Genomic DNA, 144,179 nt, shown 5'->3' on the forward strand with positions numbered 1-144,179 from the left:
GGACAACCAAAACAGGGCAGGGTTTCAGCAAGAACAAATGGATACATAAACAAACTATAGAGGACATTCATACACAATTTTTAAAATAGCCAGAATTTCATTTTTCTGACAATTATCTCTTTTCTAGTGAGGATGTGTTGTGCTACTTAAATATATATTTTCACCTTGAATACTGTGACATTCTATAAACTAGAAATGGCATTGTCGCACATTCTCAGGCCATTGAAAGATTAATATATTTAATAGATGAAATAAGACTGAAATAATTTTATACTAGAATACTTAGAATTAAATCCCTTAGACCTGTAGCATTCTGAATAGAAAAATGATTATAGTATTACTTAAAACACAGTAAGAAATGAAATTTGCAAATTATAGCTTTAAAGTTTTCAATAGTCATTATTGTTATCAAAGGCTTTCTTCTTTCTATTACTGACATAATGGAGTTCTAAGTGTGAAGTTAAAGTCAGTAATTCTGGTTTTGTATCCTTTGTTATCTTTTTAACTTAGTATCTCTGGGTTTTGATTATTTATTTGGATATCGTGTTGTGACATCTAATTTATAAGGTTATCCTGAGGATCAAGATAGATATTACGTTTGAAATACTGTGATTTTCCATAAACTAGAAGGTATCATTTTGATTGACATACAGAAGCAAAGTTGGGTAAGTAAGATATTAATGACAAATTGACTAAATTATATATAAGCATACTTTAAAAGATAATATTGATAAGAACATTACTGTAGCCCTGTTAGATGCTAATTATGACATTCAGTCTAGGATTTGGCAAGGGCCAGTATGCTAATAAGTAAATATCAAGTTGTTTATTTCTGGCACCTGTGTTTCTCTCATTACTTTCTATTCCTGAGACAGTGCAACTGAAGGAAATCATTCAAGGATGTCAGCTGTACTCTTACTGCTCACCTAAGCCAGATGTTATTCTGGTCCATCTGTTCACACATTCTCTGCCACAATATGAAAAACAACTGGGGACTGTGAGGTGACACAGTAATTAACCTTGTAAATGACATTAGTATCACAAATGAAACCAACACTTGGTTTTGTGACTTTTGTCAATTAGCAGCAATTAATCTTAGTTGTTTTGCATAATCTCCCTTTAATATTTTATAATTTGTTTAATGGCAGATGCTATAAAGTCACTGTGCTTTGCCCCACTTTTGTTGATGTTTAGATTTCTTTTTGTGTTATAATGAGCTTTGCAAATATCACTCTTTAAATTTGGAACAACTCTTTTTACTCCCTTATGAATTGTTGATATGCTGAAAAAGACATAACGGTTGTTCAAGTATCTATCAAATAATAGCTATAAATAATTAACTTTTTGATAACATATTAATTTGAGTCTTTTATGTAAACCTAATAAAGAAAGTCTGGAAAAATATTTAAGGGGAAAGATTTTAAGTTAAAGAAGAAAAACTTTAAAAGAATACCCAAACTGATAGATTTAAGAGCAGATTAAATATAGAAGAAACAAAAAATGAATAAGAATTAGTAAATTGGGATATTAATTAGTGAGGTTATGTATGCTTGAAAATCATACAGAAATAAATAAGAGGTGAAAAGAAGCAGTTCAATTAAACTACAACAACAACAAAGAAATAAAGATGCTTTTAAAAATACTGACGAACTTTGCGGCTCCTGGGTGGCTCAGTCAGTTAAGCGTCCGACTTCGGCACAGGTCATGATCTCGCAGTTTGTGAGTTGGAGCCCCATGTCAGGCTCTGTGCTGACAGCTCAGAGCCTGGAGCCTGCTTCATATTCTGTCTCTTCCTCTCTCTGTCCCTCCCCCACTTGTGCTCTGTCTCTCTCTGTCTCTCAAAAATGAATAAATGTAAAAAAAAAATTAAAAATATTGACGAACTTTCTGATCAGGAGATCCATATTAAAAAAATGTTAAAAGTCGTTCTGCACATTGAATGAGATATTATCTCAAACACAGAAAGTGAAGAATTTTGTTTCAAATATTAATAAATATATGTAAAATATGAATACAGCAAAGTAAATATAAGGCAATATTGATGGTTTTAAGGATAAAAATATTAATTGTTCAAAGTAAAAATAAAGAAAATATAGTAGGGGGTTATAATATACAGAAAAGTAAAATGTAGGGTAACAAGAGAAGAGGGTATGTATGGGAAGAGGAAATGTAAAATTCTATTGTAAGATAATCACACTATTTATAACCATATGTTATTTTCATGTAGAATGATATAACTTAAAGATGAACATTTTAATCATTACAGCAACCATTAAAAATGAACAAAAAAATGAACAAAAAGAGGGATAACTGAAAATGGAAATGCAGGGGATAAGATGGATTACTAACAGCATAAAATGAACAAAAGTGAAACTAGGAAAAAATTCATAAAGGAACAATATAGTTAATGCAAATGGCAATTTTAAGCCCAAACATGTCAATAAATATAATAAAATAAATTGAATGAAAATTTCATTTAAAAGCTAGATAATCCCAGTTGTATAGAAAATCAAACCCCTATTTATGTTATTTATAAGAAATAAACCTTAAATAACAGTGTGAAAATAAATTTGTAAAAAAATTTGTAAATATGGCACATTAATATCAGTAAAAGATTTCAACTCAAAGAATTTTGAAGAGATAAAAGGAAATATTGTATAATTGTGAATATTAAAAAATAAATAATCTTTCTATATGTGTAAGCATATATTTATGCCCATGAATTAAAAATTGACAGAACTTAGGATAATAGGAAAAGCCACAATGAAAATAGGAGATTTCATTATTTTTCTTCCAACAACTGATAAGTGAATAAAAGCATCAGGAAAAAATGTTGAATATTTTAATCTATCAAACAACTTTCTATTGATAATTATGCTGTTTAGAATATTTTATCTAATAACTATAGAACAAATTATTTTCAAGTACAAATGGAACCTTCCTCAAAACAGACAAGACACTAGACCATAAAACTGGTAGCACTAAACATCAATAATGAAATTCTTATGAAGCACATGGTCTGATCACATGGTATTAAATTAGAAAACAATAATAGTAAGAATCCAGAAAACTATAAATATATTCATATTAAACAAAACAACTTTAAATAAATCCCAGCTGAGATAAAAAATTAATAGAGATTATAAAATATTTTGAAGTTAAATTATAATTTTTTAAAAATACTAAAATGTGTGTCACCAAAAAGTTGTTCTTAAATGTAATTTTATAGTTTTTAATGAATACATTAGAGAAGAAGATCAGAGATCAATAATCTAAGCTTTCATCTTAGGAATCTAAAAAAATAAACAGCAAATTAAGTCTAAAACAAGCAGAAGAAAGGACAAAATAATGTTTAGATTGGAAATCAATGGAATGAAAACAGAAAGCAATAAATAAAATCAATTAAATCAAAAGTTGATTCTTTGAAAATTTCCAATCCTTTATCTAAACTGACTTAAGAAAAAAAAGATAGAAAAAAAACAGATCAACAATTGGACAACTTATTAATACATACAAAGATGGTAAAATTCATTAAAAAATGGCGATTGAAAGAAGTCAGAAAAAAAGAATATATATTATGTTTCCTTTATTTATTTATTTATTTATTTAATATTTATTTTTTAAAAGTAAAACTAGGTGCACCTGGGTGGCTGAGGTGGTTAAGCCTCTAACTCTTGGTTTTGGCTTAGGTCATGATCTCACAGTTCATGGGATTGAGCTCCGTGTCCTATCCAGCTCTGCAGTGGCAGCACAAAGCCTGCTTGCAATTCTCTCTCTCCCTCTTTCTCTGCCCCTCCACCACTCATGCTTTCTCTCTCTCTCTCTCTCTCAATAAATTAATACATAAACATTTTAATAAAAAGTAAAACTATTATTTCAAGAATACATATATAGGGGATAAATTTACAAATAAACACAAGTGAGAATAGTGGTTATCTTTGTGGGAAGGAATAAATACTGACTAAGGTGTTGAATTAGGGTGGCACTGAAGGAGTTGAAATGTTCTATTATTGTTTGGGGCTATGGTAAGATGGATATTCACTTTTTGGAAAATCACTGAGCTGTATTTTTTTAATATTTCTTACCTATATGTACCGATTTCAGAATAAAAAACAATTTTAAAATAAAGTCAATAGTTCTTATTGAACAAATACAAGTGGTCTTCCAAAATAAATACTTGTAAATGGAGTCTACAGTTGAAAAACAAAAAACTGTTGTGTACATATTGACTCCAAATCATTAATCTCTTCTTATACAGCCACATTAAAATAACACCTTGGATTCTAATGTGAACAAACATAAGACATTTGATCAAAGTTAAGATGTGCATTTTTGTGCTGCATTGGGAACCCAGTCTTGGTTCAATATTCTTTTCTGAACCAATGACTATAAACTATTTAACCATTTGGAGAACATCTTGATAAATGGATTTGAACTTATAAATGTAATCATTTACAAGTATTAACTGTACTGGGGTCTTTATGTAGATGTGTGTTGGTATGTGTATATAAATAAATTAGTTGTCAAAATCCCAACAAAGTCTAGAGAGTCAAAGACTGCTTCTTGCTAAAACTGCAGAGTTACAAGGGGGATAATTTAAAACAAATGAATCAAAAAAGTAGCTATATACATTAAGGACAAATATGATCAATAGTGCTGGAAATGCCTGGACATTAGCTGAGTGCATAGCTATTGGAATACAGAAAACAAGCCAAGTTGAGTGAATAAATCTATTGAATCATATAGATCCTAATGTCTAACAGCTTTCACATACTGAGTGACAGACACTATTCTTGGTGTTGTATATTCACCATTTCCCAAACTTAAAATTTCACAAGAAAGAATTTATAATCTTCCTTTAGATACAAGTTAATAAAGACTTGAAGGGGAAAGTTACCAAACCTGTGATTCACATATGCAAAGTGGCAGGACTGAGATTTGAATCTAAGTCTATATCCAAAGGCTTTTCACCATCTATCTCACCTTTATTATCACTTTCCACAGTCATTTTCACTTTCACTTTCACCTTTTTGATGAATATTTTGTAACATAAAATGGAAATCCACAGCAATCTCTGAGGTCATAAACATGCACTCAATTTATTTTTCTTTCATAAATATCTTGAATAAAGAAAAGCGTTTACATTTCTCCCCCTCTTGAATATCCAGTGGAACAGTTGATATCTGCATATCTATACTAGAACAGTCTGAGGTTATTTTTTTTTTCTAGTGGTGATTTGATAGTACTTCACTTGTATATTCAAAACCAACAGAGATTTGTGAAGCTGTGTATCCATTCTATACCTTCTACTGTAACAATTGAATTGCCACTTGGGTAAATCACTCTTACTCAACGACAAAAGAAAAGAGTATTTGTTCAAAAAGCTCACCACCTCCCTCGTGGTTTATAAAGATGCTTTGCAGTATTTAACACCTGCAATGGAGAAAAATGTAACTTAATTCACAAGGATCCTTCTCCCTGTGAAAGAAGAACCTCAATAGGAATAATCTATTGTTTTTTTTCTTCTTTTGTAAAAAAAAAATCATTTTTGATAAAATCTAGGAAATATACATCCAGCTAGGTAACGTGGAATTTGCCACAAGTCTTATGTAACAGTCATCTGAAAAATCCAATGATTATAATGATAGAAAATTATCTTTTTAAAAATTTTAATTTCATTTTTTAAATTTTATTTTAGAGAGAGAGAGCACAAGTGGGAGAGAGGGTCAGATGAAGAGAGATAGAGAATCCCAAGCAGGCACCATGCTCATCATGGAGACTGACTCAGGCTCGATCCTACAAATCACGATCAAGAGTAGAACGCTCAACTGACCGAGCCACCTAGGTTCCCAATGATAGAAAATTCTCTAGTTCATCTCCTTATTCCTTCACTTTAGTAAAGAGTCAGTCTTTCTTAAGCATATTGCAAGGGTAGCTTATTTAAATAGGATTATACATTTATTGGTCATCTTTAAGAGCGGAATGTAACTCATCTTGTCTCCTATGATGGGAATGGCTTTCTTTGGTTCTATTTGGCTGCCTAAATACCTTTCTCTCCTAAAAGTAGCTTTTACGTCTCTTTCATAGCTCTTAGCTGAGAGGCAGGCCTGGAAAGGTCTTATACATTGCTCTCTCATTTGACCATGGTTATTTGCATCAAAAGAAAGAAAATTGGACATAAAGGCACCCAACCATAGACTCCAGTAAGCAATCAAAAAAAGGGTTTGTGAGAGCTTTGCCCCACAATTCTGATTCCCTATCTTGGTGAATTTGAATAAGAGATAAACTATATACCATCAAAAAGAGAAACAGAAAGGCGCTCAGAAACAAGGAAGGGTGGAATTGACAGATGAGTCACATTAACGATCATATGTTACAGCTGGAAGAAAAAGATAAAAGCACCTCTGAAAGTTCTAATACTGAAATTTTGGTTAAATCATCATTACTTTTAAGCTACCAGATGTCGCCTTGCTGGGTGCGATGTGAGAGGAAAGGATCACTCAGAGTCCAAATGATTTGGCCAGGAGGGACTGTACCAAGAAAAACCCCCTTAAGCAAGATAGGGCTGGGTGCAGCCTCGACCTGGGTAGCTCTCTTGTATTTATTGGACAGTGAACTATTGTACGTGGAAATGAAAGCAGAAAAATAAGTTAAAAAGTCTTCAAACACTTATCATGACCCTAACTACTTGGCAGCCTATGCATATACATTAGCAAACTCACGAAGAATGCATGGGGTGAAGGGGTAAAGGTGGGCTCAGTATTCCTTGGAAACCTAGGCATTTCATCTTGAAAGGAAAAATATTTCTGCTGTTTTAAGCGTATGGTGTTTCCATCATGTCTTGTTTTTTCTTTGGTTGAGCAGCCGCTGTGTCCAGTGTGGGCTACATTCAGCACAGGCTGCTCTTGCCTTACTTTACCTCTTCTGTCCTCTGTATTCCCACAATCAGATCATTTGGTTTGTCCAAAAGATATACTAAGACTTCTTGAAGTCTCTTCACATAAGTGGATATAGAATGTCAGATTATGTTCAGTGAGATGAAGGAAATACCAAGGGAGAAATTATGGCAAGTTAGGAACTGGAGAGTTGGGGTTATAGACTACTTTTGATATGATAGCCAGGGAAGCCAGGGAAGAGATGATTATTGAGATTGAATTGATGGGTGGGAAACACTGAGATATATGCAGTGGGAAGGAAGAACAAATACACAGCTCCAGGATTTGAAAGGGCTTGGGATATGCAAAGGACAATAAAAGAGCAGTATGTCCGGAGAGTGGTGATCAAAGAGGACCATGGTATCAAAGAAGGTTCAAGAGATGAGCAGAAGCCAGGTAATACTGACCTCAGAAATCCATGCTAATAGTCTTCTATTTTATTTTAAGAACAATGAGAAGTCACTGAAAAATCTCAAGGAAAAAATAGGTAGTAAAAACATGTCCAGTTGATAATTATGTGTTTAACGACTCTTACCCCATATTTATATAGCTTCATTTCTATATCTAAAGTGACAGTATTTATTAACAAAACATATGTAAAATAACAGTATGGTTCTGGTATTTTATTCTTATTAGGATATTGGTAAAAACTTTTTGTTAGAAGAGGCTAAAGGATATCTCTATTTTGGTTCTGGGAAAAGTCTCCGCCATAGTCAAAACAGTTCTTGACTTCCATTGATCTAAGCCTAGTCCAAGTGCTTCCGTGGACTACAGTATTTCTCTGGTCATTTCTTTTAGGAATTCTACTTGTGACAAATTCTCATTGTGTCCGGACATTTTCAAAATTTAGTTTTTAAGTTTTTTTTAAGTTTATTTATTTATTTTGAGAGATAGAGAGCAAGAGTGAGCACATGCTGGGAAGGGGCAGAGAGAGAGAGAATTCCAAGCAGGCTCTGTGCTGTCAGCACACAGCCTGTGGCTTGAACTCACAAACCATGAGATCATGACAGGAGCCAAAATCAAGAGTGGGTCACTTAACCGACTGAGCCACTCAGGCACCCTTAGTTTTTAAGTTTTAATCACTGTATTTCTAATGCTTTAAGTATTTATATTTCCATTTACCTTCTTGTAAAATTGTGAAATTGTGAAAATCTGAATGTGTGATTATGGTCTAACTCAAATGTTCTGTGTTACTATCCTCTGCAAAACTCTGATGTTAAAAGCTTTACAACTAAAATAAATTCAGAAATATACCATGAAAAAGAAAAAGAAATATACCATGAACTGAAATCAAAATCTCTAGTGATTTTTGTAGTACTATGGAAAAAGCATTTCTAAAGGCTATCTAGATGAATAAATAAAGCAAAACTTGCAAAAATTAGCAAGAAGATTACATTATTCTAATGGAATTAAAACGATAATATATGCCCACAATAATGAAAATATAGTTGAATACTTTTCAGATTCATCAAGGAGAGAAATATTCTATTGGTACACACAGTAAAAGAAGCCATAGAAAAAGAACAAAACAAAATTTAACAGAATTTAACAAATTCATCCAAAAAATATTTATTGATCAACAGTTATATGCTGTTCTGAACGCTTGGGAGGCATCAATAAATAAACCAGAAAATGACCATTGCACTTATAGAACCTACATTATGGTACAGATGAGAGAAACGATAAAATATTATCTTCTCTTTTACTGATGCCTTCTGGCTGAAACCCCTCTCTTCTCCATATGCCCTAAATTGATCTGGAGGCCTGGGAAAGGAGGCTCAGGGTCTACACTCAACTCTATTCCCCTTCCTCCCCCAGAGCCTGCAGGCTCTCACCCTTTGGACCTTGATCTGCCCTTCTGACCCTGGCTCATCCTCTTTTTATTGCCTAACTTACTAATTGTTTATATGGATGACTGAGAGGCACTGCACCACACCGAAGCTCCTGGCTTTTCTCTGGCTGGGTCCCTGCATTCCTTGCCCCTGTCCAGCCCTGGAAAATTGGCTCTAGCTCAGCAATACTTTATAGCAAGCTCAGTACAAATTAAAAAAAATCCCTCAGTGAAAAAAATATACATATATATTATAAATATTTACATAATTATGTAAATTATATCATATATTTGATGATAAGTACCTTAGAGAAAATGGTAAGAGTGTCAGATATATCACAGCACAGAGTAGTAAAGATAGCTAGACTTCACTGAAAAAAGAGATTTGAGTTAGGAATTGATAAAATGTATACTAAAAACAATGTGCATGACATCAAAAGATAACTGTGACTCTAGGAAAAATTATCACAAATAAAGCATATTTGGCTAATGTCATAAAATTATATAATTTAAGTAGACAAGTTTTTGTAATATTTCATGATGTGTATTAAAATAATGATTTTTAACCTTTAAAGCTTGACAAAATGGACATTCAATACTGTGACATATTTTCTTATTGAATTGAAGGCAATGCATATTACCACACCTTTTCTGAAAAACAAATAGCCAGTATATCCCAACACATATTTAAAATACAATATTCTTTTACCAGTAATTTCACTTATAGGAATTTATCCTAGAAAGTAATCAGAGAGGTTGTCACAGATTTATTTATATGGAGTTGCTGCAGTGGTAAGGTAATAAAAGGGGAAACGTGAAAAAAAATACAAATACCTAAAAGCAAATAAATAATGAAATACTTTTTGGAACATCTTTTTATTCTAATCTTCTCTGCAATTAATCATTACTACATGGATTCAATACTACTATCACCTTTTTCCATTGTCATCATTTGATGACAAGCAATTATCTCCCAGATTTTCTCTATGCATATGTTGTGTAATAAACTCTCTGACCAATGCATTCTCAAGAGGGAATATAGGCGATCTTTATACAATTAAGCCAAACATACTCACACCCTTGCCTAAAATACTGTAAGGGCTTTGTGTTGTTTTTAGAATAAGGAGCAAATCATTAGTGTATCCTATAATATCCTTAATATAGTCTATAATTCCCTGGGGGGCTGGGCCATGACCTAGTATTCAAACTTCATTCACACCAGGTTTCCTCCTCCTGATCTGAGTTCTGGTCAAACCTGCCTTATTTCAACTTCTTTAAAGTACCCATATCATGCTCATTATGGCATAAAGCAGGCAAATACTCAGTTTAAAAATGAGCAAACTGATGAATTATTAAAAGAATGAATAAAAAACTAGTGCAGTTTACAGTGGACAAAATACAGAGAATATACTGCCACAGTTTAAACCATAGTCTCTGGGATAACACAAGTGATTGCTTTAAAGAGAATATTTTAAATGAAAAGTAAATATTGTGGGAAATTATAGACATGGTGAAACTGGTGATACAATATTATATTCAATAGACACCATTTATCCGGTAATTTGAATTAAAAATGGGGTTGAGGTATGAGACAAGAATTGCATATATAAATGTTGAAGTCTGCTCATATGAGATTAAGCTGTCAGCAATTTAACTCAAAATGTCTTTTTTATGTATGGGTTATGTTGAAGGCACTTTATTTGGTGATAAGAAAATAAAGCTGAAGCAGGCACATTTCCTAATATACTTTAGTCTTAATAAGGGTATTATACCATTAAAAAAAGAGTATCAGAATACAGAAAATAAATGCAGTGCATATGCATGAACATAGAAATAAGGTTTCTGAAAATAGAAACTGTTATAAAAATAGAAGCAGAAATATGTACTTACTTTCTCAATTTAGGTACACTCAATTTACAGAAATCCTTCTGAATCTAAGTAGTTTCTATTGTATGGCAAAAACAAAATATAAGGGCTGTGAATATATAGCTAGCTCTTAACTTGTTTTGAAAAATCAAAATGAAGTGATGATGATTTGATTGTAGAATTTTTTTCTTCATGTGTCTAGTCATTGGGGGGGAATTTATTAAGTGTAGATGACAAGGGTAAAATGAAAGCTAAGAAGTACCAAAGAAATTCTCTGTGCTTTATGCCAGAAAACTTAGTGATCCTTCTCCCCCAAATGAGTATGTTGACACATTTCAGCAGAGGTGCTGGAAGTTCAGGACTACAAATAAGAAAGAACGTGAAAGTTCTTTTTTTTAAGATTGATCTTTCCTTTAAGGCACAATCAATCTATCACATAGTTGACACCATTTTGTATTTTGTGTCATTATCTGAAGCAATGATCTTATGAAAAATACATGGATCACTAACCTAGTCAGTGAATGTGAACAGATTCACCCAAACTAGCTGAGTGACCTTGCACAGACCACTTAGCCTTTCTGTGCCTCAGTTAGCCAGCTGTGAAAAGATGTTTCTATAAATGCCTTTGCAATTCATTCTGGCTCTACAAATCAATCTAAACAGCACATTTTTTAAAAAAATGTAAATAATAAAATATGCAACACGTAAAATAACCGAGTATAAAAATATCATCCCAAAAGCTGACAAAACCAAGTAGATATTCTGGATAAGAAACTGGTTCCTCAAAAAGCTGAAAAGGATAAGGGGGCTTCTGTGAGTGGAATGTTGCAAAGACCACAAAGGATCAGAGACATCACTATAAGCATGAAACCTACAGATAACACAATGACACTAAATCCACATCTTTCTATAATAACACTGAATGTAAATGGACTAAATGCTCCAATCAAAATACATAGAGTATCAGAATGGATAAAAAAAACAAGAACCATCTATTTGCTGTTTACAAGAGACCCATTTTATTTTATTTATTTATTTTTTTTAATTTTTTTTTTCAATGTGTATTTATTTTTGGGACAGAGAGAGACAGAGCATGAACGGGGGAGGGGCAGAGAGAGAGGGAGACACAGAATCGGAAACAGGCTCCAGGCTCTGAGCCATCAGCCCAGAGCCTGACGCGGGGCTCGAACTCACGGACCGCGAGATCGTGACCTGGCTGAAGTCGGACGCTTAACCGACTGCGCCACCCAGGCGCCCCACAAGAGACCCATTTTAGACCTGAAGATATCTTCAGATTGTAAGTGAGGGGATGGAGAATGATCTATCATGCTACTGGAAGTCAAAAGAAAGCTGGAATAAGCCATAAGTATATCAAACTAGATCAGACAAACTAAAGGTTGTAACAAGAGATGAAGAAGGGCATTACATCATAACTACAGGGTCTATCCATCAAGAAGAGCTAACAATTGTAAATGTTTATGCAACCAATTCAGAAGCACACACATATATAAAACAATCACAAAAAGAAGAAACCTTATTGATAAAAATGTGGTAATTACAGGGGACTTTAATACTCCACTTACAACAATGGACAGACTATCTAGGAAGAAAATTAATAAAGAAACAATGGCCCTGAATGATACACTGGACCAGATGGACTTGACAGCTTTATTCAGAACTTTTCACCTAAAAGCAGCAGAATACACTTTCTTCTTGAGTGCACACAGAAATTCACCAAAATGAATCACACACTGGATCTCAAAACAGCACTCAACAAGTATAAAAGACTTGATATCATACCATGCATGTTTTCAGATCACAATGCTATGAAACTTGAAATCAACTACAGGAAAAAGTTTAGAAAACCTCCAAATGCACTGAGGTTAAAGAACATCCTACTAAGGAATGAATGGTCAACTAGGCAATTAAAGAAGAAATTTAAAAAAATATATGGAAACAAATGAAAATAAAAACATGACAGTCCAAACCTTTTGGGATGCAGCAAAGGCAGTCATAAGAGGGAAATACATTGCAATCCAGGACTATCTCAAGAAACAAGAAAAATTCCAAATACAAAATCTAACAGCACACCTAAAGGAACTAGAAACAGAACAGCAAAGAAACCCCAAGGCCAGCAGAAGAAGAGAAATAATAAAAATCAGAGCATAAATAAACAATATAGAATCCATAAAAACAGTAGAACAGATCAATGAAACGAAAAGTTGTTTTTTTGAAAAAATAAACAAAATTGATAAACCCCTAGCCAGACTTCTCAAAAGGAGAAAAGACCCAAATGATAAAATCACAAATGGAAATGGATTTATCACAACCAATACCTCAGAAATACAAAACAATTAACAGAGAATACTATGAAAAATTACATACCAATAAACTAGACAACATAGAAGAAATAGAAAAATTCCTAGACACCCACACACTACTAAAACTCAAATGGGAAGAAATAGAAAATTTGAACAGACCCATAACTAGCGAAGAAATTGAATCAGTTATCAAAAATCTCCCAACAAATAAGAGTCCTGGGCCAGATGGGTTCCCAGGGGAATTCTACCAGACATTTACAGCAGAGTTAATACCTATCCTTCTCAAGCTGTTCCAAAAAATAAATGGAAGGAAAGCTTCCGGATTCATTCTATGAAGCCAGCATTACCTTGATTCCCAAACCAGACAGAGACCCCACTATAAAAGGAGAATTACAGGCCAATATCCCTGATTAAAATGGATGCAAAAATTCTCAACAAGATTCTACCAAATCAAATTCAAAAGCATATAAAAAGAATTATTCACCATGATTAAGTGGGATTCATTCCTGGGCTGTAGGGCTGGTTCAATATTTGCAAATCAATCAATGTGATACATCACATAATAAAAGAAAAGATAAGAACTATATGATCTTGTCAATAGATGCAGAAAAAAACATTTGAAAAAATACAGCATCCTTTCTTAATAAAAACCCTGAAGAAAGTCGGGAAAGAAGGAACATACTTAAACATCATAAAAGCCACACATATAAAGCCCACAGCTAATATAATCCTCAATGGAGAAAAACTGAGAGCTTTCCCTCTGAGATCAAGAATATGACAGCAATGTCCACTCTCACCACTGTTGTTTAACATAATGTTGGAAGTCCTAGCCTCAGCAATCAGACAACAAAAGGAAATAAAAGGCATCCAAATTGGCAAAGAAGTCAAACTTTCACCTTTTGCAGACAACATGATACTCTACATGGAAAACCCAAAGAGTCCACCAAAAGGCTATTAGAACTGATACATGAATTCAGCAAAGTCACAGGGTACAAAGTCAATGTACAGAAGTTGACTGCATTTCTATACAAAAATAATGAAGCAACAGAAAGAGGAATTAAGAAATTGATCCCATTCACAATTGCACAAAGAAGCATAAAATACCTAGCATAAAAACCTAACCAAATATGTAAAACTATAGAAAACTTATGAAGGAAATTGACGAAGACACAAAGAAATGGAAAAACATTCCATGCTCAAGGATTGGAAGAAAAATTATTGTTAAAATTTCAATACTTCCCAATGCAATCTACACATTCAATGCAATCCCAATCAAAACAATAGTCAAAGTAATATTGAAGAAGAAAACCAAAGCTGGAGGCATCACAATCCCAGACTTCAGCCTCTACTGCAAAGCTGTAATGATCAAAACAGTATGGTATTGGCACAAAAACAGACACATAGACCAATGGAATAGAATAGAGAACCCAGAATTGGACCCACAAATGTATGGCCAACTAATCTTTGACAAAGCAGGGAAGATTATCTAATGAAAAATAGTCTCTTTAGCAAATAGTGCTGGAAGAACTGGATAGTAACATGCAGAAGAATGAAACTAGACCACTTTCTTACATCATACACACAAATAAACTCAAAATGGGTAAAAGATCTAAATGTGAGACAGGAAACCATCAAAACTCTAGAGGAGAAAACAGGCAACAACTTCTTTGATCTCAGCCGCAGCAATTTCTTGCTCAACAAGTCTCTGCAGACAAGGGAATTAAAAGCAAAAATGAACTATTGGGACCTCATCAAGATAAAAAGCTTTTGCACTGCAAAGGAAACAATCAACAAAACTAAAAGGCAACTGATAGAATGGGAAGAGATACTTGCAAATAACATATTGGATAAGAGGTTAGTATCCAAAATCTATAAAGAACTTACCAAACTCAACACCCAAAAAACAAATAATCCAGTGAAGAAATGGGCAGAAGATATGAATAGACACTTTTCCAAAGAATATATCCAGATGGCCAACAGACACATGAAAAGATGCTCAATGTCACTCCTCATCAGGGAAATACAAATCAAAACCACACTGAGATACCACCTCACACCAGTCAGAGTGGCTAAAATTAACAACTCAGGAAACAACAGATGCTGGTGAGGATGTGAAGAAACAGGAACCCTCTTACACTGTTGGTGGGAATGCAAACTGGTGCAGCCCCTCTGGAAAACAGTCTGGAGGTTCCTCAAAAAATTAAAAATAGAACTACCCTACGACCCAGCAATAGCACTACTAGGAATTTATTCAAAGGATACAGGAATGCTGATTCATAGGGGCACATGTACCCCAATGCTTATACCAGCACTTTCAACAATAGTCAAATCATGGAGAGAGCCAAAATGTTCATCAACTAATGAACAGATAAAGAAGATGTGGTTTATATATACAATGGAATACTACTTGGCAATGAGAAAGAATGAAATCATGTCATTTTCAGCAACATGGATGGAACTGGAAGGCATTATGCTACATGAAATAAGTCAGAGAAAGACAGATATCATATGTTTTCACTCATATGTGGAACTTGAGAAGCTTAACAGAAGACCATGGGGGAAGGGAAGGGGAAAAAATAGTTACAAACAGAGAGGGAGGGAGGCAAACGATAAGATATTCTTAAATAGAGAAACTTGAGGGCTGATGGGGGGAAAGGAAAGAGGGAAAATGGGTGATGGATACTGAGGAAGACACTTGTTGGGATGAACACTGGGGTTGTATGTAAGCCATGAACCATGGGAATCTACCCCCAAAACCAAGAGCACACTGTACATACTGTATGTTGGCCAATTTGACAATAAATTATATTTTAAAAATAAATAAATAAGATGAAGGTGTCATGATTTAGAAAAAGCTGAAAAGGATAAGAAAACCTAAGAGAAGAATAAGAGCTATTATTGTAGAAATAGTAAAGAAAACTGAAGAAATATATATTCACTCACAAATATAATTATTCCCAGGTAATACCATTTATAAATCACAGTGAGCAAGTTAAACCTCCCTTCGACACATTAACAATGTAGGGAAAAAAAAATCAAACACTAAAAGAAGAAAAAAAAAAGCATGAGAACCTGAATGAATGTTTCTTTAGACTAAGTCATTGAAATCATTCTTTACCAATATTCAGATTTAAAATGTTATTTCTTTACAGTTTATAAAATATTTCCACATATATTGCTATACTTCCATGTATCTCTTTTACAGAAGAAGAAACTGACACTCATAGAAGTAAAATGACTTGTCTACAATCATTAGCCAATAATTGGAAAAAATAGAAATCAAGTTCACATTTTTTAAATTACAAATCTAAATTTTCTCTTGATAAATGATTTTCAGGGTTAATATTTATATTTCCTAGAGGGGAAAAAAAGCAAGTTTTCTTATGTTATTAATATAATCAAGGATATTTGCTTTGAAACAAATAGGCCTCACTGATATAGTAAATCAAATAAAGAACCGTTAGCAACCACATAAATCTATCATAAATTAATTCCATGGCTTATTGAGAAGAGCAGGACACTTAATTACAGGCAGTGGCCTCGGCATTTGTTTTACCACATATGCACAGATGGGTGTCCTGTTCACCTTTTCCCTCCATCCAGCAAAATACAGGCAGGACTACTCATGATATTTGACCAGATTATAACATAATGTAATGTGCAACACTACAATTTTATCAGTTGTATCTGGAAATAAGATTCACTGGGTATGGTTGGTAAGGCTTACTACATAAGTGAATGAAGGCAGACAAATCATAAACAGTGCTCTGTGACCTTCACAAAATTAGGCCTCTTGTGCTACATAGCCCAGCCTCCACCTTGATTAAGTTGAGAATGCTTAGTTTTGTAAAATCCTGACAAAATGTCTGATACCACTTTAAATGGCTGCCTAGACCTGAATCACTGTTAAAATAGCTCTCTGTATTTCAATTAGTCAACACTAGAAAAGACGAAATTTCTTTGAGAAGGGATTCCAATACTAGAATCATCATTGGTCTCTGAAGAACTTAAATACAATTTTGAGAACAGTGACAGTGACAATTAATCAACCTGGTTATTAGTTAGGATTATCAGGGGATACGGTGCCAATAGCTTGCTAAACAAACACATGCAATCACCCTATTCTTCATTTGAGGTGCCTCCCTATACTATGTAGTCAAATGGGGATTTGGTAAATGACCAGACTTATCAAATGTGTCATGTTATTAAGAGGAAGCTGTGATATACTAAATATAATATTATCTTAAAAATTATTATACTACATATATATTTTTCAATATGAATTATTGTCATTATTTCTTCCTCGTCAGAACTCAAAAAAAACACTATTGTGAAGGCAAAATGGTATAGCCACTTTGGTAGATAGTTTTGGGGTATCTTTCAAAACTAAACATACTCACAAAAGTATCCAGTAATTGCACTCCTTGATTATTTACCTAAAGAGTTAAAAACCTATATTTACAAAAAAACCTGAACTCAGATGTTTATAGGAATTTTATTCAAAATTTTCAAACACTGGCAACAACCAAGATATCCTTCAGTAAATGAATAGATGAACTATGGGTGATCCAGATAATGGAATGTTACTCAGCACTTAAAATAAATGAGCTACCAAGCTATGAAAAGACATGGAGGAACCTTAGGTGGACATTAATAAATGAAAGAAGCCAATCTGAAAAGGCTATGTACTATACCAATCCAATGATCTATTTAACATTCTGGGAAAGGCAAAGCTATGGAGACAACAAAAAAGATCAGTAGTTTCCAGGGGTGTGGGAATGGGACAGGAATAATAAAGCACATAAGATTATTAGGGCAGTAAAAGTATATGATATTGTAATGATGAATATATGACACTGTGCATTGTCCAAACTCATATGGAGTGGGTAACACCAACAGTGAACCCTACTGGAAACTATGGACTTTGGGTAGTTATGATGTGTCAATGTTGGTTTTTTCTTAGGTAAAAAAAAAATCCATTTTCATGAGCAACGTTGATAATGGGGAGGCTATACATGCACGTGGGGGGGTGGTAAGAGGTATATGGGAAATCGCTATACCTCTCTCTCAATTTTGTTGTAAATCTAAAATTGCTCTAAAAATGAAGTCTTTAAAAAATTAACTTACATTAAATGAAAACACCATTGCAACATATGAATTGGACACATTCTAAAAGTTCAACTATCTTTTTAAATGGTAGTAGGTATACAAATAATTGTAAGCAGTATAAGGCATTGAAGTTAATATTAGTAACCAATATATTAAGTGCTTAGTACGTGGCAGTCTCTGTGATGAACACTTCACATCAATTATCTCATTTGATCCTCATGGGGATTTTGTACAGAAGGAGCTACCACTATGTAAAGGAGAAAACTGGCAAGAAAACTTACACAACTTAGTCACAAAGGCAGAAAATGCCAGTGTGCTCTGGTGAGGATTCAGGATGCCTGGCTCTATAAGCCTAATATTAATAATACTAATTTTTATAGGACTTAACTATAAGATTTCTGGGTAAAAAATTTTAAAAAACGTTATCAAGTTCTATATTGTAAATCAGGAAAACATGTTTTCTTTTCTCCTTACTTGACAGTCACTGCCCTTGGAGTTTGGTCTCATCAAAGTTGGCAGGGATTCCTGTTGTTTGATAAAAAATAGGAAGGAATTAGAGGCTGAAAATTCAGGAGATACAGAATTTGGGTGATGTGAATCCTCAGAGTCACTCTCATGTCCTGATCATCCTTTTCTTTATTTACTCTAGAATTTTCCTCTCTGTTTTCTTATCCAATATATCACTTGCTATTTAGAAATAAGATTTTTCTTCTTTCCTAATCCACTATAGCATAGCCATAAATATATAGATTTTCCAATCTGTCTTTTAACCTCCAAGACTTTGGAGATTTTCTTAAGGCTGAGTAACAACAGGGGAAAGTGTAATAATTGTGTTTTAAAGGTGAAAAGATTCACCTGCAAGGAGACTAACAGTAATGCATGCCTCTGGCATTTATTGGAGTGTAAATGGAGTTAAGCTACTCCTCCTTGCTGGCTCATGTTTGGAGTGGTTTTCAAGTATATGAATTTCAAAAATATCAACAATTTAGAACCTTAATCCCTGAGTGAAATAAAGTGAATAGAGTGTAAAATAACCTCTAATGAGAAATCTTTGCCTGATACACAAGAGAACATTGATTCACAAGAGTCCTTGCACATTCACTTCCTGAACTCACAGGAAGTGAATGTGATGTTGAACATTCTTTACCGGTCATAAACGAAAAGCATTCATCAAATTTGATGAATGTGTGCTCACCCAACTGCTTTAGTGTATTTATTGTCATTTTTTATATGGATATAATTTTGAAATGGTCTTTGATTTAAATGATGAGGAAATAAGGTTTGTTTTGTTTTGTTTTGTTTTTACTATAGAGACTTAAGAATGATCTTTTGTATCTAGGGACCTCTAAATATTTTTTTTTACATTTTCCAGAAAAACAGTATACCTTTTGACTTAAAGCAAATATTTAGCCTGTGGCCAATTAAATAAGATAAAAAATTGAAAAGTTATTCACATTGAACATGAACAATGATACATTTATATCTACCATCTCTGCAACTCTTTTCTATTTTCCATTTATCCTTTGTTTCTATTTTCCTTGTTCTTCTGTGCTCTGATTTTAATTGAGCAATTTGTATATTCCATTTGATCTCCTATTGTAGCATATAATTTTTTGTTCCTTTTTAGTGATTGCTCTATTGTGCACAATATTTACTTTTATAAATCTTAGTCCACTTGCATTTAACACAGTATTGCTCCATGTTTAGTGTAGCTCCCTTATCAAAAAATATTCCTCCCTCGTGTCATTTGTGATACTTCCGTTATTCATTTTATTTCATGTGATATAATGCCCTAGTACACTGTTACCATTATGCGCTAAACAGTTATCTTTTAGATCAATAATGAATAAGAAAAATAAGGAAGATTTTGTCTTCCTTTCATTGATTCCTTCGGAGACACTCTTTCTCATGAAGATGAAAGTTCCTGAGCCAGCCTTCTCATTTCCTTCTGCTTAAAAACTTTCCACTAACATTACTTGCAGGGCAGATCTGATGGCAAAGAATTCCCGTAGTTTTTTTTTTTGTTTTTTGTTTTTTTCTGTTTGAGAAAGTGTTTACTTCTCCTTCACTTTTAAAGTATAATTTTGCTGGATACAGAATTCCAGGGTGATAGTTTGGTTCTTTTGGTACTTTGAATATTTCACTACACTCTTTTTACTTTCATACTTTGTGAAGAGAAGCTCAATGTAATCACCATTCTTGTTTCTCTGTAGGTAAGGTTTTCCCTTTCCCCAACTCTGTCTTTGATTTTCTGCAGTTTAATGGGATATGCTTAGGTGCAAAAAGTTTGGTATTTATCTGCTTCATAGTGTCGTCTGACTTCCGGCATTTGTGGTTTGTGTCCACCATTAATTTTGGAATATTCTCTGCAATTATAACTTCAGATATTTCTTCTGTTCTTTTATGTTCCTTATCCTTCTAATATTCTGATTATGCGTGTTACACCTTTTTAAATTGTCCCACAGTTGGAGGATATTCTGGGGGTTTTCTTTCCAGTTTTTTTTTTTCCTTTTTACATATCAATTGTGGAAGTTTCCATTGACACATCTTCAAATACACCGATTCTCTTCCCAGCTATGCTCATTCTACCAATGAGCCCATCAGCAATATCTTTTATTTCAGTAGCAGTGTTTTTTTCTTCTAGTAGTTTTTTTTTAACTTTTTCTTTGAATTTGAATTTCTGTTTATATTACCCATCTGTTCCTACATGCTGTCTTCTTTTTTTTCTCCTTCACTACAGCCTTTAACCATTAGAAGTATTTCTCCTGTGTATAGCTCTTTAAGTCCTGACCCCTTTGGACTGTAGTTTTTCTCCCTCGGTGAGACATTAAATCTGGAAGGCTGAGGTAAGGAGGGGTTGCCATCCATGAACTGAGAGAAGACCTCCAAAATTCTTTCCCATGGAATGTAAGCATCTTTTATAGGAGTGTCTGATGGGGTTTCTGGAGGTAAATCTCACAATCTATGGGGTTTCCTTAAAACTGTACCTTCAGGATTTTTTCACACTCATGCTAGTCCACAGTAGCCTCTACCAACTTATCAAGATGTCAGTTAGGTATTCCTACCAGTTTATGTCTCTAACAGCTTTAGTTCCCTGTAAGCTCATCTTAGTTTTATCTCTCTGAAAGTACCTGTCCCTTCCAAGTTTCAGTGACAGCTTTCTCTGTGTCTTCAGTTCCCTGACAGGTCCAGGAAAAGTTGTCGATTTTTCAGTTTTCCACCTTTTATTTATAGTAAGAACATGAGTGACCACTACTTGTTTACATGTTAGAGCTAAAACCAGAAGTCCCTGGTAACATTTTTAATTACTTTTCACACTGTAAATCCTATGCATTTGTAATTACATCTTTCTCTTAAACAACTTCCTGTAGCACCAAAGTCCTATAATAAAAGGCAGTGCATTTTCACTAGGTAATTTATATCATAAATTACTGTCTCATGGGTTAGATTTAATCTCCTATGCTTGCTGCTTCTGGTAACGTCTAAAGTACTGGTCCAGAACTTTTTTCATAAACTTAGATCAACAGGTAGAGTTAAGAGAAACTATTATACATCATCTATTTTGCCATGTAGCATACAACCAATACAGAACATAAGAAATTCTTTTTTTAATTATTTTTTTAAGTTTATTTATTTATTTCGAGAGGAGGGAGGGGCAGAGAGAGAGGGAGAGAGAGAGAATCCAAAGCAAGGTCCATGCTCAGCACAGAGCCCCACTTGGGGCTCTATGTCACAACCCCAAGATCATGACATGAACCGAAAACCAGAATTGGACACTTAACCAATTGAGCCACTTTTCCCTTCTCATCTCTGTTGTTCATAGAATTGTTTTCCTTCATTATTTCCAAATTCAGTTATTTGGTTTACTTATGCTTCTGTCTCCCAGTATTTCCTTATAAAATGATAACATCATGCATACATTATTCTTTAATATCCTATAATGACAAATATATTTAAAAAGGAGAAACTGAGGAACGATAAGGTTATTTAAAAATAGAAAAGTCAGGGGCGGGGCGCCTGGGTGGCTCAGTCAGTTGAGCATCTGACTTTTGCTCAGGTCATGAACTCGTGGTCTGAGTTCAAGCCCCACGTCCGGCTCTGTGCTGACAGCTGAGAACCTGGAGCTTGCTTCAGATTCTGTGTCTCCCTCTCTCTCTGCCCCTCCCCCACTCTCTGTCTGTCTGTCTCTCTCTCTGTGTCAGAAGTAAACATTAATAAAAATTAAAAGAAAAAAAAGAAAAGAAAAGTCAGGGTACCTGGGTGGCTCAGTCAGTTACGGGGCCGACTTTGGCTCAGGTGCTGATCTAACAGCTCCTGGGGTTCAGCCCTCAGTGGGGCTCTGTGCTGACAGCTCAGAGCCTGGAGCCTGCTTTGGATTCTGTGTCTCCTCTCTCTCTCCCCCTCCCCAGCTATTCTCTGACTCTCTCTGTCTCTCAAAAATAAACATTAAAAAAATAGAAAGGTGGAAAGATAATTATAAATCTTGTACAAAATACTACATTTAAATGATAATTTTTCTATTTCTTGGAATATTAATAATATATACATATACATACACATATATACATATATAACTACTGTTAGATGCAGTATTTTCTCATGTTTCACTCTTTGGTCTTCTCATTTAGTACCTTCTCCTGACATGACATCACCATTATTACAGCTTTGAATACCATTTAGGGGTTGTTATCCAAAGAATATAAGCTAAGAATATAGTCTGATATAATCTAAGTACCAGATATTATAAAAGCCTAATTGACATAATTATGTGATACTTCATAAGCATGTTTAGCTCAAAATGTTATAACCTGAATTTATGATTCTCTAACCAAGGGAAGAAATAGAAAACTGTGTAAAAACAACACAAAAAAGAAAGAAAGAGACTGAGATAGACAGGGAGAGAGAAAAAGAAAAGGAAGGAGAGAAGGAAGGAAAGAAAGGAGAGAGGAGGGAGGGAGGAAGGAAGAAAACAAGAAAGAAAGAAAATATTCTAATACCCTAGATAGTGGCAGTATTCACCCAACTGCACAAGGCAGAAATCTGTAAGTTCCTCTTACGTCCTTTCTCTCAAACTTCCATATCTGACCAGCCACCATGTTTTACAGATTTGACTTCTACATAAATTTCAGCTTCATTCCACCTTCATTATGTCTGCCCTACAACAAGCTTCCATCATATCTTGTCTGGAGATTCTTCAGTGGTAGCCCATTGTTCTTTACCTGAATGCAAACCTTTTAATTTAGACATAAAGAACCAGAAGAATCTAAATATTATCAACTTTGTGCCACTCATATTATACCTTTTTCTCCTTTGTTTTCTTCTTTCTGATCAAATTGCCCTTGTCTTTTTCTCAATGACTATGCTAGTTTCTTCTTTGTATCCTTCTTAGAAGGCATTCCTTCTTCCAGAATATTCTTCCTCTTTTTTTTAATTAAGACTAAATATTTACAACCTATCTAAAACAACTCTTTCTCAAAAACTTTGTACTGAAATTTTCATCTTGATCTGCCCCTTGTCTCATATACCAGCATAACAACCTATTATTATTATTCACCACAATTCCTTTAAATATTTGATGATGTGGTTATTTTATAACTATATTCCCTATTAATATTCCTTTCCAATAGAGCAGGGATTGTATATTTCTTTTTCTTTGGCTTAATATTAGTAAATAGCATAGTCTTGACTCATGGTGGGTGCTGTATTAATATTTGTTAAACAAATAATAGTGATTTTACTAAAAAACAAAATAAAAACATAGTTTGTAATTTATTTTTCCACAATTTCCAACACATATCAAAATGTCATATGTTCTAGCCAAGAACCTAGTAATTAGATACAGAAAGATGAAACTTTAAGTTATTTAGGATGGCTATACAGGGTTTGCAATATGACAGTAGTAATAAATAAAGTAAGTTGCATTTATATGTAGAGTCATTGTAACCATCATTAAAACGCATATTAAGATTTACTTATGTTTACACAGGGGCACATATGCTGAGGAAAACAACTTTATTATAAATATATAATATATATTATTTATACTTTTTGTAACTCAGTGCTTCATATTTTATATAATACAATATAACATATGCATACACTATAACATAAACATAGAAGTTAAATAAACTACATACATTAATATGTTATGTTAATATTACATATTTAATATATTATATTATAATTGTATATAAACATGCATCACAATTTATATTATACTATATTCTAATGCAGTTAATAATATACTTTATTAATATACTATATATTACATAGATGTGAAATAAAAATTTGTTATATAAACATATACACTTAGTAGAACATATATGGTGGATTGAAAATATATTACACACATTTAACATATGTTCACATTTCCATTAGAGAGGACTTATCCTAATTTTTTTAACATTTCCTTAAGAATGTTAACAAATTCCTGCTTTTCCCTAGTTTTCCTATTTCCATGTGGAAGTTTTAAAAAGACCTGATTTTTAACAGATAATTATTAAAGTCATTTTATGACATCTACAGTAAATTTTAATTTCACAAGAAAGAGCAAGTCTATTTCAGTCCTTGTTTTAAAAACATAATGTTTTCAAATATTATTGAATCATATAATGCCCTTGTTAATCTTTACAGTGACAAATCTACATATATAAGACATACCTGGACATTTAGGTGATACCACTCTCAGAAATAATGCTTCTAAGTTTTTAAGTCTCCAAGAATAAAATAACATTCTGAAGAATCACCACTAGAGAACATCAAGGATTTTATCTTTTGAGTTTTTAAATTAAGCTCCAATTGAACCTTCATAAATGCTTGATTTCAGTCCTTGGTTTCTGAATTCATTTTTCCCTGGGAAATGAAATGCCATTGAACTGTCACTCAAACAGAAAACCTGATCTTTTGGTTCCTTCTTACCGAAAGCAGAAGAGGTTAAATAATATCATATTTACTCATGTTTTCCTTTGGATATCATTTAATCTTCTGCCTCAGTCATCTCTGTGAAATCCTTAAATTACTATTGCTTATTTTTCATTCGCTTATTTTGAAAACAAATTCTAAATAAATAACTTGATTTTTTAAAGTTATTTTTTGAGATCTTTTGGTAAATTTCTATGAGATGAGAAAAAGAAAACCTACATGAGCAAAAAGTGGCATTCACTAATTTTAAATAAATGAGGAAAATCTAATTTGAATTAGTTACACACAAATCTAAGCCATAGCTTTCTTTCAAAATATATGGCTTAATTCATATTAACTGCAATTAGTTGCAAATAATTTATTAACAAAGTTCCAAGTAAAGATACCATTCAGCCTACTTTGATAAATGAGTATTTAAAAGTGTCCATCTTAATTCAAATAAAAGGAGATTGATAAAATGATTTTAACAATTACTGGAAATTACTTTGCTTTCTTAAGCAGTCTAATTACTTTTCTTCATAAGTTATCAGTTTTTTGTTTTTTGTTTAAATAAACACAATATTAGATTAAAGATGCCAATTCTTGGCTACTCTTCCCACTGAGGAATTCTCTTTGCAGGAAATGCTAGGGAGAACTCAGAAAAAAAGTGGGAAAAATGCTACTGGAAATAGTAGGAAACAGAATCCTTGTTATAAAGCTTCAAAATGCTTAGCAAATTGTGTCCTGGAGATATATGGAAAGCAGACCTTGTAAGCAATGGATACAATTTTCAAAATATTGAAGATGTTGCTTATAGTAAAATGGGGGAAGAGGGAGATAAATTAAGGGAAGATGTGCTAAACAAACTGAACCAGAACCTGATGATTTGGAAAATTCTCAGCCTATTCAGATGACAGAAAAACAGTAAAATTAAGAGACTTCTTTGGAAAGTAGAACATAGAGAAAGCTGAGAGTATGGTGGTTTCAATGCCTTAACATATCAGAAAGATCAATAGATTATTCAGTCACACAAAATCAAACCAGAGTCATTCAGTCAAATCAGAGGCTCTCTAGACAGTTTAAGGATATTGCCTATCACCCATCTCAGTAGAAGCCAAAAGTAGGGAAGGGATTATTTCGGAAAGATCTGTGGAAGAGCCATGTTCCAATGAAGTGATCCCATGAAAAATCCACAAAAAATCCACCATTTCTTGAGAATTTCATATCAGCAGAAATGGAAAGGAAAGGGACAAGAAGACTATGAGAATATAACAAGAAAGAAGGCTGCTGACCCCCATGTTTCTACGGACAGAAAGCAGTGTGAAAAACTACTCAGATACAAACATGTACCCAGTTTCATGAAAACAGAATCATGCCTCCTGGGAGTGTAAAACCAAAAGCTCAGGATTGAACACAGAAACAAGAGGGTGGAATGAGAGCCAGGAGGACTCTTCCCAGCCCTGGAAACTTACCCTGGCTGAATTTCAGAATGGCTCTGGACCAGTGCTTTCGTTTTCTTCACATTTCTCCCAGTTTTGAACTCAAATGTCTATTGTTACCTAATGCTTGTCTCACCACTGTAGTCTGGGAATGTTGTGAGCAGATAATTCATTTCATTATCTTCACAGAACTACAGGTAGTGAAGAGTTGTGATGGGCACCTCATCACACCTCATCTACACCTTATTTGTGTTACTGAGATGCTGAGCTTTGGGACCTGTGAGCTGATGAAATTTAAATGTCATTTGGGAATTTTGAATTGGTGGGATTAGGATGAAATTTTAGACTTTGAGTTAATGCTCTAATGAGACTTCTTAGGACCTAGGGAGGAATGAATGTATACCTTGCATTTGAGAGGGATCGTGGGGCCTAGGAACAGGTAGAATTTTGGCCCCATAACCAGCTGCTGTGCTCATGAGTACACTGTATTCCATGGCAAACGGGACTTTGCACATGTACTTAAGATTATAGTATTAGTTTCCTAAACCTTGGATGACAAATTATAATAAATTTAGTAATTTAAAACAATAAAAATTTAATCCCTCATACTTCTACAGGCTAGAAGTCTGAAGTCAAAGTTTTGTCAGGAACGTGCTGCCTCTGATGGCTCTAGAGAAGAATCCTTTCTTGTCTCTTCCTAGGTTCTGGTGGTTGCGGGCAATCTTTGGTATTCTTTGCCTTGTAGCTATATTCATCCAATCTCTGCCTTGGTTATCACAAGACCTTCTCCTTTCTGTGTCTGTCTGCATCTGTGTCTCCTCCACTCTTTTCCACCAGTCATATTGGAATTAGAGCCCACTTTAATTCAGTATACCTTCATCTTAACTTTACTAATCATGTCTGCAAAAAACCTGTTTTCAAATACAGTAACTTTCTGAAGTTCTGGGTGGACATGAAATTTGGAGGGATATCATTCAATTTAGTTACTGATTGGTTGACCTTAAACTAGAAAGGTTACCCTGGATTCTCTGGGTGGGCCCAATGTAGTCACATAACTCATAGAAGTAGAGCTTACCCCCAGCTGAGAACAGAAGACCAAGACAGAGAGATTTAGAAGAAGGAAAAGTTGGAGATTCCAATTGCCTTTGCTAGCTTAGGGACACATAGAAGGCATAAGAAGGAAATGTATTCTTCCAAAACACTGGAATGATGTTGAGAGTGGATTATTCCCTAGAGCCTCCAGATAAGAATCCATGCCAACTGACACCTTGATTTTGACTTTGTAAGACCTTAAGCATCATTCTGATCAAGACTGCCTGTATGACATACAGAATATTGAGATAATAAGTGCATGTTATTTACACTGCTAAATTTGTGAGATTTGGTATGGCAGCAACAGAAAAAGAATACACTCTTCTTCACAGAATTACTATTTTTTAAATAAGCAATATAGTAAAGACAGCAACACATACTGTGTTATTCTTCTCATTGAGAAACTCGCAGAGGAATGCTCATAGCTGAGGCTTCCTGAATTCTTGACTTTAAAAAATCCCAAGGAAAGTAATAAGTTGTTTAGGTCACTAAATTTGGGGATAGTTTGTTATGCAGTAATAGATAATCAAAACAAACTCTATTTTCAGATAACTAATAATTATCTGAGGATATGGTTATGATCTGTACCATACTTTTATATAACATAAGCTGTCCAAGTCTGTCTTGCTGTTTCTCAGAAGTCTACGTTATTTGAGGTTACGAAAGTTAGCTTCCACTTCCATAAATCTCTTTATCTATACATGTTAGGAGAGAATCCTTCATAATTTTGGCATTTTTGCAAATCTCCTGAATAAAAGATACCGAAAGAATAACTGTATTAACAGGCAGCTTTAGAGTTAAAGGTAGTATCTCCCTAAGATAGAGACAGTGGGAACATTTTGAGCCATGAGACCTTACTCCTCTCTCTCTAGAAACATTTGCTTACTTTAAGGTAAAAAGTACAAAGAAACTTCCTCCTTTTATCTGGAGGAGATCTGGTTAACACTGGATTTCTCTGAAGAGGAGGAGGGATAGAAGTGTTAGCTGCCCTATATAAACTCTCAGTCTTCTATGTTCAAGGTTCCTCTCCTGTGTTACATACAACCTACTGCAGATGCAGGGCAATATCTGGCTCTCATCATGTTGCCCCATGGGGCTTGAGGCTTGAGGAATCCACACTAAGGTATTGTTCTAACTACTGCATTTTGCCATGAGCAATAAACTGCCTGTCTGTCTGATCCAGGAAGCCTCGTGTCATCTGTCAGAAAATATATATGAAACTGTGCAGGCTAACTTGTTAGCTTGCAGGAAGAGTAACATCTTAACCTTTCACAGTTTTGACTTAATGCCAACATAACCCAGACTACCATCAGTGACTAAGTGTATTTTTAGCCGCACTACCATCATCCATTCTGACCCCATGAAATCCATTTTCCTCACAATTGAGTAGCTTAAAAAAAAAAAAATTTCAACATCTTGTTTAACATTTTAAATAATGGATGCCATAATTCCAAACTGTATTTTGAGTCACCACCTCTACCTGCCTGTCAAAGATCATCTTAAGGTATACTTCTCCCCATCCTCCATGCAGATCATCACATGGGTGCTTTTTCAGTTCTTAGTGTACAGAATGCCTGTGCCCCCTAGCCAAGACCAAGTCCTTTCATCAGCTGATACTACTTTGAATTACTTCCTCCTCCTCTCCCTTTTTAACTTATTTGATTTTAATCACCAAAATTTCTTAAATTCTCATCATTTTTATGGTCTCCCTCACTTCTTCAGGGAAGCATTACTAATCCTTAAAAAAGTATATAGACTCTCATTATTTGTTCTCACCACTCTATATCTTTTCCAGAACTTACCATGGATATGTTTACATTTCATTCTGTGATTATTTGGTCCCTGTCTCTCTACACTTGACACTATCAAAGCGAGCACACTCTTTGTTGTTATGACTATTTTACTCTTATTTCTACCACAAACATGACACATATTAATTGTTTTATGTAAGTCTGTCAAGTGAATGAATAAATTCATGAATGGCAACTCTCCCCTAATAATATCAATTGGAACTTCTATTTATGTCTATAATCAAGTAGGTGAAAAATATAAAATACAAAACTGACGTAACATATTAACATAAGAGAAAGGTACGGGGCCCTGGGTGGCTCAGTAGGTTGAGCATCTGACTTGGACTTCAGCTCAGGTCATGATCCCACAGCTCATGAGTTGGAGCCCCCCGTCAGGCTGTGTGCTGACAACTCAGAGGCTGGAGCCTGCTTCAGATTCTATGTCTCCCTCTCTCTCTCTCCACCCCTCCCCCCGCTCTCCCTCTCTCTCAAAAATAAATAAACATTTTAAAAAAGAGAAAGGTACAACAACATATTTACCTTATCACCATACTTTTTTTATTATGTTAGGTAAAGAGACCAGGAAACACCAAAGAAAAATATCAGTGAAATATGCCTTGACATCCTACCTCTCTACTCTATCAGAACCTCCAGAATGGCCTCCTCTACCAATCAATGTCAACAAACAAACATACAAATAATAACAAAACAACATAAAGATCACAGGCAAAAGTATCAGAAGATCTTCATCCAAATTCTTTCCTGTAAGCTGTGTGATCTTCAAGTCTCTTCCTCTTTATGCCTCTATTTTCTCATTTATAGTGTGGGTATTAATTCCCTTATAAATCTATAGTAAGAATTAGTTATATAATATATACTAATGCCAAACACAATGTATTGTGCATACTAGGTACTCAACAACATTTTGTATGTATAAAGTGAGAGTTATATGGTGGTATGCAGAGTAATTTGTTCTACCAGAGTTAACTTAACTCAACCAGAGTTAAGTAAAGAAGTTGTCCCTAATAGAAGTTGACAGGATTAATAAGGGACAAAAATGTTCCCTCAGTCATGCAGGCTATCTCTCCAGAATACTGGACACCGGGGTCCTCTTTCTCTTACCAATATGCTACCTGCCCCAGTTTCTTGACCTCTAAAGTAGAAATCAATGACTGACCTAATACATTCTTCTAAGTTCAACTCTACTGTGTGGAACTTGATTATCTCTTCTATCTCATGAGAAATTTACTTTCAAGCAGAGACCTCAAAGCATTATTTTTAAAAGATCACATTTAAATAATATATGACATTTTTATGATATCACATTCTTATAGAGGTCTTTTGCATTGTAGCTATCTTTTTGAAAACCTACAACTTTTGGATTAGGCTGGGCTTTTGAGTTATCGGAGAACTGTGTACAATCAGAATTGACAGAATATAGATACATTAAATGAAGACATGTTATAATCCAATTTAGTTTCTTATGATTCAATTCTGTAAGATTTACGTCACGGTTGCCTGAATGAAGAATCTCTACCATGATATTTTTATTTCTTCATTTATTTATTCCCTTCATTTTCTGCTATTGTTGTATGTCTTGTCAGTGTGTAATTATCTTATTTGAATATAGTTTATAAAAATGTACGTGGATGCCATGCACACACACACATAACTTAGGAACACAACATGAAATGAATTTAAAAGAAGACAGATGCCTTAAAAATATATTTTTTAATGTTTATTTATTTTTGAAGGAGAGAGAGACGGAGAGTGAGAGGGGGAGGGGCAGAGAGAGAGGGAGACACAGAATCTGAAGCAGGCTCCAGGCTCTGGGCTGTCAGCCCAGAGCCCGATGCGGGGCTTGAACTCACAGGCTGTGAGATCATGACCTGAGCTGAAGTCAGATGCCCAACCAACTGAGCCACCCAGGTGCCCCTTAATATTTTCTAAAGGTAGTAGAAAATATCAAGAGCAAATGAATTTATATCTTTATAATTATTTATGAATAATATAATTTCCTAATATTATTGGATATCATATTCACTTATTTAGTTCCATAATCTGAATCATTGAGAATGGAATTTCAGAAAGTATTAACAGACAAAGAAAAATCTTCAACAGGTTGCAGAATATCTCCTTGTCAATCTATGCTTTCTATTTAATTCTATAAAAATTGAGGTCAGTTAATAGAAAATGCTTTAACATACTCTTAGACAATATTTTTCATATCTTTGCATAGTTTTAAAATAAAAAAATACCATACTACCATTCTTCATATGTATATTTAAATTGTTGTCTGAAGTTTTCTAAAGAAAATATTTATCAACATCAATATAACAAAAAATTTGAAACTTCAGATAGAATGAAAGGATTCAGAAAGTACTTAATTAGCTAGCAACAATATACATACTTCTCTTCACCATTCACCTACATGCCTTTTCTTTGTCTATACATGAAGAAATTTAAAATAAAATTGACAGCTCAAAATTTGTGTATATCGTAATGGATGATAGTAAGACATTAAGATTGAGAAAATAAGTACAACTAAATCAAGGACATTTGAGTCATATGTTTAGAAACTAATACCTAGCACTCTTTTGTTATTTTACTTTTATTTTATTTTTGAGAGAAAGAGAACGAATAAGCAAGCATGAGTGGGGGGGGGGGGCAGAGAGACATGGAGACAGAGAACCCCAAGCAGGCTCCATGATGTCAATGCAGAGTACAATGTGGGGCTTGAACTCACCAACCATGAGATCTTGACTTGAGCCCACTCAAGAGTCTCATGCTTAACTGATTGAGTCACCTACATGCTTCAAGCTTGTATTCTACTTCTATCCACTCCTCTTTGCTTACTCTTGAAATAATGAGTGTCTGCAGAATTCTGTCCATGGTTTTTATCTATTTCAGCTTCCACCACTCTCTGCTGGTGTTCACATGCACTCAACGACCTCTTCCCACATGTTGAGGATATGTAAATCTTCCTAACTCAGTCGTGCTTTGAGCTTGAGCTGTTCCTCTCTAAAGGCCTATTGGAAATCACTCTATAAAACATCTCATGGATACCTCAAAGTCAATACATCAAACAGTATTATCATTGGATCTCTCCTTCCTCAATAGTTATCTTCCTTTTTTGTGCACTCATTTTTATGAATAGCATCATCTTTCGACCATTTGATCAATCTAAAGAGTGGAAAGTTTTATTGAATTGTGCCTCTCCTTTACTCTCTCCATAACCAGTTTTTCTTTAACGTTTGACAGACTGGCAATTCTGTATCAATTATCCCATTCAGTAATTCATTTAATAAATATGTACTAATCACATACTAAATTTTAGGTACTGTTCTGCATTCTGTAGTTCTAGCATCATGAGTTTATATTTTCATGGAGGCAAAGAGACCATAAATGATAAGTGATATAATTAAATCTATAATATGTTAGAAGATTCTTTTTCATAGTATATTATTGAGTGTTTTGCAAAATCCAGCTTGAAAAGAGCAACCATGACATTTTCTGCAAACTGGATGGTGCTGTGAGAGCAAATAATAGGGAGATTGATATACTTTTTTGGGAATCCAGCAGATGTGCCTAAAAAAGTGATGAAAGAATCCAGAATGATGAACTGGATTTGAAGACATTTTTAGATGAATATAAGTTAAATCATTTAAGAAGGGAGAAATAAGCAACTTATCCTATTTATCACTCAATTTATTCATCTTTAAAATGGGCATATAACAATAACTCTAAAGTTATTAGGATAAAATGAATTAAAGCAAATTAAGTCATGAAAAATGTGTTGTATGTGTAAGCATTAGTTGCTGTCAATTTAATATAAATATTATTATTATTTTTATTATTATTAACCATATAGTATGTGAAAGCCATCATGCAGGGTATCATGAAAAAGTGTGTGTGTGTGTGTGTGTGTGTGTGTGAATGCACGCACGCTCACATGCAATTTCAGTAATTGTTTTCCAAGTTGAATAGATTTACACATTTTTTAATGCTTCTTTGAGTCAATCACAAAGGAAATTTAATTGCACAAGTGGAACACCCTAATTTTTCATCAAAACCACAAAACCTAAAAGTAGGACAAGAACAGATAATTTCTAAAAAAATGATTTTTAAAATTCTAAGCTGACATTTCTAAGATTTCAAATGAAATTTCTCTCTGTCACACACACACACACACACACACACACACACACACACACACACACATGCTTTTTTTTCTATCTGGTTTTACTTACAATTTTGCTTCTGAAATAAGATGTTAGCCTAAGGCTTTCTTTTTTAAACAATAGTTATGTTCCTGGCCTGTCCATCCACTGGTCTGCTTGTCTATTGTATTAAAGGCCTGGATGAATTTATTTATAGCCATAATCTTTTCTTTGGGAAATAGCTAAAGCTAATGGTTTATCATCTGTACAACCCCGACAGTCTATCTTCCCTGATTCCTTAGGGTAGCTATCCCCTCCACCTCATCACTCCGTTGGATCTCTGAACAGACATCATCCTTAAAATCCCATTTGTACCATTTGGATCAGGTCAGGAAGAGTAATAGCTCTAATCTTCTTGGAGTGATATTATTAATCTTGAGCAGGTGAGCTCCAAGGTACTTTCTCTAACCTACACATTTAGAAAGCAGAAGCTTTAGGGCTGTAATGAATAAAGCTAAAATGGAAGCCTGCAGCATAAGGGGAAATGATTGTAAGATTAAGCTGTCCTTTAGGTTTGTACTTAAAACTTGTTTACTCTGTTAAATCAAGAGCTTTGAAAAAACTAAAGATAAGTATTAAATGGCTTCCCATGTGAAGTCACTCAGAATAGTATTCCATTATTAATGTTCTTTTTGAGTGGAGACTATACGAAAAATCATAGAACAGTTTAAGTAGCTTTTTTTATTCTAAGATAATTACAATGGCTTTGAGAGGCATTTGTTTTTAAACTGTTTATAAACCTGTTTCTATAACTGACCAATAACCAAACACATTTACAAGCCAAAATAAACTCTTTTATTTTCCCTCTCTCCCCTTCTATTCAAAAACCTCATGTTTGCTGATCTAAAAAAATCCATTCTCCTGCATATAACAGAAAGGGGTGTGTCCTCTCTCTGTTATACACACCTGGCTCTCACATTTTTACTCATTAATACCTTAGATTTTTTTTCTTTGCAGTGTGTGTATTAAATATTCTCTCCTCACATTTCAGTTTTTATTTTTCAAATCCTATTTCCACCCTTGCTAAAAAGTCTTTATGTTTCACTCACCTTGCAGTGAGTCATAAAAGGATATGATCCTGAAGCAGGTCCAGGTAAATAGGGTGTAGTTGAAATGTTTAAAAGTTTCAACATACTTTTTTTTTTGACTGGGTTTGTATATGTTTAAAAGTAACTGGAAATTGTTTTACCTTGCTTTTATTTTTTTATTGAAATGGCTCAAAATTATTTTACACTATATTTGTATAGTGTTCCCATGATTCATTAATCCCACTCTCAGTTTTCCATATTTTATTAGCCATCATTGTTCCATGTATTTTGTAAACTGTAAATACAAACTTCTTTTGTTAGTCATGCCTATCATGGATAATATTAAGAAATGATAGAAGAATCTAATATATGTCACCTAATATTAGCTACAATGACCATGAGCTATTTAATTATTTCCTCTGTGCCTTAGCTTTCTCTAGTATTAAAATATTAACACTGTATATATTTTTTGGATTGATGACATATGTTTCATTAATTTTAGATATATAGCATAGCTAACATATATCTTTTAGGAAACAATACAACAATACAACACATTATGTTACAGTGTCACAAGCATTATTTTCTTTTCTTTGTTTCTTTCTTCCTCTCTCTCTCTCAATCTCTTTCTTTCTTTCTTTCTTTCTTTCTTTCTTTCTTTCTTTCTTAGAGAGAAAGAGAGCACAAACGGGGAGGAGCAGAGGGGGAGGGAGAGGGAGAGGGAGAGGGAGAGAGAGAATCTTAGAGAATCTTAAGCAGGCTCCATGCCCAGCACAGGGCCCACCTGGGGGCTCAATCTTATCTCTATGAGACCATGACCTGGGCCATAATCAAGAGTCAGAAGCTTAACCCACTGAGCCAGCCAGGTGCCCCAAGGCATTGCTTTTAAAGCTCACATTAATCCTCCTGTCAACTCTATCAGTTGACAGGAGACTAAGACACAGAAAAATTAAATAATTTTCCAAATTATAAATATATTAAGTTGTGGAACCAATATTCAAACCCAGACATGACTGGGTCAAGCCTTAAGTGTTTTAGTATAGCATAATTCTGGTTTTGCTCCATCACTTAAGGTTTGACAGAGATGAAAGAATTCACAAAATGGTGATTAGAACATTAAAAGGGTCTTTATAGTATGACTACTATAATCCTGGTCATAATTATTCTAATATTCTTACTTAACCAACAGTTTTGTCATACCTACTCTGTGTCAGGCATTATGCCAGGCATTTTTCACTAGTATTATTATTACTATTGGTATCACTAGCTTCATTTTGTAGAGAAAAATATGAAAGTCCTGATCATTTAAACTTGCTCTAATACAAAACACAGATGGCAGATATAGAAAAGGGATTTTTATTAAAAGAATGCATGTTTAAAAGTTCAGGACTGGATTCATCTAATAACTTTATCAATGACTTTGAATGAAGCTAGCTAGTTTTAATTATTTTATAAATATGACAACACAATTTATATATCCTCAAAGCAGAAAAGTAGCATGATTAAAACAAAGGAACTATAGGAAGACTATAAAAAAAATAGACAATTTTTTCTAGAAAAATTAAGCCATAGAGATTATAATAAAAGAAACTGGTCAGAATGACTGTTTTTTAAAATATATATATTTAAAAATTTTTTAAAAGAATACATATTTTTAAAAATATATGATATCTCCAATTACTACCTGTGCTGCAGCAAAGAACCTAAAATTATCCAAAGAAAGGAGAAAACACAGGATAAAATAAAGCAATCATTTATACCTCAAACTGTAAATATGATGAATTATATAAATAACTTCTAATATTAAATACACTTTCCTTTCTTGGGGTTACCAAAGTTGTTCATAATGTTTTACATTTGTTTTATAAATTGCATAGAGAATTTCCTCTAAAACATATTCAGTAGAACAAAAGACCAAGAAAATCAAGGCAGTAAAGGGAGAATAAAATATGGAAGTATTTTCTAGTAAAATTAAAAGTTATTACAATACCCTATTAAGACAGTACAATTTTGCATACAGATAGTAAATCAACTAATGAAACTAAAACTTAAAAAAAAGAGGGACATATAAATGTACAAAAATGGCATCTGAGTTCTGTTGGAAGTATATGGCTTGTTTAACTGATATTACTAGGAAAAGTATTTACTTATATGGGCACTTTTATTTTATTTTACACTGTAAAATACATTTCTAGTGGATCACAGAAGAGTGAAAAATATTTTTATAAATTTAGAAAAGATTTAATGAGAATATGTTATTTTAGAGTAGATAACTTTCTTTAAAGATATTAAGAAAATTTATTTAAGAAAATGTTGATAAATTGAATTATATTAAAAATAAGATGAAATATTTATCAAAAGACACTATGAATAAAATATAAGTCACGATAAGGATTTTTGCAGAAGCATTTGTTATCTTATATTTCTTCATCTAGTTGGTACATTAGTGTTTGCTTTGTTCTTACATATCTTATACTACAAACAAAATATATAAGGCATACCAAAATTGATTTTCATATATTAGAAATCTCTGATGTTAACTAATGTGTTCCATCAATATAAATATTGTTATTTCTCTATTTTTTCAGTGAGATATATTTTCATGATTCCACTCTGGAAAATTTCCCAAAGAATCACAGGTTCTTACTATTCTGTATTAAAATGATGGCTTTTCTGTTTGGCCTACTTAGCAATGATCACATGTATCTTTATGTCACATTTATCTTTTATGTCTAAAAGAGCATAACTTTAAATTAATCCCAATAATAATTTATATTTAGGATGTCTAGTTCAAAATCTATTTCTAATATATCCTTTTGGATCAATAAAGTAAAACATCAAACATTTAAAATTAAATACAACTAACAAATACATGTCAGGAAAGAAAATTGTCATAACTTGTCAAATATAAGCAATTTATTATCTCTTTCATTATCCATTGCTCTTTGTTATTTTTTAAATTATATAAAATTTCTTCCAGTCTTTATGTTTATTCATATTATTCTGAAGTATTTAGTCTTCTGTATTTTAAGGCTCTAAATCATGACATATTATCAAATTAGCATATAAAAGTTTACATTGGCAAGATATACATTTTTTTGGAAATTACTCTTTGTTAAAATATATCATTATTTTAGAAAAATTGGTTCCACATTTGAAGTCAAATATTTTCTCTATTTATTGTGTTATGAAGATTCTTTGATCTTCAATGTTCTCATTTGTTAAATGGGATTATGTATCCCCCTATCGAATTTTTCAAAATGATCTAGTGTAATATGCCATGGAAAAGGACAAACTGATGGTCTGTGTACCAACAATTTCAGGAGACAATAACATGAACATGCTTCAGCCTTCTTATGGGTAAAATCTGTATATAGCAGGGCTTGTCTCATGCTTCAATAATAGTTTATTATTTTACTTAAATAACTGTTTTAAAGGAAAATGGCATGATTAGTTAGAAAATTTTAGTGACAAGTGTTTGTCAAACAAGCTTAAATTTTTCTGGATTGCTGGGTTGGTCAAGCTCAAATTGATAAATTTGAGCTCAAATTCACTAAACCCTTTGAAAATGGAAGACATTGCTTGAGAGTATAGCATAGATACTGTTTTGAATCTAACATAGAGCATGTGATTCTGTCTTCTTAGGTCAAGATCTTACGTATTTTGTGCATGTGTATTCAGCAAGAACTACAGCTGAGTAAAATTAAGAAAGAAATCCTAAGGTTATCCAGTAGAATGTCATTGACTTAGAGTAATTGTTCTTCATTGTAAGTGTCAATATTTAGTGTGCTTTGGGGGACTATCAAGGCTCTGTGCTTAGAGCCACAGGATCAAGAAATTCATACTGCTCTAAACAGTTTGATCATTAGAGTTGTAAAAGGAAATGATAAAACAGACCATATTACCTAGGAGGTAAAAATCTCATTTAAGACATTTTGTCACAAGGTTAAAAAAAAATCAACGTAAGTAGTAATATCTATCAGCATAAGAGTAATTATATGTTAAATATATATTTTGCACATTTAGATAATTTTTATTCTTGCATGATTGGAAAAATGATTGTATGCTCTCAATAAGGGAAATGAAATAAGTCCTTAATAAATGGGATATAATTCTAGATTAAGTATACTTTTTAAAGGCAGTTTCACCACATTGATTCTAATGTGATTACAAAGGATTATCAAATGGCTCCCCATGATGCTGGTGAGAGTATAACATGAGTATTTTCATTCACTTCTGACAGAAGCATGAAAGACTGTAAAAAACTTTGTAAATATTCATTATCTAATTTGGATTTATTTCAAAATCAATTAGAAATTCATAAATATAATTTATTCCTAAAGATCTTAATATAATATTAATAAGGAAAAAATAACTTAAATGTCTACATGTGAGGGAAAGGTTACACCAATTTTTTGCACAGATGTTAGAATATTATGTATCAATCAAAATGTCTTCATATTATGAAGAAGAAGGTAGGAATAATATTATTGGGTTTACTGCATAAGCTTAAGTATGAAATGCATGTACATAATATCTGGAAACAAATTTAAAATCATTTCCAAAAAAGCTGCCATTGTATATAGAACATGTGACCTATTCTTCTTACACTTATTCTCTAAGTTTACTACAATAAACTAAGGTCTGCAATCAGAAAAAAAAAAAAGAAAGAAAAAAAATAACTTCAACAAAAATGTCCTATACCTTTCTTCCTTGCCCATATTATGTTATAGAGCCTATGTGCAAAGTCAGAAATAATCCTTTATTCCTATCCTTCCTTGAAACCCCATATCTAACCCAATAGTAAATTACAGTGTCTATCTTAACACTATACTTATAATAAAACTACTCACTCCACCTTCATTGCCATTTTGTAGTCTAATCTACCTTTCTCTCAAGGCAGTATGCTCCTTTGCTCCCTGCTTTGAGTTTATTCACACCTAATCTTTTCTCTACACAGAAGTTAGAACTATATAATAATATTGATAGAATAATGACACTTCCTTGATTAAAACTCTATAATTCCTTCTTTAAAAATCAAAACTTTTTATTGTGGTCTGGAAGATCCTACAGAATGTGAATCAAGCCTACTTTTCTTATCACTGTATCATTATAATCTTCCTGTCACGTACTACTGTTTGGTCCTGCCAGCCTTCTTTATATCCCTACTATGTTATCCCCTTTCCCACTGCAATACCACATATCCTCTCTACCAAGAAATTCTATCTCCTGACTCGCTTTGGGGGGCAGCCAGGAGAATTCATCTGTCAGATAGCCAATCACAGAGAATCAAATTTATATTGGCCCTGAAATTTATCTCTGAGTTTCCACCAAAGCTCATGCTTCCCACAAACTGCTTCTGGTCAAGAGATGGACATGGCAAGGATATCAAGGCAGGCTCCTCCCTAGGAGGCATGGTAATCCTGTGATGGCTGACTTTGGTTCTAGGACTCCACTTGGCCTTGCCAAAGTTTTCTTAGGCTGCAAGGAGAGTAGAACAATTTCACTTTCAATCTTCCCTTCCTCTCCCTTTGACTCAGGATCATACTTGTAACGCACTCCTACAGCTCTTTCAGACTTGTCCAGACATGTCCCAATTTCTCATAGATTTTCCCTAAGAACATCTCTTTTTAATTTAATTTTGATTTTAATTTTTAATTTTAATTTTTTTTAGAGACAGAGAGAGAGCAAGCATGAGTGGGGAAGAAGGGCAGAGGGAGAGAGAGAGAGAGGGAGAGAGAGGAAGAATCTTAAGCAGGCTCCACCCTCAGCATGGAGCCCAATGCAAGGCTGGATTCCACGACCCTGGGATCATGGCCTGAGCTGAAACCAAGGGTTGGACACAACACACTGAGCAACCCAGGTGCCCCTCCCTAAGAAAATCCTTAAAAATTTAAGATCATTAGGGCATCGCTTCTCAGAGAATCTGGACACAGTGATTCTCTCCTTCATGTCTTAATTTCTTTTCAGACAAAAGCTACCTAATATATAACAACACTGGTTACTCTGTGTCTATTTTGTTTTGTTGGTTCTATTATTGTTATTATTTTAAACAGCACTTTTCAAAATACAAAATTGTCATGTTTAATGTTTATTTTTCTATTGTATTTCCCACCACTACAATTTCAGCTTTGTAAGACCAGGAATATTTTTATCTCATTCACCAATATATCCTTTTAGTATCTGAGACACATTCAAGCACTCTCAATAAGTATTTGTTAAATTAATTTATTCCTAGCCTGTAACTAATCTCTAACCCAGTCTATAAAATGGACTAAGTGAAAAAAAAAAAAAAAAAGAAAGGAAAAGAAAACAAAAGAAAAGAAAAGGAAAGAAAGGGAAAGGAAAGGAAAGGAAAGGAAAGGAAAGGAAAGGAAAGGAAAGGAAAGGAAAGGAAAGGAAAAAGAAAAAGAAAAGAAAAGAAAAGAAAAGAAAAGAAAAGAAAAGAAAAGAAAAGAAAAGAAAAGAAAAGAAAAGGACTAAATGTAATCAAAGATTATGTAGCAGTTGACTAGATCAACAAAATATCCCTATCAATTCTGCCATATTCTCAACTTGCTTTTATCAACACAGAATGGATCTCATGACACTGATCCGTAGAAATGTGTGTGAATGCTTTGGCAGTTTCTAAGCCACCTCTACAAGCTAGTTATGTCTTTGAAACTAAAAGGGAAAATTAAAAATGGGGCTTCTCTCAGCCTTCAATTTTCTAGCCTACCTGGAACATTTCACACTAATTACCACCACCACTTTCTTCTCTAACAAGTGCCTCTCTTATCCTCATTGACTTCACACTCTTCACGTATTCAGATTTACAAACCTACTCCATTACTGGCTCTATTTCATCTTCCTAATTGGTGCATGTATTGTAGTAAAACTTAGGTTTAGGTATTACTGATGAGGGATAGAAGTAGAAAAATGTTCACCTTTAACTCAGAAGGCTGACCTACAGTTTTCGATAAGGATCAAATACCCGCTGGTTGTGACATTCTTAAAGGGTCTCATGATTGCCTGTAAATTTCAGTGATATATAGTATCGAACCAAATGATAAACACCAGAGAAATCTTGGTGAAAATAGTTTTACGAGTAGAAATTCAAAGACATTTATGACCTAGTACTCCCTGAAAGTAGTCCTCTCCTCCTTGAGCACTAAGCATATATAACCACCAGACTCATACAATAAAAAGTGCAGCTCTTTCTGTCCACGGGTCCTGTCTCCGTGCTACCTAAATAAACTTACTAATTGCACCGTAAAATGTGTCAAGAATTCTTTTGAAACAGGTAAACCACATGTTATATTCAGAATGATTATGATGTATAGTTACCATCTAGCTCTATTGGTACCTATTATTGAAGGTTAGTAAAACCATCGCTTTCTCCACTCTTTTCTCTCCCCCTTTGGCCACCCTCTGGTGCCAATGTGAAAGGACTGACTATATAAAATACCCGAATAGGAAAGAGAAAGATAAATGTGAATTATTTCAATGAAGCATAATGTTTTTAGAAATATAAAGCTGCCCTGCTAATTTAGGAGGCTGTTAAATGTACACAAATAAACATCCTTTATCATTTGATTTAAACTTAACATACTTAAACACCATGCATACTTAACATACTTAAGCATACTTAAACACCAAGTTATTTTGGAATACAAAGGGATTTATCTATGCTAGTGGCCTTTTCTGTTAAAAGCACTCACATAGAACAAATTCTGGTCTATGTAGCTCTGAGACCAATGCTTTCAAACAGATCGCGATTTGTATACCACCCACAAACAGCACTGAGCATTATTAATAAATACAATTCTGTTTCCTTCTCTTTTTATTAACAAAGCAATGATATTTATTGGGGTCAAGATAAATGTACAAAGAATTTATACTAACTTTAGTTTCCATGTATGAGATCATTTAATACTTTTAAATTAATTAATAATTTATTTTCAACATTTTTTCCTTAGAACCTTATTTGAAGAATCCAGAATACTTTGAAATGTAAGTAAAAATGCACCCAGATTCAGAAAGGATGCATTTTTTTCTAACCTGAATTATGTTGAAAGTCTGTTCTCTTTCCAGTAAAAGGCTCAATATCAGAATGTTCTATGTGTAATGCCATGCAGATTGACTGTAAAAAAGAAGTTAATGTGATTCTTTTGGGGCATTATATATGGGGACATCATTGAGGGGTAATAAAACTTTATTTCCTTGTGTTTTTAAAATAGACCAAAGCATATTTTTTATTCATTTAAATGTAATGATACAATCTTGCAAAATGAAAATGTTATAAACACAAACTAGTTCAATTATTTTTATTGATGTCCAGTGCCATAACTTTAAAAATGTTAAACACATAATTTTCACACATATACAGAGTGAAAACAAATAAAAAACTTTAACTTATTAATAAGAGAATAGGAAGATGAAATAGCTGATCAAAAAGAGTATAAAAACTCTTCTGATTTAGATATAGATATGGCTAAAGATATAGATATATATGGATCCTGCAATGAAATTGCCCAGTTAAATCTAAAACAGAGTAATGTACTATAGGATAATAAGACATAAACTTTGGGGTTATTTTGTCTAATACTAGTGAAAAAATTCTTTTGGGTCTTTTTAATTTGCATAATGCAACATCTAACTTTATAAAGGCTAAAGGGTAGTAAATTCTATGTAGGTACATTTTTCTGAATGGATAATTCTGATATGGCTTTATTAGGAAATGTTCTAGTATGACATTGTAGGGTTATTTATTTATTTATTGCCTTACTTACAGATTGTATATACTTTTTCTTAAAACTAATTATTGATTATTTAATAAAGATTAATGTATTAATTTGTTAATAAGCAGCTACTTCTATTGATCAGTCTATTAAACACAGATAATAGTTTTACTTTTGGTGGACATAGTTGAACAGATCTAAATCCTAGTATTAACATAACTTTTAACTCAGTATTACAGTGATCATTAATAAAACAAAACTCTTAATCTTAAAGACTTCAAATTCCTCTGCAGAGATTAATTTCTACCTAGGATATATTTTCATGTCCTATGAAACATGGCCTCCATCATTTGAGCCATAAATTTATTAAATCACATTTAGTGAGTGATAATATATAGGCATGTATTAAATATACAGGGTTTTAAATAACACAGACAGGTATTAAAGTGAAATAAGTTTGTTTAATAAATGATCCATATACCAAATGCTTAAAATCTACAAGAAAAATTTTAAGGATATAAATAATCAAAATTAAAAGTAATATATCAGACTGCTGATAAAAATAAAACTAGGATCATGTGTTTAAGGAATAAAATATTTCTTGCTGGGTTGATAGGAAAAGTCCTTAGCAAAAGTTAGGAGATAAACAGAGGCTTGAGAAAATAGTAGGCTATTGATGCTGTAGAAAAGAAAAATTTCATTGTGCTTCTGGTTACCAACATTGAATATTGATGGCTTTCAGTTCTGTTATTAGTTAACTAATGTTCAGAGATCAGAAGAGAGCAATAGGGAAAAACAAAATGACAATAAAACATTACATCATTGGTTGACACCAGAATAAATTGAGATAAAATTCAAGAAATTGATGATTCTTTATACTGATGCCCAACTCATATTAAACACTCAAGAATTTAGTTATCACTTGGGAAGGAAACAAAAAGGAGAAGAAAATTCTTTAATTGAATTATTTTTTCCTTAAAAACAACACTAAGAAAAAGGGCTGGGATGAGTAAGTTGACCATTCATTGGCAAAATTCAATTTTAGAACCATTAGTAGAAAAGTGGGTTTAACAGCTAAGTGAAATTATTAGGAGATAAATATTGAGATATAATTAAAGATAGCAAGAAATCAAGTATTTTTACTCTCTTGAGTTTATGTCTGTAAAAGTACCTCTCAATCCCATCCCCAGCCTAAATTTCTTATGGCTTTAAAGACAGTTTCCTAATTCTGCATTTTTTCCTTTCCTTCCTTCCTTCCTTCCTTCCTTCCTTCCTTCCTTCCTTCCTTCTTTCCTTCTTTCTTTCTTTCTTTCTTTCTTTCTTTCTTTCTTTCTTTCTTTCTCTCTCTCTCTCTCTCTCTCTCTCTCTCTCTCTCTCTCTCTTTCTTTCTTTCTTTTTCTTCTTTCTTCCTTTCACACCCACATAAAACTGTGTTAAACTCTTTAATTGAAAAATACAGCAACAAAATGAATAGTGGTATTTTCTTATTCTGCTTTTTTAAAATATTTAGGCTTACCCTCATTCATGAAATGTTCAGTGTGTATTCTCATGTGAGATTCATGGATGTGTAAGGAAACAGGACAGTCTGTTATGAGTATTTTAAGCAACACAGAGTGCAGGCAAATATACTCGTCAAAATAATGAACTGTACAAGCAAATTCACCTAAAAGGCCCAAGGACTTTTTAGGAGGAGAAAAGTACTAGGAAGGTCTGAATAAGCTGAGGCAGGTTTTCTCTGCCCTGCTCTCACCACTGTATCCATTATCCTATATTTCAGCAGAAGTGACAATTTTCTTTCTTTCTTTTTCTTTTCTTTATTTCTTTTTATTTTATTGGCAAGTTAACTCATGTACAGTGTATACAGTGTGCTCTTGGCTTCAGGAGTAGATTCCATGCTTCATCACTTACATACAACACCCAGTGCTCATCCTAACAAGGGCCCTCCTCAATGCCCATCACTCATTTTCCCTGCCCCCCGCCCCCCCGTCAACCTCAGTTTGTTCTCTGTATTTAAGAGTGTCTTATAGTTTGCCTCTATCTCTTTTTGTAACATTTTTTTTTCTTTCCCTCTCCCACGGTCTTCTGATAAGTTTCTCAGGATCCACATATGAGTGAAAAAATATGGTATCTGTCTTTCTCTGCCTGGCATTTCACTTAGCATAATACTCTCCAGTTCCATTCACATAGCTACAAATGGCCAGATTTCATTCACTCTCATTGCCAAGTAGTATTCCATGGTGAATATGTATATATACATACATATATATATATATATATATATATATATATATATACACACACACACACACACACACACACACACACACACACCACATCTTCTTTACCCATTCATCAGTTGATGGACATTTGGGCTCTTTCCATAATTTGGCTGATAGCATAATTTGTTGATAGTGTTGCTATGAACATTGGGATACGTGTGCACCTAAAATCAGCACTCCTGTAAGAAGTGATGATTTTCAGGGTGCCTAAGTCAGTTAAGTGTCCAAACTTCAGCTCAGGTCATGATCTTGCATTTTGTGGGTTCAAGCCCTGCATCGGACTTTGTGCTGACAGCTCAGAGCCTGGAGCCAGCTTAAGATCCTGTGTCTCCCTCTCAATCTGCCCCTTCCTGACTCATGCTCTATATCTTTATCTGCCTCTTAAAAATGAATAACCATTAAATATTTTTAAGAAGTGATAGTTTTCAATACCTACTACCCTGTGGTTAAAAACTAATACATTTGGAAAAAAATGTTTATGTTCATTTATTTTTGAGAGAGAGACAGAGTGTGCACCAGAGAGGGGCAGAGAGAGAGAGAGACACAGAATCTGAATGAGGCTCCAGGTTCTGAGCTGTCAGCACAAAGCCCCACGCGGGGCTGGAACTCAAGGACCACAAGATCATGACCTGAGCTGAAGTCAGACGCCTCAACCAACTGAGCCAACCAGGCGCCCCAAAACTGATCCATTTGAAATAGAGTCAAATTTAGTTTTTTTTAAGGTTTATTTAGTTTTGAGAGAGAGAGAGAGGCAGAGACAGAGTGTGAGCCAGGGAGGGGCAGAGAGAGAGGGAGACACAGACTCTGAACCAGGCTCCAAGCAGGTTCCAGGCTCTGAGCTGTCAGCACAGAGCCCAATGTGGAGGTCAAATGCACAAACTGTGAGATCATGACATGAGCCAAAGTCGGACACTCAACAGACTGAACCACCCAGGTGCCCCAAACATTTATTTTATTTTTTATTTTTTATTTACTTATTTCTGAGAGAACTGGAGAGAGGGTACGAGCTGGAGGGAGGGGCAGAGGGAGGGAGAGGGAGGGAGAGAGAGAGAGAGAGAGAGAGAGAGAGAGAGAGAGAGAGATTCTTAAGCAAGCCCCATGCTCAACACGGAGCCCAATCTCATGACTGAGATCATGACCTGAGCCAAAATCAAGAGTTGGACGCTTAACTGACTAAGTCACACAGATGCCCCTATTTTATGTTTTTAAAGTAAACTTAATATTAACTTTTTAAGAGCTCTATGCCTTTGAATCCCTTTCTTTCTTTCTCTCTCTCTCTCTGCCTCCATCTGTGTCTCTCTTATCTTCCTTCCTTCCCTCCTTTCCTTCTTTACCCTACCATCTCTTCCTTCCATTAAGGATTTCCTTTGAATATTAAAGGTGAAGGCCCTTGAACTATATATACCTTAAACCATACACTGAACAAAATGTGTACTGACACTTCTCATTAAAAAGGATGGTTGGAAAAGGAGAAGCAAAAGACCATGAGTAGGAAGCATCTGAGAAACACCTCTTGCTCTAGTCCCAGGTATCAGGGAAAGAAACACCAAGTGGAGTGAACCAGATCTGAAAAAACCTTTGCTTTCTTTTCTTGTTTAAGCCAGGGAAAACAACTATTTTTGTGAAGATAAGCCATTATTAATGACATTGAAATTTTAAAAAATCAGTAACTCTATAGGAGACATTGTACCAATTCATATTTAAAAAGAGTTATCGAGTTATCCCTCCTTTGAATTTTCTATACACAAAAGTTTCTCACACTGCCCGTAAGGAGCAAAGAAGAAGAAATAGTGGACATATGGGATTGGTGAGGCTTCTAGGTCAAATTAAGAAGTTGGCAGCTATATCTCTTTGAGGATCATGATCCCCAGAACAGAAGGATCAAAGCACCTTCAGCAAGAATGAAATCAAGAAAACGACCAAGAAACAAACAACAAAGGAAAATAATCAGTGAATCTCATTAGTAGCAAATTTGACATGGGAACAATAACATCTGAGAAGAAACAGAAGTCCTCCTTATATACATGAGGTGTGATAATTTTGAATAGTCAGGGAAGCCAACACTGAGATATACTTAGGAGCACAAATATTTATTGGGGGATAACACTAGTAAAAGAGAAAGAGATGAAACAAGATTGAGAAGGGCAGCCTTTAATGGAGATGATTTAACAAACTCTCCATCAATCCAACAGGTATCTTCAGAGCAAATATAGACAATTAGATCAATGTTGGATAGAAATGACTAGATCTTTGGATGGCCACCTAGCTGTTATTGGCTTTTTATTATTGGATATTATATCCCTAGATACCACTGTCTTTCTTACTAGGGTCCACCGTGTAAACAGTGTGACTTTGGCTCAAAATCTGAGCGAAAGATGAGGCTCTTGGCTAACTACCTTCTCTGCAGGTAGGCAGTAAGTCCTTTCCTGGGGAGGGATCTGAGTGTTGCATTTTCATGTCTGTCATAACAACATAGCTTTTTTCAAGACCGTCTGACTTTCATGTCTCCCCATCAGTTACTCAAGGGTAAGTCTTATTTAGAGGGAAAAGAATAGTAAGGGTGATGATCTTGAACTCCTTATGCCAAGAAAAACTAAGAAAAAATTGGGATTACTGATTTCACTTGGAATTGTCAAGATTGGTTTTCCTTTTTAATAAAAATGAGATTCAAGACCTAGGTAGTATGTAATTATAAAGAAATAAGCAGTTAATCTTTGTACACCAATTTTTTCCTATTACAGTAATACCCACTCTGTATTTTTAAATATACAGAAGACATATATCCAAGAATATTGTGTCATAGATGTTTTAGTTCTTGATTTCTAGATGGATTTAAGTATAGAACTATTAGATTATTTGCTTCAAAGGTGCATGAGCCAACCACTACATGACTTCAGCATTTCTTTTTCAGAGAATTATAAAGCTATATTCTAGAATTAATTGAAATAAACAGTAATGAATTATTCTTTCAGTGAATCCTACTAAGTGAGCTGAAAAAAAAATTAGTGACAACTTCTAAACGTGAATAGAATATATCCACTTATAAGTCCCTGATGAAACCAAATAGCCATGCCATGAAAAAATATATAATGCAATTAACACTTTATAGGAAAAAATTTTCAGATAAAAATGCAGGTAAGTCAAACCAGATGAAATAGATTTAATAAAGAAAAACAAAATCAAGTGTAATAGGATTTTCATCATCATTCACTTTCTCAAAGTTTCTCCAGAAACTCCAGATTTAAGAGAGATACAATAGGTAAATACCCCCATATCATAAGTAAGATGCTAGGCTACCTATACAGATGTTCTACGAGACTGTCCAAGAAGTTGTATGGCATTTTTGGAGTCCTACCTCCTGGTTTTAAGAACAAGGAAGAATCAAGCAAAAAGATTCTTTTGCAAGGATTTGTCAGTACATTGTGTCTGTTCCCCTTATCTCCCTGGAAGAGGCAGGAGGAGACTGTTTCCTCTAACCATAAGCCAGGGATAGATCCTTCAAGGGGGTCAAGTACTCAGAGAGTTTTACTTTAGGGGTCATAAAGATGCCATGAGAGGCTACAGCTAAAATGGACTAAGATGCAAAGGAGAGAATGAGGAGAGGTAATGCATTAGGAAAACATTAGGGACAAAGGTATTAAAGGGGTGACATCATCTGGAGCCATCTTGAGAGGGAACCATCTGAGAATTTAAAAAATGGGAAAAATCACTGATTTCCAAGGAATAGTAGATTCTCAGGGAATAACAGAGCCACCTGGAGAAGACATATTTTGATCTGGGGAATTGTATGTATATGGAAGATACTAACAAGAATATTTACAGGAAAAAATCAAAGGTCCCTAAGAGAGAATTAGCTTTATATATTAACACCAGATCATAAACATCACTAGCAAAAAGACTGTTCCATTTTTGTTTTCTTTAATGTTACCTCCCCCATAAGTATGACAGTGAAGAGGTCAGAACAGGAGCTAGGTAATGGGCTAGGAGTTAAGTAAGGGAAATGGAAGAAGTCATTCCCATCCTTCACTGCAGCTTCTAAGACTTGAAGATACCCAACCTGGAGAACGGATCTATCTTTTAGTAAAGTGAAGTTTGGAGTCCTGATGGTTATACTGGACACAAATTTAAGGCAAAAAAAAATATAAGAGAACATATGTTAAGTGTATAAGAGTTATAGGAAAGTTATGGATCCTGCTCCAGCTTTGCCAAAGAAAGTTAAACCAGTAGCTCACAAAATACATTAGAGGATCTATGGAAAAAAGATCAATATTGATTTATGGTTTTGACTTATTGAATTCAAATCATGTAATAGTCTAGATAAAAAAGTTTATATCAATTAAGAAGCAGAAGCAGTTTAAATCAAAGCAGCAAGCATCAATGTTGCAGTAGTTATACTACAGTTGGTTGTGATGAAATTCATACAAATTTCATGGAAACAAGTTTTGCAAAATCTTTTAAGTACTCAATGAAGACAAAAGAGTTTTGTTTGTGGAAACATAACCTGAGCAGCAATCTAATATCTAAATAATTTTTTTAAATATGCACATCTCCAAAGGTAAGGGAAACAAAAGCACAAATGAACTACTGGTACCTCATCAAGATAAAAAGTGAAGGAAACGATCAGCAAAACTAAATATCAACAGACGGAATGGGAGAAGATATTTGCAAATGACATATCGGATAAAGGGCTAGTATCCAAAATCTATTAAGAATTTACCAAACTCAACACCCGAAAAACAAATAATCCAGTGAAGAAATGGGCAGAAGACATGAATAGACACTTTTCCAAAGAAGACATCAGATGGCTAACAGACACATGAAAAGATACCCAGCATCGCTCATCATCAGGGAAATACAAATCAAAACCACACTGAGATATAACCTCACATCTGTCAGAGTGGCTAAAATTAACAACTCAGGAAACAACAGATGTTGGTGAGGATGTGGAGAAAGGGGAACCCTCTTGCACTGTTGGTGGGAATGCAAACTGGTGCAGCCACTCTGGAAAACAGTGTAGAGATTCCTCAAAAAATTAAAGGTAGAATTACCATACAACCCAGCAACAGCACTACTATGAATTTATCCAAAGGATATAGGAGTGGTAATTCATAGGGGCACATGTACTCCAATGTTTATAGCAGTGTTATCAACAATAGCCAAGTTATGGAAAGAGTCCAAATGTCCATCAACTGATGAATGGATAAAGACGATGTGGTTATATATATATAATGGAATACTACTTTACCATGAGAAATAATGAAATCTTGCCATTAGCCATAATGTGGATGGAACTGGAGGTTATTATGCTAAGTGAAATAAGTGAGTCAGAGAAAGATAGATATCATATGTTTTCATTCATATGTGGATCTTGACAAACTTAACAGAATACCATAGGGGGAAGGCAAGGGGAAAAATGGTTTCAAACAGAGAGGGAAGTAAACCATAAGAGACTCTTAAATACAGACAACAAACTGACAGTTGACAGGGGTGGGGAAAAACGGGTGATGGGCATTGAGGAGGGCCCTTGTTGGGATGAGCACTGGGTGTTGTATGTAAGTGATGAGTCACAGGAATCCACTCTTGAAGCCAAGATTACACTGCATGTTAGCTAACTTGACTATATATATATAGTCAATGACATAATTAATTCATTAAAGGACTGAAAAAAAAAGCATAATAGGACATCTTGAGAATTTTCAGGTAGACTACTCAGCAATGAATCATAGAATCTTCTCCCAAAGCCAAGAGCACACTGTATATACCCTGTATGTTAGCTTACTTGACAATATACTTTAAAAATAAATAAATATAAAAATGTGCCAAATAATGATCATCATGACATCATCATTCATAAAAAAAAATGAGCAGCTGGTTTGCAATCTATGTCCCAGCAGATTACTGTCAGGAAATATAGAAAGCAGGTGATCCAGGTGTGCTCTCTTGGCATTGTCTTAATGCAAAGGAAATCATAAGTTTGTTAAGTAAATTCCAAAATCTCACTGAGATAGAATTGAATGCATGGAAAATGTACAGTGTTCTTTGCTAGAAAAAATAATGTGCAGATACAAATTTAAATTTTTGTTTTGGACATAGTTCTTCAATATTTTCTTTTTAATTTTTAAATAATCTTTTTATCACTGTATTTACTACTTATATAATTTCTTCACTATTGTAACATTCCATTAACTAGTTTCCCCTTTCATTCTTTGCATAGTTTCAGGAATGACGTTTCTAAAATTTAAATATTGTCATATTTATCCCTGTGTAAAACCCTTTAATGACTCTCTGATTTCTCGTGGGTAAAAGTTCTGACTCTTGACAAAAGAATTCAGCCTCTCCAGGACCTAATGCTTGACTGCACTTCCCAGCCTATGGGTTGTTCTCATGCACCATGCTGCCCAATGCCTATCAACCAAATTCATTCTGCTCTCTGTCTATAATGAATACTCTGTTTTTTGTTTTTTTGTTTGTTTGTTTGTTTGTTTTACTCCATCATCTGCTCAGACAACCTCTCCAGCTCTTTTAGTAATCAGTTCAAAGGTTATTCCTGGTATGAAACTTTACCAGATTCCTTATTTACTTTTATCTCCTACATAAAATAGAACACTTAATGTCTTTGCCTCCCCTGAACTTAATACATGCTTCTTTCGAAGTACCTATGATGCTTTATTACAACTATGCATTTGCATGCCAGTGTTACTCTATCAGTTTTGCTTTACTGATATTTGCATCCTCAGGCAAATGATTGACACAAATCAGATTTGTGATAATCTTTGAGTAAATGAATTTGTTGTTGAAGTTTCAACTGCATGGCTACATTGATTAGGCAAATACCAAATATGTATCTAAACTCTGTGCTTAGATCGTTTGTTGCCATAATGTAATTACATTTCATAATCATTTTTAAAAGTACCATAAATGGAATGCTGTAGTGAATACTATGATATGCTGTCCAGATCCCCTCTCAGACCTCAGCTGCTGGAAAAAAGCCTTAGACTGTGAGAGTTCTTTATGAATTGTCACTGCTGAAGATAATCTCACCAAAGGTCAAGTGATCTTCCTGGGGCATCCCAGGAAGGCCTAAGTCCTTTGCCATAATTCAGGACAATACTGAGAGGAAAAACATGTTTGAGAGTTCACTTTCAGGTCAGCAGAAACCTTGTATAAGGTAACATTACACCCATTCTCCCTATGACTGATCCTGACTCTTTCCCTTTCTTTACATAGGTGTTCGTCTCAAGAAAATAACTATTATATTTCTCTCATGTTTTTCTCCTTCTCAGAATCTGTTTTCGGAAGATAGATGTGTCATCCTTTGAGCAGCAAAAGTAAGTTATTAGCACAGATATTTCAATTTCTTTTCGCTGTAAGTGTTGGAGGACATTACATCTCACTAGTGGCTAATATGCAGACTGTCACTGGTTCTCACACTCATACTTGTAACCATGCATCATACATAATATGAGACATAACCTGAGAAGAGTAAGGGTCCCAAATACAGTGGGATTTTATTGAGGTCCTCATTCACTGGTATACCATTAGCATACTAGGACCTATTTTCCCTTCTATGCTCCCTGTTGGATGAATTTTTAGATTAAATGATATAATTTTAGTTAAACTAACACTTATAAATTGGAAAGATGACTAACAAAGATACTTGCAGAGAAAACGGGTCGATGATACTAATGACACAAGTAAAAGCAAATAACAGTGAAGTCACAGAGATGTCGTGTCTCTCAAGTCTTGCAAAAGTTTTTATTTATTATTATTTTTTTTGCCACTAACCTGGTTATAACAAGGTATAGTCTAAATAAATGTGTTGAGAATTTAGGCAACTAAATAATACACTACTAAATAATTAATAGGTCAAACAGAATACCCTACTACCAGAAATCCTTAAGTCCTTATTCCTATAGTAGAAAGCCATACTGAGAAGGTGGCAGATTCACAGATTCACTCGACGTAGACACAAAAAGACCTTTCTCATGTGACTTGCTATTTTTAATTGCTACTATATTATGCCAACCTTAACAAAGTTTCATTTAAGTTCCACCTTTAACTTTCACTCAAGAGTCTGAATAGTTTACAGGCGATTATTAGCAGGTTGCCTCAGAACCTCCACCAAGATTCCATTCTCATAACTTCTCCCATTAATTTTTGTGAAGTTGTAATTAATACTCCCTTAAGCACGATTTTCATATTGCTAAGAACACTGAAGTGAATGTGCATATTGCCTAACATAAAACCTAAAATTCCCAAACCATACCACAAAGCTTCTCCGCTTCAACCACTTCCTATACAATGTAAACAAACATATCTCTGTCAACTAAGCTAACCATTTGCCCTCTGCTTTACCCCAAGTTACCATCCTACCCAATGTTTTCTTGTTTTAACCATATCAATGTATTTATTTTTATGTTATATTCACTCTTCCCTATGCCTTTATACAAATGTAGAGTCATTGTATCTTTTCTTTCAAATAAAAATGTAAATACAGAACAACAACTCAAAGTATTGAAAATATAAGGCCTTAAATTATTTTTTTGATACAATGTGGCCTATTTTGACCATCATTCTGAAAGTGACAAATTCCTAAAGCTATAACTTCTAGTGGGAAAAAATAAATGCAGCATATTCAGCTACAAGTTTAGAAAGAAACTTTATCACCATTTATTAGGCTCATATTTTTTCAAAAGTACATAGTCACTTGGAAGAGTGATGTTGAGGAATACTATACTTAATGCAATGTGCTATTTGAAGACATTATTTCACCCAATCAACAGTCATTGATATTAATTTCATTTTGATCTGAAAATTAAATATAATTTACATGTATATTTAAAAAATATCTTGCATTAGACCAAAAAATGTCCTAAATATATTACAAAGCAAAGTAATCAGAAAGCTCATCTTAATAAAAACAAGAAATAAAAGTGTACATCTTTAGATTTTCTCATTTGTTAAAAAGTTAACTTTGATATAAATGTGTATGCTTTTTTTCTGTTTTGAATATTCACTTTAAAAATAAGGGCTGTATTCTACTTGTTTATGCAAGACATTATGTTTTAATGTAACAAAATATAAGCTAAAATGTGTCTGAAAAAAGGTCTCTGAATATAGAAATTGAACATTGGATGGAGGCCTTCTAAGTCATAGTGTACCTATATTGCCTTTAAGGCAGCATAAAGAAAGTGCATTTTGATATATATCTTTAATATTCTTTTTATTGAAGTGAGAGACAGTATAAGAAAGTAACTTCTAGTTTTTTGGAACAATGTATTCCCAGATTATTCTATGTGTAGACATCCTTGTTACTTTTAACATTCCCTTTACACCAATAACCCTTTACTTGGAACCATAAAACAAATATTCAAAATCATAGAGGAGAGAAAATGCACATCTTGCCATGTTTTAATTAAATATTTATTTCATTTTCACAAGTTAATATTTTTTAGAATTAGTGTAATTACGGTGTATTTCTGAAAATAGAAGTTATACGATTTAATAATTATGTAGAAATAGATCTGAAATAAATCTTTATATATAAACTTTTTGTAGACTCTAACTCTAAAGTTCTCTTTTGCCCAGGAAAAGAGCAGGACACAGGATGAAAAGCAAGAGATGGCTAATGTCTGCAAAATACAAGAGCCCTGAATAACCATCCTCGCAGGTATTTATTAAGATCAGCAGGCTTACAAATGTGATAGGCATGCACAAAGAGACAGAGAAACTGTAAACATTAACTAATGGGCATAAGGGAAAAGGGGGTTTTGAAGATATACAGTGTTTGGGGTTTGGGCCAATATAAAACAAAATCCTGGAGCCTGGCAGATGGGCAGGTGGTTGTTAATGGCAGACAGGAGGCGCCGTGTCTGTTTATTTTAGCTAGTCTAGGGGATAAGACAGATAGAACAAATAACCTCAGGGTTAACAAGGCACCTTTACTTTTGTTAATCAGCTCCACTCTGGGCAGCATCACCCCCAGAGCAGCCGTCTATAGCTCTATTTATCTGTTTACCTAACTTGGTCCTTTCCTCCTTAAATTCAGCTTTCTGTTATAGTACTAAATTGGGGGGGGTGCTTCTGCCCTGAACGCCTAATCTTGCTTACTTCATGTACCTTTGTATTGGGTGCGTTTGCACCCTTCTCTATTCTGAGGCCCTTTGCCCCCTCCATCTCTAATCTGGGGGCTCTGCACCCCCTCTCTATGCTGGGTTCCTTTGAACCCCCTCTCTATTTCTGGGGTGCCTTTGCACCCCCTATTCTGGGGTCCTAATCTTGTTTACCCAAACTCGGATGTGAGCATCCTATGGCTTTGTGCTTCTTTATGCCTTGTTAATCCATTGGTATAAGCCCAAGAAATTCCTAAGCTTATTCCCCACATAAACTATCATAAAATCTACATAAAATTATACTAACTTAGGTGGAGTATATCAACTTTTAACATATTATGATAATTTAGATCATTTTATTAGGTGAACATTGTCAAACTGAACTTAAGTTAAAAGTGTCTCCTAGGACATGTAACTAGCCATTATGTATGTCATTAGCCAATATTTCTTCTAAAGTTTCATCTGTATCATTTGCACTCTGATTATTTCATTTTCTTTTTATCCATTTCCTAAATTTGTCTCATTTTAAGACTTTGTCTCTTTGAGCACATACTTAAATATATGTCTTAATCATATTTTATACATAATAAAATCTATTTTTAATGTTAGCAAATATAAACTGCAGCATTGACACATAACTTATAAAATGTTATCATTTTTATTAAGACCACCAAAGATTTCTATTTTAATGTGTGTTTATAGATTTGTTAACAATATGAGTATCATTACCATCTTATTCCAAATGTTTTCAAAATCATTTAGTGATATTCTTTCCAGATGGTCTTATAGAGAGCTGTTAGAGTAGTGTTTCGTCTTAATGTTAAAATTCTTATATAATAATAAGTTGATTAAATTGTTTAAGTGGTTTTGATATGTTCAGAGGAAGACTTCTACATAATCACTTAGTAAGTTTAAAAAGAGTGAGAGAATAATCCATGGCAAAAATCATATAATGTTGTTAATTTCAATATCTCATTCAAACAGTTTTAGGTTCTCTTCTGGTGCCTATGTTAGAGATTTGTAAATAACTCATCATAACGTACTTAGAGGCAGAAAACCTGAATAAATTGGATATAAGCATTTCAACAATTAACCCTATCTTCATCTTCTTAAAACAATTACAGCATTAAATATAAGAAAATAATGTGCTTTTCCTTCTCAATGCCAAATTCATCAGACAGACATGTCTTCAGTTGCTTCTGTCTCTATATAATTAAGAATTTATGATTCAAATATATGTTTGAAGGCTTATGGCTATCTATATACATATAAACACATACATACTATAAGCTAGTGATTAGATAGATAGATAGATAGATAGACAGGCAGATAGATAGACAGATAGATAGATAGATATCAATGGCTATATTCTGACACTCAGAATCAAAAAAGTCTAATATCTACAGCTGATTTACATAGTACCATAAGTAAAGTCAGAAATATGAATCTTTAATCAAAGTATATACACGATATATGCTAAAACCCACTGAAAATGACTTGATTTTTCATTAGTCAAGATAATCACAGATCAACTGTCATACACAATGCAAGATGGTAATATATTTGTTTAAACATTTACGTAACATAATTGCTTTCAAATACTTGGTAGTAGTTTAACTGAACCAGTTAATTTTGGGAAAAAAATTCTTCTCTATTGCATCCATGTGAAAACATTTATTTTAATAGTCTGCCTGTATTTTTCCAGTGTGTCCAGAGAATCAATTTTCCAAAAGAGCAAGGTTATTCCTTTGTTTTGTTTGTTTGTTTGTTTGTTTGTTTTAATGGAATCTGAGACTAAAAACATTTCTCTATGACTCTTCCATTAAACCAACCCTGTTAGTCATATGCCCTTTCTTTGTATGTATACACAGATTGACAATTCTCTATACAAATCCATTCTCTTATTTCCTTTCCTTTTGTTACCTTTAATTGTGGTATTTGATTTTTCTTGTAAAGATAACTGTCCCAATTCCAATAAGCATCTTTCTGCAGGCTTACCAGTGTTCACATTTGTCTCCAGATTATTAACTCAGAAAATCATTTGGACAAATTTAGACCTCTAGAGATTAGTTCAGGTCATCTTCTGCATTAGTTTTCTTAAGCAACTTGTCCACTGCGAGTTATTTCTGAGACAGAGACTTGGCTATGGCTTTACTATCATGTGTGTGTGTGTGTGTGTGTGTGTGTCTCTCTCTCTCTCTCTCTCTATATATATATATATATATATATTTGACTATACTCTGAAGGACCTCAATGATATTTTTCCCTTAGAATAAATTTTAGAGAAAATGCAATGTACTTCAGAACACTGTCAAGTCTTTAAAATGGAATGTTTCCATTTAAAGTTAAAATTTGCTAAACACTGGATGTGATTCATTAAAATGATATAATGTTAACTTTGTTCATTTTGATGGGAATGTAGAAGATATTGCCCTATGCCAGTGCAGGTTTAAAATCTAAATTCATGCATACACTTCACATAGTTTCCTTTGCATTCTTACTATACCACCAGCATCACAGAAGGACAATAAAAACACAGTAAGTGTTTGAACTATTATCAGAAGGAGATAGGGACACTGTCCACAAAGGTATTATTCTGAGAATGAAGACAACCTAGCTCTAATTCTGACTGTACCAGTGATTATCTCTGGGTCTTTAGAGAACTCAGTAAGCAGAGAATCCTGAAGAAAAATGATCTCTAAAGCTGTCCTAAGTACATCATTCAATATTTCTGAGTTTTAGAACACACGAATTTGCAAAAGGAGAAGGCCCAACAGTAAAGTAACTAGCTAGATATGTAATATAAATATTTCAATCATATTCTAGTTTAGACTTCTAGTATCAGCCACTTCAAGTCCCACCAAAGGTAAAGTATCTATTCTATATTTTTCCAAAAATACTACAGTGTCAAAAACCTAAGTATATTTCTTTCTCTTAATTTTAGATTCTGTCTTCTTAGCATATTCAAGCAAAAATAAAAGTATTGCAGAACTTCTAAAATATTTATTTTATTAAACACACTATATGTGTGTCAATTCTGACTTTTGCACTAGTGCTTGAATCAGTTATTTTTTAAACCAGAAATGACATCTGTTACACTGTTACATTGTGAGGTAAAGTTTTCCTCACAATAATAAAATGTAGGTCTTCTTACTAATTGGTGAAGTGGATACTCAATTGAAATTTACAGATTTACTAATGTTCTAAGAAAAATGTATTTTTTATTGACATGAATTGAAAGGATTTAAACATTCATAAACTAAAAATTCCTCTTAAAGCAACTAATACATTTTACTGACAAGTTTGACTTAATTCTTTCTTTGTCTCTGAAGAGGACTGACTGAATATTTGTATATAACAACTCAGCACATGCCATATTGCTTTGCGGGTTAAAAAAAACTTCAAAGGAATAATTTTCCATCAATCCTGTTTATTAATGCAGCATAATACATTTTATAAAATTATATAATTCCTATACTGATATTTTTGAAGTGAATATTTTGAAATAGGAGATATACTATGGGGCATACATAGATAAAACATTCAAGAGAATTCACCTTCTTAGGTCTGAGAACAGTGCCATAGATAGGGATCCTCTCTAAATATCACATTACTTTCTTATTCCATTGGTAAGGAATATTAATTACATTTTGTGAAGTATATTCAATTTTCTGAGTTTCTATTTAGACAAGTGGTTATTGTTGGAAAAAAAAATAAAGATAGCACATCGATAACATTTCTCCCTGAAACTTATCCCCTTACTGGTCTGCTGTAAGGAACAAGAATAAACAATAGTCTTTTCTTCTCTTTGGTCCATAAGCAGGATCCCCAGAAATCTAGGTAAAAGTTCATTGATCAAGTTTTTCTGAACCTTCCCACTTTTGAAGAAATTCTCTGTTTAAAGCCTGGGAAAGTGTTTAATGATAGCTCTCATTATCTCTCACTATGGTATCCTGCATAACTTTAGTGTAGTCTAATAATCATTGGTAGTTGAAAAGGGAATTCTGACTTATATATATTTTTTGAATTTGGTGGATTCAAGTAAGGCAGAAAATGTACTTTTACTCTGCCATCTGTGATGCCATGGTTCTCATAATTTTTTTGTTAATTTTTATTTAATTTTAAGTTTATTTATTTTGAGTGTGTGTGTGTGTGTGTGAGTGGGGGAAGGGCACAGAGATAGACAGAGGGAGAGAGAGAAAATCTAAACAGGCTCCATGCTGTCAGTGTGGAGCCACCCTATGTGGGGTTCAATCCCACAGACCATGAGATCATGACCTGAGCTGAAACCGAGAGCCCTATGCTTAACCGACTGAGCCACTCAGGCACCCCTCTCATCATTATCCTTAATGTCAAATAATTGAACCATCATCACTGAAGCCAGGAATAAGACATAGAAGTCTATTAGCACTCCACTAATTCATCCAGTCATTCAGGTAGCAAACATGTATTCTGTGGAATGTAGTTTCCTTATTCTATAGTGCTGTTTGGGAAATTCTGGAACTACAAAAACAAGACAGGTAATTCATTTTAAAAGCTTAATTTTGGAAATCAGGTGCCAAAATACCATTTATAGATGATTTAGTCATCTATCTACAAAACTCAAAGAATTAATAAAGCACTATTATAAATGTTCAGAAAGTTTAAAATGACAATTCAAAATCAGCAATATTAAAAATTTTTATTCATAAAATTATATCCTAATTATGTTTTCTCTTTATTTTTATATATTTTTGGATCTTTTATATAATGGAGAACTTCAAAATACATAAAATTAGGCTATAGTAAATCTCTATCTGCATCAAAGTAAAACCTGTTCTGTCCCACTTATATCCCCACACATCCTCTCCCCATATTATGAGGGAGTTTATCTGTTTAATCATGAAAATTTCAGTATGTATTTCTAAAGAAGTACTCCTTTTAATTAACTGAACTGCAAATAGGGTTATCACACCTGAAGAAATAACAATACTTCCTCAGTAAACTAAATATTCAGTTAGTCAAATTCTCATTCCCATAAATATTCAAAATCAGAAAATATTTCAAAATATTTCAAATATCTCTTTTCTATAATGAACATAATTTTATATTAACTTTCACCTTCATTTTTTCTATATATCCCCCTACAAGTCTACTTGTTACTCAGATATTTTCCTCTATAATGTAATTTAAAAACTGTAACTTAAGTAATTATTCAATATATAAAAAGCAATTGACTACAATAATACTACAAAAACTGCAGGAAATATTTTGTAAGGAAAAGATGACCAAGTCATAGATTTTAGTGATTTTAGCCTCTAAAATATAGATACACACACACACACACACACACACACACTATTTATGATTGCTGTAGTAACAACTTGGGGCAAGACCTTCCAACTGATTTTCAGAGTATACTGTCCTAATTTACAATTTCTTTGGCATCCATATAACTCTTTCTGGAACTTCTTCCAGAGGTTTTTGCTGCTTCTCATTCCCAAGTGACAGACGCAAAAATTTGTTTTTCCTGGAGCTAGAAATGTATGACTGTAATAGTACAGTACTTCCAAAAGCCACATTCAGAGAAAGCAGATATTGATGCAAATAGAGGTGTACATCTTGTGCTGAGCTTTGGAGCATTTAGGATTTGAAAATACCCTTCCTTATGATGTCTGTGATGTTAGGTTTCAGATGCAGAAAACTGATATACAACGTGTTTTACAACCTACTCGAGGCTGCAATTGATAGAGTAAATTTAGTCCATCCTCCTAAATAGTCTGAATTACATTTTCTGTTTACATTTTTTTCATATTTCCTATCAAGGGCAAACCATCTATGAGTTGTTAGTTTGGGCCCCCACTCCTGGAAACAGAAGAACTAGGCTTTATTCCCATTAAATGTCCACTGAGTATGGATAATAAATAAGACATTATTTTTTTTTCTATACAGCTGTGTGTGACATAATATTGTTAGTGACATAGGAGATACTCATAAAAATGTATAGTAATACAGGGTTCTGCATAATAAATATATCTAAACTGGTTTGACATTTCAAAAAAATTAAACATTGATAATATTTAAAAAATTAAGACTTTATGTTTTAAAGTTAATATATAGAGTATACTGATTTAATGATTTTTCAATAAATATTATTAAAACATTGCATTTTTTTTTCATTGAGGTAGTAACAATTCCCTGAAAGTGGACTTTAGCTTACTTATTGCCCAATGAGTTGCAGTTTTGTTGCTCAAAATGATAATCATGTGCAGCATTTACTAGATGTTTAAATATCCACATATAGATTATTAAACATTTTTAGGGTCCACTTAGTGTTATGAAGCTTAGTCCTTGTTAGAATATTACAATCACATTGAAAAGGCAAATAAACAAATACAACTAATAGTATAAACCAGTAAATTGTACATTCATGATATATATACCGGATTTGGGGAGTGAACATACTTGAGGGAGTTTAAAGGACAGAGTTGATAGTGCTTGCTATTGTCATAAAGTTTTAAAGAGGAGATGATCCACAAATAAATTCTTAAAAGATAAAAAAAAGCCATAGGGAAATACACTAAGTTCTCAAGCATATTTATGAATTAGAGACCTTCAAAACAATATATAACATCATCAGATAATACAGGAAACATACATCTTTTGAAGCATATTCTTCCATTCCTTCTTTTACTGAAAACCTGTTTTTCCCGTGGCAAAAGTGTAATTCATGCTCTAGTGAATCCCCTCTCTAGCAATGTTAAATAGTGAAGAGCTCAAAATGACTTTAGGAATTTTTTTCTTATTAATTCTCACATTCCCATAAGGCAGATGGAAAGAATTACTATCCTCATTAAATAAACTGATAAGCTAGGACACTAAGTATTTGAATGGATACAAAGAGCACAAGGCTACAAAGATCTTTGTAGTATTGAAAATATCCAATCTGACCAATCCACTAACCACAGTACTTCTAACTTTATGACTTTATGTTGACTTTTTTACTCTATCAAATGTTTGCCAGTAAATATTCACTGAGTGACCAGATTCAAAACCTGTTCCTAACCCCAATACTTTTCTCCTCTTTCCCCATCTCCATTGATTCCATGATTTCCTCAAATCAGTATCTTATCCATTCCCACTGCCACCATCTTCACAATTCCATATCCAAACTGCCTTAACAGTCTCCCAACCGATCTATGTTATGACAGACCCTATTCCAAATATTCCAATATGCACACATTAAATTTTCTCCAAAAGCACCGCTTTAAAAATTGTAATAACATATGTACAAATAAATTCAATATATTTAAAATTTAAGGGATTTCCTGGCACCTGGGTGGCTCAGTCGGCTGAGCGTCTGTCTCTTGATTTGGGCTCAGGTCATGATCTCAGGGCCATGGGATCGAGCCCTAAATCAGGCTGCATGCTCTCTCTTTCTGTCTCTCTCTCTCTCTCTCCTCCTCCTCCTCTGCCCCTCTACCCCTCTCCCCTGCTCATGTTCTTTCTCTTTCTCTCTCTCTCTCTCTCTAATAAAAAAGTAAAATTTATAAAAAAGAATTTAAGGATTTTGCTCCTCTGATTCCAAGTACAGTGGTGTCACCTTGTGCATACCTTTAAATTATAGAACTGTACTATGTGTCATGAAGAAACCAAAGGGAAAATTAATTTAATAGCTGTGGGAAACCCCATGCTATTCTACTCAGAGAGCTTATGCCTAAGAATGATTACAAGGAGGGCGACTTTTGTCTTTCCAATTCTCAGTGTTCTCAGTTCCATCGTGCTTTTTTCTTTTTCAGGCAAAAGCATATCTCAATAGGAAACCAAATTCCAAAGTTTCAATAAATGTATTTCTAAAGCATACCTTCTAAACCCATGCCAGCCATTTTATTAGAAGTCCCACTGTAGAAAGAGCTGTCAGGGCACCTGGGTGGTTCAGTCGGTTAAGCGTCTGACTTCAGTTCAGATCATGATCTCATAGTTTGCTTGGTGTGTCCCAGCCCCACGTTGGGCTCTGTGATGACAGCTCAGAGCCTGGAACCTGCTTCATTTCTGTGTCTCCCTCTCTCTGCCTTCCCCACTCACACTCTCTCAATCTCTCAAAAATAAACATTAAAAATTTTTTAAAAAAAGAAAGAGTTGTCAAGGATCATTTCTTTTAATAAAGTTTTTATAATAGTTTCAGCGTTACAGAAAACTTGTGGAGGTAGTGCAGAAGAGTTCTAATATATGCCTTACACCCCATACACAGTTTCTACTATTGTTAACATGCTACATTAGTATGGTACTTTGGTCACAATTAAAGAATCAATATTGGTATATTAGTATTAACTAAAGTCAATATGGTATTCAGATTCTTTTAGTTCTTACTCAATGTCTTTGTATTGGTCCAAGATCCCATCCAGGATACCATGTTATATTTAGTTGTCATATCTCCTTAGGGTCCTCTTGGCTGTGATAATTCCTCAGACTTCCTTTGTTTTTAATGACTTTGACAGTTGAAGAGTACTAGTTAGGTATTTTGTGAAATGTTTCTCAACTCAGATTTGTCTGATAATTTTCTATGATTGGACTAGGATTATTTTTTAAGGGACTGGAAAAAGTGTAAAGACCACAGAAGTAAAGGTAACGTGTTATTTCATTACGTTTTCCTTTTATTATTTTTTTCATAAGAACATTGATATTCTCTTAGAAAATTTAAATTATGCAGTACATTCTTATATAGTTACCATGTTAAACATTAGGTCCTCAGACTTCATTCATTTTATAACGGGAAGTTTGTATAAAGGGTAATTTTTCATATGCTATTTTTTGTTTCATACAACTTTAGAAGCCTAACATCAGTACAAGAGGAAACCACACTATATTTCCAACTAATCATATTGGAAATCTCACTTTAAGCCACTCTGGTTAGCATATATATACATTTTCAGAATTACAGTGCTGAAGATATAGCATATCATATTTGAGAAACAATCTTGTCAAAAAGACAGCTAAATCCCCCCAGTGTCTAACACCTATTCTTCTAGTGATTATCTGTGCTGTTCTCTGTCTCTGTATGATTATTATTTTTCTTTTTGTCAGCTTTGTTATAGCAGCTTAGCTAATACTTTAATAACAATTTTCAGGAATTGGACCAATTCCTTCCAATAGTCATATAATGCATATTTATTAATATTTCAGTATTAGAGTGACCATATATCCTATCCTGACCAGAACTCTCTTTTCTTTAGATGTGGTCTGGTTGAAATGATAAATTAGATAGCCACTTTAGTTTTAAGGGACTTGGCCTGCTCAATGATATATCAGAATCTTAAAAGGCTTCTTCTGAAAGTCAAATTCCAATTCAGGTAGAGTTCAAAATCATGTTGACTTTATAAACTTTGATTAAACAGAAGGATTGAACACTCTACACTAATGTTATTATACTATTATGTACATGTAATATTATAGTCATTGTTTGATTAAAGGGTAAAAAAGATAAATAGGCATATCTAGTCTAAGATGATTTATTTCTTTTTATTTCTATTTAAATCATTTCACAGCCTCTCCAATCTCCTCTGGCATCTAGAAATTAATGAGCCAGGAATTCTACAGCCCATTGGCAAGTGCCTATCACTCTTCCAAATTTCTGAATAAGTGGAATGATTAATTCATTTACATTTATTGCCCTGGGAATATCAGAGGTGACATACTTTTCTCAATACTGATTTACACTGAAAGAAAATAAAAATTCTGACTATTTTAATTAGGCGAATACACCACTAAATCCAAGACCTTTTCCCTTGCAAATTCTTTAAGAAGTCAAATTGCTCAGCCTATTTGTTGTTGTTGTTTGTTGGTTTGTTTCTGTTTGGTGGCATAAATTTTTGCCATACTTTTCCTTGCCTTAATTGGGTAGATGTCCCTAGAGATTGCTGCCTTGGAAACTGATTACTCTCTAGTCATTAAAGCTCTTTAATGACATTGCAGAAAAGTGGTCCAGATCTCTTCATTAGCCTTCAGATGGGAAGCTTTAGATAAGCACAACTAAACAACTCTAACACCATCCTCAGGGCGTATTAACAATACAAGCTTTCATAGCGCTTCCGGACTAGTATTTTCTTCACTCAGATATGTTTTTATTACAGAAATCTGCAGAACTATATATCTGCAGGACTATATATCTGCAGGACTTAATAATACTCAAAACTGCTAATGTAGGACCTGAGAATATTACATAATTGGAACTTGTTATCAGTAACTTCTTCCTACATTTTTTGGTGATTGAAAGTGATGTGACTTTCAAGAGATGTACCAAGTTGATTCACTCTTCTTTTTCTGTAAATCACACTCAAACCAGAAGTATGATCTTTGATTTAAGAATTTTCATTTAATTACTACATTCCAGTCTCTTGTTTTAAGTTAAAAAAAAAAAACCACTTAGGATGTATGTATGTATGTATGTATGTATGTATGTATGTATGTATGTATTTAATTTATCTAAAGCCTGGTAATTATCAACAGGATATACCAGTACCAGTGTTCTCACATAACTGCACCTATCCTACCAAACTAAATTTAAGACATTGAAATATTAGTATAGTTACACTACTTAAAATTCCAGTTAAATATTAGCATGTAAATATTATGTCCCGTCGACTTTTCTATTCTCTCCAAATTAATAAAGATAGATATCTAAAAAGGAGTAATGTTCTACAAAATTGTCATTGGTTCATTCCATATGTATTATCACTCTGAGTACCAATATCCACCCTTCCTTTACTTCTTATCCAAATTGGAGAAATGACAAGTTTTATGTGCAATTACTATTCTTTTTCCCAAAGGTGAATTCAATCACAACAAGGAGGGGAAAAAGAAGTATTGACATAATTCAATTTCATTTCTATTCATCTTTATGTCTCATTAGGTTTATAGTCCTAATATATTTTAGATCAAAATAAGATGTCAGAAGTAATTTCAGTGACTCTTTATATTTACTTTAAACTTATTTTCTTCTATGTCTTTTTCTCAATGCAATTATATGATAAAGTGAGTAACAGAAAAATAAAAACTAAAATTTACTTAGAAGACATGAATAGCAAAACATATATATAACTTGCTTTTCAAAGTAATTAAACATATTTTTATTGAGTACTTTCTAGTTCAAGGCACTAACTATAGTAAAACATATGTTATTACAAGAGAAACTGTGCCTAGCATATAAATACTAGGAGAAAGAGGAGAGTTAAATCATATTGGAATCTGTGAGAATGTGTTCTGGAACATATTCCAGAACTTTCTAGGTTTGGAAGTATAAACATGCCAGATACAAATGTGGAAACTGCTTGAAGAAAACCATCTGATGCAGCAAGATGTCTCCAGAGAATGGTTCAGTGCTAAGCAGCACTACCCCCAGGCAAGGCACTGATAGATAATGTAGGAGAGATGGGCAGGATTGGTTTACAGCTACAATGGTTTTCTATAATACAATGCCTGAAATGGATTTGAGTGAGTATTCTATTTTTTTTTTACCAAAGTATAGACATAATCACAGATGTAATATATATTTGAAGAAAAAGAAGTCTGGAATTCACCTAATCCACACTATCATGCTCGAGAAGAAGACAAGGAAGATTAATTGATGTACCCAATAATTCACTTCTAGTGAGTGACAAATTTCCATTTTACCTAAAGCACCTTATATAGGGCAGATATAGTGTAGATATCTAAAGAATATTTTTATTTAAGTGGATTTTGTCCCAAATTTACTTTCTCAAACTGTCCTTCCCATTTCAAATTTTTTGATGATACATTTTTTTGTTATGGTAAAACATATATAACAGAAAACTTTCTATTTGGGCAGATTTAGTGGTGTTAAGGTCATTAACATTGCTGTGAACCATCATCACAGCAGATTTTTTCATCTACTCAAACTGAAAATCCATTCTATACCCATTAAATAATAACTCTCCATTTGTTCCAGACCCTGGAAACCACCATTCTGTATTCTCTCTCTAGGAATTTGACTAATCTGAGTACCTCACATAAATGGAATTAAATATTACTTGTCCTTTTGTAACTTCCTTATTTAATTTAGTATAAAGTCTTAAAGGTCCATCCATGTTGCAGTATGTGTCAAAATTCCCTTTCTTTTTAAGGCTGAAATCCATTGTATTGTAAGAACTTATTAAATTTTATTTATTTTTTCAGTCATCTATGGATCCTTGGGTTCCTTCCGTCTTTTGGGTATTGTGAATAATACTGCTATGAACATGAGTGTAGAAATATTGTTCAATCTCTGCTCTCAATTCATGCCATCTTACTTTGTTCATTGTCATCTTTGATAATCTTAGTTCATATTTCTCATTACTCTTCTGATCACCGAAGATCTTTACTATGACTCAGCTTCATCGTAACTATCAGCTCTGTGAAGACTATTTTAACTAACCACAATAGAATCTTAGACTGACACAAAGCACACATAGTAATTGATACCCATATCATTAACCAGACCCATTATATCAAATTCTGCAGGCAAACTCAATAGATAGCAACATACAGCTCTATCATCAATGTAAATATACTAAACACTCCTTAGAAATCACATTCAATAGGGTTACCCCAGTCATGCATTAATTAACCTGTGATTTGGTAGTTTCATGTTCCATGGGTTAAACTTTTACCAATGGAAGTTAGAGACCAGAAGGATCCAACAGGTAATGTGCCCACCCTTACTCTTTCTGATCAAATGTTCTCTTTCACAGTGATTCCATATAGTCTCTATATGTATGTTTCAAATGTCCAATTAATAACCAATTATTTCTTGAGAAGTTTCAGGCAACTCTAATATATTCAACCCTGTATTTGTTTTTCTCCTTCCCAGATTCACTTCCCATTTTCCATCACTCTCACCAGCATCGGGGCTCTTACTACCCTTAAACCAGTAGGCAATAATCTTCAAAATCCTATACAGAATATCTACTTCAAGTCTACACCAAGAACCAAATACAAGAGCCCTAAATTCCTGAAAAACAGAGCCATAAGTAATGTTTTATTTAATGGGTTTATTATGCATTTTATGTTGTTAACAAAACAAGAACATTTTTTAAATACATGTTTCCCCACATGTCTCCTGTGGTTTCCACCCCTTTGTGATTCAGTCTATACTCTACAGAGTATATTCTGTGTTCCTCTGCTTCTTTTTTCTTTTTTTAAGGATTCAAAAACTTGAGAATGACTTACAGTTTTTAGTCTATCTAGGCACTGAATCACTTTCTGGAATGGATTATGTAGCCTTGCAGTTTGCAACTCTCAAGATACCCATCCACCTATGTTAGTTTCTCCTTCAAACAGCTCACTTGTAGAATGCACTGGTGTGTACCAACCCTTTCAGAAGTTTTAGGATGATGTAGATTTTACACTGCTATCCAGTTTGGCACCATTACTTCATGTAAATAATCTCTGATACCTGATTTTTCAAGTCTCTACCTTTTTGGATTTTGTCAGAAACACAAATTTCTTGATATTATTTTGCAGAAGATCAGCTCTCCAAAAACCTTCTTATTCTAAACTATCTTCCTGAACTGGGCCTCCTGAACATGCCCTGCTAACCAACAGGTTACCTACCTACCTTCAGTGCAGTGACTGCACTGAACTTGCAGAGATTTCTAAATTCCTCTATTCCTTTCTTCCTCTCAAACTGTCTTTAGTAAGTCCAAATAGGAGAGTATTAGTTGATTTCCACAATGATTTTAAATATGTTTCTTCTGTTACAAAAACATACTTGGGCACAGTTTTGGTTCACATGTGTTTTCTCCCCTACAGCCATGTATATGTGTATAATTATAACTGATGTGGTCATTGTGAAAGATCTCTCAGTTTGGTTTGTACTGTTAGCTAGTTTCCGTCTCTACACATCTAGTCCATTATTGTTGCTCCTGGACAGAAAGGGGATTGACAAGTATATTATCTCACAAAGGAGATGGATATGACATAGGGAATATTCAGACATGAAGAGCAAGGTGAAATCTCAGGCGGGCATGGAGTCAGAGAATGAGACTATTGGGATAAGAGTTTACCTCACTAAGGATTCCTAAGGCAGGAACATTGCCACTTTTCCACTGCCTCTTTTTCCTTCAGTGTCAAGAGATCATGTAAGGCTCTCATGCAAGCCATCTTAGAGAAGAGGGAGAGGAAATGATCTTAATCTAAAATTATCTTTTATAATTTATGAGATCAACAATTATTTGAGAATACTATTTTTGTTTCATTTTATTTATTGCTCAGAAGTTTGACAGGTAGAAGGAAGAGATAAAATGAGTTTAAGGAAATAAAACAATGTTATTTCCTACACATGCATCAGTGGTTGTATGTAAATTATAATGTAACTCAGCTATATGTGAGTTATACCAAAGCCAGTTACATATGGACGCTTAGACTCAGCTACATATGCATTTTGGACCTATGAGAAATAAACGGTAAATTCCAGTGTTGATGACACTTAACACATCCTACAGTTCCAAATGTCATAACATTCACTAAACATTTTATTTATTTATTTTTAAATGTTTATTTATTTATTTTGAGAGAGAGCACAAGCAGGGGAGGGGCAAGGAGAGAGGAAGAGAATCTCAAGCCAGCATGACAGTCAGCGCAAAGCCTGACACAGGGCTTGATCTCACGAATCCCTAGATCATGACCTGAACCGAAATCAAGAGTGTAACACAACCAAGTGAGCCACCCAGGCGCCCCACCCCTGAAACATTTTAAATGCATTCTTACTTATTTAATTCACTTATGTTTACTTTTTAATGCAATTCTATTCTTCATGTAGAAAATCTAAAATACATTTGAAAGCAACAAGAACAAAGTAAAAAGTCATATTTAAGAAGCCAGTACTACTCAGTTGTGGGGAATAAGCTTAGGAATGCCCCAGGCTTACACCAATGGGTTAACAAGGCATGAAGAAGTACAAAGCCATAGGATGCTAACACCCAAGTTTGGGTAAACAATATTAGGCAAATAAGGATAGAGAAGGGGGGCTCAGGCCCCTAGAATAAAGGGGGGCTGGGGCCCCCAGTATAAAGCAGGGAGGTACAAAGGCACCCAGCATAGGGAGGGGCAAATGCCCCAATATATAACACAGGTATATGAAATAAACAAGATTAGGTATTCAGGGCGAATGTGCCCCCCCAAGTTAGTACTATAGCCGAAAGCTTATTTCATAGGAAGGAAGGACCAGATTAGGTAAACAGGTAAATTGGGCTATAGACTGCTGCTCTGCCCTGCAGGGCGAAGTTGCCCAGAGTGGAGATGATTCACAAAAGAAAAGGTGCCTTGTTAACCTTGATATTATTTGTCCTGTCTTATCCCCTAGGCTAGCTAAGATAAACAGACATGGCGCCTCCTGTCTGCCATTAACAACCATCTGCGCATCTGCTCAGTGCCCAGATTTTGTTTTATATTGACCCAAACCCCAAACACCATGTATATTCAACACTCCTTTTTCCATTATGCCCATGAGTTAAAGTTCACCGATTCATTATCTCTGTGCATGCCCATCATGTTTGTAAGCCTTCTGATCTTAATAAATATGGGCAAGGACCCTTATTCTCAGCTGTTGTCTTTTCCCAGACATTAGCCATCTCTCACTTTTCATCCTGCGTTCCACGCTTTTCGCTGACCAAAAGAGAACTGTAGACTTAGAGTCTACGACACTGTTCTTTTCCCCTCTCTCTCTTCCTCTCCACACAGCCACAACTACTAGTGTTGCTCTTATAATAGAATAAAGCAATCAAAATTGTTTATGATAATTCTCTCAGGAAACTTCCTTTGGAAGCTCCATCACACCAAATCCTTCTAACTTAACCTTACAATTTTTAAGAGAAAATATCAATAGTTAAGCCAAATATTTGATGAGAAGAAGTGAAGTCTTAGGCTAACAAAAGAAATGATTCAGTAGGGAGAAAATAGTTGGGAGTATGTAAACAAGGCATTATTACTGGAACAAAATGAACTTGTCATTATAAACATTAAAAATAAAAACTTTATTTCTTAAATTGTACAATCCAACATCTTTAAGTGAAAAAACCTGGTAATATTGTTAATAATTTCATTTCCACTAACTCCTTTTCTGACAAAGCACTGCAAAGCCCCAAACATGGACTATTCTGTGATAACAGACTACTAAACACATAAATAGCAGAGGGCTTTATTTCCTTTTTCTTTTTTATTTTTATTGAGGCCATACAGAATTTTTTTTATGTAATAAGCCATCCAACCTCGAGGTTTAACATTTCTAAGTTAATCATGTGTTCTGAACAAAATGTTAGATATTTTTAGTATCCAACAAAATTAAATTAAGCTTCATTAAGCCAGATAAATAGAAAATAAGCAGTAGTCAATCCCTAATATGTACTAGGCACTGTGCTTTTTAAATACAACATAATTAATTCTTTTAAGGAATCTCTAAGGTGAGGACCATTATCACTATTTTATAGTTAAGAAAACTAAAGTTCAAACATATTAAGAATTAGTCCACAGGTTCATGATGCTGGGAATAGTACAATAAAAAGGAAGATGTAATTTTCAAAGACACAAGGCCAAAGATTTTCTATTTGGTTAAAAACACCAATTCTTAGATCAAAAAAACCCAGGAAACCCAAAGCTGGGAAATAAAATAAAATAAACTTTAAAGGAGTAATGGTGAAACTGTATGCAAATTAATTGATTGATTGATTGATTAATAAACATAAGGCAAGACAGATCTTGAAAGCAACCTAGAAGAAATCTCAATTATGGGACATGAAAACAGTAATAGACTGATACCTGACACTCAACCAAAACAATTAGAGTGGGAAAACGATACAATAGTATATTTATTGTGTAGAGAGAAAAGAACATTTATTCTATACCCAAAATTGAATTTATTTTTCAAGTTATAGAATAAAAGAAAGACATGTTTAGATAAACTTTGAAAAGTTCAATCAACAAATCTTACCTAAAGGAAATGATAAAGGTTGCTTAGACAACAGTCCCTACTAGTGATGTGAAATATAAGAAATGGTGAGCAACACTATTGGTAAATATTTCTAGGAAATAGTGCATATATCAAAACAATGATTGGCTGTATACAAAAATAATATAAAAATGCCTACATATAGGAAGAAACAAGACAGACATTAGTTACTCAAAATAGCATATAATGTAGACAGTACGTAATGAGCTTCAAAAGTACATAAAGTTATTGATTGGTAACACATAAATTAGCTTTTCCTAAAATTGTTTCATAAACAGACAAAAGTAATTATACAGTATAAAACTTGCAGGAAAATCTATTTGAAAACATGGGGGAAAATAAAATAAAATAAATCCTTTCCAAAGAAGTTAAAAAAAAAAAAACAGTGGGAAACAGAAACCCAATTTAAATATAAATAAAAAAGAAGGACACCCGGGTGGCTCAGTCAGTTAAGTGTCCAACTCCTTTTTTCTTTTATTTTTTAATGTTTATTCATTTTTGAGAGAAACAGAGCATGAGTGGCGGAGGGGCAGAGAGAGAGGGAGACAGAACCTGAAGCAGGCTCTAGGCTCTGAGCTGTCAACACAGAGCCCGATGTGGGGATTGAACTCATGAACCTTGAGATCATGACCTGAGTCAAAGTTGGACGCTTAACTGACTGAGCCGCCCAGGCACCTCTTAAGTGTCCAACTCTTGATTTTGGCTCAGGTCATGGTCTCATGGTTTGTGGGTTCAAGCTCTGCATCTGGCTCTGCACTGACAGTTAGGATTCTCTGCCTCCTCTCTCTCTGACCTTTCCCTGTTTGCATGCTCTCTCAAAAAAAGTAAATAAGTAAAAAAAAAAAACAAAACCCAAAAAACATATATATATATATATATATATATATATATATATATATATACATACACATAGAGAGAGAGAGAGAGAGAGAAGGAAAAAGAGAGAGAGAAAGCACATGGTAAAAGAATAGAAAGGCATATGTCAATATAATGAAAAAATATAAATAGATTAAATTAATAAATCTACCTTAGAAAAAAACAAAGTTTAAATATGTTATTTACAAGGAAAATTTCTAAAACATAAGAATGCAGGAAGCCAGAGAGTTAAAGAATGAAAAAAAAAATAACCTGGTGAAAGATATTAAATGGTCAAAAAAAGACTTTAGGATAAAATGCAAGTCAAGAGAGTCTCCAGAAAATGATATAATGTTCAACTCAGTAACAAGATATAATAATTCCAAATTTGTTATGCCAAATAACTTAGCTTCATAATAGATAAAATAGGTAGGACTTCACGAATCCAATTTTAGTAGGAATTAACTAATCTAAGAACATGCTAGAATGTTTAAGCACTATTCTCAGAAATTAATGGGTCAAATAAATAAAAATAACATCACATAGAAGATGAATTGAACAGTTTGCATGCTTAATTTATCAGGAATATTTTGGACAGTATTGGAATATAACATTTAAGAAGTAAAGAACACATTTTTCAAGCACAAATTGAACATTTATGAAAAGTCTCTTCACAGTAGACAATATAATTTAATATAATTTCTCTAATTATATTCCCCTTAGGATCACATCTCTGATCATAATGCAATTAAGTTAGAAATCAATAGTAACACCACCAACAAAAACTAGAAAACTCTCTGTGACTGGTAATTAGAAAAAAGATGTCTAAAATCACTGAACAAAGAAGTAATCACTGTAAAAAGTACAAAGTTTAACTAGACTAGATTATTCTAATGGAAATACTATATGAAAAAACAAATATGTTACTGTTGGAGTAGAAAGTATATAAACTTAAATTCAATATTAGAAAGGCAAACAAATGAAGATTGTTAAACTAGATGATCTTTTTTTTGTATATTTGACACAAAACGTTATATTAATTTCAAGTGTATACCTTGTCTCAATTTCATTCCTCACTTAAAAAAAAAAGTTCACAGCTGCTGAGTTTTATCTAACTTTTAAACAATTTTGCTATTTAGTTATTTAATTAAACAAGGATGTATGGAAAATATTAAATTCATAAATGTACTTTAGGAAACTAGTTAAGTTTTACTACTGAAGTCTGTTAGTATTAAAAAAATAAAGTTTTGTCTATTATCCTACTTATAAATACAGGTATAAATACTCACTACTAATCACAAACAAAAAATAACAAAGTTAAAATCTAGTGGGATGCCTGGGTGGTTCAGTTGGTTAAGCAGCCAACTCTTGATTTCAGATTCCAGGGTCATGGGATTGAGCACTGTATCAGGCTCTGCCATATTAATGGAACCTGCTTGGGTTCTCTCTCGCTCTCTGTCTGCCCCTCCCCAGTTCCTAGCAAAATACCAAAAGGACAATACTCAATAACAAGTAGATTTTATTTGTAAAACTCATAGGGATTTTAATATAATAGAAAAGTAATTCAAGTAGCTTAAAAACACATGAAAATAAATTGAAATTCAGTTGCAAGATGTTAATGTAGGTTGTGAAATGAGTCAAGGAAGTTAATCACAGAGAAATAAGAGGAATGGGGGAGCCATACAAAAAAAGGAACAGAATATATATACATAAACATGAAGAAATGCTTATTTATATTCTAACAAGAAATTGTACATATTCATAAAACAATATATGTGTGTATATTTAAAGAATCTGAATAATTAAATAAAATGCAAATAGTTGCAGGAAATAAAATTTTATTATTTGTAAATATCCTTTTTTTAATGTTTTGACTTTTTAAAAGTTTATTATTTTGAGAGAGAGAGCATGAACATGTGGGGGATGGGCCGAAAGAAAGGGAGAGAGAAAATCCCAAACATACTCTGTGCTGTCAGCAAAGAGTCCAACACAGGGCTCAAACTAATAAACCTTGAGATCATGAACTTAGCCAAAATCAAGAACCAGATGCTTAACTGACTAAGCCACCCTGGCACCAATAAACATTAATTCTGTATTAAACTTATGATCAAATTATAGTCCAAAGTTAACACTGTATTTCTTGATCCAGAAATTCCCATGAAAATGATTTCACTCTATTAACTACAACTATTCAAATTATGGTCAAGATTATGTATTGAGAAAGCAAAGGCCATTATCATATATATGAAAAATTAGGCTTTTAATGTATATTCTAATTTTCAACATATACTGAACTCCTACTTAATGTCTAGAAAGAACAAAAATAAACACTAAATAAAGTAAAATATTCATAGAAAGTTTACTAAGTTTAGGATAGGGACTATAGGATCAAATCTTTCTCTGTTATGCAAAATCTTTTTCACATTAAAATTCTCTTTGCCTTTCAGAATCTTCATATATGTAGATGTACATGTATGAAGAAGGGATATTTGTAAAGTCACATGTTTGTGCTGGGAACAAAACAAGAAAATATATATGGAAATATGTGATATAGAGTAAAAAGCTAGAGTTGAAATCAGCAACTGACCCTTAAAAATACCAGAAATTTGAGATAGGAGGCTTCTAAGGTGAACTTTTTCTTTTTATTTTAAAGAGAGAGCACATGCAAGCTGGGGTGGGTGGAGAGGGTCAGAGGAAGAGAGAGAGAGAATCTTAAGCAGACGCCACACACAGCATGGAGCCCAATGTGGTCGTGGGGCTCAATCCCACGACCCTGTGATCATGACCTGAGCCAAAATCAGAGTCCAATGCTCAATAAACAGAGCCACCCAGGCACCCCTCAAGGTGAACTTTTATTTTTCTCAATTTTATACTGAGTTTTATATAGGAGTCACTGAATCTATAATATATTTACCATACTATCAATTAAAACAATATTTGATGCAATAAATAATAAAACAACTGACTTTTATTAAGTAGTAAACTTTATCCCCAAATAATCAGAGCAGAGACATAATTTGCCTACATATATAAAATTACGAAGGATGTCAAGCAACCCAAGGTCTTCAGAAAGATGTATTCCATAATAATGGCAAATCTACATATTGTGGATATAAGATATATACATATATATATATATATATATATATATATATATATATATACACACACACACACGTACATATATATACATATATAATAAATATATTATACATAATAAATCACATAATCTATATAATCTATATATAATCTATCATATATAATCATTATATATACTATCAACCTATAGGAGGTTGACTGAAAGCACAATCACTCTGTTCAATGTAAAATGCATTGTGCCAATAGCAGAGCAATTTTATAAGACCAAAGGAGTCAGGGACAAAAAAGTAAAAATCAGAAGGAAGTGGGCAGGCAATTTATAGATATTAGAATAGACAACTGATGCCTCTCTTGCCCTGTCATATTGAGATGTGTCAGTACTCTTTTCCAACCATCAATCATTGCTACTCAATTTAATTATCCCATAATATCTCCCAATACCATTTTATCTGAGTTAACATTCACCAATGACCTTCTAAATGGTAACATGCTTTTTAACTCTACAATCATATATGTATACTTCAGAGCACATCTATCCCCACTCAAAGTTAGTTTCTTTATTTATAAAATAGAGAAAATAATACACATATCTCCTGTGAGCATTAAATGAGACAGTATTGTAAATAGGCCATTGTTACCCCACAAATGTTAGTAATATATTAATTCCATATACTTCTAACTTTATTTTTGGTAGTGGATACATAGATTTTATTCACACGAGTATATACTTCAAGACATGTGACAATTGCACATATTACTAAAAGTGGGTGAATTAATTTAATGTCTTGGTTAGTAGCAGTCAAATTCACCAGTGCTTGATTACAATAATGAAAATTATAAATATTATTTTGGGCACTTGTCTAGTAGAATAACAATTATCTTACTACAGATGTTGTTGCTAAGATTTAATAACTTCTTGACTTTTAGGCAAGGCAACGTGCTCACTTAATTATATTTTCCTCTATTAATATGCATTTGATTTAATACATAGGATTGTCTTAACCACACTGATGTTAAAAAATAAACATAACAGTTTCCCATATTATATTTCAAGATATGCACTATACTTTATACATGTGATAACATATCCTCTGCCGTTAGCAAATTTTGGCTCATGGTGAATGGGAAGATTTTACTTTAGACACCTTGGAGAGGGAAGAAAACTTGGAGAAAGAAGAAAACTAGGAAAAGTCTTTACATATTTAGGTGTCATATAGGAACACTCTATGTCATTCTTATTCAGTAGTCATTCTCCAGATATGTGGCAGTAATATAGGTTAAGATGTAAAGGAATACACATATGTTAGCCTTTCACATGAGGTTTATTTTTGATGCCAATTATCAGAGTAGATTTTTCAGTCTAGGGTAAGATACAAACTCATTTCACATGGGCCACAAACAGTCATTGGGGTTAATGATTTTTTGTTGTTACTAAGTGGACTCAAATCTGATCTGGTCACCTAGAAGTAAGTAACTGCATGTGTCATAATAAATTATTCAATAGGTTTCTCCAGTTTATATTTTAAGCATTTTACTTACAAGAAAGTATATCATCAAACTCTTGAAATTTTATGACACCATTTAAAATTTTTTTCTTTAAGATATAATTGTTACCTTTAATTTGTTACTATTACATAGTACTACTAATACATAGTATTTCTCAGAATTTAAATGTGTAAATATATATATATACACATATATATGTGTGTGTGTATATGTATGTGTATACATATATACATACAGATACATATATACATATATACAGATACATATATATACATACACACACACACACACACACACACACACACACAGACATATAATTTTCATGAATTTTCCCAAGAGGTTTTTGCAGATTCTCACTCATTTTCATGGCATTATAGAATTATAATCACTATCATCACAGCATACAGATGGAGCTATCACCTTCTTAAATAATACATAGAATGCTGATTGCATGTAGCTGACTTTTCTACTAGTGATTAGCTCTGGTTTGCTGGTTTACTGTATTTTTGACCGTTGGGTGAAACCACTTCTTTCATTAGTTAAGTATTGTAGGTGTAAATTGTGTTTATTCCCACAATGCTATTTGTAATTAAATATAACTAAGCTTTACCCTATTTCTTTCAAGTTAAAAACACAATTTATAAATGTAGATATCTTCTGAAGACGACAGAAAGGCTGTTTGGAACCTAGATTTAACTTGTTTATGAAAGAAGTGCAATTCGGACAGATATTATTTCAGAATTGGAAATCTCCAGCACCCTCTATTTTGTAATGTTTAGAAGAGAATAGACTAAGTGTGTACCTTACTAAATTATTACCAACAAATGTGGTAAAAGTCTCCCAGTACATATACCATTCTTTCAAATACTGACCCAGAAGTGGTACTTAGATGCTTTCCCTTCCTCCTCCTCCTCTTTCTCTCTTGTTCCTTCTCTTCTTCTGCCTTCTTTTCCTCCTATGCACAAATGTGAGTTAAGTGCAATCTCTCCCACTGAAATTATTTGGAAAAAAACAACTCAGGAGAGAATATCTAACAATTTCTGGGATTTTGGGTTTGCAAAGTGTGTGTGTGTGTGTGTGTGTGTGTGTCCTCTGTACGTGTATATCAGTGTGTGTTTCTAGGTGTTATGGAGAGAGAAGTTGTGATAGAAATTTTTCTTTCCATCCATAGACCAACTTTTCTAAAGTAAATGTGTGCTATATTGCTAAATTTAATATAGTTCACATTTCCTTCAAAATCATTAAGCTTTGGAACCTCTTATAAGGGAATTACAGATAACTATAGTATGAGCAATTCTCTACAAATGAGATTTTTCTTCTATTTAAAAATTTTAGGGCCATTATATCTTTATGGCAATACTAAGAAGAAATAAGGTTAAACAGAAAAATTTTTATCTTTTTGGTATAATCCCAAGTGCAAGTCTAACTTTTACAAAGATTGTTAGAGCTACCTATCCCTCTCTCCCTTTTCCCCCAAATAAGCCTCAATAATTCTAATAAAAATCAGTAAATAATTTCTAATTTGGCTTGATTATCTCATGTAGGATAGAGACAAATTAACAAACCAAGAACCATTGTCACAGAAGTAACAACAAAAAGTAAATGCAGATATCATGCCTGCATATGCATAAGTCGATATACAGTGAAACAGAAAATTGTGAGTTAGTGGTTCTGTGTGTCTCAGTTTTGTTAATAGTACATTTATTTCTATTTCTGATCTTAACAATTATGTATCTGAAAGTTAAGGTAGAGGCTCATTACTGAAATTATAGTTAGCTCACTTTTGTGTATTCTGTTTTATTTAAAAAATGACAATTCTTTTTTATGTGTACAATGCCATCATGTATATACTATGTGATATAAATTATTTCAAGTCCTTTAAAGATTCTTGGTATTTAAAATGAACTTTGCCTTCATAGAAAAACAACAACAAAGATATTCTGTCTCACGCATGTGGAAGAAAAAATGGATGAGCTCAGAGAAAAATTATAGCATTATATTGGGCACCTCAGAGCTAAAGTTGACTGAAACAGAAAAGATTATCTCTGGTTTGATGAAACTAATAAATCATTAATTAGGTTGAAGGGAAGCAGTAGCAATCAGCATAGCTGTCTGACAGCTGGGATTCTGTCAGAAGATTGTCAGGTACTCTATTACTTCAGAGTGACATGGAATTGGGAACTGAATGACAGCAGTTGACAGAAATATAATTTTTTCAAGAAACATATATTTAAAGCTCTAATTAAGCATAATGACAAGGAAAAACAAGGATACCCTGCTGAGAAACAGAGGATGTATGTTCTCATTCAACTTTATCTTCTCCGGGATAGTTAAGTAAATTAGTAGTCCTCTTTGAATTAGATGAATTAGATGTTTATTCATGTTTTGGGAAAGCCTTAAATTGACAGAATTCTCAGCTGAAAGTATGAAAACAAACAAAAAAATAAATAAAACTGCCAATAACTGTTTTCCAATTAAATCGTATAGCATGACTGTTAAATTTGTGAAATCTTTAAACTGTAAGAAAGAAAGTAATATTTATTGGAATCAAGCATATGCACTGTAAGAATCTTAGGCTGTCCAGGGTATTGTATGCGATATAAAATTGTTGTGAAGGTGACAATGATAACGACGACGACGACGACTACTAGGATTATCATTCTATCCTTATCACAATAAATCGAGACTGGTATCATCATCATTTTGTAGAAATGGAAATTGAAGTTAGTGACAATGCATGCTCACTCATTTTAGTAGTCATATATTTGTTGTGCCTGTTACTTCTCTAGAAGTAATGCTCTTACTTGTTAAATGAAATAAGCACTAGTAGGTTCCCAGGGAATATTTAAAATATTTCTTTCTTATTCCTGGAATAAAAAGATTTTCTAAAGTTTCATGTGCATTTCTGGTGTTATTTTTAGTAATATAGAAGTGTTTATGGTTGTGAGTTTCTCTTGAACATAATGAATTAACTCGCATTATCAAGTCAAATAAGAACTTAGAAAAATAAAATAACAGTAACAAGAAAAGTAACAGAAGAAAAGAATAATGAGGATAACAGCAAAGTTGATATAGTTTGTCAAATTCACCTAAGCTGATATTTAAAGGAAAGGAAAACAAACAAAAGTTTATGAAAATAAGAGATAACACAAGCATACAAAATAGGAAATATGAAATGTGAAACAACAAAAATGAGAGAAATTTTTACAATTTTGAGGGTCATCGGTCAAATTATAAGAAAATATATTTGACTACTTAAATATGTGAATAATTTACTAAGGAATCATTCAGTACAATTTGTCAAAAGATATGGAAGCCTAACATGGAATACTAAAAAGTACATAATGCTAAATAAGTCAGAAAATGAGATAAAGTGAAAAAAACAATATATGGGCCAGTTAGAAAAAAGAGCAAGAGGATTACTTAAACAAAACTTATCACTAATCATATTAATGTATGTGTTCAAAACTCCCATATAAAAGGCCAAAAGTATAAGACTGTATAAAACAAAATGTTCAGTTATAGCTATCAAAAAGAAATTTGTTTTAAATGAAAGGACACAGAAGAGTTAGAAGCATAAGAATTAAAAATTCTATGTATAAACGTATCAATGTACAGATATATATGTGTGTACATATTTGGTAATTTTTGTAATACAGTTAAAATCAGTAGTATCCTGGATATGTTTAACAGATTGCTCTCTGGGAGAATGTAAAAACAATGACAACCCCAATTAAGGTAGACATTACAGTTCTTAATAAAATAATAGGAAATTAAACTGAATGATACACAAGAATGTTAATACACCATAACAAAGAATACTTATTAAAATCACACAGGTTGGCTTAACATTCAAAAACCAACTGATATAATTCACTTTCTATTCAAAACAAAAGAAAATATGTATCATCTAAATACATGGATAAGGCATTTGAAGAAATCTGTCACCCATGCATCATTTAAAAACAGAACAAAACAAACACAGAACATAAAATTTTTGCAGCAAACTGAAAATAAAAGGGAACTTCCTTGACCTGATAAGGGGCATATATGAAATATCTATAGACTTCATTATATGCGATGCTGAAAGCAAGAACATACGTTATCCCTCAGAGCAGTAACAAGCCAAGAATGTCTGTTCTCCCTATCTTCCTTCCCTATTATACTGGAGGACATAGCCAGAAAAATAAAGCAAGAAAATAATTAAGGACTAAAATATTTTCAAGGAGAAAATAAAACTTTCATTATTCACAGATGACATAAAATATGCATAGAAATCCTCAGATACTAGAAATTGTAAATACATTCACCTAGTTCATATTATGTAAGATCAACACCCAAAATTGTTCAATTATATTTCTTTAAACTAACAACAAATAATTTAAAATAAATATTTAGAGTGCCATATACAATATCTTGACAAATATTAAATACTGGAGTTCAATTTAATAAAACGTTCAAGACTACTAAAAATGCTGTCACAAACAAATAAACTAAACAAACAAAAAGTAGAAACAGACCCATAAATACAGAGAACAAACTGGTCATTGCTGGAGGAGGGGAGAGGGGTAGGGAGATGAGGGGGAAAAGACAAAATGCCACTAAGAGCTATTGAAAGAAAGAAAGAAAGAAAGAAAGAAAGAAAGAAAGAAAGAAAGAAAGAAAGGGAGAGAGGGAGAGAGGGAGGGAAAGAAAGAAAGAAAGAAAAGAAAGAAAGAAAGAAAGGGAGAGAGGGAGAGAGGGAGGGAAAGAAAGAAAGAAAGAAAGAAAGAAAGAAAGAAAGAAAGAAAGAAAGAAAGAAAAATAAATGGACAAATATAACAATTTTATGGAATAGAAATTTCTGTACTAAGATGTTATTTCTACCAAAACTGTTCTATGAATTTAACAAGATTCATTCAAATAACCTGGGGGTATTTTTGTAGAAATTAATATGGTGCCTTGTGCAAACCACTTCAACTTCCAAAACAAATTAAAAAAAAATAACGTTTATTTTTGAGAGAGAGAGAGAGAGACAGAGAGAGACAGAGAGCAGGGTAGAGAAAGAGGGAGGCTCTGAGCTGTCAACACAGAGCCCAATGCAGGACTCAAAGTTATCTACCGCAAGATCATGACCTGAGCCGAAGTCAGATGCTTAACTGACTGGGCCACTCAGGTGCCCCTTCCAAAACAATTTTTAGGACAAAGAATTATGTTGGAAGATTTCTACTACCTGATACGAAGACATATTGTAAAGTTACATTAATCAAGTGAATGTGGTAGCTGCATTAGGATAGGGATATAGATCAATAGAATAGAACAAAGAACAGAGAAAGAGTCACACAAGTTTTTAATTAATTTTGAAAAAACACTAACATCATGCAATGAGGGAAATTGTTTTTTTCAAGAAATAATGCTAGGTGAACTGAATATTCATATAAAAGTTAACATTAACTCATCTTACACCATATATAAAAATAACTCTAACTGAATAATAGACATAAAAACAAATCATAAATAAAGGATAAATCCATAAGTACTTTAAAGGGAAACTTTAATTTTTTAATGGTTATTTATCTTGGAGAGAGAGAGAGAGAGAAGGGCAAAGAGAGAGGGAGACACAGAATCTGAAACAGGCTCCAGGCTCTGAGTTGTCAGCATGGAGCCCGACGCGGGACTCTGGCTCACAAACTGTGAGATCATGATGAACAAATGAACCATGTATCATGACCTGAGCCGAAGTTGGATGCTTAACTGAGACACTCAGGCACCCCTTAAAGGGAAACTTCTAGAGAGAAAAAGTCTTTGCAATTTTGGGGCAGGTGAAAATTTCTTAGGACAAAAAATAATGTATAAACGAAAAAAAAAACATAAATTGGATTTCATTAAAACTAAAAGTGCTCTTCAAATGATACCATTTAGACAATGAAAAGGCAGGCAAGACAATGGAAGAAAAATATATATAAAAGTCCTCATATTAAATATATAAAGAAGTCTTATAACTCAATAGAAAGAAGACAATTCTTAAAAGTGAGCCAAATATTTGAAGAGAACTTCATGAAAGAAGATATGCATTTGACCAATGAGCACATAAAAAGATAATATCAACAGCAGAAAAATGCAAGTTGAAACTACAATGAAATAGCACTATACATCAACTAGATTGACTACAATTTGAAAAGCCTGACAATAACAAGTTTTAGCATGGTTGTAAAGCAACTGGAATCTTCACACATCGCTAGTAGGAATGCAAAATGTCACATCCAACTTAGAATACAATTTGGAGTTTCTTATAAAGTCACAAATCCACTTACTATACAACCCTAAATACCCTTTCCTTAGTATCTATGTAAACATAAAAACATGTAACAACAGGGAGATGTGTATAAGAATGCCCATAGAAACTTCATTCTCAATAGCTAATAGTAAACAACCCAAGTGTCTGTCAACACATAAATGGGTAATTAAATTGTGAAATAGCCATATAATGCAATTCATTATGTCACTGAAATGACATAAACTATAGATAAATAAAACACAGATACAACTCAAAAACATAACTGAAAGGAATAAAATCATGCATAAACAGAATGCATACTGTATGTTTCCACTTGTTTTTGGAAATTCAAGAGCAAGCAAAAGTAATCCATGGTAACAGAAAGCACATCAGGGATTAGTCTAGGACCAGAATTGGGGGAATTTACTAGAGGACTATGGGGAAACATTTTTGGGATGATAGAATGATTCTAGTTCTTCACTGTGGTGATGGTTCCAAAGAATATACCTTTGCCAAAACTTACCAAGCTGTACAATTACAATAAATACATTCTACCACATGCAATTATAACTCAAAAGATTATTTAAAGATGGATCATCTGTGAGAAGCAGTACACAATTTTAAGAGTGATATCTTGGGTAGGTAAAAGGTGTTGAGATCCAAGTGATGGGATTAACACTGAGATCTTAGGTACAGTTTTGGAGTAAGGAGACATTGAGAGATAATCTGTATTTAGTGCATAGTTTAGTAGTTTAGCTATCTTTTCTTTATTTTTGCCAGGTGAATAAACAAAGGAGAGATTGGACTTTTTGAAGGAAGCACACTTTGCTTCAAGTAATGCAAGAGGTAAGGATTAGTTCTTTGGCAAGAGTTGAAACAGAGAAAAAAATGCAAGAATGAAATCCAAAGGTGGTTTGAAAAAAAAACAAAAACAAAAACAAAGCAAAGCAAAGCAAACCCAACCCAACCCAACCCACACAGGACCAGGGGACAGATTTAGAACAGATTTAGGAGGCACTGAACAGAGGAGAGGCACTGAAAAAGGAGGAGGAGGGGAAAATGAAATTTAAAGGATAGTTCCTTGAAAACCTGCCAGAAATGAAGTCAGCAAAAACATAGTTGGATACTTATTCCAATCTTCAGAAGAGTCTCAGAAGAGGAGATGTTGGCCCTTTTTAAACTCCAGGGCCAGTCTTTACATTTATGTTCTGTATTTCTTCTAGGTTTTAGGCCCTAAGCCACCTGTGTGATTCCTTTACTATTCTCTTCCTTTTGAATCTTCCACTTTTCTCTCACCATTAATTCCTTCCCACCAAAGTACCAGTGTGCTGATGTGTTTTTCATCTTAATAACAACAACAAAAACCTTCCCTCCAGCTTGCCATTTTCCCCAACTACCAACCTATCTTTTCCTTCTTTTAAAGACAACCCCCACCCTCCTGCCCCAGAACATTCAACAGTCCCTTCCTATTCACACTGTGGTCTTCAGATCAGCACCATCATTACCTGGAAGCTCATCCAAAGTGTATAATCCCAAGCATTCTCCTATTTACCCCATTTTTTTCTGATTTTTTTCCATGCTTTGGTAATGGAATTGATATAATTCCATAAATTTTCCCAATCTGAGCTATAGTTTAGAGCCATCTACCTGGATTCACTTCACTACACATTGAATTTATTGCAAAAAAATAAATTTCAAGATACCTACTATCCAAAATTAAATCCAGAATCCTTATTTAAAAAGAAGCATAGTTTATCTATTATAAAAATGAATTGAAGATATATGCATGGGAGTAATTATAATTATGAACTATAAACTGTACAATATAACCCAGCTGAGCAAGTAAATAATGCATAAATGAGGTGACTGGACGGTGAAAATTTGTTAGGGTCAATAGGTGGTACACCTTATTGCAATCTAGTTGGTAAATTAGCAAAAGTAGTTAAAAATATAGAAGATGACATACAGTAGAATATTTGAATTTGAAACAGATGAAATGACAGGTCAATTACAACTCTATTTGTGATAAGCACAAGACTGTGGCTCCAACATTAAAAGCTAGATAACAAGTAGTCTATCCCCACTGTCCTTAAGGTTTTTCATTTCAGTTTTCTCCTATTTTCCTCTGATCCTCAGAATCTTCATGTTATGAGTGTAACAACTGTGCCTACATCTTAGCTTTGTTGTCATTATTAAATGAGATTAGAAATGTAGGGCACTTTGCACATTGTCAGGAACTTTGTTAGTCTTTGTAAATGTTAGCTGTGGTTTTTTATCCTTTCACTCCTCTGTCCCCTCCCCCATCTAATTCTCCTACTTTTTAGTACCAATACTAGTATTCTTAGATACTACTGTGACCATCCTTAACATTCTTTTCATCATAATTATGCTACTCTTCCATATTGCTTAAAATTTGGCAGGACTTCTACTAAATTTATAGAATATGCCAATGTCATTATACAGAACACATGTTTGCGAGCAAGTAAATGCATTCCTAATGCTTTAGTATGCTGTGATTGCTCATTTATTAGCATTGCCATATGTGCACTATGTTTATATAAGGAAGACTTGTTCTCACAACTGAAGGGAAAACATCACATTATAATTAAGAATGACAAGTGATATGGACTTGACTATACTATATTAATGATTTGTCACTCTTGTTAATATAGTAGTCACTAAATTATAATAGTATTAAAAACATTATTAAAGAAATATTTGAAGTACATTGCAAATATTTGACATATCACATGTTTTTCCAATGCTAATTCTTCTAATCAAAAGTTACAATGTGATAGACATCTTCTGGGGTGACTTCTATTCACACACTAGATGCTCAGTGACAAATGTTGGCAGAGCCAATATATTAGTCAATATATTAGCATAAAACATAATGCATACTAAAAAAAACTGATGCAGCAGATTTAATGGGGTGGCAAAGATAATTTAACTTAGCAAATATTTGCAAAGGTGTGATCAGGGACAAGGAAAGTAACAAGGAGGAGAGATGCAATAGTGGGGCCTTTGAATGGCAAGGGAAAAGACAATAGTGACAAGAACCCAGTTGAAAGGTGGTGCTATGGAAAAGACTTCCAAACAGGAGAGGTAACTCTAGTGGAATGCAGTAACTGCCAGAATTGTATTGGGGTAGGTAAACAAAGGGGATTATAAAATTCATGACCTCTTTTCACTCTCCTCTGATTTCTTCCCTATCTCTTCCAATGACCAAATCCAAGAAGACAAAGTGTTATATAGTCCAAGAAGGGGAGCCTGTATCTGTCACCTCCAGCATAATAGAGCAAGGTAGAGAAAACAAGAGGATGTTTCTGAGAGAGGCTAACAAAAAAAAAAATATATATTAAGACAATAATAATCTTTCATCAGTCAAAACTGACATGCACAGAATTTTCCAAAAGAGGCCCATACTGATATTATCTTTTACCTATGGTATCAGGATGCATGCTATTTTTTATTTGATCAAACTTGCATAACGCTATATGTAAATTATATCTCAATAAATAGGAAAGCATTCAAAACCAATTTATAAATGTCTCTGCAGGACAGTCAAACGAGGAAGAGTGGATATGAAGTAGAAGATGCAATATACAATACACCTAACTGTTATTTTTTTTCATCAGTGGCTAAAGGGCTGGCTAGATGCAAAGGAGAAGATTGTGGATTGGAAGAAGTATATCAGAGGAAGGCATATGATTCACATTTCAGTATAGACCCAACAGATGAAAATATTCAAATCTATAAAAAATGCTCATCTAAAGTATTTTACTGAAAAATATGTTCTTCATAATAAGTTAGGTAGAATGACCACTCTGTAGATGTCAGTTGTCTATCTTCTCTCTACAACACAGTATGACAGTGTGTTGTTTACGGCGCTCATACACAAAGAAGGAATGGGGTAAGACTGAGGGTCATTCATAGTCTGGGAAGCACAGACATTCCCTAATCAAGACCTCCATTTTGAGCCCTCAATTCTCTTAAAACAGCAACCAACCCCATTTCTTGCTTTCTGGGGACAAATAACTTTAGTACCATCACATCATGTTTTGGCCAGCAATTCAGTCTTACAAAATAATGACTTAAAGGCCTCAACAAGTACAAAAAGATTGAGATCATATCATGTATATTTTCTGAGCACAATACTATGAAAGTTGAAATCAACCACAAGAAAAAAATTGGAAAGATCACAAATACATAGAAGTTAAAGAAAATCTTACTAAAAAATAAATGGGTCAATCAGGAAGTTAAAGAAGAAATTTAAAAAAATACATGGAAATAAATGAAAATGAAAACAAGAAGGTCTAAAACCTTTGGATGCAGCAAAAGTAGTCCTAAGAGGGAAGTATATAGCAGTACAAGTCTACCTCAAGAAGAAAAAACAATCTCAAACACACCACTTAAACTTACACTAAAAGGAGAAAGAAATAGAACAACAAATGAGGCCTAAAGTCAGCAAAAGAAGGGAAATAATTCAGATAAAAGCAGAAATAAATGATACAGAAACAAACCCCAGCCAACTTATGAAAAAGAAGAGAGTGACACCTAGGTGGCTCTGTTGGTTAAGCATCCAACTCTTTTTTAAAATCTTTTTTTTAACGTTTATTTATTTTTGAGACAGAGAGAGACAGAGCATGAACAGGGGAGGGGCAGAGAGAGAGGGAGACACAGAATCTGAAACAGGCTCCAGGCGCTGAGCTGTCAGCACAGAGCCCGACGCGGGGCTCGAACTCACGGACCACGAGATCATGACCTGAGCCGAAGTCGGCTGCTTAACCGACTGAGCCACCCAGGTGCCCCAAAGCATCCAACTCTTGACTCATGATCTCACGTTTCATGAGTTTGAGTCCCACATCCACCTCTTCATTGACAGTGCAGAGTCTACTTCGAATTCTCTCTCTCCTCTCTGACCCTCCCCCATTCTCTCCCATATTCTCTCTCTCTCTTTTCCTCTCTTTAAATAAATAAATAAATATTTTAAAAATATTCTGTTTTAATAGTTTGTATTTCTGTGGTATTGGTTGTGATCTCTCCTCTCATTCATGATTTTATTTATTTGTATCCTTTATGTCTCTTTTTAAGTTTTTTTTTTTTTTTGAGAGAGAGAAAGAGCAGGTGGGTGGTGGAGGGACAGAGAGAAAGGGGGAGAGAGAGAGAATCCCAATATATAGATAGCACAGAGCCTGACATGGGACTCAATCCCATGAACTATAACATCAAGACTTGCACTGGAATCAAGAATTGGATGCTTAGCCAACTGAGCCATCCAGGTGCCTTCAATTATAAGAGAGTATTATGAAAAATTATACGCCTACAAATTAGACAACCTGAAAGAAATGGGCAAATTCCTAGAAACATATAAACTACCAAAATTGAAACAGGAAGAAATACAAATCTTGAATAGGCCAATAACCAGCAAAAAAAATTGAATCAGTAATCAAAAATGTCCCAACAAAAGTCCAGGGCCAGATGGTTCCACAGGGGAATTCTACCAAACATTTTAAAAGTTAAACCATATTCTTATCAAACTGTTCCAAAAAAAAAAAATAGAAATGGAAGAAAAACTACCAAACTCATTCTATGAGGCTAGCATTACCTTCATTCCAAAACCAGACATAGACTACACACACACACACACACACACACACACACACACAGGAATTACAGGCCAACATCCCTGATAAAAATGGATGCAAAAATTGTCAACAAGATAATAACAAATGAGGTCCAACAGTACATTAAAAGAATCATTCAACATGATCAAGTGAGATTTATTCCTGGGTTGCAAGGGTGGTTCAGTATTCGCAAATCAATCAATGCGCTACACCACATTAATAAAAGAAAGGATAAGAACCATATGATCCTCTCAAAACATGCAGAAAAAGCACTTGAAAAAGTACAGCATCATTTCTTGATTAAAAACTCTCAACAAAGTAGGGATAGAGGGAACATACCTCAACATCATAAAATCCATATATGAAATACCCACAGCTAATATCATCCTCAATGGGCAAAAACTGAAAGATTTTCTGCTACAGTCAGCAACAAGACAGGGATGTGCAGTGTCATCATTGTTATTTAACGTAGTACTGGAAGTCCTAGCTTCAGCAGATAATAAAAAGAAATAAAGGCATTCAAATCATCAAGGAATAAGTCAAACATTTACTATTCACAGACAACATGATACTCTACGTGGAAAACCCCAAAGACTCCACCAAAAAAATGTTAGAACTGATACATGAATTCAGTAAAGTTGCAGGATACAAAATCAATATACAGAAATCTGCTGCATTTCTATACACCAAAAAATGAAGCCACAGAAAGAAAAATCAAGGTATTGATCTCATTTACAACTGCACCAAAAATCAGAAGATACCTAGAAATAAACCTAACCTAAGACATAAAATATTTGTAGCCTGAACTGTATATAACACTAATGAAATTGAAGATGACACAAAGACATGGAAAAACATTCCATCATCATAGATTGGAAGGAAAAATATTGTTAAAATGATTATACTACCCAAACCAATATACATATTTAATGCAATCCCTATCAAAATACCACCAGCATTCTTCACAGAGCTAGAACACACAATCCTATTATTTGTATGGAACCACAAAAGATCCTGTTTAGTCAAAGCAATCTTGAAAAAGAAAACAAAGCTGGAGGCATAACGATTCCAGACTTCAAGCTGTACTACAGAACTATAGTCACCAAGACTACAGAAAAAATAGATACATAAATCAATGGAACAGAATAGAAAATGAATAGATGGACCCACAACTATATGATCAACTAACCTTTGACAAAGTAGGAAAGAATATTCAATGGAAAAAAAGAAGGTCTCTTCAACAAATGGTGCTGTGAAACCTAGACAGCTACATACAGAAGAATGAAACTGGACTACTTTCTTACACCAGACACAAAGATAAGTTCAAACTGGATGAAAGGCCTAAATGTGAGACAGAAAAACATGGAAGTTTTACAGGAGAAAACAGGCAGGAACCTCTTTGTCCTTGGCTATAGCAACTTCTTACTTGACATGTCTCCAGAGGCAAGGGAAAAAAAGCAAAAATGAACTATTGGGACCTCATCAAGATAAAAAGCTTTTGCATGGTGAAGGAAACAATCAACAAAACTAAAAGGCAACTAAAGGAATGGGAGAAGATATCTGCAAATAACATATTAAATAAAGTGTTAGTATCCACAATCTATAAAGAACTTACCAGGGGTGCCTGGGTGGCTCAGTCAGCTGAGTGTCTGACTTCGGCTCAGGACATGATCTCACAGTTCGTGAGTTTGAGTCCCGCATCGGGCTCTGTGCTGACAGCTCAGAGCCTGGAGCCTGCTTTAGATTCTGTGTCCTCCTCTCTCTCTGCCCTTCCCCTGTTCACACTCTGACTTTCCCTCTCTCTCAAAAATAAATAAACATAAAAAAATAAAAAAAAGAAATTACCAAACTCAACACCCAAAAAACAAATAATCCAGTTAAGAAATGGGTAGAAGACATGAATAGACACTTTTCCAAAGAAGACATCCAGATGGCTAACAAACACATGAAAAGATGCTCAACAGTGCTCATCGTCAGGGAAATACAAATCAAAACTACAATGAGCTATCACCATACACCTGTCAGAATGTCTAAAATTAACAACACAGGAAACAACAGGTGTTAGCGAGGATGGGGAAAAAGGAGAACCTCTTATAATGTTGGTGAGAGTGTAAACTGATGCAGCCACTCTGGAAAACAGTATGGAGGTCCCTTTAAAGTTAAAAATAGAACTATGTTAAAATCTAGAAACTGCACTACTAGGTATTTATCCAAAGGATACAAAAATACTGACTTGAAGGTATATGTGAACCTGATGTTTATAGAAATAATAGCCAAATTATTTATCAACAATAGTCAAATTATGGAAAGAGTCCAAATGTCCATTGACTGATAAATGGATAAAGAAGTGATATTTACATACAAAGGAATATTACTAAGCCATTAAAAAATAAAATCTTGCCATTTGCAAGACATGGGTGGAGGTAGGATGTATTATGCTAAGTCAGGGAAAGAAAAATGCCATATGATTTCACTCAAATGTGGGATTTACAAAACAAAAAGGCTGAATGTAGGAGAGGAAAAAAAAGAGTGGCAAACATAAAACAGATTTATAACTACAGAGAATAGACTGAGGGTTGCTGGAGGGAAGGTGGGCTAAATGGGTTATGGGCATTAAAAAGGGCACTTCTTTTGATGAGCACTGGATGTTATATGTAAGTGATGAATCACTAAATTCTACTCCTGAAAGTAATATTACACTATACGTTAACTACCAGAAATTTCATAAAAGCTTGAAATGAACTATGAAATAAAATGGAGTGTTTTCAAAATAATAATAATAATAATAATAATAATAATAATGACTTAATATAAGTTAAAAATTGGTTTCTCTGGCCTTCATGAGTCTGCCCCATCTATTATGTATACCATCAGTGCATCTGACTCTATATTAATTCCAGCCAAATAAGTCATTTACCAGACAAAGAAAGGAATCAGTGGAATTCACTGGTTCAATCTCAACACAGCTTGAATACCCTGATAGAATGAGTTACAGATAACTTATATATGATGCCAGTGAAGAAAGAACACAGTAAAAGACTGCGTTATTATTTGAAAAATGAGATATATGTTTCTAGCCCAGTACCAACACGTAGAACTATCTCTCCCATGAATCATGTAAGTGTTGAGTTAAAGAGCAAAGTGAGTACCTCTTATCACCTAATGAAGCACTAAAATATTGTTTCTTGCCCCTTCCATTCTCAGCTCTTTGGGTCTCAAAGTTCTGGTATCTAAGAAAAACTTTCTTTCTTGTTTTTTAAATAAGAACAATTTATTTTATTTTATTTTGTTAATTTAATTTTATTTATTTCTAACAAATAACATACAACATTATATTAGTTTCAAGTGTATAATACACTGATTAAACAATTGTATACATTACTCAGTGCTTATCATCATAAGTGTACTTTAATCCCCTTCACCTATTTCACCCATCCCTCAACTCACCTCTCCACCGGTAACCATCACTTTGTTCTCAATAGTTAAGAGTCCATTTTTGTTTATTTGTTTATCTCTTTTCTTGTTTGTTTTGTTTCTTAAATTCCACACGAGTGAAATCATATGGTATTTTTGTTTCTCTGACTGATTTATTTCACAGCATTATACCATCTAGATCTATCTATGTTGCTGCAAATGACAAGATATCATTTTTATGTCTAATATTCTACTGTATAAATGCACCACTTTTCTTCATCCATTCATCTATGGATGGACACTGTGGTTGCTTCCATACTTTGGCTATGGTAAATAATGCTGCAATATTCATAAGAGTGCATGTATCTTTTTGAATTGTTTTTTTTTTTTTGCATTCTTTGGGTAAATACCCTGCAGTGGATTACTGGATCATATGATAATTCTATTTTTAATTTTTTGAGTAACTTCTATACTGTTTTTCACAGTGGCTGCACCAGTTTGCATCCTACCAACAGCACAAGAGTGTTCCTTTTTTTCCACACCCATGCCAACACTTGTTGTTTCCTGTGTTTTTGAATGTAGACATTCTGACAGGTGTGAGCTTTTTATTTGCATTTCCCTGATGATTAGTGATGTTGAGCATCTTTTCATGTGTCTGTTGGCCATTTGTATTTCTTTGGAGAAATGTCTTTTCATGTCTTCTGCCCATATTTAACTGGATTATTTGTTTTTGGAGGGTGCTAAATTGTGTAAGATTTTATATACCTTGGTTACTAACTTTTGCTGGATATGTCATTTGCAAATATCTTCTTCTAGTCACCAGGTTGTCTTTAGTTTTGCTGATTGTTTCCTGTGCTGTGCAAAGCTTTCATTTTTATGTAGTCACAATAGTTGATTTTTGCTTTTGTTTCCCTTGCCTTATAAGACATATCTAGAAAAATGATACTCTGGACGATGTTAGAAAAATTATGGCCTGTACTCTCTTCTAGGAGTTTTATGGCTTCAGGTATCACACATTTAGGTCTTTGAGTTTATTTTGGTGTATGGCATAAGAAAGTCGTCCAATTTCATTTTTCTGTATGTAGCTGTCCAGTTTTCCCAATATCATTTATTGAAGAGATTGTTTTTCACTCATTGCAAATTCTTGCCTCCTTTGTTTAAGATTAATTGGCCATGTAATTGTGGGTTTATTTCTGAGTTCTGTATTCTGTTCCCTTGATCTATTTTTGTGCTAGGTTCTATACAGTTTTGGTAACTACAGCTTTGTATTTTATCTTGAAATTTGGGATTGTTATTTCTCCAGTTTTGTTTTTCTTTTTCAATATTGTTTTGGCTATTTGGGGTTTTTTAAGGTTCTATACAAATTTTAAGATTATTTGTTCTATTCTGTGAAAAATGCTTTGGTGTTTTGATAGCGATTGCATTTGGGTAGTATGGAAATTTTAACAATATTCGTTCTCCCAATCCATGAACATAGAATTTCTTTCTATTTGTTTGTATTGTATTTGATTACTTTCATGAATGTTTTATAATTTTCAGAGTACAAGTCTTTCTCCTTCTTGGTTAAGTTTATTCCTAGGTATCTTATTGTTTTTGTTGTAATGGTAAATGAGACTGTTTTCTTCCTTTTCCTTTCTGCTACTTTGTTATTAGTGTATACAGATGCAATGGATTTTTGTATATTGATTTTACATCCTGGGCCTTACTGAATTCATTTATTGCTTCAAGTAGTTTTTTGGTGAGGTCTTTAGGGTTTTCTATATATAGTATTATGCCATCTGGAAAGAGTGAATGTTTCACTTCTTCTTTACAATCTGGATGTCTTTTATTTCTTTTTTTCTTTTCTAATTGCTATGGCTAGGATTCCCAGTACTATGCTGAGTAAGAGTAGGTGAGACTGAACGTCCTTGTTTTGTTCCTGTCCTTAGGGGAAAAGCTGTCAGGTTTTCACCACTGAGTATTATGTTAGTTGTGAGTTTTCATTTATGGCCTTTATTATATTGAGGCAAGTTCCCTCTAAACTTACTTTGTTGAGGGTTTTTATCATGAGTGGATGCTGTACTTTGTTAAATGCCTTTTCTATGTCTCTTGAAATAATCATATTTTTCTTTTCCCATTTACGTGACTTATCACATCGATTGATTTGCAAATATTGAACAACCCTTGTATAGCAGGGCAAATCCTACTCATTCATGGTAAATGGATTTTTTAATGTATTGTTGGATTCTGCATCTAATATAGTGTTGAGGATTTTTGCATCTGTGTTCATCAGATACTGGCCTATAGTTCTCTTTTTTTACAGTGTCTTTATCTGGTTTTGGTATAAGGGTAATGATGGTCTTATAGAATGAATTTGGAAGTTTTCTTTCCTCTTCTATTTTTTGGAAATAGTTTTAGGAAAATAGGTGCTAACTCTTCCTTAAATGTTTGGTAGAATTCACCTATGAAACCGTCTGGTCCAGGACTTCTGTTTGTTTGTTGGGAGATTTTTGATTATAGATTCAACTTCAATGCTGGCAGTCAGTGTGTTCAAATATTCTATTTATTCTTGATTTAGTTTTTGGAGGGTATATATTCTTACGAATTTATCCATTTCTTCTCGGTTGTCCAGTTTGTTGGCATATGATTTTCCACAGTATTCTTTTATGATCCTTTGTATTTCTGTGGTATTGGTTGTTACTTCTTTTTCATTTCTGATTTTGAGTTTTCTCTCCTTTTTCTTTCTTCCTCCCTCCCTTTCTTTCTTTCTTCCTTTCTTTCTCCCTTTCTTTCTTTCTTTTTTCTTTTTATTTATTTTTTTTTATCAATCTGACTAAAGCTTTACCAATTCTGTATGCCTTTTCAAAGAACCAGCTCTTGGTTTCATCTATCTGTTCTATTGTGTTTTTAGTTTATTTTTCATTTATTTCTGTTATAATCTTTATGATTCCCTACCTTCTACTTGATTTGGGTTTGTTTGTTCTTTATTTAGTTCCTTTAGGTGTAAGTATAGGTTGTTTACTTGAGATTTTTCTTCCTTCTTGATTGGTATCAACTTCCCTCTTAGAAGAGCATTTGCTGCATACAAATGATTTGGCACTATTGTGTTTTCATTATCATTTCTCTCTCTCCCTCTCCCTCTCTCCCTCTCTCTCTATGTGTGTATATATATATATATATATATATATACATATATATATGTATATATATATACACACACACATATATATAGTTGAATAATATATGAATATTGAACATATTCATATATATATGAATGACCATGTTATGGTCTAACATATGATCTGTTCTGAAGAATGTTCCATATGCACTTGAAAAGAATGTGTAGTCCACTGTTTTTGGATAGAATGTTCTGTATAAATCTGTTACATTCATCTGGTCCAATGTGTCATTAACAGCCACTGTTTCCCTGTTGATTTTCTGTTTGTACGATCTATCCCTTGATGTAAGTGGGTTGTTACAGTCCTCTACTATCATGTATTACTATCAATTACTTCTTTTATGTTTGGTATTAGCTACTTTATGTATCTGGGTGCTTTCATTTTGAGTGCATAAATATTTACAATTGTTTTATCTTCTTGTCGGATTGTTCCCTTTATGATTATGTAGTGTCCTTCTTTGGCTCTTGTTACAGTGCTTGGCTCTTGTTTTAAAGTATATTTTGTGGGGTGCCTGGGTGGCTTAGTTGGTTGAGCATCCAACTTCGGCTCAGGTCATGATCTCATGGTTTGTGGGTTCGAGCCCCGTGTAGGGCTCTGTGCTGCAGGCTCAGAGCCTGGAGCCTGCTTCAGATTCTGTGTCTCATTCTCTCTCTCTGCTTGTCCCCAACTTGTGCTCTGTCTCTGTCTCTCAAAAATAAATAAAAATGTAAAAAAAAACTAGAGTTTATTTTGTGTGATATAAGTATTGCTACTCTGGCTTTTCACTTCCATTTGCATGATAAATGTTTCTCCACCCCCTGACTTTCAATCTGAAATGCATTTCTTGTATGCAGCACATAGATGGGCCATGCATTTTGTCACTCTATGTCCTTTGATTGGAGCATTTACTCCACTTACATTCAAATAAATTATTGATAGGTATGTACTTATTGCCATTTTGTTACCTTTTTTATGTTTGTTTTTGTAGTTCTTTTCTGTTCCTTTCTTCTCTTACTCTCTTCTCTCATGGTTTGTTGGCTTTCTTTAATGATATACTTAGATACTTTTGCCTTTATTTTTTGCATATTTATTACCGGTTTTTAATTTGTGGTTACCATTAGGCTTATATATAACATTTTATGTATATAGCAGCCTATATTAAGTTGATGGTTGTTTAAGTTTGAACTCATTCTTTACTTATCTCCCAGCTTACATGTTTTAGGTACATGGTGTTCATACTTTACATCCTTTTATGTTGCAAATCTCTTGACTGATTTTTATAGATATGTAATTTTACAGCTTTAGTGCTTCCCATTTTCTTTACTCCTACTTATGGTCTTTCCTTTCCACTCAAAGAATTCTCTTTAACATTTCTTGTAGGGGGTGGTTTAGTGGCCATGAATTCCTTTAACTTTTGTTTGTTTGGGAAACTATCTCTCCTTGTATTCTGAATGACAGCCTTGCTCCATATTTATTATTGTAGTTTGGTTTTGTGGTTTTTTTTGTGGTTTTTTTTTTTTTGGTTTTGTTTTTCTCTCTCACTTTCAGTATTTTGACTATATCATTCAACTCCCTTCTGGCCTGCAAAGTTACTGATAGCTTTATGGGGTTTTCCTTGTATGTAAATGTCTTCTTTTCTTTTGCTGCTTTTAAAATTCTCTCACTACTTTTTGCCATTTTAATTACTATGGATCTTGGCACAGACCTCCTTGGGTTGATTTTGTTGGGGGCCCTCAGTGCCTACTGGATGTTGATTTCTGTTTCCTTCCCTGTGTTCAGAAAGTTTTCAGCTATTATTTCTTCAAATAATTTTTCTATCCCTTTTGTCTCTCTTCTCCTACTGGTATCCCTATAATGTGAGTGTTATTATGCTTGATAGCCCTTAGGCTATTTTTGTTTTTCATTATTTCTTTCTCTCCTCTATTCAGTTTCTTTGCTTTCCATTACTCTGTCCTCCAGGTTGCTGATCTGTTCTTCTGTTTCCTCTAGTCTTTGATTTTTCTCTCTAGTATATTTTTAATTTCAGTTATTAAGTTCTTAATCTCTGATTAGTCCTTTTTTATGTTTTGTATATCTTTGTTGATGGTCATTGGCACCCTCTTCTTTTCTCAAGTCCAGTGATTATTTTTATAACCATTACTTTAAATTCTTTATCAGGCATATTACTAATATCCTCTTCACTTAGTCCTCTTGCTGTACTTTTGTCTTTATTCTTTCATTTGGGACATTGTCTTTTGTCTCCCCATTTTCTCTAACTCTCTGTGTCTGCTTTTATGTGTTAGGAGAGTCTGCTAAGTCTCCTGCTCTTGAAGTAGCCACTCATGGCAAAATCAATATGTAGAACTTCAAATTCATTTGCAATGATCCCACACTCCCTTCTCTCCTCCTTACTGCCCCAAAGAGAAGATACAAAGGGCCTATTATAGATGCCTGCACACACTGAGTTGCATTACAAAAGAGAAATACTGCTGGAGAGATTCACCATGTAAAAGGAGCAAGCCATCCCATCTCTCCAATGCAATTCTCAGAAATGTCCATGATAGAGTGGTCAGAGTTTTGAATTTTTGCATATGCAGTAAGAACAGGAAAGAATGGTCAGGATCTGTGGTAGACTGCCTCTCCCAACAGAGCAGGAGGGCACTTAGGAATTAGTTCTTTGTTCATGAATCAGGGCAGCAGTGGTGAGGATGAAGATAACAGAATGATATTCACTAAAAGAAAAATGCTAAGACTATGAATAAATACATGCAAAATTATATTCACACACATATGTGCATATGCATGTTCATGTATGGGTAAAATTTCATTCAGTCTGCAAAATACATCTATGAAGACTGATATGTGGGTGAATATATAACCCACATCTCACAGTCAAGGAAACACCATTTGCATCCAGACTTGCCTTACTCTGAAATTTGTTTTTCTTTTACTACAAATGAGAAGGTTTTTTTGCAACAAGAACGAAAAAATTTGTAACAAAATGCTAAATATTAATACCAATTCATAGTAAATTTAATATAAATAGTAATAATAAAAAGAAAAATTACCCTTGGTTAATGTTGGTAAGATTCAACTAAGAGATTTTGATTGTCTTAGAAGTTGATAAGGATTTTATAAATCTTCAGATTTTCCACCTGCACTTCTTGAGATTAATCTACATTTACCAGATTTACCACCACATAGTTTATTTGCTCCTTGACTCACTGCATTCTGATTGTTGAATCACCAGTCTGCTAAACCTGTTCTCCTAAGACCAAAAATAGCATTTTCTTTCTCCATACCCCACCAGTCCTACATTTCAAGCATTTGTTAAACTTTCTTTCTCTGTAACATGATACTCTATGTAGAAAACCCAAAAGATTCCACCAAAAAAAAATTGCTAGATTAATAAATGAATTCAGCAAAGTCATAGGATATAAAATCATAAAATCAATGTACAGAAATTTGTTGAATTTCTATACACCAGTAATGCAGCATCAGAAAAAGAAATCAAGGAATCTAATCCATTTACAATTGCACCAAAAACAATAAGATACCTAGGGATACCTAACCAAATAGGTGAAAGATTTGTATTCTGAAAACTATAGAACACTTAAGAAAGAAATCAGAGGACACAAAGAATTGGAAAAACACTCCATACTCATGGAGAGAAGAACAAACATTGTTAAAATATTTATACTACTCAAAGCAATCTACCCATTTAATGCAATCTGCATAAAAATACAACCAGCATTTTTCACAGAGCTAGAACACACAATCCTAAAATTTGTATGGAACTGCAAAAGACTCAAAATAGCCCAAGCAATTTTGAAAAATAAAATCAAATGGAGGCATCATGATTCCAGACTCCAAGCCATACTATAAAGCTGTAGTCACCAAGACTACAAAAAAACAGACACATAGATCAACTGAACAGAAGACCCATAAATGGACCCACAACTATATGGTCAACTAATCTTTGACAAAGCAGGAAATAATATCCAATGGGGGGGGCAGTCTCTTGAATGAGTGGTGTTGGGAAAATGGGACAGCTACATGGAGAATAATGAAACTAGACCCCTTTTTTACACCATACATAAAAATAAATTCAAAATGTATGAAAGACCTAAATGTTAGACAGGAAACCATCAAAATCCTAGAGGAGAACAAACATAGGCATCAACCTCTTTGACCTTGGCCAGAACTCCTTACTAGACATGTCACCAAAGGCAAGGGAAACAAAAGCAAGCATGTACTACTGAGACTTTATTAGGATAAAAAGCTTCTGCACAGCAAAGGAAACCACAACACTAAAAAGCAGCACAAGGAGTGGGAGAAGATATTTGCAAATGGCATATCCAATAAAGGGTTAGAACCCAAAATCTATAAAGAACATAGCAAACTCAAAACCCAAAAAGCAAACAACCTGATTAAGAAATGTGCAGAAGACATTTATAGATACCTTTCCAAGGAAGACATTGAGATGGCTAACAGACACATAAAAAGTGCTCAACATCACGCATCATCAGGGAAATACAAATTAAATCCACAATGAGATACCACTTCACACCTGTCAGAATGGCTAAAATTAACAACACAAGAAACAACAGTGTTGGCAAGGATGGGAAGAAAGATGAACCATCTTGCACTGTTGGCGGGAATGCAAATTGGTGTAGCCACTCTGGAAAACAATATGAAGGTTCCTCAAAAAGTTACAAATAGAACTAATCCTGTGATCCAGCAATTGCCCTACTAAGTATTTCCTTAAAGGATACAAAAATAGAGATCCAAAGGGGTACATGTACCCCAATGTTTATAGCAGCATTATTAGCAATAGTCAAACTATGGAAAGAGCCTAAATGTCCATTAACTGATAAATAAATAAATAAATAAATAAATAAATAAATAAAGATGTGGTGGGTATATATACACCAGCCATCATATACTATTCAGACATCAAAATGAATGAAATCTTTCCGTTTGCAACCATGTGGAAATAAGTCAATTGGAGAAAGACAAATACCATATGATTTCACTCACATGTGGAATGTAAAAAACAAAACAGCTGAACACATAGGAAGGTGAGAAAAAAGAGAGAGGGAAACAAACCATAAACAGGCTCTTTATTATAGAGAACAAATGGAGGGTTGACAGAAGGTACTGGGGGGATATGGGATAAATGGGTATTAAGAAGGGTACCTGTTCTGTTGAGCACTGGGTGTTATAAGTGATGACTCATTAAATTCTAAACCCCTGTAAACAATATTACCTGTATGATAACTAACTAGAATTTAAATATAATTTTGAAAAAGTAAAATAAATTAGATATAAAGGAAAGAAAGAAGAAAGAAAGACGAAAGAAAGAAAGACAAAAGAAAGAAAGAAAGAAAGAAAGAAAGAAAGAAAGAAAGAAAGAAAGAAAAGAAAAGAAAGAAAGGGAAAGGAAAGAGAAAGGAAAGGAAAGAAAGGAAAGGAAAGGAAAGGAAAGGAAAGGAAAGGAAAGGAAAGGAAAGGAAAGGAAAGAAAGGAAAGGAAAGAAAGGAAAGGAAAGGAAAGGAAAGGAAAGGAAAGGAAAGGAAAGGAAAGAAAGGAAAGGAAAGGAAAGGAAAGGAAAGGAAAGGAAAGGAAAGGAAAGGAAAGGAAAGGAAAGGAAAGGAGGGGAGGAAGAAATAATTAGTAGCATCTATGAGAACACTATTTTCATTTGCCTAAAATAATTTTGGGTGTTTTCTATTTAAAAAATGTATGTGTGATCTAAATCAACTTATTTAGGGCTCCAGCGTGGCTCAGTCGGTTAAGCATCCAACTTCAGCTCAGGTCATGATCTCTCAGTTCGTGAGTTCGAGCCCTGGGTCAGGCTCTGTGCTGACAGCTCAGATCCTGGAACCCACTTCACACTCTGTGTCTCCTTCTCTCTCTGCCCCTCCCCCACTTGTGCTCTCTCTCTCACTCTCTCTCTCTCAAAAATAAAAAAACATTAAAAAATATTTTAAAAATTGAATAAACTTATTATGTACAAAAAGAACTTTGTCTCTCTGCAGCAATGGTGAAAACTCACTCAGCAATGGTGAAAACAGTGTTTTGTTGTTGTTTTTTTTTCCTTGATAACTGCTTTTTAAAAAAGTGACTCCTGGGGTGCCTTGGTGGCTCAGTCAGTTAAGCCTCTGACTCTTGGTTTCAGCTCAGGTCATGACCTCACAGTTCCTGTGTCTGAGCCCCATGTCAGGCTCTGTGCTGACAGCATGAACGCTGCTTGGGATTCTTTCTCTCTCTCTCTACCCCTCCTCACTTTAAACAAACAAACAAAGAAACAAACATTGTTTTTTTTGTTTTTTTTGAAGTGACTTTCCTGACACCACACATTCTTGATTCCTTGCATGCATTTTTGATGGTTTCTGCTCTCTTTCCTAGGCCCATATTCTCTGACAAGTGTTGGTTCTTTTTCCAATTTGCACACCCCCTCTGGTGACTCCATCTACCACCATGGCTTCAATTACTTTTTATATATATGAAGAACTCCCAAATACATGTTTCAAGCCAAGCACTTTTTCTCTAAGCTCCAACTGCTAAAGATTCATTGAATATCTCCATTTGATCTATAGGAAATACAAACCCAGAAAAGCCAAAGATGCCTCATTTTGCTTTCACATCTCCTCCTCCCTTATCAAACCTTATACAAACCTCATTTTATTTTTTATCACTGCTATGCAATGAGTAGAGGAAGACAGAAACTTTGGGGTTACCCCTTTTCTATTTCCTTACTTACCATACTTTCTTTTACTAAGTTCATATCCCTTCCACTGCCCTAGTTTAGGCACTCATCATTTCTTACTCTAAATCATGCAATAGCTTCTACCTCAGTTTTCTATATCCATCATTTCTCAAATCCATCATTTACACAAATGACTTACTTGCTACTCTGACCACACTGCTTCTCTTCTATTAATTCTTCAGTGATTCCCACTATAAACAGGATTAACATTCATACTCTAATACGTCTCCTTGAATAATTAGCTCTCTGACCATGCTTCCTTCTATTGCTTTAATTTTTGTCTCTTTGGCCAATCATGTTGTAGATGATTCACCAGACTGAACTGCTTACATATCTTGCTTCCCTGTCTGTCTCACTTCTGTTTGTCCTGGAATATCCACCCCCCCCCATTTCCCTCCATTAAGACCTAGCTCTGATGTCATCACCTATGGAAACATTTTCTAAGATATTCTTTCTAGTTTGATTAAATGTCCTTTTCTAGTTGCTTGGTAATGCCCTGAATACTTTACTGCCACTGGTAAAAGCACTCCCAAGTTTCCACTACATTATTCTATGATTATGTCCTCATGTGACCCTGTTTCTGATCAGCGGTCTCCAATGTGTGGTGTCTATCCCCTAAGAACACAGAAGTAATGAGTGGAACATTTATAGAATCCTCTACTGCTTTTTGCTTTTTCCTTTAGTTTCTCAATTTCTATTTATTTCTCTAAAATGTACATAACTTATTATATAAGGTGTTATATATACATTATAAGTAAATTAATATACACATAAAAAGGACATAAGCTCAAAAATTTTCATATTGGAGGTAATATCAATACATATGGAGCCCTCTGCCCTTTCCTCAGAACCACATTTTTCATGAGACAGGGGCTGCGGTATTTAAACCTGGCATTTCTAATCCTTTGGCTGAGGGACTGCTTTCATTTAAGCCAGTGTTTCTTAAATTGTTATGCTTAGACCACTTGGGAAAGATTTCCCTAATAACCTGGTTAAAAATGAAACTTTTGGTGTCTCCTGAATCAAAATCGGTGATTGTGTAGCTTACAAATTTCTTTTTAAACAGGAGTCTAACATGATCCTTATGGATATTATAGTTTTAAATTAATCATAAGTGGTAAGTACTCAACACACCTTTATGTGGAATTAAAAGTTTGCACATGCAGAAGAGTTCATTTTGTAACAGAGAGCTATTGCTGGCCCCACAGGCAAGCCTGGACTGGAGATCTGATGGGAATTGGGGAGAAAACAAACAGAACATTATAGGAATAGTGGCCTGGAAAAGTATGGGCCAAGGGGGATTTGGAATGTTTCTAAGGGTGAAAATAATGAGAAGAATAGATGAAATTAATGTTTTGCTAAAGTATCTAAGTGAAACTGTGATTAAGTTTTTTGTAGGAGTCTGTACTTTTGTAAATCTGTGTTCCAGATGCTTATCATAATCTAGAGAACATATCAAATACAACAAATATTTGCACAATATATTATAATTATAAATAACATAATAATGTTAATATGATAATTACCCAAATAAGTTGATATATAGTATCAACTCTAAAATCATCACCCAGGAAAAATTTATGTTACACAGAGCACTTGCTCTTAAAGAGATACATAGGAATTTGTCCACTCAAATCCTTGCATTTCCAGGGGTCTTCATATGGATCAATATCACTTGGAGCTACCAATTAATCCCAACTTGATTAAAATTTAAAATATGGGAGAGAACACAATTCTATTGTGACATTAAAATCAATGTCCTTATTGATGTGAAAGCATGGACATGAAGTAGGCATTATTTGTTCTTGGTTTAGGCTTTTCTAGAGCATGATGAGTTCTCTATGAGAATATTATTTCTTCTGATACTCACATGTCTCTCGACTTTGCTTTCCTTGCGAAGATAGATATCTCACTGTCTAGAACACACTGTATATTTGAATTAGAAATGTAATTCTGATATGAAGACTCAAAAGTATTCAATATTTCAGGGGCTCCTATTATATGGGGTGCTATATCAATCACAATTCAAACAGAAAACAAAAATCCAAGCATTTAAGACAGAGAGAATTAAAGAATACAAATTATTAACACACTTTGGCATCTGTTTTTTTCTTTTCCTCATATGTAATTTCCATTTAATACATTAATGGGTCTGCCTTCATAAAAATAATCTTAGTCTCTCCTCAAAAAAAGTGGCTACACAAAGTTCCATCAAGTGTTTGCATTCATCTCAGATTCTGGATTCCATGAGAATAAGATCTAGATAGATAGATATAGATAGATAAGATAGATAGATAGATAGATAGATAGATAGATAGATGATAGATAGAAAGAATGAATACAGAGCAATGTGTAAAAATAAAAATAATCTGTCCAGCAACAGATATGATTACATGTTGGTGTAACTTGTCGGTTATTTCGATTATGTGTACTTCACTGTAATGTGTTTTCGGTCATGGTACATGGATGGTTTCATATCAGCTTTTACTGTTAAGAATAGTATCATGAGCTCTGACTGACTCAAGTCATTAGTTTTATAAACATAATTTTAATCAGTGCATGTATTAAAAACAAAAATTGATGTTAGCCATTCAAACTGATAAACTCTTAAATCTTCGTGGCTTTACACAATATAGATTTACTTTGTCAGTTAGATACAGTCTGATGGTGCTCAGGCGGCTCACTTGCTTGGTGGCCGCACCATATGGAAAACCAGCCTCGAGGTTATCATAGTGGAGATGAAAGCAAATGAAGAACATATTATCTCTTATCTGCTTCAAACCAAAAAATGCCACACTTCTCTTATGCTCAGAGGAATCTGGCCAAAACAACTTTCACAGGCCAACTTCATAAATAAGAACATAAACGTAAGGAAGCACATTAAACATTGATGAACGCTAATAGTTTCTGCTAGTCCATGACTTTGATTTTGTCAATACCAATCCTACTCTTAACTCTTTTCAACATGTGTGTATGTATGCAGTTTTTTTGTTTGTGTGTTTGTTTTGCTTAGAAATTTTAGCTTCTTTGCTATCCTTGTTTTAAGTTGCCTCCTTCTTCATTTGCTCCCCCAAATCCCATTCTTCACAAAGTATTCATTTAAAAGTTATAAATCAGATCATGCCACTTTCCTATTTAAAACTATCTAAAGGTTTACAACAACAGTTTACAAATTCAATTATCTTTTTTTAAGGGTCAACAACCATGACTAGTACCTCCTTACCCATTGACTCCATCTCATATTCCCCTACACATCTCCTTCCATGCTATAATCATGTTGACCTTTATTCTCTCTTCATAAACACCCTGTTAGCTACAGCCTTAAGGATTTATACGAGTTTTTCTCTTTATTTGAAGTGTTCATCTCTTGATTATTACAAGGCTCACTGTTTTTTGACACATCACAGAAAGAACATATTTTTCTGCCCAAACTCTCAGTAACCAAACAAAAGCATTCTTTATAGCCAATCACTTGCTATCACATCACCTTATTTTAATATTTGTCATACATTCCGTACCTATTTATTTTTAGATTTGTGATGCCAGTTTTCTAAATTTCTCTTTTGCAATGATTAATTATAGAAAGCATGCCCATGGGGCGCCTGGGTGGCGCAGTCGGTTAAGCGTCCGACTTCAGCCAGGTCACGATCTCGCGGTCCGTGAGTTCGAGCCCCGCGTCGGGCTCTGGGCTGATGGCTCAGAGCCTGGAGCCTGTTTCCAATTCTGTGTCTCCCTCTCTCTCTGCCCCTCCCCCGTTCATGCTCTGTCTCTCTCTGCCCCAAAAATAAATAAAAAACGTTGAAAAAAAATTAAAAAAAAAAAAAAAAGAAAGCATGTCCTTATTCTGTTTTTTGTTTTTTCTCCAGGATGATTCTCCTGTTTTCAAATTTCATAGTATTACATTTAATACACCAATATAGTTTTCTCTTATCATCCTTGCAAATGTGAAGATTAAAAAAAATAGGCATAACCTTTATAGATATTGGAATCAAGTAGTCCAATCACAGTAGTGAAGTACTATTGAGGAACCATACTTCAGACTACTACTACTACTACTACTACTACTACTAATAATAATCGAATTTATACTTTCTTTTCCTGAAAAACATTAAAATTTATATATTCCACAAATCTCAGTAACATTTCTATTAACCCTTTCTTTTCTATTTTCCTCAACTCTGATTTTATCTTTCTCATGTGTAATCCTCCAAATTTTTTTTCTGTTTTTCTTGACATCATTCTATATATTTATTCCCTTGTTCTAGTTTTTATGTCCCTACTTTCTCTTAGACCTCAATCTAAGAAAATATTAGAAATTATCTGGAAAAGGCAAATCATTTTATAATGTGAAAGGAAATTTATTCTGCAATTAGGCTAAAATTCTTAGAGGTACATTTAACATCATTTTTTAATTTATCTTATATCACATAGGAAATTATCTTGATGAATCCTGTCATTACTTAAAACATTTCTTGCTAATTTAGAAATTTTAGATTTACATAAAAGTCACTACCAATTTATGTATTTCTTGTATACCCCTTCACCTATTTCCCGGAAGCTAATGCCTTACATTATCATAGTCCATTTATTAAAACTAAAATCATCATTGGAACAATAACATTAATTAAACCAGACTATATGAATGATAGCAGATTTCAAAATAATGCCATTATTCCCTTCTAGGATCCAATCTGGGATCTCACCTTGAATTTAATCACCATTGACCTTAATTTCCTCAGGTCGGTGACAGTTTCTCAGTCCTTCTTTGTTTTCTATGACTTTTGAGGAACATTAGTCAAGTTTTTTTGTTTTGTTTTGTTTTGTTTTTTAATGTCCCTCAGTCTGGGTTTGTCTGATGTTTTCTTATGGTTAGACTGGGGTTCTGGGGAAGAACATCACAGAAGTGAGGCGCCTTTCCAATTAAATCATACTGGGATGGAGGAGATGCAATATTTTTCCAAAGTACCTATAATCAAACTTCTTCATCTCATCTCTAATACATCTCTTTTGTTTGGCTACTACCTTCTTCTTTCTGAATATTATAATATCGTCCTAACACCCACCATCCCACTTCCTCCTTTTCCATCTACCATGTATTAACAAAAGCAATCAAGAGTCCCCATTTTAAAGGAATTGATATAATTCCTCCCTAATTCAAGTAATAATTTCCTTTAGGCTTAGCCTCCGGTAGTGGTAGTGCTGTGAATGTTCGTTTTAATTGTGTGTGTTCTTTATATGTGAGAACATGAACATATGTGAGTACATTTGTGTCCCTGTGTTCCTACGTATATGCATGACCTGAACATGACATTTTCTTTTATTAATGTTTATGCATTTTTGAGAGACAGAGAGAGAGAGAGAGAGAGAGAGAGAGAGAGAGAGAGAGAGAGAAAGAGAGACTGAGAATGAGCGGGGGAGGGGTTGAGAGAGAAAGGGAGAAACAGAATCCAAGCCAGGCTCTAGGCTCTGAGCTGTCAGCACAGACCCCAAGGCAGGCTCCAACCCACAAACTAAGAGATCACGACCTGAGCTGAAGTTGAATTGTTAACCAACTGAGCCACCCAGAACCCCCTGCATATGTTTTGCATGCCTGTCTGTATGTGCATAAGTGTCTGCATGTGCTTTGAATTTATAAGTATTTTCATAAATACTTGGGAAATTATATTAAAAATACTATTTTTAATTGGAATGCCCAAGCATTTCTATTGAAAATGTTATAGGGCATTGAGAAATAAACCTAACATAGACAAATATCGAGTCTGGTTTTAAATTAAGCCAAGAAGACTGAAATATAACTTCTTAACACTTTTTAAATGACACGAAAGATATCCCTCCTTCCAACAGGCACCAATATAAAATAAAGCCTCAAATATGCCATTTTGAAGATTATTTTTAATGAAAAAAAAAACTCCCTGATGAAATCATGTTAGGTTTAATGATATTGTATTGGAAAATACAATAAACAATGGTGTTCTGGAGTAAGTAGGTTGTTCAAAACGACTTGGCTTCTTAAATGACATTACAAATTAACGCTAATTGACACAAAATGACACTGCATAATAATTAAATATAGTCATAATTTGACTGGTATTTAACCTCAAGAATAGTGTTTTGTGGGAAATCTGAATACACTTTATAAAATAATTTTAAAATGGAAGCTGAAATACAGAGCGTGACGAAAAAAAGTGCAAAATAATAAGGACACAGTTGACCAATTTGGATTGCTACTTAAAATCCTCATCCTCCCTTCTCTTTTTCCAGCACACACTGAAAGAGCAGTCTGCCAGAGTCTAATGCAGAGTCATTTTCATCTGCTCATTTTCTATTGCCAATTATCCTTAATTATTGAAAACTTTTTTTCAGTGTGTAATGGATGCTGAAATGTTAGTATGCTCATTAAACTGAAACTCTAGATAGAGCAATAGATTCTGATAAGCACTGGTTTGTTATAGTTCTGAATTTTCAAGTATTCCTTACTCTATTAACTTTGAATTCATATTCCACAAAACATTTACTCAGAATTAATAACTATTATTTTTTAAAAGCCAAAGAGCCCTCACAAAATGACTTAAATGATAAAAATGTAAGAAAATTTAAATTGGCTTCCATGAAGGACATCAAACCAAATTTGCCCTCATCTGAGCAGCAGACCTTTAGAAGGAAGCAAAATGCTTTACACGTTGCCACTAACTCCTTTGATACTACTTCCTTACTACATAAGTATGCCCTGTCCACATTTCAGTAAATTGGCATCAGCTGATAAAATGATAAATCCATACACAGAGTATCCTGAAGGTTAAAGATTATATTGTAGATGTGAATATATGTGTTTGACTCCATTATACTCAAAATCCAACTCAATATTTCAGCATTTCCTTTTCTGTAGGGCTTCGGGTTAATATTAGCCTGAATATTGTGCATTAGATTTGGAAGGACAAGTGCATATGTATCTCTATGGTAACGGGCAATAATTTCTTTGGCAAGCCCTCCACAACATCAAGGTAGAAAGTAACAGAAGCCAATTCTATTATGCCTTGCATGTTCCAGTTGCCCCCCTGGGTTCCAGGTTATCTTTGCTTTGCACATTCAACTTTCCTTCTCAATGCCAACCCAATTGACTTCCAGTGACCTTAGGTTCCATACTAGATACAGAAACACCAGCTTACAGAAGGTGCTCCATCATTTCCTACAATTGTGGAAAGTCTGAGGCCTATAGAAAATCTTTATATTAAACACTAATAGTGGTTTGGCTTTTCTTATCGTTTCGCTGATTCACCTGCCATCCACTCTTTCTCTGTAAGCTATTGGAAGATACGTCCTACAATGAGACAGTAAATGTGAGGAAGATGTGAACTCCCTAAATGGGGATCCAGTAATTTAAAAAAAGTCCATAATGTGGATAAGGTGAAATCCCAAAAGAACAGCCCTCCAGAAAATCCAGATAGCAAATAGTAAAGACTTGAATATGAGAGCAAAGAACTATAATAGAAATACCTCCATTATAAAAGAGTTAGATACATGATCTTGTGTAGTTAAACACATTTAAGGATGCAATTTTCTGTACTGGAAGAAGATTTAAGATCAATTAGTAGTAAGTACATTTAGACAATTCAAGAAAAATGAACAATAATTAATTCATGTACTTCCCACTTGCAAAATACATTCCATCTTGAGATCTTCAAAGTCTTAACTCATTCCACTATCAACTAAGTTAAAAAAGAAACATACCTAAGTATAGTTACCACAAAACTAAAAGATCCCCAAACCCATATAATAAATCATATTAAGTCAGGTACGGGTGAGACTCTAGATATGCTTATTCCTGAGGCAAAATTTCACTCTATCTGTGTACCTGTGAAACCTTAAAAAAAAAAAGCCTCCAAAATACCATGGTAGGACAACATAGAATAAACACTCTCATTTTATAGGGGAGAAAATGAAAGCAATGAAGGAGTCATTCATCTAAAGCAAGTTTGCAGCCCATTAAGCAAATTTCTCTTAGATTTCCAGACCTGAGAATAATCCTGGGCAGTTTCTTCCTTCTCCGGGCCTGCTGAGGTGGCAGCTCTATCCTCTTGCACACCAGGCAGTGCAGGCCTGTGCATTCATCACTGTACTTTGCAAGTAAGTTGCCTTCATTTTGTCTCATTTTAGTCCTTTTCAGTCCAGGCTGGAGTGCTTTTGCAGGTATAAAATTCTCAAAAAACTTGTCAGTCTCCCCTGCAACTCATGGTGGTCCAAGCCCTCAGACAAGAGTCCTCTGCATACTTTTCCTGAATAACTGCATCACTATTTCTGGCTTCTGCTGAGGAGGGTGAATGGATCCAGAAGCCACAAACCTGATCTCTTTAGCAAGGGTTTGTCCAGCTACAATCCTGCCCTGTTTCCAGACAGTGCTATCTAAATAGGCTAAGAATTTTCCAAATCAACAAAGGGTGGTTTCTTTTGCTTAACAATTCCTTCCTTGGGGTGCCTGGGTGGCTCAGTCAGTTAAGCATCCGACTTCACCTCAAGACATGATCTCTCGATTCATAGGTTCAGGCCTGCGTCAGGCTCTGTGCTGACAGCTCAGAACTTGTAGCCTGCTTCAGATTCTGTGTCTCCCTCTCTCTCTGCCCCCTCCTGGCTCACACTCTGTCTCTCTCCTTCAAAAATAAACATTAAAAAAAATAAAGAATTTCTTCCTTAATTTATCTTTTTCCTCTCACATTTTACTATAAACAGTAAGAGAAACAAGATTGCACCTTCCATACTTGGCTTAGAAATTTCCTCCACTAAATATCCAAGTGCATTGCATATAAACTCTGCCTTTCAGCTATCACAAGAAGCCAATTCAGCCAAATTCTCTGCACTTTACAAGGATCACCTTTCCTCTAGTCATTAACAGATTCCTCACTATTTTGAGACTTCACTAGAAGTATCTTTAATATTCATTATTTATAGCAGTACCCACTTCATATTCTCTAAGACAATAAAACCTTTCTCTACTGCTCTTCTTTGCTGTTTTTGAGCCTTTGCCAGAATTGCCTGTATAGTCCATACTTCTACCAACAGTTTGTTCAAGACAATCTAGACTTTTCCTGTTAAATGCCTCAAAATTCTTCCACCCATTACCCTTACTCAATTTCAAGCTACTTCTATATTTTCAGGCATTTCTTAGAGCAATACCTCACCTTCTGGTACCAAATTCTACATTAGGTTCAGAGATCTATCTTAACAAACTACCACAATCTGGATGGCTTAAAAAAAAACACATAAATTTAATTATCTCACAGTCTGAAAGCTTGATGTCTGAAACCTTTGTCAATAAGACCATGTTCCTTTTAGAATCTGTAGGGTAGAATCCTTCCTTGCTATTACCTAGCTTCTGGTGGAAATCACCAATAACTGATATTACTTGATTTATAGATGCATCATTCCAGTCACTGCCTCTTCCATCAGTGGAAACTCCTGTATGTCTCTGTGTTCAAATTTCCCTCTTATAAAAACACCAGTGATATTGAATTAGGGCCTACCCTAATGAACTCATTTTAACTTGATTCTATCTTCAAAGACCCTCTTTCCAAATAAAATAACTTACTGCAGGTTAGGACTTCAACATATCTTTAAAAAAATCTAAAATTCAACCCATAACAATGTTATAATAAACAAACAGCAGGGGCGCCTGGGTGGCTCAGTAGGTTGGGCGACCGATTTCAGCTCAGGTCACGATCTCGCAGTCCTTGAGTTCAAGCCCCGCGTCGGGCTCTGGGTTGATGGCTCAGAGCCTGGAGCCTGCTTCCGATTCTGTGTCTCCCTCTTTCTCTGCCCCTCCCCTGTTCATCTCTGTCTCTCTCTGTCTCAAAAATAAATAAATGTTAAAAAACAACTACAAAACAGAGCAAATTTAACTTAAATTAAGATATACCTACATTCTAGTATGTTTGTTTCCACTATTTTTCTTCATCTTGGTTTACATTCTGTATCATGTGATATGCAGTGGTAGAGTACATGCTAATAACCTTTATTTTATCATCTTATAACAAAAGTGCCTTAAAGCTAAATATCTGTCTGTAGGAACATATCATAACAAGGATAGTAACAATAAACCCAACAGGATTCCAGGTATATGACATATTTTGACCTAATCATATGACTTCCCCCCAACATATATAACATTTTTATTTTTGTTCTTTTGTTACCAAAATGAAATCTTCCGTAAATGAAATCTACAATCATTCCTCTAATGTGAACAAAACACAGGTATTTCCTCTTAAGAGGTGGTGGGCATTCTGCAAATCAACCTAGACTATGGACAGTACGTCAGTCTAAAAACGCACTTTAAGTCAAACATATAGAATAAATTTATTTATTTGGTTACTCTTTGATTTTGCAGGAACTTTAAAGCAGTAAATGAATAACACCAATGACTGATATATTTGTCTTATTAACAAAATCAGAGAAAATAAAATGTAGTGGGTTTTTTTTGCTTGTTTTTGTTTTGTAGGTTGAACCTGGGAAGGTAGAAATCCATTTCCCTCTCTTAAACAACATTACATTTTAAACTTTTTGTAATTGAATTTACAAATTCTCCTGCAATTCATGAAGCTCACTTTCAGAGATGGACAAGTGTTGTCTTTCTACTTTTACTTTTTTACTCTCCATCTTTATCTTGCTCCTTTCCTTCTTCTCATGCAATTTACTTGCAGCTCCACCATGTATTTTCAGACACTGCTCAGCCTGGTGTCCTGCTAAGCTAAAACTTTATCCCAAGTTTATCCCCGCCTACATTTCCAATACCCAACAAGATCAAATTTCACAGTATTTCATCTGCCAGCCTTTTTATGATGCTGAAATTTTAATGTTTAAGCCTCTCCCAAAAGGCAGATTTATCAGTAATAATTTCCTTTCCACCTTCAGACTTTTTTTTGCCTTCATTTTGAGGAAGCACACAAAGACTTGATGAATTAAATCAGTTACTCAATACACTTTACCTCAGTAATTACTACCTGTTAGTCACTAACCTAAGTGATAGAAATGTCAAAAATTAATTTTTGGTTTTGTGCCATAAATGCTAACAAATACATTGAAATGAATACCTCTTTATGTCTAGTATTGTGCATTTTATTCTCTTCTTTTTCAAAATTATTTTTTCTTAATTATTTCTTGTACTGGAATGTAATTAAGCCATGCACATGCTTTTCTAATACAAACTGATATAATACTTCCTTTCTATTAATGAGGCAAAGTTATTCTGACTTCAAAGGATTTATAAATGAGAGTATGATATGATAAATTTCAATTGGAACATTTTAGCAAAATATAAACCAAATAAAGCAATTTTTAGTGCTTTAGCAATTTTTATTTAATATCTAACTGGAAAATATGAAACTCCTTCTGCTCTTAAACAGCATAAAGGGTTATTTGAGAAGACAGATGTCCCAAGAGAGACTGTTCTTAGAGTAATTTTAGCCTCATTTTGAAAAGATTAGAAAACCACGTTCTCTCCTCATGGTATTTAAATATCAGGTTTTACATTCAAAAGGTTCCGATAGTGTGAAATAAAACATTCAGAATTTCAATTTATTTTTTTTTAGAAGAGTGTTCAATTAATCCTTGTGACTTGACTAGCAATAAAAATTCAATATTTTTCAACCTCAAAACCCCAAAGTGTTTTAAGTACTTTAAATTTAATCTCCATTTAAATTCTTCCCAGTTTCAGGTCATTTTGGTATGACATAATGAGACTGTGTCACAAAGTTGTCCCTGATAATCAAGAGTAACTGAAAATCTTAATATCTGAATGGCAGATAGCTGACAGTTTTTGATAAAATGGCTAGAGGATGGTGGTTAAATTTTTAGTAATCATAAATCCAAACTTGTATTCAAAATTACATCTCTAATTTGTTTTTATAATTTGTTGAAAGACTTTAGAAAAATCCTTTAACTGTTTTTATATGGGCTATTTATTGATAATGTCTACATATTCCCAAATAAATAACTGAAAAAAAATAAAGTATATCCCCTCTCCATAACTTGATGTGATGATGTTAGAAATTGATGTTAGAGTTATATTTCCACATTTACTGAGATATACATAAAATTAATATTAAATCTGATTCTTTTTGAATACTTGATATATGTTCATTAAAATACAGGAATTCCTTTTTTTTAAAGGAATTCCTTTTTTTAGTCTCCTATAGTAATATTGTTTTATAGCTAGTTCAATGAAAGAGTTTTTCTATTTCCATAATTTCCATATTCAAGCTGTCATATTTGACCTTGTATCTATTGTTTTCAACTCTCTTAATGTTAGTGCTCAGTTTGAATGTAAATTTATTGATCATCTCAAATCTTAGATTTGAACTCTTTGGCCATTTTTATTCAAAAAAGTTTATTAAACACTCTGAAGCCAGCAATTTGCTTATTTCTTAGGGAATACAAAATATATGGAAATATTACAACTAGCTTAAGTATTTACATTTTGCTTATAAAATCAGTTTTTGCTTGATATATGACATCAGGAATAAACATGATAGATTATTTAATTATATTATAGGTCAACATGCAATTGGCACTTGAAGATTTGAAAATTTTAGATTAATCAATTAGCAAGAAAAACTACACTTGTAAATGTTGGTTCCTTAGTTTTATTAAAGAAAATAATACATTTCAAAATGAAAACTGAAGGGGATAGGGTAGTGGAAAATTAACAGAAAACCTTTCTCTGTGGGGCATGATTTTAAAGAATGGTAGAGTAAAGGTTAATGATGAATCAATTGTACTCTAGCGACAGGCCAAGTTATGAGGAACTTTGAATAAACAAATGAATTACTTGGACTTGGTCTACTTTATGACAGGCAGAAAATGCCATTATCTGTCATTTGTTCATCTGATTTTGTTCTTATTTACATAAAAATATGTAAATGTTTAATGTATTTTTTAACCAAAACTCATGGAAATAATAAATGACTTGGTAAAATCAATGCAAAATATGATAAATGCATGACAGATATTAAGACTAAAGCAATACTTGACATCACAGGCCAGGAAACAGCAAACTTTTTCTATGTAGGGTCAAAAAATAAATATTTTAGCCTTGATGAGTCGCTGTCTGTCTCTGCTATTCAACTCTGCCATTGTAGAATGAATGCAGCCTCAGGCAACGTGTAAATGAATCAGCATTGCTATACTCTAATAAAATTTAATTAAAAAACAGTAACAACACTAACAAAAAACAGGTGGCAGGCAGGATTAGGCCTGTGGACCAGTTTGCAAATCTCTGTGTGTTGTAGGCAAAAAGATCATGCATTTTTTGAATGCCAATGTTCATTAAACACAGTAAGACCAAGAGCTACTCCAGAAAATTGTTACTTTAAGAAAGATTTAGTAGTTCTTACAGATTTTAGTGGCAATTTCTCAAATTCCAAACATTTAAATTGAATGTGGCTGAAAATTTACCCATTAAACAATGATTAGATTAGAAGACGGGTTCTGGTCAAGAAATGGGAGTTTACTTAGAAAAAGATTTAGTCTTTCTATTAATTAGATAAGAAGATGCTGGTGGGCTGTTTTCCATGTCAGCCTGCTGAGATGTCATTCTAGTTAAATGAATCGAGTATCCTGTGATTGAAAACCTATCTGGTGATAAAACAACATATCCCTTAAAGTTAATGAACACTCTTTCAATGTAAGAATGTGGAAAAATATTAAGTAAAAATATAAAAATTTCAATGAAGCACAACTCCATTCAGTAAAATGTTTTAAACACAAGTTCAAAATTCAACTCAAAAGAGTGACATGAATCAATGATGTATTGCTAAAATTATGATCAGTAAATCATCCCAAAGCCCAGTGCCTCAAATCAATAAGTATTCATTTAGTTCACAAATCTGAAGTTCGACAACTTAGTCTGGGTTTATCTGGAGTCACTACTATGTCTGATGGTCACCTACAGATTGGCCTTGTATGGGTGGATTTGTCTCTCCCATTTACTTCATTATTTTTAACAGAGCATCATAAGAATATGCTCCAGGTGAAGGCAGAGGAACACGAAAGCAAGTGGAAAGGCAATGTTATATGACACATAAGATGGATACAGAAAAAGGTAAGGAATTAAGCCCTTTGATACAAATAAATGGTTTAGCCATTAGTATATTTCAGTAGGTCTGTGCAGATTTTGCAATTTCTGCAAACATTACTGTCAGTTACGTTGATTAGCTTCAAATTCTGGGAGTCAATCTCTGAAATAAGACTAAAATAATAATTTTCCAGCCTGGACTTCAGGCATAATGTAAGAATAAATTTAAAGTAATGTAACAATTTTAGATGGAAGTGATAACTAAAAGTGTTTTTTTAGAAATAAAGGACATGCATTTCAAGGTAAAGCATTTAATTTGATATTTTAGACCAAACTTGCATTTTTCACATAGAGTAAGAATACTTTGGAGATCCAACTGTGTCAATCTTTGTTCTGGTACTTTTAATACACCTACTAAGTATTTCTTATTAAAAAGTTTTGCATGCATCACCAGTTCCTTGGTAGCTCTGGTTGAAAATGAACATGTTAATGATGTGTTTTAAAATATATTATGTTAATTGCCAAATCATGTAGAGAAAAATCTATGATTTCTTTTTTTTTTTAAGTGAGAAAGGATTACAATTTAATTTTGTCTTCTGTTCATCATTATCCTGGTCTAAGGTTCATCGTTAATGTTAAAGAAAGTAGCAAACTTGTGGTATGTTTGAATGCTGTTAGGAAAATCAACACAGTGTGCCATATGCATTCACATTTGTATTTGATCCTCTATGTGACAGCTAGAACAATCTGGTTTGTCTGTAAAGTTAGCACATATAATTAAAGCGCATGTGGGATAAATTTTCATAATGCTGCATGAGGCTTCAGCCTTGCATCTGTCATTAAAGTCATTAGAAGCAGAATTGCTAACGCCTTTTGTTACTCTCTGACATTTTATTCCATGTGAAGCATAAAAAAAGAAGCAACACACTGTTACTATTTTCTTTTTCAATTAAATAGTTTGTATGCGGGTTACATTTGAGCCTTGAAGATGACAGATCCTATTCTTACAGGTAACAGCATTCCAATTTGACTCATTATATACAAATACGCATATATACACTCTGCAGATTCAAAATTATATGTCTTCAAAAATAAACCTCTTTTATGTAAATGTCCAATTTATAGATATTCATGCAAGAATTCCAAACAACTTCCGATGCTTCCCCTAGAATCAGAAGCACTTAACATTTGAATTCAAATTATGCTCTTTGTATACTTTGTTTTTAAAATGTCTGTGTAGATTGAATTTTAAAGGAGTAATAGAATATTTAACAATAAAACTGCTTTTCCCATTTTAATGTTGATAGTAATTGAGCATGGTACATTCTTTGCAGGGTCTAAATTACATCCTGAAAATACATGAGTTATTTTGGCTTAGTAGGGTACCAGTTATTTCATTAACCTTGTGTTTTATTACATTATTTAGAATCTGACAGAGCTGCACTCCAGTCTCTATCTACATGACCTTAACTATTTGAGGCTTCAGTTTGCTCATGGTGAAACGGCAACCTCATTGGTTAGTCATAAGAATTAAAGGAAAGAATACAGAAGCACTTCACCTTACGTTTATCACAGAACTAGGACTCAATGCATAGTGATTAATATTAATATTTTTGTCAATTATAATTTGGTATTATTATCATATGTTAATGCTAAAATCCATATAACCCCTGATCCCCTGAAATGTGAAGGACCTTACTGATATTGTGGCAAAACAGGACAAAAGTGGGAACTGTCAGAGAGGCGTCTTCCCAGATTATACTACAACTGGTTTCATGTGACTTAAACCACACTAGTAATTAAGTAAGTTTAGGGAATTTGCAAAAAAAATGATGCTGTGTAATAATACAATGTTTTAGCAGAATTTAAGATGTGAAGACCTTTTCTAAGTGGCTTAATTTGTACATACAAAGAATAATAGAAAAACTGTTACATTTCTGAAATAAACTGTGGATAATTATAACAAGGCAAGAACAATTTAGTGAGAGCAAGTAATCCATTAATTAGGACCAAAAAGCTGAATAAAATCTTAAGTGTCTGATTTAAAACTCCTCTACAATGTCCCCTCCTATAATCTGCCTCTTAAATACTTTTACAGCTTCATCTTTGGCTGTCTCCATTCACTTTGCAAATAATTCAGTTGCTATTCTGCTTGTATATACTAATTTATCTTTCTAAAATGACCACTTTTTTTATTTTCTACCTGGCAAACATAAGGTAATTCTTGAAGACTAAGTTCAAATCCCATCCATTCTTTAAGCTTTTTCTGAGATCAAGAACATATCAAGAAATAGTAACCACTGTTTCCTTATGTCTCCCATTGTTCCCTAAATACAGGACTGCCAACACACCTGTGAAATTTTACCACATATACTCATTTATAAATCTGTCTCCACCTTGAATTTAGGTTCTTCAGTATAAGGGTTTTGTCATCATTTGTATGTTAACTTTCAAGGTGGAAAAAGATGCTCATTGACTAATGATGATTTGCCAATTAATGTCTCTCTAATTTCATGACTAAAGGCTGATTCAGTTGCAGTAGTCTTAAGAGTTTCCAGGAACAGAGTCAATTTACTATAACTTGACTACATTGTTTAGGTTGAGGATGTTCAACAAGGTAGAGATCATGGATACAAATAAAGCAGTGCATTATAAAGATAATATGTACAGTTTGGATTGTCATGTAGCAGTGCTGCTCTAAGGAGTAGAGATAAGGGGTAAACCATGTTTAATGGTTTGATTTAATTGACTTATACACTGGAAAATTCACTTGTCTCAATGAGATCAGGAGAGGTCAGATCCCTAGACTGTTCTGCAGGCAAATGGCTAACATTTAATTTATATCAACCAATAATTAGCATACACTCCATAGCAAGCAACTTAAGCTGATTACAGACTTTCCTTCTTGAGGATAGAGTTCCATATAAAAATATACCATAGGGAAAAGGGGTCATAGAAATCATCTACCACCTTCAACCTTTCTTTTTCTTTTTTCTTAAATCAGTTTATTGATGAGTTGACATATAATCGATTCCATATACTTAGAGTCTTCAATTCAGTAAGTTTTAATAACTGCATACACCTATGAAGCCATCACCATGATAAAAATAATAAACATTTCCACTACCTCCAAAAGCTTCAATATACCCTACTGTAATCCTGTCCCACTACCTCTCATTTTCCTCATTGATTTTTTTGTCACTATTCATTTGCATGTTCTACAGTTTTATATGAATATAATCATACTTTATGAAATAATTTTGTCAGGCTTCTTTCACTCAGCAAAACTACTAAGAGATTCATCCATATTTTGGTGTGATGTTGTTCTTGTCATGCATTTTACTTTTAAACATGCACTACATTGTGTTTTTTGTTTAAATAATCAAATATCTTTCAAGAGATTTAAAGAACAAGAAAAATATGATATATTTATCAATGTAGTTAAGTTTTGGGATCTACATTTTGCAGAGTCCTATCTTATGCCATTTTTATTCTGTCTAAAGAAGTCCTTTTAACATTTCTTATAGCGTGGGACTGGGACTTCTGGTGAAGAATTCTTTCAAAGCTTGTGTATCTGAAAAAAAAAGGGGGGGTTTGTCCCATATATTTAAAATATATGCTAGCCGGGTATAGAATACTAAATTCACATCTTCTTATCCATCAGAATTTTTCTGCCAGAACTTTCAGACAGAACTTCTGTCTCCTCTGTTGTATTGTTTCTGATAAGAGATACGCTAGAATCCTGAACTTTCCTAACATTTTTCTCCCTGTTGCTACTTTTAAGATTTTTTTCTTCATTATTCATTTGGACTTGTGTTTTTCTTAATCTTCCTTGTGGTTGGAATTCATTGAACTTTTTGCATTGGTTTCTACCAAATTCAAAAGGTTTTCAGACGTTATGTCTTAAATATGCTTTTGTTCTCTCCCTCTGGAGACTCAAATTATACATACATTAGGTTGTTTAAAGTTGTCCCAAAGTTCATTTATGACTTTTAAATTATTGGTTCTTTTTTTTTCTGTGTGTTTCATGTTTGTTATCTTCAAATTCATTAATCTTTCTTTCATACTGAAACATTAGCAATTATCTTGTTGAGCATCTTTTACATTTAAAATTTTTTAATGTTTATTTTTGAGACAGAGAGACAGATTGCAAGCAAAGGAGGGGCAGAGAGAGAGAGAGAGAGAGAGAGGGAGACCCAGAATCCGAAACATGCTCCAGGCTCTGCGATGTCAGCACAGAGCCCAACGCAGGGCTCGAACTCAGGAGAGCGTGTTTTACATTTTAGATGCTATAATTTTCAACTCTACAAATTTGAATGGATCATTTTTAAAGCTTCTATATCTCTGTATAACTAATGGGACAACAGGAACACAGTTTGGATAAGTGTTTTTAAAGGCCTTGTCTGCTAATTCTAGCATCTGTGTCACTTCTTGGTTGGGTTTAGCTGGTTGCTATTTCTTCTCTTATGGGTCATAGTCTTCTGCCTCTTATCATCCTTACTGATTTTTGACTAAGTACTAGACATTGTGAATTTCACATTGTTGTGTGCTGGATATTTTTATATTCATAAATATTCATGAGATTTATTCTGGGATGCAGCTAAATTACTTAGAAACAATTTGATCCATTTGTATCTCTGTGATTAAGATCTGTTAGGTAGGACCAGAAGAGCATTTAATACAGGGTTTGTTATTCCCCACTACTGAGGCAAAGCCCTTCTGAGTACTCTACCCAACACCCTGTTAATATTGATACTTTCCAGACTGAGGACAGGCTTGGAACAGACACATCACAGACATGTATTACCCAGCTTTAGGTAATTTCCTCATGTGCATGGGATTGAAAATACTCAGATGAATATTCGAGGAGACCCTGTTAGATGTGTAGTTCTCTATGCAGCTCTCTTTTTTAGTTTTCTATCTTACAAACTTAAGCTGGCTTTGTTGCCCCAGATTTTCAGTTCTGTTTTATGAACTCAGGCATCTGCCTGGATCTAGAGGAATTCCCTATTACAATGTGATAGCCTGGAAACACTCTCAAGGCAGTAAACTGGAGCACTCATAAGGCTGACCTTATTTCTCAGGAATTATTGATTGCCCCTCATTGCCTGATGCCCAGTGTCTTGAAAAACATTGTTTCAAATATTGTGTGTGTGAGTGCAGATGTGTGTGTATTTTAAGTGTGTAGGGATGGATAAATCTAGTTCCTGTAACTACCTTGGCAGGAAGAAGAAGACCAATCACAACCATTAAACCAGCTCATTACATGTATATTCAAAGTTTGGTAAAGCCGGCTGCAGACACATCAGTTCTGTTGTCAGTAATCACTCAAATAGAATCGGTTTCATGAAAACCTTGACTTTACCTCTGATTTCTTACTTTAGTACTTACTTTTAGAATGACTAATTTTCTTTTTTCTGTCTTGGTAATCTAGATACTCTTAAACTTTATTTAAAATAATTTTTCCAGCAATTTCTGCTCCTGTCTACCTCAGATAGTTTACCCCAGAGGAGTACACAATGTTCTGCTTATATAGCACCCTCTTGAACCTCCTGAGAAATGTTAGCATATATGCATTCCAATATTCTCACTTTACACACAAAGAGAGAGAGAAGTGGGGAGAAAAAGGGAGACAGAAAGGAGAGAACGAGAGAGGAGAGAGAGAGAGAGAAGAAAGGAGAGACAGACAAATCAAAAACAACCATCCAGAACAAATGGTTGGCTCCATCTACCCTACAAAGACATTTTAGTTTTAAGAAATAATTGTTTTTCTTTGTCTTGTTGCTGCTTATCTTTAATTACATCATGCTCAGTTTCCATTTGATGAGATGCAGCTCAAAGATTTTGATTCTCTTGTTAAATGGTTGGCTCACAATATCCAAAGTGACAGAATTTGCCATGATATATTAAAGTGAGAAAGTTTAAGCATTCAAAGACAGAACAACGCTCCTCATAAATTGCTCAGTTCTTAGGTCCTTAATCATTCACAAATTAGAATTTGAGATAAGAATAAAATGACAGTATGTTACTTCTGAGTAGGGATCTTAAGGCATCTAAAAATTTCAGGCTCTTAGTATTACTGTTGCTTTTTGGATAAGAGCCATCCCTACATCAAAATTCAAAAGAGATGGTATATTAGGGGAAATCAATGTTTATTAAAAACCTACTATGCCTTACTATACTCCTTACTATACATTCTACATTGTTTGCACAGATTTTTATTTCCACATGAATCTTAATAACCAGTTAGTAGTTCTTACATTTTACTGATGAGGTTTAGAATTATTATGTATTCAACAAATATTTATTGACTACTTATCAAATTCAAGGCACTGTGTTAGACTCTAGAAAATGAAGATCACCTAAAATAAATGCATGGTGTATAAATAATTCCTGAATTTGAACCCATAATAAATGTGGGTAATGGAGCCTGTCACAACTGCTTACCTCTGCAATTGTAATATGAAAGCAGCCAGGGATAATATACAAACAAATGAGTGTGACCATTTTTTCCAATAAAACTTTATTTAAACAAAACAAAAATACACAGTGGACTTCCTTGAGTCACTTTTTGCTGAGCCCTGTACTTGACAGAACTGCAACATGGCAGGTTTCAAATGAATATAAAGGAACAAGGTAAATCACAATTGCATGACACCATCCCCACTAAGAATATTCTAAGTAACTAAATGTTTTGTTTTGTTTTTTTGCAGAGTTTAAAAGAGCTTGTGAACAGTGAAACCTTTCTCTCATAAAATGTTATGTTTCCTCTGGATTTCAATGTAAAAACATTTATTTTTATATAGTTATAGGTAAGATAGAGATGATATAGATGTAGATAGATAACATATTTCTTAGTAAAGAACCGAGTTCAGAAATTATGAGGAAAAATAATTATAAAGTTCAAGGAAAGCTGTAAGAAACAGATAAAGTTAAAAAAATACTATATTTGAGAACTCTGTTTAAGGTCCACTCCACTCATTACTATTCATTATAGCTCCTCATTGCTGTATCTGGCCTCAGCCTGACTTTTCATTTCTGTATGTGTTTCAAAATTCCAAAAAATGATGTCAGAAAAATGTTCAGCTTATGAATAGTTTCCATTTTCTTAAATCACTTTTAAATAAAAGTCTATTTCCCAGAGCTTACACACACACACACACACACACACACACGCAAACACACACACACACACACACTTTAACCTCACTACTGTTGGTAGATGAAAGTGCTTATTAACATATTAAAAATTATTTCAAGTCCAATCTCATGGTCAAAACTTTATAGAAATGTCAAACTATGTATTCGCTCTTCCTCAAGGTTGTGGTGCTGTTATTTGTCCAACATTTCTTCTCTTTTTCTATAAGCCTTAATGAGGCACTAAACAAAATGCTAGGGTACTGGCACAGTTCCACAGACTATTTAATTCTAGTTAGAAGATTTAAGTTTAATTGGTAGAACAAATGTATATTAGAAAATAAAAAGTTGAAAAGAAACTAAATGTTGAAAAATTGTCTAGGAGTGTATAAAATATTACTTGCCAGTTAAAATTCATAGATAATGATGTTGAAACAGGTTCTGGAAGCAAATCTGTTAATAATAAATAAAAAATGTCATATTCAAATTTTGAACAAATCTGAACTAGCTAACTACATCTGGTATGTAGGCTTAGAAGGGATAGTACTGATAAATAGGCATACTCATGATACTAGGTAACTCCTACTAAATATGTATGTAGGTATATATGTTATTTATTTATTATTCTTAATGTTTATTTATTTTTGACAGACAGAGAGAGAGAGAGAGAGAGAGCACGAGCTGGGGAGGGGCAGATAGAGAGGGAGACAGATGATCTGAAGCAGGTTCCAAGCTGTCAGCACAGAGCCCTATTCAGGGCTTGAACTCAAAACCTGTGAGATCATGACCTGAGAGAAATCAAGAGTTAGCTGCTTAACTGAGCTGCCCAGGTGCCTCTTAAATATGTATTTAATAAATGGATGTTTTCATGAAATTATGAACAAAAGCACTTATGCAGACAGAACACAGGGGTATCAGAGAAACTCCTCAGCTAGAAGGTGAACCCATGTAAGAAGCTATATTTGTTTTCTATTGTCTTCAATGAATTATCACAAATTTAGTAGATCAAATTAAACCAATTTCATTTTCTTACAGTTCTCTAGTATAAAAGTCTGACATAGGTCTCACTAAACTAATCAAGGGGTCAGCACTGCTATATTCTTTCTGGAGGCTCTAGAAGAAAATTCATTCCAATGCCCTCTTCACCTTTCAGAGGCTGCTCACATTCCTTGGCTCCTGGTCCCTTTTCTCCACTTTCAAAACCAGTAATCTCACTGGTGCTTCCTCCATAGTTCACACTTCCCTCTGACTCTGTCACCCCTTTTCCATTTCTAATGACCCTGTGATTACATTGGGCTTTTTTAGAAAAAAGGGATAATCTCTTTAAGGTCAGGTGATTGGCTACCTTAATTTCAACTGTAATTTTAATTTCCCCTTGCCATAACATAACATATTCACAGGTTTCAGGAATTAGGATATAGACGTCATTGGGAGGCCAGTATTCTGAGTACCACAGCAGAGAAGAGAGTTCTAAAGGGGCAGGATGAGGAGTAGGGTAAAGAATAAAGGTAATTTCTAAAGTAATATTGGGTTCTGCATAAGAAATAGGAGTAGAGGTGAGAGAGATGAGATTCATTTATTTATTTATTTTTTAAATTAGGAGAATCTAGAGCTCATTTTTATGTGAATAGGAATGATGTAGCAGAAAGGGAGCAATAGATAAAAGAGAAGGACATCACAAGGGTGCCTGGGTGGCTGTCAGTTAAGTGTCTGACTTTGGCTCAGGTCATGATCTCACAATTTGATTCGAGCCCCACATCTGGCTCTGTGCTGGCAGCTCAGAGCCTGGAACCTGCTTCAGATTCTGTGTCTCCCTCTCTCTCCTTGCCCCTCCCCCACCAGTGCTCTGTCTCTCTGTCTTCAAAAATAAATAAATGTTAAAAAAATTAAAAAGAAAGAAAGAAACAAAGAAAGAAAAAGGCCACATCAGTGACACAGTCCTTGAGATTTCCAGAGTCAAATCTGGTCACAAATGGAAAAGCTCAGTTTTGAAGGAAGCAGATAAACACCATTCATATTAGGAAGAGAGAGAGAGAGAGAGAGAGATAGGGAGGGAGAGAGAGAGAAAGAGAGAGAGAGAGAGAAAAGAAAGAGAGAGAGAGGGAGAAAGAAAGAAAGAAAGAAAGAAAGAAAGAAAGAAAGACAGACAGACAAAGGAAGAAAGGAAGGAAGGATGGAAGGAAGAAAAAGAAAATGAAAGAAATGAAAGAAGTAAAGAAATGAAAGAAATGAAAGGACATGCCAAAAAGGTGGTATAGCATAACAATTCAGAGCATAGACTGAAACTAAGTCACTTCCTGTACTGCCAACATGACTTAGTTTCATCAGCTGTAAAATGGTTCTAAAAACATTATATATGTCATGGGTTAGTTATGGAAATTATGTATGTCAAAGCATGGTGCAGAGCAAAGTAAGCACAACATTGTGAATGATTTTTTATTACTGTTTATTATAAGTAGGAAGTAAAATATACTATGTTAGTACCATTGAATGATCAGGCAATTTTGACTATTTGACTTTAGTTTCTAAAAATTTTAAGAATCCTATAACTATATTTTCTCATTATTCTCCACCATCATTTAGCTATTGAGATGTAGATGCTGAATGGGTGAATAGTTTTATACAGTCTGAGTTTGTTTACTTGCATTCCCAGGTAAATGATTTGAAGTTTTCATGGAAGAGGGCCATGTAAATGTTGGAAAATGTAATAACAACTAGATAAGATGAAAACTGAAGATATTAATGCAACAATTGATAGTGAAGAAAACAGCAGGGTTTCAAATAGGTATTGATCAGATAAAAGAATTGGCAGTGTGAATGTATATAATCTAGAAGGGTATGATATAGTGAGAAATGAGAATAACTGTAGCAATGAAATACTGGAGTGGCACAAGTACTGTCGAGAGTATGATCGAAGGAAAAATGACTATTGGAATAGATTGTTGCAGGTGAGGAGGTAGACAATCTGAAAAAAGGAAAAGTGTTAGGCACATATGCGTATGTAGTGATATATACATGAATTATGATAAGACAAAGAATAAAAGAAGTAATGCAGGTGGTAGAAGCATTAATAAATGAGGGGAAAGAATCTAAAGACAGCTACAAGGAAAGGTAGTAGCAATAATTATGATGTTACAAATGTCAGGGAAATTTGGTGTTTTTGAGGAAGAAGGGAGATGAGTGCTCTAGAAGTAAGTATGGGCTTTATGGACACTGGAGGCAGACACAATTTCATCGATAAAACAGAAATGCTTCTACCAGAAAGGAAGAACAAAACTGATTCCTCAAAAGTAATCTTAGCTAACTTAAGGCTGGCTGCCTAAATACTGAGATAGATTTTTCACTTTTATTCAGATTAGACTATGAGGGCATTAGATGAGGGTCATATGAATTCCAGTATAAGAAGTAGCAGCAGACCAAAAAAGAAAACTAACTTAGTAACATTCTACTCAAAGTCCCCTACTTTCTTTTTTTGTGCAAACCAAGAGACTTTTAATGGTGAAATACGGCATTAAAGTAATTAAGATTACTGTTATTATTAATTGTTGTTGACTAAAATACCAGTTTCATTATATTTGTGGACTTTAAAACCATTCTGATTGAAAACTCTATTCAAAAATAAAATTCTTTCTAAATAAGATATGTGTTTTTATAGAGTTTAGAAAAAAATGTTTTGGGATAGAATTTTTTTTAAGTTTATTTATTTATTTTGAGAGAAAGAGACAGCATGAACACAGGAGGGGCAGAGAGAGAGAGAGAGAAGAGAGAGAATCCTAAGCAGGCAGTTCGAACTCATGAAGATGAACCTGGAGATCACGACCTAAGCTGAAGTCAAGAGTCAGATGCTTAACTGAGTCAACCAGGAGCCTGTGATAGAAGTTTTTAATATAATGCCCCCAAATGGCAGTTGCTTTGGTTTCTATAGAATAAAATTCCAAAACTTTAATTTAATTTGAAGAATTGAACTAAATATATCTTATAACAACAGTGTAAACCTGCCATCGTTTAAATGTTTTCAACTAACAATAAAAATTTGCTAATCTATAAAATAATGGTTATTTGAAGCCCCATGAGATAAGATTGCAGAGTAATTTAGTGAGCTAAAGTTTAAAGAAGATGAACTTCTCCTTGGAGAAATGAAACCCATGCTGTTTCATCTTTGGTAGAGTAACACTAAGAGGTGGTTTAGAACCCCAAAGAGCTTTGAAATTACAAGGGACACCTGCCAATTTTCTACATAGGCCTCTACTATTTGCATTTTGCATATGAAACATTCAGTGGCAGGCGGGAAAATGTATCAAAACATCCTCCTGCTGTGTCTCTGGTCCTGGGGGATCTAAGGCAGGAGTAGAAGACCTGGAAAAAAATGTTCCACCTTAGCCCTTACACTGAGAATGAGGCAATAAGCTGCCTACCACTGGAGGAGTAGCAGGGGAGTTCACACAGATCCACTGAGCTGCAAGTCACTGGGCTTGCTATAGTGTAAAGCCATAAAGGAAGAACTCAAAGAAACTCTACAGATATTCCCCACTAAACAAGTCATTGGTAATATATCATAGTGGAGAGGCAAGGGAGATTAGAGGTTCGATACTGAAGAGAGGCACATGGACCCTGATAAAGCCTCAGGATAGGGCAAGAGACCTGAGAAAAAACCACCAGGCACTAAAATTCCAGTCTCTGCTCTAAAAATAAAAGTCTATGACCCTGTCTGCAAAGATTATGAAGGCTGTGATGAACAAAATATAACATAAGGGGAAATAAAAAAAGAACAAACCAAAACCCAGACTCAGACTAATTACTGATTACCCTGACTCAACACACTAATGACCTGACAGAAAAAGAAGAAGGAGAAGGAGGAGAGGTAGGGGGAGGAGGAGGAGAAAGGGAGGAAGAAGAAGAAGAGGAAGAGGAATTTATCTGTACATAAATGTAATTTACCTCAGTGGTCAGTGTTCTTTTACTGTAATGTTCAACATTTAATAAAAATAACAAATACAATGTGATGCCTCAAGAGAGACACAACCAAAATATCTTACTCAGGTAGCAGAGATGCTAGAATTATTACATACATGGTTTTTAAAATATATTTAATTGTATATTACTCTTGTCTTGAGGCTCATTGCTATTAATTAAAATGGCATATTCTAAATAAGAAAGAAAACACTGCTAACAAGTAAAGGAATACATAATTATAGAAATACTTCATGAAATATATGGGGGGAAAAGCTCTAAAGCTCTAGTGAATGTTGAGATTACTCTCTATATGTTCATATAAATGATTTGTCAGCTTCTATTTTCTACAAATATTTTATGTACATATAACCTATAATTTCCTCCAGACCTTGGTGATTGGTGGCTTTGAGACTCTATGTGTGTATCTTCCAAGTCATGGCAAGGAAAGTGGTCTGCAGATGCAGTAGCATTGGATATTTCTCCCACCACCATTAAAACCTGGAAAGAATAAGTTATTCCTAGCTGCTTCCGTCTGAGTATCAGAAACCACATGTACACTGTACTTGAATAGGAGATATCAGTTTCACTGAGGATGAGAAAGACTGTATAAAGAGAGAAATCGTTTTTCACTGGTAGTCTCTCTCTTAACCAAGGATGATAGAGAGAACTCTATTGATTACATATATAACTCACATACTATTAACAAGACTATGTCAGAAATGGGAGTATTATAGTAACCCAAATAAAATACTTATAGCAATCATTTTAACTTACAAAAAGTTATATGCATATGTATATGTATATGCGTATGTATATGCATAAACTTTATACAAAGTGGCAGTCTACCAATCTTATTTTGCCTTATTTATTGCAATTAAAGTAACAATATTTTATTTAAAATAAAAATCTAAAGCTAATTCAAAATCAGACTGGACATCAGGTAATAAATATGGGCAGCCCCAGGCTAACCAAAAATCTTCCTTAAAAAACTTATATTTGTGTATATAGACATGAATTTATAATGAAATCAGCCATAATTCACATTTATAAAACAATGAAAGCATTGCCATGTCTTGCTTTTAATTGGAAAACATGTACTGACTGAATATAGTGTAAAACCCAAGCAATGAGTCTCCCATATCTATTAAAAAAAGCCAGTATGATATAATAAATACAAGCAAATATACCGACTTCACTGAAGGACTTTAAAGAAACTAAATAGAAAAAGTAAGTCTTGGAATGTGAAAAATGTATACTGAGGCTGGAGTCATAAAGCATGAATCTGACTGCATTATATACATAAGTTTTTTTAACTTTTTAAAAAATGTTTATTTACTTTGAGTGAGACATAGCATGAGTAAGAGAGGGGCAGAGAGAGAGGGAGACACAGAATCTGAAGCAGGCTCCAGCTGCTTCTGTGCTGTCAGCACAGACCCCAACACGGGGCCCGAACTCACAAACAGGGAGATCATGACCTGAGCTGAAGTCTGACGCTTAACTGACTGAACCACGCAGTTGCCCCCTTTTTGTAAAAATTTCTCTTAATGTTTCATAAGTTTTAAATGATAAATGTACACATAACAATTTTAGATGCCTTCCAATGACAGTACAGAACTTAACTGGTATCTTTGAATGCAAGTATGCATATAATAAAATTATTTTCAAGTTTAAATGATGGTAAGATAATACAATAAGTGATAAAACATAATACTTTTGAGACTGTGATTAGAAAAATATGTTGAATCATTTATATGTTTTATATAAGCTAATTAGAAAAGTTATAAATATAGATTTATTAAATTTAATTTACAAACCAAGTGTATATTTTTATAACTATTCATTTTTTAGAAACTTCTTAGTTTTTGCTTTATCCCCCAATTCGAAATTCACAAGTTCCCCTTATTCTTTCCAAGTTTCTCAGGGACACTAAAAATAGGGTATGTCAGAGGGGAAAGGTTTCAATTGAACTAATATTACATCAGCAGATTTGTGTTAAAGACTCAAACATCAAAATATCAGTAATGATAAGAGATTTATTCATCATTCCTTCATTCAGCTTTGAGCTTTATTTTGTTTCAAGCTTTCTGATACTGGTTTCTAGGCACATACCTGCCTTTTTAAAAATTTCCAAAATAAAATATATTGATTTCATTGGTAGAACAAAAAGAATCTCTGTTAGATAATGCAAACTCGGGACATGAGATGGCTCACACTATGGAACCCTCAGATTAAATAAGGAGTTCACATGTGAACATCAAACCATGACATTTGAGAAGAGGAATAATCATAAATTTTGAACACATCATAATTCAATGATACCTAATTCTGGTGAGAGAGTTACATGTAATATATATGTAATTTATATAATATGTGTATGAGTACTATGTCACATATATGATATACAATATACTATATATCTAATCTAATAGAATAACATTATTACATTAAAATATATCAAATAATGATAATTAGAATATTTATATAATTTAGAGATAAATTTTTTGGTATAAGAAAAATTCCTAATAAAAAGAAAAGTACCAACAAGGTACTGCTCAGGACACAAGAATGAGCATAAAAAGAGCATTTGAGTATCTGAATGGTGAAACATATATGAGAAGTGCCACAAGATTTTTTGTTTATAAGCTTACAAAGCAGGTCTATTTTCACGGACATTTTTCAATTTTTGTTACTACTATAAATAATGATCTTCTCATTCAAGTATGTCTATCAACCTATCAAGATAGATAAAGAATGACAGAATCATTTCACTATTAGAAAGATTGGCTAATTGACTTTATACTTTTCATCTTTTTGGTTTAGTCACTAGTCTTTGTAAGTAAATATAACTATCGCATAATTATTTTATATAGCACAACTTATATATTTATGCAGAATATTTATGATGGTTAGAGAAAAGTCAAGAATATTATAAACATAATTTATTCCTGAAATGAATAAAATATTTACACAATCCATATGCACATAACATCTGTCAAATCAAAATAAAATTATAACAATAATTTCAGCATTTCCTTTTTGAATCTTGGCAATTCCATGTATAAGCTATATGACATTAAGTTATATAAACTTAGTGGAATTGCCCAAAAAACCCCAAGCAAACAAGCAAAAAACAGTTCAATTCTAATGCTGCAGAGAAGAAATCTGCTTACAAACCTTATGACGTTTTCCCCCTAGATTTTATTCAACCATATTTCAAAAATGTAAAACAACATTTAAGCCAAGGAATTATGTACAAATATGTAAATAAGCCACATAATATTAAGACATGCAAGGTCAATATGATAGAAGTTTGATAGGTTCATATATTCAGAACTGACTCTAAAGTATATGCCAACTGACAATTTTGCTCATGAAAATGTGTAACATTTTCCCTCTGTTAACAGTTGTAGAGAGAAGACATGAGCTCTGTGAAGGAAGAGAGAAGGAAAGATAGGCCATTAGCTCTCCCAATTTAACTGTTATCCTAATTTTTATGAGAGGAAGGATCCTAATATTAATAAAGGAGCAAGTATATTTTCTTCCATCATAGGAAAAAAAAATTGGTGTTGGATGATTCTAGCAATTGGGGTCTCCTTTTCTTTCAGGGTAGGAATTAAGTTAGAAAAAAAGGGCCTGATGTTCAACTAAGTTGAATTAAGTTCAACTAAGTTGAATTAATGTTCAACTAAGTTCAATTAAGTTAGAAAAAAAGGGCCTGATGAATTCCTGGGAGTGCAGATTGGCATGGGGCTATTGTAAATCTGTTATTAAAAATAAATTCAGGAGTGTGGATGCTCAGGCCTTAGGTGATCGTGCTGTATTGCCCAGACCCAGGCTGCATTTTTCCAGCCAGACTCTCCATACCCACAGGCATCCAGGGGGCAGCAAGGTGAGGCCAGCTAGGTAGTGGCTTGTACCATTCTGTTTTGAATATCCTTGTTGCCTGGGTTTATATGGCTCCCATAAAGAAGGGTGGTAAGAAAAAAGGCTGCCTGCCATTAACAAGGTGGTGAATAGAGAGTATACCAGCAATATGCACAATCATCCACAGGATGGGCTTCACAAAGTATCCCATTTGGCATTCAAAGATATCCAGTCATTTGCCATGGAGATGGAAAAGCCAGTGTGCACACTGATAACTGATTCAACAAAACTGTATGGGAATAGGAATAGGAAAGGAATAGGAATTTTCCTATCCATGTTTGGTTGTGCATCAAAGTGTAAAAAGGATTACAATTCATCAAACAAGCTGTATACATAGTTTACCAACATACCTGTCACTACATCCCCCCCCCCAAAAAAAGGCAAGTTGTTCCCATTTACAATGGTCGATTGAACATACACATCTAACTTTTCTCTCTCTCCTATTAAAGCTGCAGTCAAAAGGCATGTGTTTAAGAAGCATAAATCCACTAGACTAATGAACCAGTATCACTAGAAAATAAAAAAGAATATTTAAGAAGGAATCAAATCTCCATATATTCTCTCTCTAATCAGTATAACTATCCTAGGAGAGGGCTAGTTCCTCCTGCTGGCAAAATCTAGAGGTTCTCTAAAGAGGGTATGAGAATCTTTGGGTGGGGTGCACCAGCATTGCTTAGATCATGAGTACTAACATAAAAATAGGGATTGGTGACTGTAAATTTTGAATACAGAATGTGAAGGCTCTAAGTCTTTTTCATCTAAGTGCTACCAGAACCCTGGCTGTCAAATCTGCATCCTAAAGTCAAAGAAACTAGAATAGTACATGCTGGATAATCGGATTAGTCCCAGTTGAAATTCCAGACACTGATAAAAAGGTCTTCCTAAAATGGTGCACCTAGAATATCTAAGAGTGAATAAAGTACACTAACATGCTCAGAGATTCAAGTCATATTTTCAATTTCTCAGTCATGATGATACAACCAAAATACCTGAAGAGAGACAATAATATGGAAGATAAAAATCAAAGCAAACAGAAAGGAAACACACAATTTGAAGAAAGCAGAAATTATGTTGAGAAAATAAATTTGAAAGAAAAATGTTGCATCCATGTTAAAAGATATAGATGCTATATATGTATATGGATATATATATACACACACTCATACGTATATTACAGATACATATATATTTATGTGTGTGTGTGTATGTGTGTGTGTATGCTCTAGCAGATACAAATATGATAGTAGAATTGAAAAGCATTTGGAAAATAAAGCTGTAAAAGAACAAAATATTGAAAATAAATAGGAAAATAAATATTTAGAATGTTATAGGCCTTGTGTGCTTTGTAGAAAATCCAAATAAGAAATCAAACAAATGATGAAAATAGAGAAGGGGCAAAGAATGGCATAATTATAAAAATAAGAACTGAATGTGTCTTATCCCATGTCCAACAAAATGGGGGAAAAATACCACAACAAAACACAACAATGGAAATATTTCAAAACACTAAGCAGAAGAAAAGGTCCTATAAACGTCTGGAGAGAAACAAAAACAAAAGCAAAAACAAAACAAAACAACAAACAAACAAAAAGCAAACAAAAAAACCTCAACAATCCACATGGCTTCAATTTCAACAGCCCTGGAAACACAAAGGTAATCCAGTAAATCCTTCAAAAATGTTGATGAAAATTAATTTCAAAAACCAAGTTATTCATCCAACCAAACAACCAGGAATCAAATACATACTAAAGGAAAACATTTCCTCAGAGGACTACTGGAGGATGTCTTCCACCATAAGTAAGAAGTAATCCAAGTGGAACTTATGAGATTTCAAGAAAATGGGAAATCTGACATAGAGAGAGGTCCAGGAAATATCTGGAGCCACTTTGCACCATGTGTACATGACAGCACCCTCAGAATGACGCATGAGACAGCTATATTAGGCCGTCATCACTTCCTCCTCTGCATTTGCAAAATACTTTAAATTTTATGAAGTTACCAGAAAATATGCTCTACCAAAACATGGGATAAAACAAAAACAAACAAACACCTGGAAGACATGAGATTCAGGAACCTGGGAATCCAATCCAGGGACCAGATAAAGGAATTTAAAGATATCATCAAAGGGATGTCCTGAGATTACCATTATTCATCAGACCAAGAAAGTAACCACCTTTGAAGGAGTTATCTAGGAGGAATATTACCAACGAAACTTGCAACTAAAGAACTATTTGAGATGAAATTGGCTTTGTGGATAATTAAGGGATTTTTTTTTAAATCAAGTTAGTTAACATACAGTGTAGTCTTGGCTTCAAGAGTAGAACCCAGTGATTCACCTTTTATGTATGACACCCAGTGTTCATCCCAAAAATTGCCTTCCTTCTTAAAAGTTTTAGCAAGAATTAGCAATTTGCACAGAGAAAGGCAAGCTAAAGAAGAAAGTATTGAGTATATTCAGGAAAACATAAAGAAAGAATTGGTGATGGTAGTTCAATAAAATGGTTAGCTCTAGATCACATTTGCATAGGCATATTGTTTAAATATTGTTATTGACTTAGTATGATTACACTGAGAGGATGGAGGAAAGGAAGTAGAGAATATGGTGGCCTGAGATAGCTAAATCTCCTTCACCATAATGGCAAATCAAGAGATACTATCTCAAATTAATACCAAAAAGATACCAGTATATCATTTTGACATTTACCATGTGCCAGGATATCACATTTAAAAGGACAATAAATGAATGTACAATACTTGAATGAGCTTGTATTATAACATTAATATTATTGAGAGTATCTGCTTTCCAGTCTGAAGGAATTCATTCATTTTCCAGTCCTGCTTCTGTCCTTTGTAATTTGTTATAGTTATGCTTTTCTTTTTAATACAAAAAAATGTATAAAAATAAAAACTTGAAAAGGCAAAAAAAAAAAATTGGCAGAAGAAACATCTAAAACAATTTGCTTTGGGGGAAGGAAGACCAACTAGAGTGAGAAAGGTTGGGGCAAGAAAATGATATATTTCTTAAAAAATAAAAACCCATTAATGTATGATTTAACTTTATAAATAATGGGCATCATTATGTTGATAGATTACATTAATTTTAAATAAGTAATGCAATTATGCATTATTCTGAAAATTGGGAAGAGCCTAGGTAAACATTGCTAATAGGAGAGGAAATCAGCACAAATTCCATCTTTCATAATTCCATAATTTTGAGTTGAAATTTGTTTCATTTTGCTTTTAAAACTATTAATCTCAAAATTTGATTAAAACATTATAAGATCTCTTTATTTGGATTAATCATTTAAGTTCATATATATGTATACACAAACTCAGTCTCCAATTTTCCCCCAGGTCCATTTTAAATGTCTACTAATTACATCTCCTATGAAGTCAAATCAGCATACCTGACATTAAATTCAGCTTCCCAACTCCCAATTCAGATCCTATTATTATTATTATTAATTAATATTATTAATTTGTTAAAAATAATTCTGATTTGTTATTTTAATATTACATTTAATTTAATTTAAATTAGATAGCCCATATTTATAAATGAGACCCTCCATAATCATCTCCAGGAACGCCATAGTTGCTATTAATTCTGAACCAAATTTTTCAAGTCTTAATGTTGTTTATGAGTCCTTCAAACTTTCTAATAAACTCTTATTTTGCTTATGTTAAGCACCCTCTGCCTCTTTTTTTTTAATCAATGAAAGAACTTTTTATAATTGACAGAATTAATGTTCTAAGGTCCAATTTGTTTATGCTAAAGACTTTCTTTTATACCTATCTGTGAATAGTTTAACAGTAAAGACTGAAATACTTAGCATACAATGCCAAATGCTCTACCACCTGGTCTTAACCTACCTCTTAGTTCTTGTTATACTCTGGGATGCTCATGATTCCCTGAAGACACACTATCTATTAACACTTTGATGTGATGTCTTCTCTCCTATACTTACACACACACACACACACACACACACACACACACACACACACACACAGTGTTGCCAAATTTGATTCTTATTTTGGAATCAAAGTTAACTTCTCCACAATGACTTCAACAATAACAAAGTTAAGAATTTCTATTAATCCACAGTGTTTATTGGTGCCCGTTACATGCATTTTTTTATTGTGTTGTTAATAATTATTCCTACTTGGAAACTCTTTTACTCAGAACAGGGATAATGCCTATATAATCTTTCATCCCCTGCCATGGCTGGCATAATACCTTACACATAATAGACTAGATGATTTGTCCCTTGAATTGCACACTGAAATTATATAACCATATTGAATTTAGTTTCTATTTCTTTTTCTTTCCCTTTTATGCAATACACATTATTACTAATAATTAATATTATTACAAGTAGAAAAACTCCAAAATACTTATAAAATTAAGAAATGTGCAGATAGTGATTATTTTCATAGTTCTGCCAGTCAAATTCCAAGCAAAATAATTACCTCCCTTGGGTTCCCAGTAACCCAGAGGATGCAATGTATATAATAATAATATATTTTAAGTATGATTCAGAAACAACATTAAAGTATAAAAATAGCAGTTGGGTTTGCAATCTAAAATTAAAGAGTGCTATTATATAATTAGTAACATCGAATCTTTTTTTTACAAAATCAATCACAAACTGTTGAAATTATTGCTCTTAGGCCTACTGCACCAGATTTTACTGATGCACTTTTACATGTCTCTAGTACAAGTGTATTGGTTATTGTAAAGAAAAGGTGTTTCCCAGTTATATACTGTATAAAGGATTTAAGAATGTGGGATTATTGCAGAAATTTCTCATTTGCAAAGAATTCTCATAAAACTTTTCATGTGGAAGATACTGTAGAGATCATCAAACTCCAAACCCCCTACCCTTATCAGCTAAGGAACTTAAGAGAAGGAAAGTGATGATTCTAAAGTTCTCTTAGAGATGAAATTAAGATTTATATTTCTCAAAGATTAAGTTTACAAATATCTCTGATATAAATTATCTGGGTTTGGCCTAAAGAAGAGGAATGAATAATTTCGTTCTAAGAGAAGCGGAACACTCAGTACTCCAAACCAGCATTTGCAAAAGGGTAAATTCTCATCTATGTTTGGATGGAATCATAGCTGAGGAAAAGTATAGAATATACAGCAAAAGAATCTCCCCTTATAACTGATTTAACTCAGGCTTCTTTCTATACTGGGGCACATGAGAATCACTGAAACTATCCCCGAGGGAACAAAGGGCTTGGTAGAGAAAGAATTCTTCAAAAAGTGAAGGAACTGGAGCACCTGGGTAGCTCAGTCAGTTAAGGATCCGACTTCGGCTCAGGCCATGATCTCACAGTTCGCCAGTTAGAGGCCCACATAGGGCTCTGGGCTGCCAGCTCAGAGCCTGGAGGCTACTTTGGATTCTGTGTCTCCCTCTCTCTCTGCCACTCCTCCACTTGCTCGCTCGCTCTCTCTCTCTCTCTCTCTCTCTCAAAAATAAATAAATAAATATTAAAACATTTTTAACAAAAAGTGTAGGAACTATTAAAGCTGAGGAGATTTCTTTCTTCCTTTCTTTTTTTAATTTTTAAAATTTCCTTTTTTTGTAGAGTAGCAACACAATGATACAGATTTTTAAGGCAGAATACTGCTAATTTCTATATTTATCCATTAAGGCAAGATTTTTTTGTACTTCTGTGACTTGCTTATTTCATGTAGCATGATGTCCCCTAGGAGGTTTATCCATGTTGTCACATATAGTAGGATTTCCCTTTTTTTTTAGCTGAATAATATTCCAATGTATGTATGTACCACATTTTCTTTACTCACCTGCTGATGTGGGCATCTAGGGTTTTTTCTGCATCTTATTTATTATAAGTATCTTGTCTATTGTGAATAAGCCTATAATGAACATGGGAGGTATTTCTTTGAAATTCTAAATTCAAATAGTCAAACTCATCCCAGCAGAGAGTAGAATGATGGTTATCAGGAGGTAGTTGTTTAATGGGATTAAGTTTTAGTCATGCAAGATGAGTGAGTTCTAGAGATCTGCTATAAAATATAGTGCCTGTAGTTAACAATATTGCATTATACACTGAAAAATTTGTCAAGAGAGCGGATCTCAAGTGTTCTTACCACACATACACACACACAAAAGATGAGTGGCTAGAGGAAACCTTTGGAGGTGATGGATATGTTTACTACCTGGATTGTGGTGATGGTTCCCCAGGTGTATGCATATGCTCAAATGCATCAAATTGAATATATATCATATGTACAGATTTGTATAAAAAGCATTTCTTAATAAAGTTGTTTAAAAAAATAAAATACATCAATCATTAATGCTAATAAAAGAAAAATAATAAAAATGCCGCTAAGAAGAGACACTTGAAAATAAAATGTTTTGGGAAAGAAAGAGATAAAGGTTGTTAAACCTTAAAGAACATTTATATCTTTGAATTTCACATAGAGTTTACATATACCTGCCACACATTCACCTTAACATGACTTTGCTGGTCTTGATGCTATACTTTTCTAGACTGCACCTAATGTACTTTGTTTTCCACATTTAAGGAACAAAATAGATTTATTAAATACGAAAGAAACTCCATCATCCACCATTTTACAAACTTTGAGACTTCGATACCTGGTGAAACACACAAGTGAAATGTCAGAGTAATGGTCTCAAAATTCTAAAAAAGCTGATCTCTTTTTTCTACAGAAAGGCAGCCTTTTTGTACAATACTAAGATATATCACTTATTTTGATCAGAAAAAGACACTAATGATTCCATTGGAAATGTCAAACCAAGAGCTCACTGATATAAATATGAATCATGGTATACTAAACTTTTTGATTTATATGACTGAAAGTCAGTGACGTTTCTCCATATAATTAATATTTTTAAAATGCTCTAAATACCTCCAAGACATCATGAAATATCCAAAGGTGATCTATGAAAAAAAATGAGTTGTCTTGAATATATATCTCAGAAAAAAAATTCAAGCATTTAAAAAACTTTTGTTTTTCAGGTAACATTTTCTATTACGTTCTAACTTTAAATATAGCTAGTATTTTTAACTAGCTTTCTGACAATTTAGATAATAAAAGATAAATTTTAGCAGACAATGACAGAATGAGAAGCAAGAATTCAAGAGGATCAGTCAAGATGGAAAATGTGATAAAATATTCAGTTTTCTGATTATTAATTATATAAACTCCAAAAGTCTGTTATTTGGCCCTTTGGAGAATTGATTTTTAAAAAATTCTAGGAGATTTGACACCAATAAAAGAAACCTCCTTGACAAGAATGAATTGAAATCTGAAATAACACTTACTTTTTTGCAGATCTTCTGCCTACACTAGATTAATGTCTGAATGGTCATGAGCTGAAAATTGGCATTTGTTTTAAATTCTAAACAAGGCTCTTGACCATGGTGACCTAGAAGAAAATTTATACTTGTGGGGAAACAAATTAAATTGTAATAATGAGAGTAATAATACAGGGATTCAATTCTGGAAAATAAAAACAACATTGTGGGACACCCATCCTTTATAGCCAGACATTGGTGCTCAAATGCCACCTCTGCCACTTAGAGATTTCACCAGGCTGAGCTTCAGTGTCTCCCACTACAACAAGAGCCTCAATGCCTATGTCAGATGGTGGGAGACTTCAGTGAGATCAAATATGTAAAAATCCAGCCCTGGGAATAAATACTAGCTCTGGCCATTATTTTCCAGTTTGGGGGTTTGTTGGTTTGGTTTTGTTGTTTTTCACTTCCCCTACAGATTATTAATTCTTTTAAAGAAATGGGGAAAAAAACATGGCACAGAGAAGTATAGAATATAAAATAAATATAAATGTAAGCTATTTTGCTAACTGTCTTATAACCACAACAAATTAGTACAGAGAATGTCCTGTACAAAACCACATAATAAAGGTTCAGAGATTGAGATGCTCCCTGAGGCAGTCCTGGAGATTTCAGTTTCTGGTATTTGGAAGTTAGGCTGCAGTCATTTTCTAGATTGATCACTAAGTGTGTGGCACAATTCGTGCTTTTAACCAGATTTGAACAGAAGAATGACCACTTGGCCCAGGAAAAAGTGGAGTAAGTATTTGGTTTCCTGTAGCAATCTGGCAAAAGTTGTCATATGTTATAATATATACCCAGTACATTAGAAATAAATGCAACTTTGTTTAATTTCTTTACTAACCCCTCCTAAACCTGGTATACAACCTTAATGCAGGCAATGAAAACTGAATTATTACTTCCATTTTACTATAGACACATACATGTGACATTTTATTATTATGACATTCTCTAATCGCTTACGATTGTGGAAGAAGAAAGACTGACAAGTAAAAGATGTGTTATAAAGCATTTCATTAATTTTTGTGTTGCTATGAAACATCCTAACTCTATGTTCCCTATTTTTAAGGGTTAACATTAATTTAAAAGTGAATTGTTTTTCCCAGAAAATGACAAAAAATTTTGTTTCAATTGGACTGTTTATTGAAATTATAAATAATAATCTGTTGGAGAAGTCAGTATTTAAAAAGATAATAATAATATCCCAAAGATACATATACCCTCCTGAAACCTATGAACGTGTTACTTCATAAAGGGAATTTCTTTACACATGGGATTAAATTAAGGATCTTGGCAATGAGAAAGAATAAAATCATGCCATTTGCAGCAACATGGATGGAACTGGAGGGTATAATGCTAAATGAAATAAGTCAGTCAAAGAAAGACTGATATCATATGTTTTCACTCATATGTGGATCTTAAGAGACTTAACAGAAGACCATAGGGAAGGGTGAAAAAATAGTTACAAACAGAGGAAGGGAGACAAACTATAAGAGACTCTTAAATACAGAGAACAAACAGGCTTGATGCAGGGTTGGGGAGAGGGGAAAGTGGGTGATGGGCATTGAAGAGGGCACTTATTGGGATTAGCACTGGGTGTTGTATATAAGCCAATTTGACAATAAATTATATTAAAAATAATTAAGGATCTCGATGTGGGGAGATTATCCTGGATTATCCAAGTGGATTTAAATATAATGACATGTACCTTTATAAGCTAGGGGAGATCTAACTACAAAAGAAAAGGTGATATGAAGATACAGAGATTGTAATGACGTGGCAATGAGCCAAGAAATGCCAGTAGTCTCTGGAAGCTGGAGAGGCAAGGATTCTCCCCTGAGCGTCTGGAGGACTAAACCCTTGTAATAATCTGATTTGAGCCCCATGACCCTGATTTCAGATTTGTGGCCTCTGAAACTTTTAGGATAAATTTGTATTGTTTCATGCCACCCAAGTTTGTGGTAATTTGTTTGTAGCCTAGTATGATATTTTAAATATGAAGTACACCCTCAAAAGTTGATGATTTTTGCTGTCAAGCAGAACAATTTAAAAAAAAACATATAATATGCAAAAATGTTAAGTATTTGAGAAGTTTGTTTTCAAGGTGGCAATCTCTCCCCATAGACATGAATTAATGAAAAAAATATTTTATAATAGAAAACAAGAAGCATGTCCTGAAATTATCAATAAGAGTTCATTCTTTCTTCTGGAAAATGTAACCTTGAAACGTCCAAGAACAGTTTGGCACTACTTTTGTGAACTAAAGTGTCTTCCCCCAAATTTTAAGAACTAAATCTACTTATGTCCTTCTGCAAGTACATCTGTTAGCTTTTATTTATTTATTTATTCATGTTTTATGGTTTTTTTATGTTTTTATTTTTTTTATTAATTTATTTTTGAGAAACAGAGTGAGACAAAGAGTGAGAGGGGGAGGGGCAGACAGAGACGGAGACACAGAATCTGAAGCAGGCTCCAGGCTCTGAGCAAGTGGTCAGCACAGAGCCTGATGCGGGGCTCGAACCCACAAACTGTGAGATCATGACCCGAGACGAATTCGGACGCTGAACTGACTGAGCCACCCAGGTGCCCCTATGTTTTATTTTTATTTTTGAGAGAGATAGACAGACAGAGACAGCACATGAGTGGAAGAGGGGCAGAGAGAGGGAGGCACAGAATCTGAAGCAGGCTCCAGGCTCCCAGCTGTCAGCACAGAACCCAAAGTGGGACTCGAACCCACAAACCATGAGATCATGACCCGAGCTGAAGTTGGACGCTTAACCAACTGAGCCCCCTAGGCGCTGGAAATAGGCTTAGCTCTCTCTGGTCATTCAGAAGATATTTTATAATTGTCATCCTACATGTTTTTTGTTTGTTTGTTTGTATATATACATTAAATCAATGAGTGTGTGTCTAGTGTTTATGTGTGTCTGAGTTTTTATGTGTGCTTTTTAATTTTTGAAGTAAATTTTTTTATAAACATATACATAAATTGTTCTATACTTTTATAATTTGAATTTTCAGTCGACATTTTTATACTTTATCATATAAATTACAACTATCTTATTGAGTATCAGAATATAATGGCATTCCTTTCAGAGGCTACTCTTTAACTTATTTATAATTATTTAATAATATAGAATTTTTCTCCCCAGTAAATTTTCTGCTGTTTTTGTTTTACTTTAAAGCAATTTATTTGAGTACGTACAACTTTGGAATCCTAATGGTCTCATATTAATGACTCTTTCCTTCCAACTATTAATATCATGTATGTCAATACACAAAATATCTGCAATTTTCAGCTATTTTTTTCTCAGTGACATCTGGGTTTCTCATGAATGTAAAAAAAAAGAGGTGATTATAATTGCGATAGTTTTTTATTTGTCCTCTATTTTACAACTTAGACAATGATTATTTCTCTACTGAACACTGGAAAAAATAAGTCAAACATTAAATTAGTGATGATTTAAATTTAAATTTTAGTATCC

At 33.8% G+C, this 144,179-nt stretch overlaps 1 long non-coding RNA gene across 2 annotated transcripts; it reads left to right on the forward strand.

The window, feature by feature from the left end:
- Window positions 1-7,048: 7,048 nt before the first annotated feature.
- Window positions 7,049-118,430, forward strand: LOC113602346 (uncharacterized). Of its 2 annotated transcripts, XR_008291840.1 has the most exons (7): window positions 7,049-7,422; window positions 42,490-42,523; window positions 55,119-55,200; window positions 85,117-85,182; window positions 117,257-117,351; window positions 117,604-117,626; window positions 118,282-118,430. It is a non-coding gene; the product is annotated as an uncharacterized LOC113602346 (long non-coding RNA). The 2 variants fall into 2 exon arrangements; XR_008291841.1 differs by lacking the exons at window positions 55,119-55,200; window positions 117,257-117,351; window positions 117,604-117,626; window positions 118,282-118,430 and adding an exon at window positions 87,896-88,139.
- The last annotated feature ends 25,749 nt before the right edge of the window (window positions 118,431-144,179 follow it).

Source organism: Acinonyx jubatus, chromosome D3 (genome assembly GCF_027475565.1).
Source record: "Acinonyx jubatus isolate Ajub_Pintada_27869175 chromosome D3, VMU_Ajub_asm_v1.0, whole genome shotgun sequence".
In the NCBI taxonomy this organism is placed as follows: domain Eukaryota; kingdom Metazoa; phylum Chordata; class Mammalia; order Carnivora; family Felidae; genus Acinonyx; species Acinonyx jubatus.